We start from the raw sequence: 104,700 nt of genomic DNA, 5'->3' as shown, positions 1-104,700 counted from the left end.
AAATGTAGTAACATCGTGACCCACATCCGTCTTAAAGGGACGGGAGCCTGAACCACTTTTTCCTTCAGAATTTACATTTGGAAACTAGCATCCATCAAGAATATGATGTTTACAGTGCGGGACGCTTCTTTGGCAACATCAAACCTCTTACATACTGATTTATTCAAGCACATAATGAAGTAATTTCTTTTCTTTCTTGACGTTCCTTTTAAAATAAATGACTTGCAGAAACATCTGTGGCATGAAGCTGCCATTATCCTCCTTCCCCGTGTTCCCACCGCGCTCCGCCCTGCTCCTGCAGCTCCTGCAGCTCCTCTCCGCAGCGGCTTGTGTTTTGGTCGCTTTTCCACAGGGTGTATATATACATAGGCTCACATGTCTCCAAGCCACCAACCAAGGGTAACCACAGTCCCAGACTTCTCCCAGGAAAACCCTTCATGTGGCGGGTCCAAGAAGAAAGAGATTGGGTTGTTTTTTTTTTTTTTTTTTTTTTTTACTCTTGCTTTTTTTTCTTTTTTAGAGATGCTAAAAATAACTCCTAAACTTGTGTGCTGAAGGTGCTTTTTTTTTTTTTTTTTAAAGGAGAAGCAGCTAATCTGTGAAGTACCATCAAGAGAGGCTGTTTTTTTTGTTGGGTTTTTTTCTGAAAAGACAGAGTCATGTCAAATACCTACAGTGCATTTGTCTGATCTGACAGCAAGATTTTAAAGTCATCATGAAGCTTCATCTGGTTTCTCAATACTACCAATATGCGAGCGAACCAATAGAGAACAGTTTGCAGAATGGTACAGCGGCTCGATTCATGTGTGAAATTTCAGTTTTTTTTCTATGCTCTGCAGTTTGTGTACATTGTAAAAAGAAAAGTGATTTAATGTGCCAGTAACAATCTCCACGATAAAACGAGGTGTCACTGAAACCTCTGATTGAAAATTCTCTCAAAACGGGGAGTATTGTCTAAAATTGACTTTTTTGAGCTTTACAACATGCTATCATGTTAGTCCTTCATCAAGAACATACCTGGAATGTTACCTTGATTCTTTCATCCATGTTTGAGAAATCTGCCAGTCTCCCATGGACACCATTCAGCTGTGCTGAACCCAGCCCGGCCTCCTCTGAGTTCCAGTTTCCAAGCTGCCGCCTCACAGAGCTGCCCTCCAGTGAAACGCTCCCATTCAGCCACTTCAGACTAGCCAACAGCAATTAGCAAACACCTGATGGAACATCTGCTGAGCTCATTATAGGTGCTACTTCTCAGTGCAAAGCCGGTATAAGCTTTGTTAAAGTGTTAATGGAAGAGCCACGTTGAGATGACTTCCTGAAGGTGGAGTTTCAGAAAGAGCAGGAGCTTCTTAAAGAGACAGACTTCCAGTTTCAAGGCGGAAATTTAGAAAGTGGAAAAAACTTTACGTCACATTTGATGAAGAAACGTTTATGCGTCAGTTAATTATACATTAGACAAACTGAAACTGGCTACATTTCCCAAGAAACATCCAGAAGAGCTTGGATTTTGGATTTCTCTTCTTGCTTGTGATTTCTTCCATGTTCCTGCCTCTGCGTCGGCTGTGGGTGTTCGCTATGTGCTACAGATGTTCCTGCCACCTCAGTTCTTAACAAATATTGCAGCATAACATTAGCTGAGCTATGACGTCCAGGCATTCCTCTCGTGTCACGTTTACAGCTCGGTGCATATAAATGTTTAATGTATGCGTCCAAAGGGCTCCACAGTGATAAATTGCTGCACACACCAGCAGCTAAAAGCTGCAGCTCTTGTTGTTTGCAGCTAACAATGCATCTGTTTCACACGCTCCTATTTATTCATCGACTGCAGACGGTACCGTTATGATGTAATCTTAAAAGAAAGACAAACCTCAACTGTAGATTTCAGGTATATAATTGTTCATATTTCAATTCATTTATTTTACATTTAGATCATCTTTAACATTGCTATGTCTCACTTGTTCTAAGCATCTTTATATATTTATATATATCTATGTAGATATAGAGATATATATAATTTTATTTATTTTTGCTAACATCTACATTTTGGACAGAGTAGCATTTTATTCCTTAGTAATCAGTAAAGTATTTTCTGATTCTGAATCCCGCTTCATCTGTTCGACTGGACTTTTTCTGATGCTGCCCCGGTCTCTGAAGTCTCAGCATCCAGAGATGACACGTCTGATTTCCCTGCCATGGTCCTTGAACATCCCAGTCACGATACATAAACCCCCGTGTCCTCCACGTAACCCTTCCACGGTCGACTGAGCGGAGATCGCACCAGTGTCCGTCCTGCAGCCCTCCTGTTGCGTAAGCCTCTGGTTTGGCAGGGACAGCTGTGTGGAACCGTTGGCCTGGCTCAAACGCATCCAGAACCCTTCCCGTCTTTGTTAAATGAAATTTAAATGCCCCGGCTCAGTGGATGAAGCTCGCCTCCCAGGGAAGAGGACTTAGCGCAAGTTTCACGTCTTACTACGTCTTTACGGAGAGATTGTACTGAGAATACCTCCATACGTCTCCCCTCAACACCAAGGATTGAGAGAATGCCAGTTCTCTTTTGTTGAACCTTTATGACACATGTATGAAGTGGGAAGGTCTCACTGTGTGGTAAAATAAAAAAGAAAGAAATTTTGCATCCTTTGTGATGGAGGGAAATTTTGAGATTTGACGTTTAAATGTAGACATGAGCAAAAAAAAAGAAACAGGATAGAAAGAAAAGTGATACAAGGTCAGACTTATTAAGATGTATCGGCAAATAATCCATGGATGTAAGCCTTTTAAATGTCGACTTTAAACTGTTATCGAAAGTTTTGCATGTATTTGCTACTTCGCCTTGTCTCGTTGTTTCTGATGATCTCCAATCGATTCCCTAAACAAATGTTGTAATCGATTTATTTCATATGTCAGCGGGTTGATAAATCATTTGATGGAAATAATTCACCTGCTCACAGTACTGCTCACAGTACTGACTCTTCCTGGAGAATGGCCAATCGGGATCTGTCGTCACACCTGTGTCTGTTTGAATCTTGATAATCTGACGCGATGCAGACACCTGGCGGATTTGGTGTGCCAACAATTTGCTAGCCTTATCACCGTGTTCGAAAAACTGTGCCCCGAACCGCAACATAAGTTCGGTAGTGCGGTGGGTCATGAGTATATCAAATTCGGATTGTAATGAAAGACGCTCTTTATATACATTTGGGGAAGCACAGGCTGCGTACATATTATCAAGTTGTGCAATTTGTCGTCTTAGGCTATTCAACTTCTCATTCCTTAATTTATTCTCGAAATGAATAAAAGAAATGATCTCTCCCCTAATAAAAGCCTTCAATGATTCCCAAAGAAGAGAGGGAGAGATACCTGGTGCTCTATTTGTTGTCAGGAAAATATCTATTTGTTTCGAAATGTAGTCAATAAAGTTAGTATTTGAGAGAAGACGTGTGTTTAGTCGCCATAATGGACGTTGGGATGATAAAGTGCCTATTTTAACATTCATCAAAAGCGGGGCATGGTCAGATAGAACAATGGCATCGTATCTACACAAGGACAAGGATGGTAACAGCCTATTATCAATAAGAAAAAGGTCAATGCGAGTGAATGTACGATGTACAGGTGAGAAGAAGGAGTACTCCCTTTTCAAAGGATTAAGAAACCGCCATGCATCTGATACTGTAAACTCCTTCATAAATGAATGAATTGTTTTGGCCGATCGAGAGAGCATGGCTGGGCTGGATGAAGAATGGTCGAGTGTTGAGTTGAGCCAACAATTGAAATCTCTGCCTAATATTAAATAATGTGTTGACATATCCGGAAGTTCAGAGAAAAAACGTTTATAGAAAGCTTCATCATCCCAGTTGGGAGCATAGACATTAGCTAATGTAACACGTATACCCCTAATTGAACCTGTGACAATAACATATCTACCATTGTGATCAGAAGTAATCTGATCACAAGTAAAAGGGACAGATTTGTGCAAAAGAATAGCTGCTCCCCTGGCCTTACCAGAAAAAGAAGAATGATAGATCTGACCAACCCAGTTCTTCTTCAGTTTCTGATGTTCTTGTTTCCTAAGATGAGTCTCCTGTAGAAAGATGACTCTTGCTCCCAACTGGTGGAGGTGATGTAGTACTTTACTGCGTTTAACAAGATTATTCAGTCCCTTGCAATTGAAACTGGCAAACTGGAGATCCTGTCCTAGTAATAGAGCCATATCAAAATATAAGACATATAAGTAGCAGAAAGAATCTGGGTGCTTGATCGATAAAACAAAGGTTAAGCAGAGGAAAAGATAAGGAAGAGTTGGAGGTACACAACACAAAAAGAAAACCTAGTAAACAAACAAACCGAACATGTCGCAGAAGCACCCCCCAAATGGGATGCGCCCCACTCCCCCCACAAATGCCCATGGTCCGACCTACAAAAGGTCCTTGGAGAGTTCTTAGAGAAAGAAAACCCTCCAAATAGAATGCAACAAAAACAAAGTCTAGGTGCACAATATTGTATTTTGACACACACACATAATAATAATAATAATGCCAGTAATAATAATCACAATAAACAAATTGGTAAAGAATAAATAAAATAAATTTTAAAAACTAATACAAAAAATAAAAATAAATTAAAATAAAAGTGCAAACCAGTGTGCAAAGACAATACTTAAAGTGCAAGAAAGCCAACCTCAACTATCAAATCTACAGCATTAGTGCAAGTTACCTTAATAGTCCTTGGGGTAAAAAAAAAAAATTAACCATGACAAAATACTACATCAAAAGTGTCAATAACGTAATAGCAATCTCCATGCATAAACGCAAATATTTGTCCTGGAAATGTCTGCCTTGGGCAACATTCAAACAGTGTCTGGGATCACCGCATTTTTTAGCTTTTTCTCAACAAAATCCATGGCGAGCGACGGATCTTCAAACCTCTGGACTTGTCCATTTGGAAGAGTAATCCGCAATATTGCCGGATAGAAAAGACCGAATTTGACACCTGGACAGCAGTGCAGCTCCTTCTTAACTTTAGCAAAGGCAGTCCGTTTTTTGGCCACAGCAGCAGTGAAATCCGGGAAAACAGAGATCCTCCTCCCCTTATAAATCAGAGGAGATGCTTCACTGGCCTTACGCAGGATTTCCTTACGTTGTTGAAACATATTCACTCTGGCGAAGAAGGGACGTGGGGGTTCCCCGTCCTTAGGTTTAGCACGGAGGGTCCGGTGAGCCCTGTCCAGCGCGGGCTTGTAGGATAAACCGAGTAAATCCTGAAGTAAAGTAGCCACAAAATCCGTCGGGCGACTTCCCTCAGATCCTTCGGGCACACCGACCACTCGTACATTATTCAGCCTCGACCGTCCTTCTAAGTCCTCGCATTTCTTTGATATGGACTCCACCATGTCCCTTAGCGAAGCAACAGTAGCTCCGAGGGTTGTTAGCTTGTCATCGTGGTCAGTAGCCGAGCGCTCAAGGCCCGCAATAGCTTGTTCGTGTGAGGTAACTTTAGCTTCCAGCGGAGCAAGAGCAGTCGTAATCTCCCTTCTCACAGCCCCGGACACAATTTCGTCAAATTTACTCACAAGATCTGAGCGCACACCCTCCAGCATCTCCTCCATACGCTTTAGCAGACGCTCATTAGCATCGAGTACGGGAGCAACTTCGGGCTCAGGCGACAGGCGTGATTTGCTACGGCCTACCTTCGAGGTGTCGGATTTACTCCGATTTGCCATGGTTTCATAAAGTTACCAAAACAGGTTGAGCATAAATGTCATGTAGATTACGTAATGAACTAGAACTGTAAAAGAAACTTAAATAAATCGTGCTAAAAAAGGTTTAAACAGTCACATTCCCGCGGAGCTCCGGCAGACACGTCCTACATGTTCGACGCTCCCCGGAAGTCCTCCACGCTTCTGCCTCTTTAAGAAGCTCCAACTCGCTCCGACACCCTTTGTCATCAAAACGAATTCGACTCTTGCCTTAGGAGTCAAGGTACTGAGGTTTAGGGCAACGGATGTCTGTTAGAAACAACTTCAACACTGATGAGATTTTTTGTTTTTTTTAACATAGCATGTTTAAGTGATTTCTCCAGCACTTTCTTTTATGTAAAACAGATTTCGTTCAGTCTCACAGGTTCCAGGACTTGTTGTTCAGTGCAGATTCAAATCTGTTTTCACTCGTCTGAATCAGCTGCACTCAGAGATGCTGCCAGAAAACTTAGAAAAGAAAATAAAGCATCAGATAGATGCGGGTGCTGCTTGTTTTTTATGTTTCCAGATGGCGAACGGGGGACGTAATTGGGTCAGGGATGTTTCCGATTTTCTTCATGTTCCACAAGAGAGCGAAAGAAAAAAAATGAGGATTAAAAAAAATAATAAAAGAAGTCCTTGTGGAAAAGCTTTTAAAGTTTATAAACGCTCTGTCATCTAATATCATATTAACGTTGAAATTTAAGGATCAAAACACACATGAAACGATTTACAGTGTATTGGTTTTATTTCTGTTCTTTATAAAGGAATCTTATAAAGAATCTGCCATTCTTCGCTAGTCTACATGCTAACAACTTCAGCAAATAAAGAGAAACGTCATGGCTAAAAGATCAACAAATTTTGGAAAAGTTAATTAGGATGAGACAACTGAAACAACTTTTGTTTGCTTTTTTTTTTAAGACTTAACAGTTGGTGTTTAGGTATTGGCAATAACGTCTTCCAGTAACACATCATTTAATTACCTAGACATATTTTCAAATCTGTCAACTTTAACTAGAAACACAGTGGGCCGCTGGACGCCTGCCCTCGGGCGCAGACCACCAGTTTCCAGCGTCAGAGTTTCCCCGTACCAATCTCGTCACAACGATAATGGCGGAAGAAATCCTTTGGTTCACCAAGCAGGTGCTTCTGCTGAGGGAGGTTTCAGAGAAGCCTGCACAAACCTTTCGATTCCAGAGGCATCTCCATTCCTCTTCAGCTCCAGGTCATGCTGGTTTCCTCGCAAACAGGAAGAAAGGAAGCGCGGGGGATCTGGACGGACTCGTCCCACAACAAACAAGCTCGTCTGACACACCTGACCTCTCATACCAGCAGTCATGAGATGCTCAGACACCTCATGACTCTTGCGTAACTGCAAAGCAGCTCACCTTTTCCTTATTGTGTGAAGTTCTGGAGAACTGCGAGGGCTGGGATTGTGGGTAGCAGTGCAAGATTTATTTATTTTTTTTTTACAAATCTAAATCAAGTTTCGACTCATGTGCCATCATGCAGAAATGTCATTTTACCAATTGTCTGCCTCCCTTTCACTCCGTTCACCTTTTGGAAAAAAAAAAAAAAAAAAAAAGCCATCACTTCACACCAGCAGACATCTGGAGGAGCTGATCGTTTCCCCCCTGCAGCCACAAGCGTCTGCTTCTTGCTGCTTTTGTCTGCACCGAGCTTCATCCGCACATACAACTTTATTAGGAGCCAGAGAGAATCCAGTCGAGTTCATTCATACCGCGGGAAAACAATGGGCCGAAATTCTGACGTGAAGCCAAAAACAATTTGGAACAACCCAGAACACAAATCACGTTTTAAGAATTAACCTTCTTTTGGCCACGGAGGTCGGGTCGAGTGGGGAATACATGCGTCAATCTCGTGTGGCTGTGATGAAACCCGAGCTGACGTGGCTTAAACCCGGTAACCCTGCAGTGAGCAGCGATAACACACCGACAGCCGGTCGTCGCTGTGGGCTGAATGTCCAGACGAGGTCTTCGTTAAGGCCTTGTCAGACCACAGTGTCAGAAAGCATCAGGTCCTCCCCCATCATACGTCTGTCTCCAAGCACGCTCTGTGCCTTTAACGCTTTTCAGTCAGGGGGTGAACAGAGACGCGATTCTTCCCGTGGCTTTTTGCCGCACCTGACCACATAGCTACCCGTTTTATTGATATGGATAAATATGTTTAGTCATGTCAGAAGTAAGAAAAGTCTTAAAAGTTTTGTGTGTCGATTGTTCCACTTTAGTGAAGCTATAAAACTCTGTGGGGCTACCAGTTTTGAAGGTGTAGTTAAGATTTATTTTATTAAAATTGGTTGTTTTTTTTAAACGTAACAAGGAGGTATAGCTTTAGCAAGCGACTCAAACCTACAAAATGTTTCCAGCCATGCCCCCGTTTTTTGTTTTTTTTTTTGAATCTATTAAACAAGCCAGTGGGTGAGGAACCCACCCACCACATTTGCAGCACCGGATTTAAAAAATGAAGCACCTACAGATCTGGAAGAAACTGAACCCCATCGAAAACCTCATTGGCTATTCCACCAAACATTGATTTGTGAACTCTTCCTGAGTTAAAGCATTAGTGCTGGGTTTTCTTTTTCTAAATGAATATGAACTTGTTTTCTTTGCATCTCTTTCGCTATTTTGACCATTTCTCATTTCTGCTAATAAATGCTGCATTTTTATTTCTCTTGGAATTGCAGCGACGTGTCAGCAGTTCACATAGTGAAATGACGACGTTCATTTTACTCAAACACACGCCTATAAAAATAAAATAAGAGAAACCAATCCTTTTAAGTGGTTCCTTCATATTTTTTTCCAAAGCTGTACAGACAACTCAACTTCTCAACTACAAACCTGAAGCTACTGGAAACTGGAAATCATGACAACTTTTTCTTCTGATGAGCTCAAGCTGTGTCCAGCTTTTTCGTCCAGCGTGGATTCCTCCCACTCACCACCTTCACTGCCCTGTCGTGACTCACTTCTGACGTGTTTCTCACACACATTCTTTTTCTGTAAGCTGCAGAACAATAACGACGGCAGACCTCCAGCGACTGCGCACATCTGTCTGCAAGTGGCCTCAGGTGCCTCCTTTTACTGCAACACAAACCTCCGACACGGTCAGGGCCTGACGGGTGGAGAGGGAACCAAATGAAGCTGTTTTCTTCTCTTTACTGACATCTTTGAGGCTAATAGCAGGGATGCGTTTCACAGTCTGGCCTCACGTGCGAGGCCCGAGCCTTCGAGGTAAATTGCTGGCGTCCCAGTTTAACTTAAATACCAAAGTTAATTACAAGGATGCATTTCACCATTTGCTTTGACAAGCTTAATATCCTGTCAGCGGTGTTCAAATGCCACCCGGGGTGCGCCTGTTACGACTTTTACAAACGAGAGGAGGAACGAAGTGGCTGCAGCGGAGGGGGAAACAAGAGACGACTCAGTTTCCTCGTTCTGTCCTTGTTCACGTCTGGTCGTGTTCACGGTGTCCCAGCTGCGCCGAGAAGCCTGAAGAGGTGCAGATGCCAACCTCGGCGTCACCCGTGTCAAACTCGCGGCCCGTGGGCCAAATCTGGCCCTCCGTAGCTTTTGATGTGGCCCCCTAGATTCTAGGCTAAACACTGACTGCGCTATTATGTTTTCAATCAAATCGGTGCAGTTTTGATCTGTTTACTGTCAAATTACATCAATCGAATCAACAAATTCCTGCACTTTTTTTTTACGTTAATACATAATAGGGAGTTTATTGCAGCTTTTTCTTGAAAATTGTCTAAAACTTTATTACTTGTGCTAAACAGCTGATTCAGCCCCAACTGATGCCAGATTGCAGTCCCTGGTCTATATGAAAAGTCTTATTTATCATCATAAATAAGAGCAAATATTGCAAAGATTTCCAAAATAGTGCCACAAACACTAGGGGAAAAAAATCACAAAAGTATCACAAAATTCTGGAGAGACTAAGAAAATGTTCAAAACATTTAATTTTTAAGAATTCATTGATAACAGTTTGTGATCAAGTTTTATCAATACATTCTGGCACAAATGGCCCTTTAAGAGCATCCATGACTCTTGATTTGGCCCAAAACCAAAATGAGTTTGACGCCGCTGCTCTCCGTAGAGATTATAAATCCTGAACCTAACCTTTAAAGTCAACTGGAAGACAAGCAGCAGAATCACACGTCGTGTCCTGCAGAATGTGACGTTGATGTGAGCGTTACACACGTTTCTCCAGGACGAATGCTTTTGTTTCTGACGTCAGTTTCAGTTCCGTTCACGATACTCTCCCTGTGTTTTGAGTCAGCTTGTGATTTCTGTTCATGACTAATTATGGAGCGTTGGCCTCTGTTTTTTTTTTGTTTTTTTTATTCCGTACAGGCCCCATAAATCCCTGACCTCTGCCTCTTATCAGTGTTGCCTAGAAGAGCCAACACAGGTGCAGAGTGTCCATCTGCTGTTTTCACAACTCCCCCCAATGGTGCTTTTTTTCAGTACATCTGTAAACTGAGTTTCCTCGAAATGAATTGTTCTGCTAAACGTCTCGTCCTGTCAGCTCCACTATGGTTACAGAGCTGGTTTTGTCTGTGTTTGGATGAGCTCACCGGGAAAGGATACACAACATCTTCTCTACGTTGTCTTTTATCTTTTTCCCCTGGACAGAAACTTGGACAAAGCATCCTGACGCTGTTGAGCAAAATGGGTTAGACTTTCAGAGATCTAGTACAGGATTTAAGGCCGTCTATTTTTGTACTTTTCCTGCTTTTTTGTAATTGTTTTTACAATTACAAGTTTTATTATCAAAGAAATTTTTTTTCATTCTTATTTCCTGAGATGTTCTGAGGGACACTTGATCACCTTGGTGGACTGTATGATCACAAAGTGATATGAGTTTTGCAGAATTCATGGTTTCATCAATTTCAGCGTGTTGTTCAGATCTTGAAGCAGAAAATCTGTCTTCCTTTCTGTTTCGGTGCATTTCTGTCGAGCGCATCGTCAAATTCAGCCAAGCAGAGAATTCAAACGTTAGCATGAAAATCGCTGATGGGTTTCATGACAATGCAGCGTTTCTGTATGTCGCCGCCTGACCTGGATCCAAACAACTCGGGATACGTTAACGGTTTTTTAATGGTTTTTGGTATCGAATGTTTCGAGATCAGTTTTACGTCCAAGATGTTGAAAGTTTCATTTGGATTTGGTACCACAAGGGTTGGTCTCTCTGGAGTGGAGGAAACTTTTTGTGCAACCAAGGTGGAAGATTTCTTTGTGTTGCAGCAAAATTACAGTATTTTAAAAGAGGAAGGAAACTACTGCTGGAGGTGGCACTGCTTAAAACTGTTGCCATAACTACAAATTTGATTTGGACAGCTGTTCAAGGCTCAATTTTGAAACGCAAAAGTTAATTTATCCTCCTTTGAGAGACAAAATTTTAAGGGAATCGCAGATTAGCAATAATATTAAAATAAAGATAATTGCAAATGCATTAACTGGACAAAACCAGTGGAACTCTACCACATCGAGTGAGGTAACCGGATGAACGCTCGGTTTCGTGTCGATATCACACAAGGCATCGCTCTGTTTATTAAACATGTGACTTTAGCTAAAAATGGAAATCCATTACTCCAGAAATGAGTGCACTGTGAATGGCCTCAGATTTTCATCCCGTCAAACCAGATTCATTCTGCTAAAATTAATGATCCTAAACATCCACGTGCATCTCTGCTCAAACCATCGGAGCCAGTTAAGACTCGTTTATGATCCACTTCCTGTCATCTTCAATCAATATTTGTCAAAATCGGTGTAACTTCAGACTGCAGTCTTCAAGAAAACTTGTTAAGTCCACGGGTTGGGAGCCTGGACAGACTTTCATCCGGCAGACCGTCGTGCTCTTGAGTTACAAAAATGTCTAAAGTTGCCAGGAAATTTGAAAATGTCACTGTGATATTGGAATATTGAAGATTAACACTTGAACATCAATTGAAAGCCTTGAAACATTGTAACATTTTCAAAAGACTTAAATGAATAAGTAAAGCCCGGTGGCCCGCCAGGCTTATAATATACTGAAGGAAACTCTGAAAAACAGTTTAATTGAGACTGAAAACTTTAGAAAGACTGATCACCCCCTGGTGTAAACACATCATACATTATTACCCATTGACTTTTTGATATATTACACATGCTGTACTTTATTTTTGGTGGAATGTTTGACTTTCACAAGCTTCAGCATTGTAAGCTTTTGCAGGTCATTGTTTAGATGGTTTCTACATTTAAAGGAACAGAAAGCTGCTGCATTTGCAGTTGTGAGTATGTTCTCAAAGGAGTGTGAACCTTATGATTTTGCAAAAGCAAAATACAGCTGTGCACTTTATTTTTGGTGAGAGCCTCAAAACGGACCTCTGATCTGTTGTTGAAGTTTCGTTTTTTGAAATAAAAAGACAAACGTCGTAGTGATAGCTCAGAGGCAGTTAAAACAAGTTTATATTGCTTCAAGGCTGTTGTGCAATGACCTGTTTTTCAATAAAATAAGATTGGGACACAGCGTTGGTTGTAAAAAAAAAACGAGAGAGCGAGCGAGGCTTGAAGAGTAAACGGCAGAGTGACTAAGGCATAAACAAAGACAAAACCAGGAGGGAGATAACTAAAAGTAGTAAGAGAAATAAGGATCAACCCTACAGAATAAATCAAACACTGTCAAATAAGCTGACAGAAGGAAAAATACTAAGTGCAAAACAAAATCAAATCAACAACAACACAAGCGGAAGTCACATGGCGGAAGGGAAAATGACAAAATTATGGAGCAGCAATTTAAAAGACGGGGACATGTACTGGGTGACCTTTTGTCCTTTCTGGTATTCAAAACTTGACGTCTTCCTATCGCTCTGTTGCATTACGAGCCTCCACTCTTATATTATTTCTAACATAATGACGCCGGAGGCTGGAGAAGGTCTTGTGAGCACAGACCCTTCCAGAGGACAGACGCTGCTTTGTCAGATTTGGTTTAAAAAAGGAAGTCATGCACAGCAGCTGAGGGCCTGCTTTCTCGAGGAATGAACATGCAGCAGGCTTTCCCATCAAAGGAATGGAGAAGAGAGATGAACGAGCGGATGCAAGATTCTGCTGTATGTATAGAGAAAAACTGTGTGGATGTGACTCAAGCCGTCTTTTCGTCACAAGTGTTCGCGTTTGAGATCCATTGAATAAGAAACTCAGTTAAAATCTCACTTGTTCACTAGATAAGTCTTTAAAAACATGCTGGGCCTTCGTCCCCCCACCCTCACCTGTTTTCTTCTTCGTGGTCTGCGCCAGCGGCAACATCCGGTCGTTGGTCATGTGACTCCTGTGATGCGAAAAAAGCGTTTAGGTTACAGTTTTGCGAAATAAAGAAATTTTGACACATCAAAAAAAAAAAAAAAAACACACCAAAACGTTTTAGCAAAAAATTTGAGTTTTTTTCTTTTTTTCAAAATTGTCGCGTTTCCATTAGGCAAACTTATTTTCAAAATGTCAAATTGTACAATTATATGGTCCATTTTATCATTATCTGGACATTAGGACTCAGAACGGACCGATCCGCTGGTTCAACAACTTGTCCAGCAGGGATTTTCTATCCTCTTCCTCCTCTTCCTCCTCTTCCTCCTACTCCTCCTCCTCCTCCTCCTCCTACTTCTCCTCCTTCTCCTCTTCCTCCTCTTCCCAAAAGACTGACTTCCTGTTCGTATTGCTCAGCTTCGACTAAAAATCAACAAACATTCAGCGAAACACCTATTATACCTGTCTTATAATTAAATACCATAATTTATGCATCACTGTTTCACAATAATCTCATATTTTAATTTGGATATTTTTTAATTTCATTACTGAACTGTTGAAATTAAATAAATAAATAAATAAATATTTCAGACTGTACATTTACACTTACAGTGCCTTGCAAAAGAATTCATGGCCTCTTAAAATTTTCCTCTTTTTGTATTTTCTCATTATTCTTTACAAAATAACTTGAGTGCAGTCATATTCTTTGGACATCAGCTTTCATGTCCTGCCACAGACTATTAAGAGAATTTAGGTCTGGACTTTGACTGGGTCAGTCTGCCATGCTGAATCGAAGCAGTTTTCCTTCCTCTGCCATGGTTCACTCAGGCGACGGTGTGTTCAAGGTTCAGATTCAGTTTTTCTCTATACATACAGCAGAATCTTGCATTGAGGGCGAAAAGACAAATTTTGGTCCCGTCTGAGCAAAGTAACTTCTCCCACATGTTTGCTGTTTCTTGTGATTTCCCCTTATGCTGCTATTTCACAAATACAACTTTTCAGCAAGACATAGGAGCTGGTTTTGAGTTGACATTTCCGTAATATTGATTTTAAAAAGTACTCGTTCCATTGGTAGAGTATTGTACTTGTAACTTGGTAACAAAACAAAAAAAGAAATAAAATCTTTTTATATGTGAGATAATCTGCCATTGGAACAAGTTCTTTTTCATCAGTGTTAAGGAATTATTGACTTAGAACGAGCTCCTATATTTTGATGAAAAGTTACTTGGAAGTTAGTTTTGTCTCATTTTAATTGTATTCAAATATTTGAACTAGAAACTATACCAAACATCCCTGATAAAATGTGAGTTTTTGGATTATAAAGGGCTATACACAGATGTATGCTACACTTTTTAAATGTTTAAATTTGAATCGCTTTGAAAACCGTCTATTGAATGAAGCCCCAGTGAACGTGCCTGGTGTAATGAATTGGAAAAGTGTGAGGGGTGTAAAATAGATTGGAAGACACTAACAGTATTGAACCTGCAGACCTGAGCTCTGGAATGTCCTTCGAGGTGTTGATCTCGTCCGTCAGGCTTGTAGTTGCAGGGCTGTGCTGTCTGGCATTATCAATGTTTATCCATCGACAAAACCTCAAAGCCAAAGTCAACTTCTTTTTCAGTGCGTGCTCAACGTGAAGCACGCACTGGCAATTGTTGTGTCTCACACAAAAAAACAACAGATTCCTCAAACGACGGATGCTGCAAAACGTCCGCCGCGAATCGCTTCGTCTCGTCTTTTGGGAAAGGCATGCGAAACATCCCGCCTATGCATGGCTGAATTTTAATTTGGGGCTTTATGATTGCCTTGATGTTGAAACAGAAGAACAAGACGTCCTGCCACCGAAGAATGCGGTCACACCGGCGGCGAGCGGGGGCAACGTCTCAATAGAAAATAGTTGTTCCGTTCAGCGGGCCCGTCTTTACGACCCACATCCAGCGTTACGGCGTCAGACCGTCACATTTTGCGACACGTGCAGTACGTTCGTGCGGTCCCTTGTGTCTCGCTACAAAGCAAAGCAAAGACGCATGAGAAAAAAGCCGTACTTGGCTCAAATATTTACAGTGTGTGATTTTATGATAGGAGCCACACAGTGTTTTTCCAATGCTGTTCTGCTTTTTTATTTCCCCCCCCTTCCCCAGAGTCATCTCTGGCCAAGCACACTAATCCAGCTCCAGTATAACAGGAATCAAAGGTTTCATACACAATAATAGCGGGAGCTCTTGACGTCTCTCCCCGAACCCTTTTTCAGATGATACCAGGAAAGCATCACATGGCAGAAGCTTTTAGTCCCTTGACCGCCTCTCCAGGAAAAACACACACACTTTATTTCTAGGCAGCGAGCACTGATGTCATCTTGGAAACGCTTCATCAAACCTCACAGTCAACTTCCGACCCCTGCTTCAAATGCGTAGGTGTCGCAACACTACCTGTTTCCCCGGTAACTCATCGTTTGACCGGGATGACGGCGGCGGTTGTTGCGCACCCAAAATCAGTTCCATGTGTGAGTGCAGGAGACAAGGCATTAGTGTCAGTGTAAACAGGCCCGCTCTGAGAGCCTCATGCTAACGCTCAGGCTAATAGGGAGTGAAGGCTCCAGAGGTAAATTGGGAGCAAATTCACGGTGGATTAGCCAATGCGAGATTTCCAGCTGGTTCTGCTCACTGCACTGCAGTAATCCAAAAATAACGTCGAGAACCAAATCGTCACACAGCACAAGCTCAACCTTTGTGACGAAGTGACCTCTTGACCTCCATGTCAATAAGTTGTTTTTTTTCCCTTTGTTGATGCCAGCCCACGTGTGCAAATTAGGGCACATGCGTGTTGCTGCAGCGTTTGCCGAGACGCTGAGATTATGAGGAGTTGTGGTTTCTAAAAAGCATAGCATTACAACACTTTGGTCTGATAACTGGGATGTACATGATACCTGCTCAGCAGGAATCATGCTGCTGCATGCTTTTCACAGAAACCGATGCGAAACTTTTTTTCCACCGGGGTCAAAATTTCAAAAAGAGCTTCAATTTTCAATCATGCTTTTAGTCACGTTTAATTATCTTGTGGGTGTGGCCTGTATTATAAAACAACGAATATTTATACAATATTCCTGTATACGTATACATATACATTCCTGTATACAGAATATACATATACCTGTATATTCTGCATAATCTGTGTAATTTGTTTAACATGTACATAGCTCTCTTATTTATATTTTTATTTATACAAAACATTTTATTTTATAGCACGTCACTATTGTTCTCTGTTTTTACACCATATCTTTGTACACCTGTTTATAAGCATCTATATCCTGAATAGCACTTCTAGATAGATGCAAACTACATTTTGTTGCTTCATACTTGTGATAGTGCAATGACAATAAAGTTGAATTCTATTCTATTCTGTTCTAAAATGGGGAGTACACACAAGGATACGTTCATTGTTGCAATTGCAAGGTTTCTTATTATTATTCCGCCATTTCAAGCGGCTTTTTGGAGGCCATAACATCTTCAAAAACTCGCCCAGCGCCATCCAAAATGGTCCCCTGCTGACAATTTTTCAGATTTTGACGGAATCAAGAGACGAGATCTGAAATCTGGTACGTAAAACGTGTTTTTGTAGCGACGATGTCAGTGAACTCAATAGGTTTCATGTTTGTGAAATCAGCTTTGGAGTTGTGAATTTTCACAAGTGTCTGTATCAAAACAAACCCACAATGAGGTGAGACACTCCACGGCAAATGACAAAATTAAAAGTATTCACCACTTTTGTTTCAGCGGGTGGAAATATGAGCCCAGTTGTCAAGATGACACAACTGGGACACGTTGAGTTCACAGAGAAGAAGTTATTTTTATTTTGCATTTTTTCACTCTGATTTGTGCAAGTGTTTACTTTCCCACATGCTTTCCTGGTGAACAAACACTTTTGCTTGCAGTAAAAAGGTGAATTGACGGAACGAGATCTGAATCTGATTCACCAGACTCGAGTGTCTGTTTACCCCCTTCGAGTGTCTTCGTCTTTGTTGTTTAAACACAGAGACATCCGTCCCTCTGAGTCACGCACACAAGTGTGCGCATGTTTGACGGCTTGTGCGTCGGCGCGAGGCAGCACAGCAGCGAGACGCATCGCCTGGAGAGCCAGCAGCTGGAGAACGTGAGGCTGAAGTCAACATGGATGACGTCTGTTAGTCACGCTTTGAGATTACACTGGCGCTGGGATGTGTAATCCCACTGTCACTGGCAGCGAGCGGCACAACAGATGTGGAGATGACATTTGAGTGAGGAAAGGCTGCTGAGATGCAGGGAATGTAAGGTTTCACGGCTTTAAAATGAATTGTAAAAGCAAAAGACATCCCTGACAAAAGTGTGAATAGATATGAATCGAAAACAATCTGCTACGATTTTCACGATCGCCAACATCTGCTGGTTCAGTTTTGATTGAGTCTGAATGTTGCAGCACTGCTGTAAAGTATTTGCTTCTTTTGTCTTTTTTTCTTCTTCTCTTTTTTCAGTATTTAAAGTAAACATTTTACAGTCACACAAGTGATTCAATTCGAACAACTTTATTACATCTATGGTGCACAAAAGCGTGCTGTAAAAACAAAAAGGCGCTAAAAAATAGATTCTATTATCCTAAATACTAAATCCCGAATGGCTCCTGTCAGTATCAGAGACGTAGATCCTGTTTAAATTAGGACACCAAAGCTGAATTAACAGATTTTTGCTATAAGTCATAAGTTTTAATACTTCATTGACTTGAATCCAACCAATATGTATTGGATTCAGTTAAATTCAAATCTATCTCATTGATCCCAGATGGAAATTAAATATAGTAACTCATATGAATTTAAAGTTTCTCAAAGTGTCATGGTGATGACCCTGGGCATGAAAGAGCTCCTGTCATGGCCTGTATTACTTATGGCACTATTAAAAGAGGTTGTTTTATTATTTACAGATTAAAAACAAAACAACAAAATAAATCACAGGAAAAAGTCTTAGCTTCACTTTAATGGTCATAAAGTGGTACCACCTTAAAGTTTGCACAAGAATTTGCTATGTAAACAAAAGACATGTTTCTGTAGGGAGTAATCGCCTCTAATATGTTCACAATGACGACTCCACCTCATTTTTAGTGGCAGGATTTGCCTTTTTACAGGGTACAATAATGTCGGCGTGTTTCATATGTGTACATTGGCACCCATGGTGTTTGTGTTTGAAACAAAACAACCTCAAGACTTTTCTGCAGCCGCTCTTGTTGGAATACAGTCTCACATGCCTCTCCAAACCAGCACACGAGTTTTTTTTTTTTTTTTTTTTTATGTTCCTCACCCTCGCGTAAAGTCACGTTCCGGGCTCTGCCTGCCGATCGGTCCTGGAACATAAGGTAACTCCGGTTATTATTGCGTTCCCACAGACACGACACTCCAGGAAGCGTTATTCGCGCTCGTTTCCGAAAGCAAAGCCCAGATTACAGGGCAGTGAGTGCGCCCGTGGCGCGGCGCCGCACTTCACAGCCGCACTTAGCCTGTCGTCACCTCTGACGCATCCGCCCAGGTGTGTCTCGCTGCCGTCACTGTCACGGTTTTTACTGGGCCTCTGACTGACAAGGAGGCAGCACTGTCTCTGTCAGGCCTGTAATTATGGCTGCCGCTGTGGGGAGCCTGTGGCGTCCTTGTCATTGTTTCTGTTGAAGTGACACACAGGCAGGGGGAAAGAAGAAGAAGAAGAAGAAGAAGAAGAAGAAGAAGAAGAAGAAGAAGAAGAAGAAGAAGAAGAAGAAGAAGAAGAAGAAGAAGAAGAAGAAGAAGAAGAAGAAGAAGAAAAAGAAGAAGAAGAAGAAGAACAACACAACAACAACAACAACAACAACAACAACAACAACAACAACAACAACAACAACAACAACAACAAGAACAGTGAAGGGGAAACCGTCTGGATGCCAGAGGGACTGAGCAGAGTAGGCCAAACGAGAGAAGATCAGGCAGATGATCACGTCTGTATTTGTATTTCAAAGAGTCTTTTTGAGGTTAAAAACACAAATCATACCGGGCTGGAGGTGGAAAACTTGAAATCAGGACATAACGTTTCAGCTGAAGCTAGGCTTTGGGTCATTTGTACCACACGCAAAAAAAAAAAAAAACAACTAATTCCTTGGATGAATGGTGGGCATTTATCCTATCGTTTATCATTTATTGGGATAAATCTTGTATCAAGATAAGAGTTTTGATTTATGGTCATAGTGAAATTCCGATTAATGATGTTTAAAAACCTCCAAATGATTTTTTTTCTTCAATCGTTGTTCATCAAGAGTGTCGATAAAAATCAAAAGGCGAGTAAATGCAGTTACTGTGTGCAGTTCAGTGATACAAATCACACTTCTTTGTGTGAGCGTCGGAGCGCTCTACAAACAGACACGTTTTTCAAGACCTTTTTATGCTTTTCTGGGGCTATGAGTGTTGTGACATGTAGCCACAGCTGTACAGTCACCTAAAAATGAGTTAATAACTCGTTTAATTCCACAAAATATTCAGATAAAACATCACCCATCCCTAGTTTTCAGATGTCAACATCATTTAACCAAGTGAAACAATTAGGATGCCCTTTCAAAACCTTTATTTTTTCCAACATATTTGGACTTATGGACATTTAATTCAATTTAATGAATGCCAAAGAAAAATGTAAGTACTATAATGAACTATGAAAACTGAAGAAGGGATCGTTTAGCATTGTCTGTAAAGGAGGAGAATAAATAGTGCAACTTCTGGAGATGAAAAACTGGAACACCTGTTTGATAGAATGACGTCTTCTATCAAAAACTAAACTGAATATTGCATATTGGATATTGGAACGTAGCTGCACATCTGTGCATACAAGCTGTATAAATTAGAGTGTTTCATACACATTGATTTTGACATGATAGCAACCCAAAACATTTTTTGTACAGACACATCAAAAAATGAAATGATCATTTCATAATTCCTGAGTCTGATGATCCTTTTTTTTTTCTACATTGCACCTCATATTTGAGTCCCTTTTTTTTCTTTTCAGTCCAGGCTGAAAGTGTCACACTGCTGCCTCTGGACTTGATGAATGAGTCACCAGACGTCGTGTGAGAGTTTACTGCAAAGGCACGGCTACGTAAAGTAGAAGGCTGACGCTTCTTTTTTTTTTGGTAGGAGAAAGAGTTGCTTTTCACTTTATTCCAACCTGAACCCATTGAACTTTTAACGTTTCCAAAAAGGTACAAAAAAAAATTTAATAAAAAATTGGAGCAGTTCAATACTTGGCGAAAATGAAAGCCAGCACATCCCGGTGTGAGGTTTCTACCCCAATTCTTCAGAAAAGGCTGATGAATAAGTCGTTGATTTCCGATTTGGTTGAATGGGAAGGTGTGACATTTTTTGGGAGCTGCAGTTACTGATGAATATTGTTAGACTTGTCAAATCTTGTTGGCATAAATGACCAAAACAACTTCAGCGCTCAGTTCTCAGGGGACATTTAGATTAGCAGCCAAGGTGCAAAACTAAAAAAATTATTTTTTTTTTCTAAATTCATGTTCAAAAAGCAGAATTGGTCCACAGAACTCAAATGGCATGACGAATGACCAGAACAGTGTCCTACTTCTGCAACTCAGTGGGTTTTTGACGGGAATCTGTCAAGTAAGCTTTCTCTTATGCTTTGTTTAGCTGCTAATGCTGCCATAAACCGAAGAGGTCAAAGAGCGTTACTGCCAAATAGAACGGATGAGAGAACAATGCATTTGAACATAAAAAAAGAATCTGAGTTTGACTGAAGTTATTTCTAGCGAGAAGTTTGATATTCCCAGAAGGAGACGTCTCAGTCCGTGGTTGTCAAACATGGTTGAGCGCTGAGGTTGCTGCAAGAAAAAATGAGAAGGTATTTCTTTCAGCGACTGGTAGCCGCAAATTGTGTCCCCGTTTTAAGACTGGAGACGAACTGATGCGGGAAAAAAGGCCAAAATGATGAGAAGAAAGTTGAAATAAGAAGTCTTTCTATTCCCGCTGCCTCACACACAAGCAAAAACTCACTTTCTCACCAAAACTGGGAGGGGAAAGAAAAAAACTGCAATGCCCTGGTGAAGACGTAAACATTTGCACGATATTGCTGCAAATGCTCAAGAAACTAACGTTGCTCAAGAAGTGAAGTATTTTTTGTCACTTACAGCTTCAGTGCTTCGTTTTTCAGAAAAATGTTAATATTTCTTACATTTACATATTTATTGTTGAATCCTGTTCAATGACAATAAATGCTATTCTATTCTATTCTATTCTATATTAGTTAGTACTGAAGTGCTACAAATATATTTATCAAAGTTACTATTGTGCCACACAGTACAGTTTCTGTTTCCTCAAAGTCTGCAGTGTCGGCTGCAAAACCCCGTCGGTGGGCCACGAGGGCACAAACCACCAAAAAAGAGGGCAACGGGTCATGACCTTTTTAATAAGCGCTCATTAAAAGCAACTCAAATGAACGAGTGCAGCCAGTGAATGCTTCCCCCTTCTCTATCAACCCAGAGCCTCTGCTCCCTTTCTCAATCTGCCGATCAAGACGGACGTGCACACCGGCGTGCACATGACCGTGGACCCGTTCACCCGTTCTGCTTTTTCAGGCATCGGCCGACCCCTTATCTCTCAGGTATAATTAGGAGGTGAAGCCCGGCGGCTGACAAGGTACCAGTTCCTGGGACTAGTAAAGCTGGAGCGTTTAAGGCCGATCTTTGCTGGTTCTGTGACCTAACACGTGCATAAATCACACGGATCCAGAAGAGGATGGGAGATCAGCTCGTTAGACCGACTAATTGGTCTGTGGTGGAGGATTTAAGTGATCTAAAAAAAGAAAAGAAAACAAAAAAACTCATCACTGCCTAGGAGTGTTTTTGCACCAGGCCACAAGGCTTCAATGCAGACACACACACACAGGACAAACAGAGAGCAATATTGCTCTTGTCTCGCTTTGCTACGCTTGCAGAACACCTGGCCTGCTTTCTCAGCATTGACTCGCAGCATTTCTCAGAGAGAGCCAGGGGTTGGCACCGAGTTGCCGTGTGTCTGCAGAAGAAGAGATGCTCTTTCTTTTATTTTTTTACGCCATTGGTGAGAAAAAAAAAGCAGGAATAAGCGTGATGGACGCGTTTATGCGTGCGTAATTGTCGGCTGTTGTGGTTGGATGGAGGCCTTGGTCTCGCTGGGTGGGCGACAGAAGAGGTGAAGAGGTTGGCAGACTGGGGCTGTCGGCTAAATTGCCTTATCACAAGATGCAAAGACAGAAGCTGGATAAGCTGCTTCCTTCCCGTCAACAGAATGACGGAAAAAAATAAAAATTCTAGTGTCTATGAAGAATTGGTTTAATTTTTAGAGGCCTTCAGCTTGAAAAACCTTAAATATTAAACCAACTTTGATACAAAAGTAAAAAAAAAAAAAGCTCCACTCTCTGTAAATCTGAACATCTGTTTCCACGCCTGATTTGCCCTCTGGCTTCTGGGGAAATGTGCGGCCGACAAATGTCAGTTCATTCCAAATGTGACTATTAACTACATGTAAGACATTCAGCACCACGTCCTGTGCTGTCACTCACTGATATGCTAATAATTGATTTAGTTGGGCCGACGTGTTCAAATGTTGTCTCTTCTGACTACAGCACCTTCCTTATGGCCGGTAGCCATGATAACTTTGTGCCAATTTCATTCGGGTTTCTGATGACGCATAGAACAGCGTTCACAGATTGGTATATTGTTCTATAAACTTCAACTTCAGCTTGATTGTGTTATAAAATCCATAATGCTTTAAGATCTGAAGAGAACTTTGAAGAGAAACACAACTTCATTTAATTTCATTGTATATTTTTTGACATTTATGAAAAGGCAATGAGTAACTTCTTTGCATTATTATCATTCTAGACTGTCACAATAGGCCAGACAGACAAAGATATCTCAGGTCGTCTACTGAAAAGGCCGCAGGGTTAAAGTCTCTCAAAGGCTTTGTATTGGAAATCTATAATGTGGACATAATGGGCAGTTTCTCAGCAAATGCAGAGCAAATGACAAACATTTCCAGTCACTGTTATCAGCATCATCATTGTGCATTTTGTGAACTGTTGAGGTCATTTCACATGAAAAGGTCCAGCGCCTGTTTGTGTTTGCTGACCTGGAGTTAATCATAAGCACCATTTGCAGGCAGATATCTGCCAAAGGAAAACTGAAAGCTGACTTCAGACACAGGGCTGCACAATGGAGCGACTAGCATTGTTGCCTTGCAGCAAGAAGACCCGGGATTTGAACCCTTGCCTACACAGTTAGCATGGGGACTCTCTGTTGTACCTGCTGACGTATCGATCAATAGGTATGTCTCTGAAGGACTTGAGAGGGATGAAGATGAGTAAATCATACAAATTTTCCACATGCCTTTACAAAACAAACAAATTGTCGTGACTTACTTTGTGCTATATTGTTTGGTGTTGGCTTTTGTCTTTGTTAGGACGTCAGTCTGTCTTTGATCAGACAATAAAAATTGGATATCTATGTAGGTCAAATACCTACGTGAAGCTGACACCCACCTACGTCATAAAATCCAGCAGATAGTCTGATTGGTTAGTGCTCCGTTAGTGCAGGTTTGTGCCGTTAAAATTTTCGTTTGTGCAGCTTTGGTTTCCGAGATATTAAAAATTTTTTTAGGTCATCAGAGTTCACCATCCCCCCATATAGCTCCAAAACAAACCAAAGTGGGCTGGTTCGTTAGTGCTCCGTTAGTGCAGGTTTGTGCCGTTAAAATTGTCGTTTGTGCAGCTTTCGTTGTTGAGATATTAAAAGTTATAATTTTGGCCGATTACGTAACCATCCCCCCATATAGCTCCAAAACAAACCAAAGTGGGCTGGTTCGTTAGTGCTCCGTTAGTGCAGGTTTGTGCCGTTAAAATTGTCGTTTGTGCGGCTTTCATTGTTGAGATATTAAAAGTAATTTTTTAGGTCATCAGAGTTCACCATCCCCCCATATAGCTCCAAAACAAACCAAAGTGGGCTACTTTTTTAGTGCTCGGTTAGTGCAGGTTTGTGCTGTTAAAATTTTCGTTTGTGCAGCTTTCATTGTTGAGATATTAAAAGTTATAATTTTGGCCGATTACGTAACCATCCCCCCATACAGCTCCAAAACAAACCAAAGTGGGCTACTTTTTTAGTGCTCGGTTAGTGCAGGTTTGTGCCGTAAAAATTTTCGTTTGTGCAGCTTTCATTGTTGAGATATTAAAAGTTATAATTTTGGCCGATTACGTAACCATCCCCCCATTACGCACCAAAACAGACCAAAGTGGGCTGGTTTGTTAGTGCTCGGTTAGTGCAGGTTTGTGCCGTTAAAATTTTTGTTTGTGCAGCTTTCGTTGTTGAGATATTACCAGTTATAATTTTGGCTGATGACGTCACCAGCCCCCCATATTGCTCCAAAACAAAGTGCTAGGTTTTGCCGCTGTCCCTTGTGAGATATTACATAATTTTGTTTTAGACAACTGACTACACCTCAATTGATGACTGTGGCCTTCGCTGGACATAACCACAAAGCAAGCAGTGATAAATTTTGTCATTATGTAAGTTAAGTTCTGCAGATTTTCAACTGTTGTACAATGTCCTTCCTTTGTTTTGAACGTCAATAAAAATTTAGAAAAAGAACAAATGTCTCATTTTAAGAAATTTTTTTAGATAGTAATTTTTTTCACCAGTAGCTATAGCTCTCTACACAATAATTGAATCCTGTCAATAGAGGACATGCAGCCATGACCATTATGTAATGTGTATAAGTTGTATGACTGTTCAACTGTGCTTTGGTTTCGGACGTGATCTGAACAATTATATTGACATTGTTGATGTCTGCTGATTATGCATTTAAAAAAGATTTTTTTAAAATCTATAGCTAACATGCTAGTTGCTTGAGCAAATGAATTTTTATGCCTCGTAAAACTGGAAGTGCATGGCAGCTTCATTGGTTCAACAAAGTTCATCCAAGTAATGTACTTAATATTTAGTAAATATATTTTAAATCCCACAAGTTTCATTTAATACAATTTCTGACATAAAATGTATGCATTGGCAGCCATGCCATAGACAGAGTCTGTTTTTGCAGTTCTCTGCAAGTCAAAAGAGGCTATCCTCAAAAACAGTAATATAGCCACTTCAGCTGCCGCTGTCTGGACAGAGCTAAGTCAGCAGTTGGAAAATAAAATGTCTGCAAAAGGCCTACACACTATTGTAAAAATGAACAGACACAACATCTGGGCAAGATTGGAAATAAATCCTCAAGAAAGTGATACTGAAAGCCCTGTGGACACAGAGTTTGACTGGCACCACTTCTTCTGGACAACTTTCAGATTTAAGTTCCATTTGAAGAATGGGTTAAATTTATACCTGAAACAGTTGAATACAACAAGTTTTCAACATCTGGCAAAAGGAACTACACAATTTTAAAACCTGGCACTTGGACTCATATCAATGATTTGGTGTGGAAAAAATTCAAACACACATGTACTTTTGTATTCCAAAGAGCAAAGTTTATCCAACTGTCACTAATAAGTACATTGATATCAAAGACTTCTGTAAAGAGTGTCAAGGCCATGTTACAATGACATGCGACAGAGAGCCAACAGACAACAGAATGCTCCAGTGTTCCATCGAAGGTGCTGACATCTCCTGCACACTGGCCAGCCCAAAAGATGCATGTCAGGAACCCTTTGTGCACAAATTTCAAAGGAGTTGTGTGAGGATAGGATGGAGCCAGCTGTATGGAGGTCAGCAAAGGCATCAGAGTTGATGGATTTCCAGACTGACCTACGAGACTGGGTGTCAAACATTTGTGAGGAGAGCAGGACACACTCTGCATCTAATGGGGATAGGGATAACATCAATTTCCTCCCTGAGATTATGCCACACATTATAAGACTTGCAAGTTACTTACCACTGTGGACAGTAATCATGGTTCCCCTCTTCAAAAGTACCTGCCTCACAGCAAGCTCAGCCAATGTTGAAGCATAATTCAAAAATGTAAAACATGGCCTCTTCAAACATGAGAACTTACCCATTCGAGTTGATCACTTCATTTCTCGGCATTTTTCCTTCATCGAAGGAAATATGCGGATTTACTCTGAAAAAGCAAAACAGGAGGAGGGACAAGTTGCATCAGCAGAAGTTACAGAAGCTAGCCCTTATTATTTACCCAACGAAATCTTATTTTACTTTATTTGGTGGTTTCAGAGTGTAATATTCACTGAGCACATTACCCGCAAATTACCCGCAATGCTGAAGGTAGCAGAAACATGGATTCTAGTGACGTAATGGAATCGGAAGCCACCAGAAACCTTTCCACCGCAGATGAAAATGCGGTTGAAAACTGGAGAGGACAACTTCTTCCACCCAAAAAGAGGAATAGGACTTCATACCCGAGTTCCTGCACTGAATGGTTCCATGCAGATTCATCATCTGGGGCCAAAAGAGTGAAAATAGGACTATTGAAAAATGGAAACATGCATCAGCCTGTTAAAGTTGGGATATTGTCACTCTCTGTGTTAAACACCTGCTCCTTTGATGCCTTTTGTAAGTGCTTATGCTGTACTTTCTGTGACAGCTCTGCATTTCAAAATGTTGTCATGAATGACAGTGACAACCCACTGTTGCAGCTGGTGAAATCCATAGCTACAGATGGTGTGACCCCGAAGAAATACTTGCATAGGGTAGATCTACTTAGTTCAATGTTTACAAAAACACAGTTGAGGTCTGGCGCCCACCAAATCGATGCACAGTGCAATAGTTCACTGTCAAAACACTGCTCTTCACAATACTGCCACCTAAACAAAGGAATGAACAGGGAAGTACCATTTGTTTTACCAGACATTTCTGTTCCGAAGATTTCTGGCATGGGTTACACAGCAAATTTGTGAGAGAAAAAATTTGGGGAGAAAGTTTGAAGACTAGGCTAAAGGAAAATAGTGTCATGCTACATGGACTCCACTCCGGGTCGCTCCTGGAACATCCTGTCATTCTGATCAGAGTTTTTTTTTTTTTTTTTTTTTGCAAGAGTTTTCTATTCAAGACAGGATAAATTAATTTCCAATTGTCAATACACTGTTTGTTGTTGTTTCAATTGTTAAAGTTCATTGTTCAAATCAACACAGTTTCTTATTTGACTGTCAACTTATATTGCATTTTAAAACCAGCTACTTCCATGGTTCACTACTTCTCAATTGCCTCACAATGCAGATATTTGGGTGGGTAAAAAGCAAACCATAACACACATGTATGCAAGTTCATGCATAACAAAAATATAATAAATTACCAGAGATATTTTTCTTCTGCAACTGTATTGATTATGCCATGACTTCTTGCAAACAGTACCTTTTCTATAATAATTAATAACCTCAATTGCATAAAAACGACACCGAAAACAAAACTTACCCACAAACAGGAATTTGCTGGAAGACAACTGGCGAGGAAATGAAACAGGAAGTACAGCATGCAGCAGGTGAAATTAATTGTCCCCTAATTAGGTGAATGTGCTCAGTGAATATTACACTCTGAAACCACCAAATAAAGTAAAATAAGATTTCGTTGGTTTATTTAGAAAAAGTAAGAATAACAATAATAGTGTCATCTCAAATTCTCATTTGCATAATATAATCCTTGGGTGACATTGTGGTCCACACAACATTCCAGTTACAAACCTGTACAAACGGAGCACTAAGAAAGTAGCCCACTTTGGTTTGTTTTGGAGCTGTATGGGGGGATGGTTACGTAATCGGCCAAAATTATAACTTTTAATATCTCAACAATGAAAGCTGCACAAACAAAAATTTTAACAGCACAAACCTGCACTAACCGAGCACTAACGAAGTAGCGCACTTTGGTTTGTTTTGGTGCGTAATGGGGGGATGGTTACGTAATCGGCCAAAATTATAACTTTTAATATCTCAACAATGAAAGCCGCACAAACGAAAATTTTTACGGCACAAACTTGCACTAACCGAGCACTAAAAAAGTAGCCCACTTTGGTTTGTTTTGGATCTATATGGGGGGATGGTGAACTCTGATGACCTAAAAAATTACTTTTAATATCTCAACAATGAAAGCCGCACAAACGAAAATTTTTACGGCACAAACTTGCACTAACCGAGCACTAAAAAAGTAGCCCACTTTGGTTTGTTTTGGAGCTGTATGGGGGGATGGTTACGTAATCGGCCAAAATTATAACTTTTAATATCTCAACAACGAAAGCTGCACAAACGACAATTTTAACGGCACAAACCTGCACTAACGGAGCACTAACGAACCAGCCCACTTTGGTTTGTTTTGGAGCTATATGGGGGGATGGTGAACTCTGATGACCTAAAAAAATAATTTTTAATATCTCGGAAACCAAAGCTGCACAAACGAAAATTTTAACGGCACAAACCTGCACTAACGGAGCACTAACCAATCAGACTATCTGCTGGATTTTATGACGTAGGTGGGGTGTCAGCTTCACGTAGGTCAGTCACCTGTGGTCTAACATTTAAAGTCAGCTGATAGATCTAATGTTCCTTGAAAACAAGTACATTCCAAGACTTGGTGCAGACGTCTTAGAGTTTTACATTAAAATGTTCATCAGATGTTAAACTTCAACCACGCCACCCGACTGTCGCAGAAATCCAATACTCCTTTATTCTCCGTGACCCGTGAGTGCACGAACCGGCTTTTTATTGTTTGTTTGTTTTCAATGTGACCTTTGAGACACCGCTTCCTATAGTTATCATCTCAAGTCATATAAATGATATGATATGTGAAATGCATATAAAAAAGCACAGATGAGCGCTCAAGGCTTGGGCAGAGACATCAAGAGAGAGCTAATGAGATACACGGCTTAATTAAGAGCCTCTAATGAGCAAACTATCTGACAAGGATCTTCGGGGGTGAAGGCGGGGTCGTTGTTTCCTGCGTAAACACGAGGAGGGAAATCACCCCCGGTCAGGAAGTGACCCACATTTTGCAAGAGGGACGACGAGGGGGTGATGCTTGTTCCCCTATTTGCTGGCACCCCCTCCCAGGCGGACTGCTGATTGGTTCATTGGCCCTGGTAAACACTCGCATACAACCCCCCACCTTGGCACATACACTCACCAAAAAGGCATCTCCACCCCCCATTTTTTGGCTGCCTACTGTACAGATTCCTCTAGTCGGGATATTCAGAGCCCCCCCCCCCATACCCTTTTATTATCCCTCAATCTGGTGGAATGTGAAACTTTGAGCTTTTTTATTTCTCTAGACACAAAGTTTAAAACACTGTAAAGACATTTCACATCTTGAACAATAAAATGCGCTTTTTCTGCTTTTTGCTATGTAAATTCTGTTTTTTCATGTTTAAAATATTTTAACAAATATTTCTTTGGGGGGATGATTCATATTCTATCATCAGACAATGATAATTTTTTTTGTCTGTTTCTCATTAACTGACATGTAGATCTTTATGCCCCGAGGCATTTCAACAGCTCACACCATGGTGGCTTCGCTTCAGATTAAGGCAGTGAGCATTTCTCAGGTGGACACGTATGTCATTGGGGTATAGTGGCACAATTAACTACCGCGCATCCAAGCAGATCTCTGAGGCTTCATCCTGTCAGTTTTGACTGGAAAACCTCCTCAATAAGGACGCAATTTCTTTCTTCCCTGCTAGGATCTGGATGGCCGCTCTTTGAAGGACGTTTAAAACGTAACTGCGTCACATACAAGACAGTTTACCTTCACCATCTGATGCCTGACCCTCTCCAATCGCCACTTGTTGTCACGTCCAGTTAATTCTGCTTCACTGGGTAGCTGCCCAGGGTCTGCAGGCGACAGCGCTTCTGGCGGCTATGCTCAGATGGAATAAAGCACAGACAAAGTGACGTCGGGTCTGCTATGAACCATTGCTATAGGCCCAACAGGAGACAAAGGAATGCACCAGAGTACTTTGCATGCTGTGAAATATTAGAGGTAAAGTGGTGGATTCAGTGTGTTTTACCTTTTTAAATCACATAGAAAATAATAAAGGTTGTTAGTCATTTTGAACCTGTTTTCATGTGTAAAATATAAAACATCCGTATAGCCTATCACACTGAACTCTAGAGGACTTAAAGATTTCCATCGACAATAAACGTGGTTCCAGTCACGTATATTTAGCTATATTCAGATGGTATGTGAGGTAAGACATTACAGTGATATGTTCTCATATTTTATGTGTGAAAGAGAATATGTGTCCAAATTTTCTGAGGGATCTCGCGGAAACCCTCCATAGTCTGACTTAGTCTTTGGCGCCCTCAGGTGTCCGTAAAAAACACTGCATGATCAACTTGTTTTTCTGGAGCATTTTACTGGGCAAATGTTTTTGTGAACATTAATATTTGCATATTATACACAATTCCTCTGAGATTTCTGACTAGTCATAGCCAGTAATCGTTCAAAGATCAAAATTTTCAACCAAAATCAATGTGTAAAATGTGAGGTCATATTTTTAGAAGTGAAGGAAAAATATTTTTGATGTTCATTTTGTATTTTGTCGTTTTCAGAAAAAAAGAAAAGAAAAATACCTTTGGAAAAAAAACATATACAGACATGTATGGGGTTTGTACTCCTTTGGCTTTGAATATATCAGTTAAAGGTCAAAGGTCAAAAAGTCAACCAGACCCCTCACACACACACTTTTATGAAGTCAAACAAAATTTGTGTCAAACGTTTGTGCCATGCACCAGCACAAACGTAGTTGAGTTGATTGGCATCTATTGTGTCTGATTTGAAGAAGGTCAAGGGGGACAACAACTTCACTCAGGTGTTGACGAAGCTTTTCGCGCGTCCGTGAACGCACCTGTGCAGTCACGTGACGAAGTGAGCGGCGCCATCTCGCGTGGAACAGCAAAAGGAAAAATCCCTCTTCTGACGACGTTGACGATGGATAAAGGAGATAGTCCCAGTGCTGTAATTTGCAAATTATGTGGAAATGCATTCAAACTTCCGGGTAGGATTTTTACAATGATTTTTTTAACACTGTTCATCTTCGACGCATCGCGTTTCACGTAAGGTTTGCTGAGCAGTGGCGCCAGCAGGTGGCTAACTTTTTGTTAGCCACGTACTTAGCAGTGCGCGTGCACAGACGTTTGAAACGTAAATAGGAAAGACGCGCATTAATTATGAGCAACTCTTGAAGATTGCAGTTTTTTAGAGGTCGCGGTAACCACTGTAATGTCTTACCCACATAAATAATTGGTGTTAGCAGGTGGAAGCTAATCATGCGTCACTAAAGTCCCCGCCTACGTCAAAACAGGACGCGACGCGTCTTCTTCTGCGTTTCTTAAATACGCCGCGATGTGCAGGAGTTCCCTAATCTGAGTGTGGAAGAAACTTTCATTTGGTTTGTTCTATCAAAATAAATAAGACTGGAACAAATGGTCTGTTCTTCTACAGCAGGATTTGTTATGGCTAACTGATCACGTATTGATTTCACTGTGAAATGAGAATAACGTTTCTTTGGGCTCTCGCTAATCTCAGCGAGTCATCGATGTTAATCCATAATATAGATTCAGTTTAAGTGAATCGGGACATGTCTTATAGTGATGATTTCCCATTATTATTTCTCTTTCTATATATCTTCTTAATTTTTATCTATAGGTTGGTAGTCAATTGTAAAGAGAAGTGAGACTGTACTTTGTTTTAAAAAATGTTTTTGGATGAATGTTTTCGGTTTTGTTCCCATTATGTTGAATGAATTAGATCTGGTCCACCTTCTTGTAGTCGGTGCTTGTTCTGTTCTAACCATTTTACCACCTTTCAGAGGATGAAACCGATGGTAATCTGCCCCGTATACTTGCATGTGGCCACATCTTCTGCACAAGCTGCCTTGTGTCCATTCAGTGTGAAGGTGCCATAAGATGTCCAGATTGTGAGGTAAAGTCGTGTTGAAGATTCTGTCTTTTGCGCCGTCTCCTTTAGCCTCTTTTAACTGCTCACACGCTGCAGCTTAAATGACCGTGTTTATGTGTGACTGCCGGCAGTCACATATAAACAGAATGAAACTGATTAGACTACCCTTTAAGGAGGGAACAGATTGCAGAGAAGAATAAAAAGCTACATTTGCACTTCAATGTTTGCCTCACTTGGTTGCATCCATAAGGTGAGCTAGACGGTGAATGCGACTCTGTACCTGCATGACATGTATGGCTTGTAACATTTGACCATTTTTCAGCATTAAAGCCTGCTTTTAAATATTACTAAATCTCATTATTTCTCTAGGTAATTCACACTCAGGGGTTCGGGTGTGGTCCTGAAACTAGTAAACGGACCTGGTGGAGCACAGAGACAAAAATGAATGAACTCCAACAGTCAGCAGACACAACGTTGTTGAAAACTGTTCTGTTTTGAGTTGAGCTTAATGTTCAGGGTCATTTTCTCTTTTTGCTGAAAATAGTTGCACACCTTTAGCGTTTATAAGACAGCCAACAATTTAAGAAAAGTCAAACATTTGTGGGCTTGTGCAAGTGTTGTGTGCTTAAATCTTTTGAAAGCTAATGATGATGTGAACAAGATGAACTGTGTATTTGCAGTTTTGGGCAACCCTTCCAGAAGGGGGGGTTAATGGCCTGCAGGAAGAAAGCAGAATCATAGGTCTGATTTACACTGCTGAGATGAACCAGATCAAAAGGTAAAGCAGTTTTTCTTAACAACTGGTTTTCTTCTGTCTTTTAATTTCATAAAATTATGCATAATTTTAATATCCATTTTTCTTAAAGCCTCCGCTGCAGTGGATCAAAGGTGTGCCAGAAGAACAGATCATCATCTCGTGCAGCGACTATTTCCAACAGTGACGTTGTGAAGCAGGTAAGTTTTAAACTTTTCTTGCCGTAATTATTTAAAGTTGCCTGTTGTTGTTTTTTTTTTTTTTTTTTTTTTTTTTTTTTTTGTCAATAAATCTGTCCTAAAATATATAATCTATAAAATACTTTGCAAATTATTGTTCCTATCTTTCTTAATATCTTGGAAGTACTTATTATGTTACAAACTAAAACTTTGAGTAATCAGAAGAGAAAAAAAACAAATTTAAACTTTTAATTTTGTATTCCTATTATTACTACTAAGTGTGGCAATGTACATGACGAAATGCTGCTGATCACAGAAATATGAAGCAGAGCCTGTTTTGCATCTTAATGTTGTCTTTGGTCTTTTCAATATTTTGATCAGAATCCAGAAATGAACTCAATTTTTTTGATTTGTACTTAAAATGTGAACTTGAAATAAAGTCATCATTGTTTTATCTGTTTCAAACAAATACCTGAAAACGTTTATTCAGTTACATTTTCTTCTCAAATTTACAATATGAGGAAGACTAAACACAGCTTTTTTTCATATTCCTTTAACCCTGTTGTGACTTCAGGAGTTGCTCGTTCTATTGCACATCTTGAACTGCCTTCATATTGTGAACAAGAAGCGAATGTTATATGAAAAGAAATAGGATTTGATTTTACATTAGCTGAAGAAAACGGCTTGGCGCACGTCGTATTTTATTTCCATTTCTCACCACCACTTAGAATCAAACATTACAGACTGTCACAAGTTATTGGCTCTTCTAATAATATATAAATTATGTCAAAAGAGAAGTATAAAAAATATTGAGAGTAAACTTTTTTACTTGGTTACATTCATGTCCTAATATTTGGTACAAAATCTGGACAGATTAATGTATTCATAATACAAGTTCAAGATGGAGGATGCATGAACATTTGGACACTTAACTGTTTTTCTTCATCTGCAAAGAAATTTAAATTCAAATTTCGTATTTAGAACGGACTAGTTTGAACAGACAATTGTGTTTTCTGTAGCCAACAGACATTGAGAAGATTGAGAAGGCGGTGGATGAGTCATTGGTCCAAGCTGCAGAAAATCTTGCCCAGTTGGAAAACATCTACGAGGTAAAAGCAGCACTGTGTCCAATAATCTGATTTTTATGACTGTTATAGTTCCTAGAAACAAATTAGGCTCTTACTGGGATGCAGTTGTGTGGATTGACTGGTCTTCATCTGGCAGAGCCTGACAGCTAACCTGGCAGGGCAGGTGAAGAGAGAGAGAACTCGGCTGGAGATGGAGATCACCCAGGCCTCAAATAAAGCTGTGCACACGATTCAGAAATGGTATGAACTATAACACAGAGTATGCAGGGTTTCCCTCAGTGGATTATAAGTCTGATGGACCACCAGGCTAAGCATTGCTTATTTACTTAAGTCTTTTTAAAATGTTTGCATTTTTAAGACTTTATAGTTGGTGTTCAGGTATTAATCGTCAGTCTTTCAGTAACACATAATTATCAAGAGATATTTTCAAATTTCTTGTAAACTTCAAACATTTTAAACTCAAAAACACAACGGACTGCAGGATGAATGACTGACGTAACACCCAACCACCGGGCTTATGAGGTTTTCTGGGGGAAACCTTGAGTGTCCTTGTTAATATGATCTTACATTCAGTTTCAAAAGTAAGTTCCTAAGTATTTGTTAGTTGATCTTTCCCTCTTCTGTTTGAAAGTCTGAAAGCAATAGATTTTTTTATTTTTTAATTCCCAAAATATCTCTGTAATCCCTCATAATATTGGAGTTTGTCGATCAACAGGAAAGATACACAGTTGAACCAGCTAAAAAAAATGGAGATGCAGTTTCCCTCCAGCCAGGCGGTGGTGTCCCATGTCCAGGAGAAGATTAAAGCTTTGGAGATCGCCATGCAGATGGCCAGAGAAATACGCCGGGTCCCCTTCTTGGAGCAGTACTGTATCCTGGATAAGGTTGGCGATTTGATGGGGTTTGAAATCCTGCACAGTTGGAGTCTGTTTTTAGACCCCACAGAAATGTACAGCTGTTGTATTTGTTGACTCAATAATAGCACTACTGATGTTAGCATCCACACTTTAATGGTCGCAATTAACATAGTTAACAACATGTGCTCCTCTCACAACAGAATGACAACCGTACACCTAACACATGCGCAGTAAGCTGCTTACAACTTAACAGCGTTGAACAGTTTTACATTTCTGAGTCATTGGATGTAGCCCTCTACAGAATGAAACTATCATGCTGGTTGTTTCTCATTAATAGGTTTTAGAAACACTGCAGACTCCGGTGGATCAGAAGGCCATTGATTTGAAAAGCATCACTGATGGAACTGGAATGAGGTTTGAAAGCAGATTCGGTTTTAATACAGTCACAGTAAAGGAGAACTTTCTTATAATTTTGGGTTTCAGATAAGGGTCTTCAAAATGTTGTTTTTAAAAATCCTCAAAGTTAAAGATGAAATTAAATATTTACACAGGAAATTGAAGTTTAATATTTTTTTCCTGCTTTAGATATTTTAGGATTAACATTATTTGTAGTTGCTAAAAGCCAGATTACTTAGTCAGAAGTTTGCATCACTTTGAACAATTTGGGAAAGCCCACATGATGATGTCATGGCTTTGCTAGCTTCTGATAGGCTCATTCATAACATCTGAGTTAATTGTATTTACACATGTTGCTGTTTTGTGAAACTTGGGACAGTCCTTTTTGTGTTATAATGAAGAAAATTGAAATATATCAAATAAAATTTTGGGTCAACAACAAGTCAGGTTCGTCTTTGAAGTAGAATATTATGAAAAAGTTTCATATTTTCTGTCACTTATTTTCTAGATTCATTACAGATCGTGAAATGTCAAGCCTTTATTTCTTGTCATTTTCATCATGAAGGCCAACAGTTCAGTTGAATAAATCCCTCATTTCAGTTGGCAACTTGCAAACCCGACTTAACACAAGACTTTCAGAGGGAGCTGAGATTAAAGCTAGATATTTTAGAAATTTATGGACCAGAACCAAAATAGAGTTATGAAAAGAAGAAAGACAGTTCAGTAAAAAAAACATAGATAAAGCTTTTTCAAACAGACGATGACCAGCTATAGTCTGGATTGAATTTCAGAAAAAACAACCAGTAAGCAAAAGCTTTTAAAATGTGATGTAAACTTGTTTCTAAATACATATGTAATGGTGTCAGTTCACGGAATATGAAGTTTTGTATTTTATATTTGTCTTGTATTCATTCTGTTTGTTACAGTTGTGTTTTTCAGTCAGAGAACGTGAGCCAGTGTTTGACGTTGTCTCTGAAAATGGAGGCCTGCGGCTCAAACGCGTGAGTTTAAAACGTTTTTTTAAAAAAAAATTAGTGTCATTCTATGGCACATGTGTCAAACTACCCTTTAAACTCCGAATTACATAAATTAGTCCCTCAAGTTTTTCACAAATCTGAGAAATTCATACAAAAACCACACAAAGTCAGCAGATCCCCACATTTTGTTATGATTTTTACTGTAAAGTTTTCTTAAAATTGGTCTCAGCCTGACTTGATGTCAAGCTGTAGTCTGTGCTCAACATGGCGAGTGATTAAAAAGTCACATTTAGCATCAAATATTCCTAAATTAGCACCACAAGTCAGTGAGATTTTGATTGAAAAAAAAAAAGACAAAACACAAAAACATTCACAAACTCCTGTATGAACTAACCAGGATTAATTTTAAGAAACTGAATACTGAAACAACCAGCTATTTATCAATATTTGAACAATTTAGTGGGTTTTATTAATACATTCAGGCCCTTTCACAACATTCAGATTTTTGATTTGGCTCAAAATGAAAATGAGTTTGATGCCGCTGTTCTATGTAATACTTAACAATATTTCTTCTTATTTTTCTGCAACTTTGTGCTACTTTTTGGAGTCTAACATATTTTATTTTAATAAATGACGTTCAGAATTGTGTACCATTGCCTAATCTTTCATACCTGGGCTCAAGATGACTGAAAAAACACCACATCGGCTCTGATTTTAATTTTTTGTGTATTATTTGCTCGCCATGACACTTTAAAGCCAGTTGCTTGTTTGTTTTCCAACAGTCTACTCTTTACTTTTTTCTTTTTACAATAACAAATTGCTTTTGTTCCCTTTATTTCAGTGCAACCAAGCAGCCAGTGGGAAAACACCAATCAGATGTCTTCATCAAAAGCTGTTCAAAGAAACATTTCAAGCACAGAAATGGCTGCTCCAATCTACCCAGTAACAAGCCAGATAAAAGGGAGCCAGAGAACCAAGGGGCCAGTAGATCATCAGCTCCAGGGACCCATCTGATCCCAAAACCTGGCCCTAAGATCAGCCTTTCCCACCACAGCTCGTTCTCAGACCTCGGAAGCCCCGATGTGATTATTGAGGAATTTTTCGACGATAACCCGGAGCCTGGTGTGTAGCTCAGTCATGTGTCACTTTCGACGTGATGTCAGATTCAGGTGCAGTTGAGGTTTTGGTTCTTACTGTTTACATTACGTCTTTCCATAGCTACTCCAACTGGACCTGAAATGGCCAACAACGAGTGGAAAACCCAAAAGAGACGAAAATGTCACCTGCGTGAGAAAAAGTGTAAGGAAGGTTAGGAAGCAGCTCTCCGATCTTTATTTCATCTTTGTTTCGCAAAAGACACAGATTTGAATGCGGCAAATAAAAATGCAATTCTATATGAGTGGAAGATTAATCTAGGAACTATATAGAAGATTTGAAATAACTTAAAACACTCTGATCTTGAGTGTTATTGAGGTAACTTTTTTCTGCTTTAGTTACTCACTGGGTGGTGGTGACCCATGTGGTGAATCCAAGTCACTTCTACGTCCGCTATGTGGCTGAGAAGAAGGAAAGTGAGGTTCTTTCAAGGAAGATTAACGAACTCTGCTTTGGAGAAGGCTGCCTGTTTACACTGGGAGACACCATGGAGAGAGGTATCGATGTCTCCGTCAGACTATCGCTTTTTGTAGCACTTTATCAAGCTCCTAGTCTAAAGTAACTGTTAGTGTATTTAAATGGTGGTGCAATTGTGTTTTAGTCACACATCTTTGAGGCTGAAGACTTGATTTCACATGACTCTGGATGGTTCCTGAAACAAGTTTGTTGGAATATACAGCTTTGTAGCTTGAAGGGCTTCAGGTTTTCAGTGTGGTTTTACTTCTGAACAACCTTAGAAAGTATTTAAAAAATCTTAAATCCATGTCTCTAAAATTAAATTAAAATTTCTGAAATTAATAAAAAAAATTATAATTTGGCCCTTAAATACCTGCTAATATGCTCTTGCTAGCTAGCTAGTGTTTTTGTTTCTCTTGGGGAAGTGTAACTTTGTTGCCAGTGGGGTGGATTAAGTTTATGTTTGCCATTTATTCACTTCCTTTGTACATTTATGTTGTGATGTAGGTCTTAAATTTCATTCACAATGGTTTTAAAATGGTCTTTCAAAGCCTTAAATTTGAATTGGTAAAACCTGCAGAAATCCTGCATAGAGTTCCTTTCGTTCTATTTCAAAAGATTTCCCTTCGGTGTCCCTGCATATGACCTGAAACCTGAGTCCTTAAAAGATCCGCCTTTCGCATTCCTTCAGATTTGATTGTAAACAAATATTAAAGTAAACGAGTTTTGACGTTTGTCAGTCGAGTCATAATTGTTTGAGTCTTGATGTGTCAAAAAAAAAAAAAACATTTTTCTCCCACCATGAGTCTGTGTGAATATTTCTACGGAGATGTTTGATCGTAGTTTTCCCTGCTCGTCTCCAGGCTCCATGATCTTTGTGAAGTGGAAGGATGTGGTGTGGTGCCGCGCCACAGTGGTTGAAGTCTTTCAGAAAAGCTGTGTTAAAGCTGTGAAGGCCTGTCCCGTCACCCAGCTGGCCAGTTTGCGGGTCTTCTTCCCAGATTATGGGTTCACTAAAAGCATCACCATCCAGTCGTACGTTGTAATTCGACCCGACTCTATTTGTTTGTTTCTCTTTGATAATACGACTGCAATATTTACTCTTATTTCTCAGCGAGGAGGCGGCTGCCGAGTCTTTACTTAAAGTTGTGAACAACCACCTGAGGAAAGTGGCTGAATCTGTGAATGTCGAACTGAATAACTTTGCTCCTCAGGCTGTAAGATGTTCACTGAAAGACCTGGTCCCATATAACCTGGTAGGGCCACTAGATTCAAATGTTTAGAGCTACAAAAGGTTGATGTGAAATTGAAAGTGTGTGTGTGCAGACAGAGGGCTGGAGCGAAGAGGCGAAGGCCGAGTTCTGCTGTGTGGTCGGATCTGCTGCTGTGGAGATGCGACCTTTGGGTCAGGACAGAGACTCTTTGTTGGTGGATCTAAGAAAAGCTCCCATGGAGCAATCCACTGATGTTCCCATCTCGGTCAGGGAGTACCTCGTTTTCATCGAGGTGGCCAGGTACTTTACCGTTAAGCATGTATGACATGCTAAAAAGCTGTTTATAAATTTGAGATGTAGGAATCAGGACCTGTCCCCAAATACTACATGTGGTTTTCTACTGTAGGTTTTACTCCCCAGTGACACTGGGCAGGAAGCCTCTGATGTACTACCCGCCTGTATATCCAGAAGCCAGCACAGAGCTCGATGCTGTGGTCAGCCACATCAACAACCTCTCTGACTTCTACGTCCAGCTGGTATGAATCCGAGAGACCAGAGACAGAAAAACAAAACAACTTCCCACAACTGTTCCTGTAATCATCACTTTGGGGAGGTTCAAGTCAGGACAGCTTTAAATGCCGTATTTTCTGGACCATAGAGCGCACCATACTATAACTTTTTTTTTAACTTTGCAGATGCAAAGTTTTTTTTAACTTTGTTTCTCTTTTTAAACTTTGCAGATGCAAAGTTTTTTTTAACTTTGCATCTGCAAAGTTTAAAAAAAAAAAAAAACTGGAAACGTACATATATAAGCTGCACTGGGCTGTAAGCCGCTGGTATCTCCACTGCTCTCAGTTTTGCAGAGGGACTCAGCAGATTTATTAATTAAGGACGCAGCCCTGCGTCTCCTTCGCCGAACCGTGGACTCGTTCATGGCAAGATTACGTGCCGCAGCTCTATTTTCCTCCTGTACTGCCAGATCGATAGCCGTCAATTTAAAAGCTGCGTCATATGAACTTATTTGTGTGGTTTTTCCATGAAGAGTTTGAAAACATTTCTCCGTCATGCCTGCTGCTAGCATGTACTTGTTTTAAATTAAAATCGGCACTTCTTTGATTACCAATTTTAACTTCCAATGATTCACTTTCCGCTAGGGCGCCCCCTGGCGGTTGAATAAAAATCCACAGAAAAGCTGGGGCAAAAAGCCGCAAGGTTCAAAACGTAGGAAAAAACGTAGCGGCTTATAGTCCAAATAATACGGTACTCATGTACTATTTTTGTTTTAATACAGTTCTGTATCCTTTCGTCGTTAACAGGTTGATAACATGGAGTCCCTGTTGTTGTCAGCCAAGCTTCAGGATTACTACAATGGACTGAAAGACGACGAGTTCCGGGTCTACTGCCCTGTAATAGGACAGGCTTACGTTGCCCGTTTTGAAGACAAGATGTGGTACAGAGCTCAAGTCATAAGTACGGATACCTTATTCCTTGCAGGGCTGCTGTAGCATTTGTAATGTTTGCTACACCTACTGTGTAGTAGCTGCAGCTAATGTGTTTATTTTCGATTCTTGAAGTAAGTGGCTTGTAATTTAGTTTATGGAATTATCCATAATCATACGTAATGGGATCTCTACAGCTCAAAATCAACCGGTGAGAATCTTTATACAGCACATTTCCAAATGACTAGGTTAGAAATAAACATAAACGCTTGCGGAACAATTTAGGTCAAATCTTCCCTTCAAAAGAACAATCGAATTAGGTTTGCATTAGATCTGTTTAGTTCTGAGATCCGGCGCAGTAGCAACAAACAAATTTTAAATAAATTAAAACAGTTATTGTTTTTCTAGGTACTTTTTTAATAACTAATTATGTTATTAAAATAGTTTCTGTTCCAGCGGAAATTATTTTTAAGGCATGTGGAGAGATTAATGTTTGCCTTTCTAATATGCATTGTGTGGTTTTAGGCCATCCTGGTGGACGTAAGGTGGAAGTTCGATATGTTGACTTTGGCAATAAGCAAGTTTTGTCAGTCAGTGACTTGAGGAAGATCAAAGATGAGTTCTTTGCTCTTCCTGCCATGGTAAGAGCACAACAAAAGCTCACAAAGCAGCTACATAAAATGCTCAGGTTGCTTTGAAAGAGTGTGTGTCCTAATGTCTTTATTTCTAAGTTAAATGTAACATGATTCTGAATTTACCGTTGCAATTCAATGTAGGTTCAGTACTTGGAAGTTTTTAAACAGAAAAGGCAAAAGTAAATTTAAAAAGTACAATATATAGTTAACTTTTGGTTTCAAAAATGTAATTTTGAATGTTTGTGCGTTCTCCAGTCAAAGTGAACGTGTTCTTCTTAAATCCAGGCAGTTCACTGCTGCTTGGCAGACGTGACTCCTTCAGACGGAGAGAGTTGGAGTGAAGCCTGCATCGAAAGATTCATCAGCCTTGCTCACCAACAACTGGTCACTGTTGTGGCAAAAGGTGCTGACTGTGGGTTTTCTTCTGGAAACTTTCCTTTTCTCGTAACAAATCCTTTTTTTGGGTAAGTTTTCTTCACTGATTTTAAGTCTGTTCCTCCAGGAAAAGTACCTAAGACTGAGCCTTTGCCCCTTGGAGTGTTTGTGGGTGGAGTGAACCAGCCAAAAACCAGCATAGCTGAGCTGCTGGCGAAAGAAAATTTGGTCTGCTTTAAAGAGAGGTAATTCTTGTCTGACGTACCTGGACAAATTGTAGTTTGATTTTTTTTAAAATTAAAAGATTGCAGGAATATATGTTTTAGTATCAGTGTTTTACCACAGCTCTTCTCTTCATTGTTTGAATGTTTCAGCCTAATGCTGGGCTGCCAGATAAAAATATTTAAAAACAGCAACTTTTTTTTTAGCCTCATCTTGAATATAATGTATATTTATCAGGTTATGAGAGACAAACTTAAGCTTCTCAGTTACTGAGAAGGAAAATGAAGAAATGAGCTGCAAGCGGAAGGTTACATACTGGTAAAAGTTTTAAAGGGGTAGTACTTAAACTTCTTTTAAGTTGCTAAATGTGATGAGCGACACTCATCACATCTAGAGTGTTTCTTCGATTCTTTCATGAATGTTTGAGAAATTGTTTAATCTCCATATCAACCACTCAGCTGTGTGAAACGCCTGGTGGACGTAGCTCCACCTTCCAGGATGAAGCTCCTCCTCGGAGCTGCACTTTCCGAACCTCTGCCTCACGGAGTGTTCCTCCCCCACTCAGCTCCTTCAGACTAGTCGGCAGCAATTAGCAAACACCTGGTGGAGCTGAGCTCATTATAGGAGCTTCATCTCAGTGAAACACTGGTAAAAATGTTAAAGGGTTAATAGAGGAGTGATTTTGTGATGACTTTCTGAAGGCAGAGTTTCAGAAAGAGAAGTTTCTTAAAGAGACAGACCTAATTTCAAGGTGATATATTCCAAAGTTAAAATTCTTCTCAGTAATATTTGACATACTCAGCATTTTGATAACGACTGAAGGTAACATAATACTTCCCCTTTAAATATTCTTGCTTACACTCGTTTTCTACCTTTTTATTATGCAAGCAGCATTGCTCATCATATTTGAAAGGACTAAGACCAATATATTATATATCATTTAATTTCCCTTTTGGATCAGTTAAATATTCTCAATTGAATTTAATATAAATGAGCAATATTGAAGATTAAAGACGTAAAGTGCAGAGACTTAATATTTTTACTTTTTGTCATCTTGTTTTCGTATTCTGTATTTGTTCTTCCCTCTTCGTCTCTTACAGTATATCCATATTTGACAAATTTTCTTCCGTTACTGACCCCACTGCTTCCTCTGTTTCAGCAGGCCGAGCACAAAAAACAAAAAGCCGTCTCGTCCCGATTCCGCCGTCTGGGATCCTCCGCTCGAGCTCGGCGCAGCTGCGGTGAAAGCCGAAGCTTCGGGTCGCGTCACTATAGAGGAGCAAAACGACGACCCTGTGGAGCTGCAGCCGCAGTTGAAACTACCAGATCAGCGCAAAGATCTCAAAGTCATGGTCACTCACGTCAACTCACCAAGCAGCTTCTACGTCCGACTCACCGATTCTGACCCTCAGCTCAAAAGGTGACCATCCATGACTAACTTGTGTTTCACAGGATGTCTAAATCTACAAGATCCAAATTACTTTGTGTTTGTAAAATAACCCAATTCACCAGCAAACATCCCAACGACAGATTTAGAAAGCAAAGCTACAGCTGCTTGTCCAACCCTGAATGTTTAAGTTCAGGACATCCATAAACCTGTCACAAGCAACTTGCTGTTGAAGTAAATGACGTGGGTTTGTTGTAATGTTTGTGTAGGATATGCGAACTGGTGAAGCAAGAGTGTGCCCTAATGGAGCCGCAAGACGTTGTGTGGAAGGCGGACATGTACTGCGCTGCCAACATTAACGGAGTCTGGGAGAGAGGCCGGATCTGCAGCGACGTCACATCAAACCACACTGCAGAAGTATTTACACGCTACAAACTTTTGTCTCTGACATCAGTGTACTGCAGCTGTTTCACTGCAGAACTGTCGACAGGTTTGTTAAGATGTCGCAGCAACATGTGAATACATCTCAGAAAACTTTTAGGGTACTTGGAGAGTGTCGGAGACACTGTTATTAAAAGGTTTACACACTTCCTGGAGCAGTGAGAAGCAACGTTTTTGGAGCATTTAGTTTATTATTTTAAGTTTTTACCAACACAGCAGCATACAGCTGGTAGGGATTTTTAAAAACAAGAACTGAAACAAACTGTGATTTTAAAGAGTACATTTAAATTAGTTGGTTACTTTCTTCTTTGCCATCGAAGAATGGTGTCAGTGTGACAAATGGGTGACTTTTTGACCTAAACTTTGTGTCAGGATTCCCCAGTAGAGTTTTTGAAATACTTTAGTGGCGGCGTTAAATGATGACGACTGTCTCTCTCCAGGTCAGACGGTGTGACCATGGCAACAAAGTGAAGATCCACGTCAGTAACCTGTACCCGCTTCCATCCTTTTTGATCGGCTCCCTGGCAATAGAGTGTACTGTGAATGACATCCGGTTGGTTATGCTAACATCTCAAATGATCATAGCGACATATTATTCTACTACATGTCCTTCAGTTTATTGTTTCTGCTCTGTATATCATGAGTCTTTTCCTCATGTTCTTCCCTATTTCTCTGTGTTCTCACTATTTTCTCTTTTCTTCCAGTGTTCTGTCATTATATCTCTTACCTTTTCTGTTCTTCATTCCATTATCTCCTACTTACTATCTCTTCTTTCTTGTGACCATTCCATCCTTCTGTGTGTGTTTGCTTCGATTTGTTTCTGTGTCCTATATCACTTCCCTCTCCCTTCCCTTGTTTTTGTGTCCTACTTCCCTCCTTTCCTTTTGGCCTCCTACCTTCCCTCCTTTCTTAATTCTTGCCAAACATATGTTGTCCTCACTTGTATCCTTCCTCCCTTCCTTTTTCTGTTTTTGCCGTATCCACATTCATATTTAACTCTGAAAGGCGGAGTCTCTGAATGTGTGGCAGGAAGACAAAATGAGTTTGAATCCTGAACTGAGGAAAATCAATTGTTTGTTTTAAAGGAAGGTGCAGGAGAGATAAATATTGCCGATGTAAAGAAAAAAACCGGGACAATAAAAAACATACCTTACCCTTTGGACAAAATACGGTGTAACATGCACCAAAAGTTTAATTATATTTTTAAAGGCACTTATATCAATTTTGACAATTGCAATAGAACTAATGAATATTAGATGTTCCTGAGATTTAGAATAAAATGTGTGTATTTTGTCTCCTGACATTGAGACGTGCTGAATCTGTTTGTCCTCTAGGCCAACAGGCGGCCGATCAACCTGGACGGATACAGCCTGTGACCTGATCTCCTACTACCTGACAGGAGCTTCAGCTTTGATGACAATCAAGGTGTTTTTAATTCTTGCTGTGGAAACGGGCGACTTTGCGTCTCTCCATCAGACGCCGTCCGGTCGTATGTAATGGCCTCATTTGTGCTCGTTTAGGAGGAGGCAGACGAGCAGCCGTTGCCCGTCACGTTGTCCTGCTCCAACAGAATGGGAGAGTACATCAGCATCGCCGACTTCCTGGTCGACGAAGGCCTCGCGTTCCGGGAAAGAAAGTCAAAGTCTGTGTGTCGTCATGAATAGCAAAATTCCAAATACATCTATCTCAGTTTTAGAAAGACCTGACTGCTTGTCTGCTTTGCTGTGGTTTTAATCTTGAGGGTATTCCTGCTTTTTGTTGTTGTTGCAGGGCTGCAGCTGTCCAAAAGCCCAACGAAACTGACACAGAGTCTCCAGCTATAGACCCTGAAAGTTGTGAAAAAGAAAAAAGCAACTTCCTTCCATCTGTTTCTCCTTTCCCTTCCACTCAATCTGCTTCCATCCCTCCAAAGCCGTTCCCTCGCTCAATTATAACAGCTGAAAAGGTGACTAATTAGTGAGAAACTCACTCTACAATAGCTGGCTTCTGTTATTTTCTTTTAATTTATGCTCAAGTTTTTCATATTTCCAGGTTTTATTCCAGGTAGAGAATAAAATGTAGATAAGAAGCTAAAGAGCAGGGGACGGTCGTGTGTGTGTGCTTGTATGTGCAGGTGAAGACTTCAATGTATAACCCTCCAGAGCTGCCGTGTCTTGGTCACATCCTCATCAATGTCTCTGCTATTGGAGACGATGGTGTCATTTATGCCAGAACACAGAGTGGAGGTAAACTAAAGAGCTGTGTGGAATACCCGAACTGCATGTATATGAGACGGAGCAGGAGCTTTAATATACTCACATTTTGTATTTAGTTATCTTGACTGTGTATGTTTTTCTCAGAGTATCAGCTTGAACAACTGAAGGAAGGGATTCAGAAGAGCATCAAGACGTTACCCAGACAGAAGCCCTACACCTGGAAGTCGGTCCAGGGCTGTGCCGTCATCGGACCCGACATGCTGTGGTACCGAGGACAGCTGCTGGAGCTGCTGGGAGGTCACGTTAAGGTCAGGTCGAACTGTGGGAATGAGTTAAGTTGGATGATTACTATGAACCGTTTAAAGTGGCTTTAATAGCCGGCAACTTATTTTGAGCATCAAACCACAAACAATGGACAATTACGACAGATAAGTGAAATATTGGATAAACCTTTGTAATTGACAGCAATTGCAAAGGTAATTGTCTTTTTCTAATTACGAACAACAAGTGAATGTCCCAAACAAATCTATTGGCTGATTTACTTCAATTTTAGGCAAAGGGTCCCGCTCTGTGAGAGGACCCTGTGACGCCTTCTTTTAAGTAGTAAAAATCATAAATCGTCTTAATAAACGTCTCTGGAAATCAACATCTGCATCTCCCCTGCAACAGTGAGATGTAGCGCAGAAACTTTATTTAACTTTATTATTTACTGCATAAGCAAAACTTCAAACCTTGTATTTAGCAATGTCACTATGCAGGACTGAAAACACCACTGTGTTGAAAATGACTGATTTTTAGAGGATTCTAATTTCTCTTACTTTTAGGAGAGAAACGTTTTCAGATGGATTTTATTTATTTTTTATGCCGTTTCTAACTAATTACATTAGTTTTATAAATTTCAGTTGTATAGTGACTGCTGTTATATCAGCAGAAAAAGAAAATGCCCTTCAATGTTCAGTGCATTCCTAAACACAGATGGATGAAACCTTAAGTGTGGATGTGACTGAGTGGATGGAACCGATGGATTCATTAAGCCATCAAACCTCCATTCATTTCCCTTATAATGAGTTTCTCTAACTTAACGGCTTTTTACAGTGAAGTTCGACCAAGTTTCATGATGTTGTGTCATCAGGTCCAATACGTGGACTACGGTCTGGTTGAGAACATCCCAGTGGTTCATGTGTATCCCATGCTACTGTGCGTGGAGGTTCCTCAGCTCTGCATGCCCTGCCAGCTCTTTGGCATCAACCCTGTAAGAACGCCTCTCGTTTTGTTTTTTTGCTTTGTTGTGTTTCACTTTGTTTACTCCGGCCGTTTCACGTTTGGACCGTTAGGTCGGTGGGAAATGGCAACGGGACGGAGTGGCCTTGATGAGGGAGGTGTTACTGAACCGATCCGTGAACATGCAAGTTGTGGTAAAGTCACACTTTGGAATAATATGCAAAATATTATAATATCAACTTGTCTGAGGATACAATTGAAAAGGACTTTTTGTGATCCGTATTTGTTGTGCCTGCAAATCCCAATAGTATATTGCCTTAGTTGGGTAAACTTAGGGTATGTAGGCCTGCCACCATTACAATTTTTAGTGGCCGATAAATTGTTGTTTTGAGACCATTTTAAGTTTTTCTCTCTCAAACTTTTAATTTCATAAAGAACATTTAACCCTGGACCTGGAAGATATTTGAAATACCCCTAATAATAATAATAAATAAACCTGAAATAAAAACTACAAGGAACTGACTATGAAGTCTCTGTAAGCAAAGTCGCCCTTCACAAAATATGGATCATCTGAACGGACATTATTGAGCTTATTTTAATTGATTAAATTGCTCGTGGTGACAGGCTTCGTGTGATATCAGTCGCTGCGATTCTGACGCTCACAAAGGATGAATGATGAAGTAAAAGACGGCGAGAAAGAAAACGCGGAATATTTATAATATGACGTAATGGAAATATTGTGCCGTCCTCCCTGGCATCCTTTGTGGTGACGTTAGAGTCGCGTGTCAAATCCAGTGTGCGTTTATTCGCCAGGCGCTGCCGGCTGAGCCCCGGGGAGCCGTCACCGTGGAGATCTTCCTGGATGGGATGAGTCTCAGCAGGATTCTGTGTCACAACGAGCACGCCTCCATGGACGGCGCTCTCTCAACAAGAAAGGTCTTCCTCCATGATGCTTTGTGTTTTGATTTTTCGAAAGCAAACTTCACCTTCTGTTGCCTAGCGATATTTGTGCTGGTCTGCAGAGTGTGGCAGCGACGCCTACTGCCGCCCTGCTGGATGTCTGGGATATCAGCACTGAGGTTTGGACCTACAATTAACAACAACAGCTCCTTTAACTTGCCCTGGCTGTAGACTTATATAAGGTTTTGGGCAAATTATATCGCATAAAATTATTTGGTAGGATATGAAAAATCTTTTCTGTTCCGTTTGATTCCTTTCAGAGTCTATTGGGCCCGGAAGAGCCAGTGTTGGGGTCCTTTGTTAGCCCCAACCTGCCACTAGAGGGAGAACGCTTTGAAGTCAGGGTCACACATTTATGGACCCCCAATGAGGTTGTCTGCTAGCTTCACTGTCACATCAAAAGTGTAGGAATACCGAACATCTGGGGTCTTCAACTCTGGTGTTCTGTAACTTTTGGCTGCAACTCAGGTCCAACACAGCTCAATCAAATGGTTGAACCAGCTCCTCAGTAAGCTGTCATGATCATTTTACTCCGGCGTGTTGAAGAATAAAAGTTGCAGGACACCGGCCCTTTAATAAGAGTGCATACTTTTTAAAGAAATATGGTGGTTGTTGCTGATTAAAGCTGGTAAGTAGTTTGTTAAGAGTTTGACCTTCCTCGTCTTGCAGCTGTTCCTGTGGCCCCTGAAGGACACGGCTGGTTCAGAGATGATGGCCGATTCTCTGGACGATGCTTTGACTAGAATCAATGCAAACGTCACCTCTTTGCCACGACTGACCAGCTTTCCATATGGTAATGTTTCTCTAGAGTTCCCTACTTGTTTATGAGGAGGAATCAGAAGTTTCTTATCAGGCGTCTTTGTGGAGAAGCTTTTTCTTCTTGCCATCTTGAAATCATGGACTTCAATCATATTTGTATGTTAAGATCAAATATATTACCTTAGGGGTGTGCAACATGACTTTTCCCCCCAAACACTATAATTTTTATGTCATAAAAACGTCGGTCTTACTGAAAACGTGTAGAGCATTCAGCCCACTTCTGAAAGGCTCTGTTGTGGAAGGACCGACTTGTCATTTAATATTTATCTCCCTGCACGTTTTTGTGTGAAATTAGAGATTTAGAGAAATCAATAACGTCACCATTCAGGATACATGGTTATGGTTGATCACTAAAGATATTATTATACTTGTGGGACTAGTAGTATATTAAAAATGCTTTTTTTTTCCTGTAATAAATTATGTCTACTGGGGACTAATTACAGTCTGCAGCCTGAAACATTCCAAGTCAGTAACGCGTAAATAGGCAGGCGAACGCAGTGCAGTGTTTGTTTTTATAGTTTGAAATCTGTTTGTCTTCTGCATTAGCAGATCGTCATTCAAATCCATCTACAGGTGGCCTATGTGGTGTCACTCCTCTCCTGTTGGTACCGACACGTTGTACTTCATTTAAATACAACATACATTTGGTTTTCAGGTGGTCCGTGTTTGGCAGAGTACAGCGATGGCAAGTACTACCGGGCCCGGCTGATGAAGTTCACCAGCATAGAGCCTCTCATGATCTTGGTCCAACATGTAGATTTCGGATCCGACGACTCTCTGCCAACCAGCAAGTATGAATTTTGCACGGTGCCATAACATTTCTTTTAAATGTTCCACTGAAATGCAACAAGTTTTCTGAGTCCAAGATAAAATTCTATGTGGTGCAACAACAATTTGATATGGACGACATAAACTGAGGGGAATCAAATATATCAGTCAAAATTGAAACAAGCCCTGTTCATTTACACATCCTTAAAGAGTTTTAAACTCATGTACCTAAATTTAAAACGTCTTAATTAAATTTTTTTAAAGTAGGTCCTAAATACATTCATGTTAGGTCTTGTGTTTTGTTGTAATCTTGTGTATTTGTAGACTTTTCTGTTTAAGTACAGATGTCTTGTAGCAAACGTAGAGCTAGCTAGCTTTTTTACGTCCATCATTGGTGAGTGCAAGGTTATCTCCAGTTGGTTAAATAATGTTTGCCTTAACCATCAGCTCTCTTCTGTTGCTAACCCGTCCATTTCTGTCTCGATTTAGGTCTTAAATTTTATGCGCAGTGGTCTTTAAAAGTCTTAAATTTCGGTTGAAACTGCAAAGCAAAACTCCAGTTTAACCAGCTGCTCTCTTCACATGTGAAGTCAGTGAAAAAATTTGGTGTGACACTGGATGCAAATGAATCTTGTGACATCACCTCATCGAAACAATGCCGCAGCAACTTTGTGCTGTAATTGAAGTTAAAGTCGGCCTTTTCTTTGGCCTGGCAGAAAATATCTTCCACATGAGATTCAGTGACCATTTTGAGTGGTGTGCAGATTTTTGAGGAAAGGTGGAACAAATTATTTGCCCTGAGGGAAACTCATTTCTAAATTCAAATGATCCAAGATCAATCTCGTCTTCCCGCCAGGCTGCGACAGATGCCGTCTGAGCTGCTGCTGTTTCCGACACGCGCAATAAAAGTCAAAGTCGCTGGCTTCAAGGCTCCGAGCGTGGAGCGGCGCGGAGACGTCCTGCCGTACTGCCCTGCGTGGAGCGTCAAGGCTGTGATGGAAATGACAGACTTGCTGCACAACAACATCACAGCGACTGTTGTTGTAAGTAACGTGGCGGCCTCTAACGAAGAGGAAGCAGAAATGTGTCAACTGCAATAAATCCAGGTAGTAGTTGTTCATTTTTCTTGGTTCAGTCACGAGAGCCAGAGCTCAAAGTTCAGCTGTACAACGAGGACAGAGAGCTGGTCCACCTGCCTCTGGTGAACAGCGGATTGGCTGAGCTCGACTAAAACTCACAGGTGAGCTTCCAGTTCTCAGCAATTAAAATGAACTCTTTAATGCTTTCATGAACAATGCATCTCTGTTTTCCAGGTGTTCTTGTTCCCATTGTTTTGGGCTTCAGATATCGTTTTATTAATACTGCTCTTACGTTTTACTTGTTGGGAGGAAAACATAAGTTGCATCAATCTGTTGTCTGTTGAGCAGTTATTTAATTCATGTTTGACTGTTGAGTTTTAACAGCCAATGTTTTTATGACCATTTGGGTTTTCTGGTTGTTTTTTCTGTTGAGCTACACATTAAAAGTTCCCAAGTGCCAACTTGATGCCTGCTGCGAGTTTTCTTTTAATACACATCAATGTTTTCATACTTGAGAAACATGAAAGTTCTTCAATAAAAAAATAAAATTTATTTAAAAAATGCTACATCCTTCTACAAAATAAATATTCAATGTTACACATATATAAAACAAAATCCATGTAAGTGTTAAACTTTTACCTAGTATTTTGTTGTAATGCTTTAAAGACGAGGAGGCACTCAATGAAACTAAGCAGCTCTCAGTTCCATCTTTTAAAACAGCAAATGCTGGTTCAGTGCGGCGAGTTATACCAGGTTGTCCAGCACGACGTTTCCATCTTTGTCCTTGACCCTAAGCCGCCCTGTGGGGTAGTGAGTTTCTTGCCTGCCGTCGGCGTAAACGGTCTTCACTGTGCCGTCTGGATACTCCCGCCTCTTGTATTCAGCCGTGTGTATTTCCTTCTGGCCTGTGTTGAAGTGGATCTCTTTGGTTCCGTCTCTAATGCAAACAGAACCGACAGCTTAGTGGAAATCTCCAGTGGTGGAACAAGATCACTATGATTGGGTGAGATTGTAACCAACAAACTGAACGGTTTCAGCTGGTTGCTCTTTAAGGACGGAGACACATAAGTTTTTTTTTTTTTTTAGTACTGAATTGAATGCTGAAAAAACATCGAGTTTAAAGTTTAAAAAATGTCAGACTATCTTTTACCTCAGTAGTTTGACAACAGTTTTTAACCACAATGTTTGAAGTATCATCAGTGAACTTACGGGTTGACCTGGATGATGGTCCCGTCTGTCAGCACGCTTTCCTCTCTGCCATCAAGAAACAGATTCTTCACCGTCTGATCTGGGAAGGTGATTTCTTTGCGGCCGTCTGGAAAATGTTTCTCTGGAATGAGAATAAATTTGGACAGTCTGCATAAAGAAAATAAGTTGTGGGTTTTTTAAAATGATTTTTGGTGCCAATTTATTGCTTATTACAACAAAAATGTTCTTTCTCATTTTCTAAGTTTTAATGAGACATAAATGAATAAATCTGATGACTGTCTGTGATGCACTTTGAGTTGCAATGACTTCAGATTACACAGGGTGTCCACTGAAAGTCTGAACTCATTTTGCTTTTGATCCAAATCAAGATTATAAAAGCTCCTAAAGGGCAGGTTGTGCCAGAATGTATTGACAAAACCTGTTCAGTTAAAATATCAATGAATTCTTAAAATTAATTATTGAACATCTTTCCAGTCCCTCCAGGATTTTACAATTGTTTTGTAATTTTTTTTTTCTTTTTTTGCAGTAGAAATAAGTGGTTGTGGTACTAATTTGGAAATAATTTGAAATTATAATAAAAATGTGAATGATCGGTCGCAGCCCTAGGAGGGAGAGACTCTGGCTGTCGACAGTGAAAAGACCCAGAAACCCAAAAGGCCGGTGCCATACAAAGCGAACCCCATGTGAGAAGAAAAGAGGAACGGATCTTCCCATGACGTCATGCTGTACGGCCTCTGATTGATCGTCTGATATGTCACAGGTGTGACTCAGTTGAGATTATTGCTCGAATGGAGCATGTGCGAAGGGAGAGCAAAAGAGGACAGTGGCTGACTTGGACCTTTCCCAAGCTAGATAAGATCGGTGGACGAGATCAGCTTCACATGTAACAAATCAGCTGACCGATAAATCGGTCCACTCCTACTTAGAGGGCTACATAAAAAGCATGTCTGCTCTCACCTGTCTGGTTGTTGGGAAAGTGTAGCACTTCCATACCGTCAGGATACGTGATGTGTGTGGTCTGAGCCTCAGCGTAGTAGTAGATCTGGTTGCAAGAAGCAGATAGGAGGCGATTAACACATCTGTTCACCCTATAGCAAACTTCACATTCGTTAACCTCTAAATATTTAAAATGGAATCCATCAGGGCTCCCTAAATGTCAGTCAGGTTTACTCAACGCGTTCAGAAACTCTCACCACTCTCTGATCGGCTGTGATTTGTTTCGTGTCTCCGTTGAAGAAGGTGACCTTGGCCGAAAGCCCGTCTGCTGAAACTTCTTTTCTCGTGCCGTTGGGAAAGACGATGACGCGATCGCCGCCGGCCAGAACCTTCTCCACCTGAAAGCGGCGCGGAGACGTTTCAGTAAATCTCACAGGACAAAGACGCACCCATTTAATCAACTGACTGTAATGGTTTATGTATCTTTAAACTGTCCCAGCAATTTCATAATCCGTCAGTACGTCTCGAAGCAACTAGAGAAGCAGTCAGTTACTTTATTGAATGTCCGTCTGCATACCTTTACCTCCTGTGATGTGGTTGAGGAGCCCTTCATCACCACATAAAGCTTTTACAGGGGATGCATGTTTGTTTGTTTTTTTGTCTAACATTTTCCATTTCAATCATGTTTTGCCTGGCAGGTTTTCTCACCTTGCCGTCAGGGTGTGTGATGATCTCCCCAGGCAGTTCTGGATCACGGGACTCGCAGCTTTCTGGTCGCTCTGGCTTGAGATCTATTCTCTGCAAACACACACACCAGAGGCTCGGGTGAAAAAATACAAAAATATCCTTAAGGTATTGCTGTATTGCTATATGTAACTTGGAGCGTTCAATAAACTTAAACATACAAAAAGGATTTTGATATCAGAGGTAAAGTTTTATCTGGATGTTCACTCTAACACATTAACAGCTCTAATGGCAGCTCTTACTGGAGAGTGTGAATGCTCTGGTTTCTGGTTGGATGCTCTTTCCTGGCTCCTGCTTGTGGGTCTTGGCTTTTCTTCCGTCTTTCTTCCAGAAAACGTCGAAGAGGACGACAGAGAACCCACCGACCTCCTCAGGCTGCTTTTCATCCCTGCTGACGACCGCAGAGCAGGAAGAACAACAAACATCATTTCGACTGCCGCCGTAAACGGCTTGAGGTTGTGTACTTTAAACATCGACGAGAGACGAACATGTTTCATCTGAGAATATGTTTGTGTCTGTGATTTCTAATTACCCTGAAGACTGTTTTTCTTCCTATTTGTTCATATTCCAGGATTTAAAAATGCTTTAATTTATACGTTTAAACCTCATAAAGACCTACTTTTTAATTGTGCATATTAACAACTTTTTCAAATGTCCCAGGGTTTTTACTTTGCACTCAAACGAAATTACTCCACCGTCCACCTTAAGCAATGTTACGCAAACGATGGGCTTTAACTTTGTAAAGCTTGTAGAATCCGATTAAAACTCTCCTACTGCAGAACACACACCTTCAAGTGAAGCTGAGTCATGCTAAGGACAGACTGAGAGCGATTGTGCCAACTGAAAATATACCGTTATCCAGCAGAGATGACACACACACACACACACACACACGACTAATAGAACCAGGGGGAGAGGATTTTGTCTAAAATATTGCTCAGCGCTTAAATCAAAGCGCTTTTTCACAGAAAGTCATGCAAACTCAACAGACTGCCACCGTTTTTCACGCCTTTGCATAATTGTGAGCTTATTTCAAATTTTCCACAAAAATGATCATCAAAAAAAATAAATAAATGGATTTTGGGTTTAGGTGATTGGTAACTCCCACCTGTAGGTGGCAGCATTCCTTTCTTCCACCCGGCTGCCCCAGCCTTTTTTGATGTCAAGTCAGCGTTGATATGGCGACGAGTACATTTACCATAAGTGACATGTACATAAGTGCTAATATTGCTAGTATTAATACATTAGCACCACAAAATCAATGATTTTTTTTTTTTTGAAAAAAAAAAAAAACAATTGTAAAATCCAAGCTGGACTGATCAAAGTGAAAATCTATTTATCATTTAACTTTAAACAGTACTTATTGAATAAGAGTGCTACCTGTTCATATTTTCACAGTCTAGGAAAAGTTTTATCAATACATTCTGGAACAAGCGGCTCCTTTGAGAACATTCATGATCTCAATGTGGCCCAAAATAAAAATGAGTTTGACTGTCCTGATCTGAGTTTGACAGATCAGGACAGTCTGAGTTTGACAGATCAGGACAGTACCTGGGATCCTGTCGCAGAACCTGGGATGTTAAATCTGCTGGAGTGTAAATATTTTCCAAGACTATAAACCCTCTGAAGCTCTTGTTTCTACCTGCGGCTGCTTGGCTGTTATCCTTCAGGCTCCTTCCTGCTGAGCTGAGCGGAGGGCTGGAGCTGCTTCCCCTAGAGTCCAGAGGAGTCTGAACAGGACGTGTCCACGTGAGTAAAGTATTTTCTCTGGCTTTTTGCAAAGATTAACAACATCAAAGTCAGAAATGGTCAAGCTTACCGCAAACGTCACTCCCTTAGCCACGCTGCTGTCCGAGGCTCTGGGTCCGTCCTTCGTTTGGACGCCTTTCTCTGCAGAGGCGGCGCTTTTCTTCCAGGCACTGAGGCGCAGCTTCTCCAGCGTTCGAATCTTAAGATCAGAAGTCAGAAAGCGCGCGGCCGTTGAATGAACCGATTACGGGATCTATCGAGACAAACCGGATGTCGGCTTTAAGCGCGAGGCGTGCACCTCGTCCCGCAGAGCGCCGTTCTCCTGGTGGAGGGAGTCGATCTGCTGCCGCAGGCGGCTGTGTGTGGAGGCCCAGCGGCTCTCCCTCCTCTTTAGCTCCTCCTGCTGGGAGCTCAGCTGCTGCTTCAGCAACTATTGGGAAAGGAGGAAACGTCACAGGAGGCGCGGTGGTGGGCATTTATCGTGAACGTTTTGGTTCATCGTTGTCATTATAAATTTCAATTAATGACTGTTAAAAAAAAAAGTTAAACCGACAGCACAGTGGGTGTTTTGCTGCTTTTCCACAAGAACACGAAGAAATAGTGAATTCAACAAAAATGAATGGGAATGTTTTTCAAGAACAATATTTGTTTGTGGCTCTATGAACGCTCTAAAAGAAGTAATAGTTTCATTGTTACCACAATAATCCCACAAGTTTATTTAGTGAAATATTTAGGAGTAAAGACACAAAAGCATTTAAATGCAGGACATGAACCTGGATTTCCTCCCGTTCCTTTTTGTCAGGGATGGCTCTGGCCGCCGACATGTGCTTCTCAAACAGTTTGCGCTCTTTCTGCAGTTTCCTGTTCTCCTCCCTCTTGTGCTCCTCGAAATTGGCCAGCTCTTCGGCTTTTGTTTGCTCGAACATCAAACGCTCTTTCCTGCAACATACAGAGGCAACTCTTGAAGAAACCAGAGGACGAAACGATTCTTCTCCAAAAAAACAAACAAACAAAAAAACAACAAATGTTATTTTGCCTTTTCTTTAAAAGCCTTTGAAAGTCTTACTTCCTTCCAGCCTCACCTGAGGTCTTCCTGTCTTCTCTCGTTCTCCTGCCTGAGCTTGGTCAGTGCAGCGTTCTCTTTCTTGAACCTCTCTATCTCCATCTCCAGCTCAGCCAGCCTCTCTCTGAGCTGTCTGGATTGGACCTGCTGGGCTGCAGATAAAAACAAGCGCACACAGAAAAATAAAAATCAAAAAACACATCACAGAAATTCATTAGCTTTTGCCTAAACTGAGTTCTGGAAAAGTTCAATCACAGAATCTTAAGGGGGCAGTACTATGTGTTTTCCAGCACAATCAAGAAATTGTTACCTTCAGTCGTTGTATATGTGAAATTTTACTTTGTAATTTATTGCCTTGAAATTGGGTCTCTGTCTCTTTAAAAATCTTCTGCTCTTTCTTAAACTCCGCCTTCAGGAAGTCATCACATATCTCCTCTATTAACCCTTTGATGATGTTTATACACTGAGGAGCAGCGTCTATGATGAGCTCAGCAGACTCGCACTTCCTCCAGCTGTTTGCTGTTGGCTAGTGTGAAGGATCAAAGCAACACTCCCGTATGTTTTGATAAGGGAGTAACATTACAACATGAAGTACAGCTAAAAAAAATGTTGATCTCACATAATGCTGCCCCTTTAAGGATGGAAGTGTTGTCTGACCTGTCTCGTCCTGTTTCCTGTTCTCAGATGCAGCAGGTGGAGCAGGTGGAGCAGGTGGAGGTGCGCTCTGAGCTTTGGGCTTTAACGAGGGGAACAGTCTGGTCATGAGTTGGGAAGCTGGTGCGAGTTCGGTCTCCGGGCCTTCATCCAGCTCCACAGCTCTGCTCACCGCTACTTTCCTCAGCATCGCCTTCTCCTGTGGGGAAACTGTGCCGGCTGTCGGCTTGGGAACCGGACTGATCCCCCGACTGTCGCTTTCCTCTGTGACGGCCGTATCGTCCAGGTCATTCCAAGTGTCGTCATCGTCAAATATGACCTCCCTCTGCCCGTCGCGTCCGTCCTCAATCAGAGTGGAACCGTCGGCGTTGCTGGCGACGCTGTCGCTCTCCTCGCCTTCATCGTCTTCCTCCACTTCGTCTCCGGGACTCTCCTCGTCCTGGTAAGACCTCTTGTCATAAGCGGGGTTAGAAGGTGCTGAAAAACAAACAGTGATTTCTTTGCCTCCAAAATCAGAAATCTTGTCGTTGTGCGGCTCCTCAGATTCAAGTCCTCGCTCGGTTACTTCAGTCTCGAGCGCATTGCCTCTCATGTTCCCCTCAGATGCTACTGACTCCAGAGAAATCCCGTCACGCTCCGACCCGTCGGTGAACCGGACACCGCCGCCCTTCTGAGGTTCGCTTCCTGATGCCGACTTGATTGGGGTGGAGGAGAGTCGCCTCTGGTGGTGGAGCCCAATGGCAGAGTGCCTTTTCTGCTGGTCCAAGCAAAGAACCTGCAGAGCAAATGAAAAAAAAAATCTAGTTGGGTAATTAAGAACAGAGTCACTTCAATTCACTTTGGATGGTTTTGATCACAGTGGAAGTGAAGTTTTCTCCTTAGGTTAGAGCTTAGTTAAGGTTTTACCGTCAGATTTTGATACTGGACATGAATTCCTCACCTTCATGACGAAGGAGGAGTTGGATGAGAAGGACAGCTCCTCGGCCGCTTGCTCCAGCAGCTCAAACTCTCCCAGCTCCATGCTCTCCAGCTGCCGGTTGCACTCCCACCGCTGCAGCTTCTCCTGGAACGACAGCTCGAAGGAATCCTGAGGAAGTCTGCCTCCACCTCCCGCTCCGGCCGACTGCGCTTTAGAAACACAATTCTTCTCTTTCCCGGCATCGCCTGACAACCCCACCTGTTTGATCACAGGATTCGGCTGCAGATTGGGACCGGTGTTCCTCACGACCTGGACTGGGACACCTGTACTATATTCCTTCTCCGGCCCCAGCAGATGCTTTACCGGTCTGGGTTCCGGTGCACTCTGACTGGTAGCAGGTCTGGTGTTCTGTCTCTGATGACTCCCCAGGACCCTGGTTGTCCGCGCGGCCCCGCCCTCAGCCTTGACGTCCTGCAGCGGCGAACGCAGCCCCCTTCCTCGGTTCTCCTTGTTGAGTATGGCGGTTTTGCGTTGGACGGGAAGTGGCGGGCCGGTGCTGGAGCTGCCCTTCAGGATGGATCCGGGCGCAGAGTTGCTGCGGATGATGGCCTGTGGTTTCTGCTCTTTCTTGTCCTTGGCTTTCTGCCATGAAGAAGCCTTGGAGCTGCTGGTGAATCTGGAGAGGCCCTGGCCTCGTTTCAGAAAGGGCCGCTTGGGAGGAAACGCGGTTTCAGGCCTGGCTGGCTTCTGATCAGATCGGAATACAAAAGGTTGAAGGAATGTAAAAAACATCTGCAACAACTCTAAAGCCTAAAATATCAGCACTTGAATAAAATGAAAAAAACTACAAACATGGTTCCAGGTCAAAATTCAGATTTTACTCAATTCAAATTACTGATTTTTAAGGCTTTGTTCAGACATAAATACAAAAATTATAAATATATATAAATATTTTTTTATCTTATGTATTTTTATTTTATGTTCTTGGGCATTATTTTATATTTTGTACATGTATTTACTTATTTTAAGAATTATTTGTTATATTGAAATATAATAAAAAACATGTTAATTTTAAATTATTTTTATTCTTTTGAATAAATGGGTAGGTTTTTTAATCCTGCATTAAAAACATTCTATTTTTCTAAAGTTTAATACTTCATATTGACAGATGTAAAACGAAATAAACTAAGACCTGGAAACTACTTAAACATCCATTTGCATCGTAAACTTCAGATGTTTATTCTCTTACAGGCTGTTGCCGGGCAGACTTCAACCTCTGCTCCTCCAGCCTCAGCTGCTCCTCCAGAAGCTCCTCAAAGGTTTTCTTCTGCCCCCCAATACCTGGTTTTATGGGTCTGGAGAAAAGCCATGAAGGGCAAACAGTTGGATAATCATTAGAAATTCTGCTCATTTGAAAGAACAAGTATAATAGAGACATGTTGAAATGTATTTGCTGCCTGTTTAATTGAGGAGATATTGACATTTTTTTAACATTGATTCAAATATAAGATGTGTTTACCTGTCATGCAAGTCATTTTCCTGTTGCCTGCTGTTGGTGTCCGGCTGCATGAATGCATCGTCTGACTCTAAACTCGGCTTCGGATTCTCTTTGTCGGAGTCCCACATGCCTGCAGGAATTACGAAGAGTAAAATTGTCTGACATACATAATTTACAAAAATTCATCTCAAAGTGACATGAAGAAGATTTTTAAAAATTATTTTCTGTCTAAAACCAAATATATTTTACCCTCATCGTCTTCATGCTCCTGCTGGTCATGGAGCTGCAGCTCCGGCCGCAGGCCGCAGTTCCTGTCAGGGCTGCGTTGGACTGTGTCTTTTCTCCATTGAGCTCCTGGCAGCCCTGGATTTTCTATGGATCATAAAATAGAGTATGCATATTTTTTATTTACAGTAAAAAAAAAATAATAAAAAAGATTCATCAAAGCAATTTAAGAAGCTTCTTTTTCTAACCTTCGGTGCAGATCCGAGGTGCGTCCCCGATCCCGAGCACTCTGTGCTGCTGCTCCTCCAAACACAGCAGCTCCTCCAGCTGGTGGGCTTTCAGCTGCTCGTGCATGTGCTGCTGCCATTTTCTCAGCTGCAGGAATGCACGCATAATTACACAGACAGCACAACTCACATGAGACCAGGCATCATGGGAAAAGTAAGATTTTAAAATGTTCTCCGCCATCTAATTTCTACAGCTAAAATTCCTTTTCATGAGATGCGACAGAAAACATCAGCTTATCAAAATGTTCTCATTCGTTCTGGTGCATAGAAAATGTAGCGCTGCCCCTCCTCCACCTATTGCTGTCTTAAAAAAAAACATACTATACTTTCCCAATGATGAAGAGAAAGACAAAACTGGCTGTTTGGGGTAGTCCTGTAAAAGAAAGGAGCGATACTTTTATTAAAATAACGCCACCTTACAACAATAAGTAACTTATAAATCACAATACAGCTGTTATGGAGAAGGGCAAACCGATATGAAAATTTTGGCCGATATCAATATTGCTGCGATGGCCAATAATCGATATTATTTATATTTCCACACACTTCCAATATTGCATAAACCTGACCACACCTTGCGTATTACTTCTCTCGACAATTCGCTGCCACATGACAGCGGATTATGGTATCGGACCCATAGTTCTATCTATGGGTCCGATACGTTTTGAAAAAAATAAATAAAAAAAATAGACTAAACTCGACTTATACCGATGTATCGGTATCAGATACTTTTGCTAAAAATATGGCATTTTCGCAAAAGTAGAAATGGCTGCTTTCCTGTTTGAAACGAAAGCGGAGCGATCATGACGCCGTCTCGTGTCTCCCAAGAGGTTTTGTCCAGTTGGTTTCGAGGGAACTCAACAAGACATGTTTGATCACAGGCTCACCACTAAATCCAGCTCGTGTTAAGAGAATTTACTTACTTCAACACCTCCTTTGCAGTTTAAGCCCTGGTCAACATGAAGAGCTTTTTAAGGGAGAGATGCCTAAAATAGCAGGGGATGTGGTATTAATAACCCTTTGGTTCTCAGGCTGTTCTTATCATTTCACCATTCTCATCTGCCTGGAAGCACAGATGCTCCTCCATACAGATCTTCCTGTAGACTTTACTTATTTTATCCAGTTAATTAACTTGAGTCAGTAAAATCGCTACAACAAAATGTCACTGTGTTTATTTTTTTATTTTACCTTTAGGAACAAAAAGAATCACATTTTAAATAAGCTTTTGTTTCCACTTGACAATTTCCATAAACCTCCAGTCTTGCGCTTTCTTCAAAGCTCTGTATCTGTGCATCAAACGCCCATGTGTGCACACAGGGGTAATCCCAGATTGATTAGATTTTCCTAATCCTACTCTCTCTTTTTTTGCAAGCGTAATTAATGGCTGCAACTATTTAAAATTTCTCTGTATTTAAGTGAGAGAAAATCCACACTGAATTTGTCGAGTAAGAATCCATCCACTAGAACGTTTTATGTGTTTCTAATGTACTCTATATTCAAAGATGAATCTTCATGTTTAATCCTAATCTGATACGAGATTCCACCTCCACCTAAACCACACAGCTAGTAATATGCGGTATCAGATTTACGATCTCACCTCTTCCAGCTTCATCATCAGAGGTAGATCTCGGGTTTTGCTCATTATCTCCCCCAAATTCTCGACGTGTCCGTCTGAGACTCCCTGTGGCGCAGGCCGCAGGTAGCTGACCGGCTCGGTTCCCTCTCCCCATCCGTCCGCACCGAGGCAGCTGCTGTCCGTGGAGGCAGGCAGCGGAGCGAAATCGGAGACGAAGGAATCATCCGGACGCAGGGGAGCGGGCACCGCGGCGGCGTTGTGCCGCAACGACCCCGCTAGCTCCGGGGTTGGACTGAGGATCACCCCGGCTCTGGTGCTGCTCGGCATCCACTTGGTCAGGAAGTCCGCCGAGCAGTACTGAAGCTCGGACGGTGATGACATGCCGAAACCAGGATGCTTCAACAAGCGTTCGCTAATCCGGGATTTGACAAACAGATTACGGTGACAGGTTAGGGGTTAATTTAATAATGAATGCACACGACGTCTAACACACTGGCTGCGAATCCAAGTTCCAGATAAAACGAGTCGGCACATTCATTTCTGTATAAAAGTCGTGGAATGAATAAAAGTTAGTTCAACTCATATCGCATACAAGGCAGTAGGGCATAACATGAACGTGACGGGAACAATTGATGTCGGTGCTGGAAGCGAATAGCGAACATTTTAGTGAAATGACGTAGCAGTTAAAAGGCCTGTTTACACCTGCTGGTATCATGTCTGACTTCACGCGCAACGTTTTTAACGGTTATTACTAAAATGTCCAAACACGCACATTTACGGCACCTTTAGCCAGCCCAAGAACACTTGCAATTACCTGTTATAAGCAAGATGAACGTCTTGCATGTGAAAAAGAATATGTAATACGTATGAAGCAAACAAAGATTTCGAATCCTGCCGCCATTATCAAAACAAAGCCCGCGAGAGCGAACGACTGTTGGTGCATTGTGGGTAATGTAGTTCAAGTGTCTTAAAAATGCGTTTGGGCAGGTTTTAATCCCTTTTGAAAAATATATTTATATGTACAAAAATATTTTCTAGTATGTTGAGTTATTTTGAAACACTTCAACAACAGAAATTTTACGAAACATGTTTTTCTGGAAGTTTAATAAGGTTAACATGTCCGGTTTCATCAACGGTCCACATTTGCACATTTCAAAATAATGGCTTTTATACAGATATTATTTAATTAACGGTTGCACTTACACACGTGTGTTTATTTGCTAGAATTTACATCATTAAATAAAATATTTCAGGCGTTTTAGTAGCCAACAAAACACAAAGTAAATGTTAAACTCGCATGTGAGCTTTTATGTCTAAATGTCCAAACCGGAAGTGAAATGTGAGTGGCGTGATTGGTCTATCCAAAAATACCAAACTTCCGAGACGTTGTCACTCTACGAAGTGAACTGAAGGATTTCAGAGACAATGGAAAGAGTGAAATGTGATTTACACGGTGAGCTATTATTAATAAGACACTTGTGACAAGTTGTCATGCAACAAAAACTTATTTTATACTTATCTTGCTAACTTATTCTCCGTTTTCGGTAACGGTTGTAAGATTAGCTAAACAACGCTGTCTGTGTCCTCGCGCAGGTAGTGTGTGTATGCTGAAAACCGGCGTGAAAGAGGGACCAAATAAAGGCAAGAGCTTCTATATTTGCGTTGACAAGCAGGGCTGTAATTTCACCCAACAGGCCAGGTATGTCAGCAAATTCACCAGCGAGCTCTTGTGATGAAGAAAGTATCCAGCGTTTTAAAGTCTTAAATGTGTTCTTATTCTGTTAACAATTCGTTATAATAACAGTACAGGTACTGTAAAAAAATAAAGTACACTCTTTGGTTTTTAATTACATTTGTTTTAATTACAAAAAGGCCTAGTTTATCAAAAACCTGCCTCCATTACCATGATTGTATTTTTTTGTATTATCTGTTGTAATATTGTCTGGGGTTTTTTAAGCCCATTGAACTGCATTAAGTTTTGTAAAATTGTTTTTCGATTGAGATTTAAACATTTAAAAATTGTCACGTTTAAACTAACTTGTCACATTCAGCTGTCAATCTAAATCCTCCACATCTCCTTCTCCAGTGTCCCTCCATCCCACTGTCTGCATCATGAAGAGTCAGTGGTGGAGCTGCAGGCGCTCAGCTACAGCCAACAGCAGCAGAGCCACCGGTGAGGATGCAGAAGGATTTGAGTTAGAAAAATAACAATTAGTTATTGATTATTATTTTTCGTAATTCTTTAAATTGGCATTATGTACATTGTACCTGTTCCTCATTTGCTCCAGGCTCTACTACAGATGTGCTGTCGGGAAAAGAGAAGGTCAGAGATGGTGTGGAAACGTGCCCTGGACTGCTGTAAGGCTCACTGTGTCGACATTCGCTTCCTCAAAACTCCTAGAATGCATAAACGTTTAATGTTGTTGCAATCATATTTATTTAAGTATATATTTTATGAATAATTGCAGCAAGAAAAAGAAAGGAGAACCCCTCTGACTGACTCCCAGCTGCAGCCATCGTGCCTCCCACGTGTCAGAAATCCCTTTAAGGCACCCGACAAGACGGACAAAACTTCGGAGCGGAAAGGCATGCTGAGCGGTGGGTGTGAAGAGAAAGAAGGGGAGAAGAAAACTCAGAAAGCAAGTTATAACGCAGAAGAAAGACAACATTCCCAGAAGGAAAATATGGAGGCTTTAGCCACAGGAGTGGAAGTGCGAGAGGAAAGAAAGGTGAGCGCACCTGAAACGTATCGAGGTAAGCTGCTCCCAGCAGGAATGAAGGTAAAGAAGAGGATTTCAAGCGAGGAAAGCAGCAAGTCCAAAGCTGATGGCGTTGATAGAACAGCAGCTGGGACGCAAGACAAGGCTGGGAAAAGTTCTGGAGAGGAGGGAGAGTCAGGAAAAACCAGTCCAGTTTGCCCCGACGCACACAAAAACATACCACAGGAAGCAACTAATAGTCAAACCCCTTCCTCGAGTCAAAATGAGCCCACAGCGGAGAAGAGTGTTGCTAAATCTGTCCCCGGCAGAAGCAGCCAGTCTTCCAGAGGAGGGAATTGTACCGTTTCAGCGGATATTGCAACAGAGACCCATCAAGAAGAGCAGGATGACGACGTAGTTTTGGTTTCAGTGAAACCGGCGGCTCGCCAAACTCCCCCGGCTCTTTCTGCAGTCCAAAAGACGATCACCAGCTTTCCTGGGTTTCAGTCGGCCGCCCCGGTGGGCGACCCAAAGGGGACGCACTGTCTGCTCAGTGCCCAGCTTCAACAGAAGAAGGTTGGTGGTTCCACTAAACAAAGGCTCTGCTGCAATTTGATGCAAACGTTAACAATTAATTTATTTGATATTGTAAAGGATTAGTGCAGCATTGCACTGTAAAAAGACAAACAAAAAAACTTTCAAGTGTGGATGAAAACAAGTATGTGATTTCTATGGTTTAAAATATGCTTTGACACCAAACACATTCATCTAATTGGCAATTTTCCATGACAACCATCTGGAAAAGAAATTTCCAGATTAATAGTTCCACATGGAAATCTGCATGTGGAAGATTTTTCTGGAATATTCAGTTTCCTTGTGCGCTATAGTTGGTTTTTACCGGCATAAAGATATTTAAAATGCACAAGCTATGAAAATAAAGTTCAACAGGAAAACAGTGGCATATCATTCAAAAAAAATTTTTTAAGTTTTTGCCCCATATTTGTGTGTTTCCGTGTTCTCCTGAGTAGGCCACTCTGTCTTCGGTGAACGTGGAGGCTCTGCCAGATAAAGGAGAGAGGCTGAGGTTACAGGTTAAAGAGCTGGAGGACGCGCTGGAGTCTCTGAGCCTCGCTGCTGCTTCTCAGCCCGGTGAGTCATATCTCCGCCCCCTCACCCTTCTAAACACAGTATTGCAAATCTTCGCTGCGGAGCCGGTGTAAAGGAAATCATGTCGTCAGTTGTTGGCAAGCAATGCTAATCCACCGCACTAGCTTTTGCCACTTCTTTTTTTAAATCGCTACCTGGCCATGTGGTTACAAAACAATCGTTTCGAAGAGTTCATCTGAAATCTGTTGAATCTGTTTTTTGTCGTCTCACTGCTAACGTGACGGTCAAACCTCTTCCAGAACCTGTGGAGGAGTCCAGGAGCTCTGCTCAACCTGTTGCCAACCCATTCAGCAGGCCGGGCGGAACCGTCCTACTCCCCTCCGCTCCAGTACCAGGGCTGGTCCGGCACCAAGCCTCTGGGAGCTCTACGGGGATTCAACTGAGCCAGGGAAACGCTCAAACCTTTGGAGGTGAGCCATACTTAGAATCTTGTGTGGGGAGTGTGAGTGTTGACTAATAAGTGTTTATTAGTACTTATTAGTAATAAGTGTTTATTAGTACTTTTCTTCTTCTTCCTTTTTCCCAGCAGATCTTCAAATGCACCCTTATTATGGGGGCAGGATGACGAATGACCGCCTGCTGGCAGTGAAGAACGCCACCTGCGAGGCCATCGACCATCTTCATAAATCTCTGGAGTCGTGTCCAGATCCCGAGGATGAAGCTTCAGACCCCAGAGGCATCAAGGTTCCCCTCTCCTTTACTCTTTTCTGCCGAGTCAACTGCAAAATCTGGTGTTCTGCTTCATTCTAAACTCTTTAAAGCTGTAATTTTCAATAATAGACAGTTTGTGCTGCTCTCCTTTACTGTGTCAATGACGTTGAATTTCTTTGTTTGGCCGGTCAGGTGCCGCTCCTGGCCCATCAGAGGAGAGCTTTAGCCTGGCTGCTCTGGAGAGAAGCTCAGAATCCATGTGGAGGAATTCTGGGTAACTTTTATTCATCTGTGTATTCTCGACTGTTAGCGACACTATAAAAACATTACAGATTTTAAAGTGGGCACAAATTAAAGACAAATCAGGGTTTTTTTACTGGCCGATACCAAATGTTTCCCAATACTTAGTGGTTCTGATTTGATTTTTAATCTTGAACGCAGGTGAAAGAGAAAAAAAGTGCATTTAGAGGAGTTTCATATTTTCCATGTTTATACAGCAAAACATTTATCTCTAACCTTTTATCATTATTACTTTTGTGTGGCTACAGCGGACGACATGGGCTTGGGGAAAACTCTGACCATGATCGCACTCATGCTGACAAAAAAGATGGAGGCCAAAAAAGAAGAGAAGAAGTTGGACTCCTGGATCTCTAAAAGCGGTGATCCTTATTTGTTATCAGTCAGTCCTTCGTTTTCGAAGAAATCCAGCTGGGTGATTGTGACCATTTCCAAACCGTTCACAATTAGATTACACGTCGTTTATCTGGTTTGTGTTTACTGCTTGTTTCGCTGTCCAGATTCCAGCATTGTGTCTTCTAAAGGCACTCTCGTCATCTGTCCTGCTTCCCTCATTCACCACTGGAAGAAGGAGATTGAGCGGCATGTCAAGACAGGCAGGATGTCTGTGTATCTGTACCACGGTTCCAGCCGGGAGAGAAGCGCCAGAGCGTAAGAACCAACACAGCAATGACTTATACTTATTTGCTTTGCTAATTCTTTCAGACAAATTTGTGTTAGCAGGCGCAATGAAAAGAGGACAGATTTTACATATGATTATTTAAAGCACAAGAAACTAAAGTCGAAGATTGTTTTGTATCTGGGGCTGCAATAAACAACTATTTCAGTAAATTATGACGCTATCATTTATTGTGACAACTAATTGATTAATTTTATGCCATGATAATTTTTTTTTTTTTTAGGATTTACCCTTTTTTAATCAGATAAAACAATTGTCACGTTCTGCAGATTTTTCATTAAACTTGGCACATATTTACAACCATCTTTTTTTTCACAAGTTCAAAATGAATATATTTTTGTACAGCTTTGGAGTGTGGTGTTCTTTTCGCAAACTGCCTTTTTTGAGTCAGAATAGTTCGTAGATCACTATATTGAGGATTATTTCGATAATCACGATTAATCAGATTAATAGTTTTAGCCCAAACTGTGTCTCTCTTCCAGACTGGCAGATTACGACGTCGTTGTGACCACATACAGTTTGGTCTCTAAGGAGATTCCTGTCAAAAAGGAAGATGCTGATAATCCCGGCAAAGATTCTGATCATGTGGTGAATACAGCAAGTCAAATCTAAAATGTCAGGTTTTATGTGTAAATAACAGTAAAAAGGAAAATCTGATTCACAATTGGTCAACACGTTAAATTATGTTGTCATATTGTCACCTTCCTAAAATAGTGACTGTTTTTTGATAAAAGGGATTTGGCAAAAAGAAAAAAAAAAGACTTATTTTAGGATGGTGTTGATATGCTGAGGAAAGAAGGAACTAGAACAAATTCACTTCGGCTCATATATTGTATATCTGCAGCCGTCATGTTCAGGCCCTCTCCTGCGAGTGACCTGGGCCCGAGTGATTCTGGACGAAGCCCACAACATTAAAAACCCCAAAGTGCAGACCTCCATGGCCGTCTGCCAGCTGAGAGCCCGCGCCCGCTGGGCTGTGACCGGGACCCCCATCCAGAACAACCTGCTGGACATGTACTCTCTGCTGAAGTAGGTCCCATCTGGTTGTCGATTCAACTCCTGTCCTGTCCCAACGCTGGAATAAACAAGTCTGACAGATGTGTGTTTACTGCTGGGAAACATAATGTATGGTTAAATTTAGAGACGCACAATATTATCGGCGTGGTATTGGTATCGGGCAATATTGGCTGTAAAATTTAATATTGAAAATCGGCCTTTCCGTCAAAATGACAAACTGATGTAGAAATTGTTTTCATATTCAGGTTCCTGCGTTGTTCTCCGTTCGACGAGTACAAGCTGTGGAAAGCTCAGGTGGACAACGGCTCCAGCAGAGGCAGGGAGAGACTCAACATCCTGACGAGAACTCTGCTGCTGCGACGCACCAAAGATCAGCTGGACTCCAGGGGAAAACCGCTGGTAGAGAGACCCCCCCCCCCCCCCCCCTCACACACACACACACACACACACACACACACCGTCATCCTTCACCATCAAATGTAAACAAGGAGTTCATCCTTACTGCTGAAAAGAGGCTAACGAGAACATTGGATGTTTCAGGTGTCTCTTCCGAAGCGGACCTGCGAAGTGCATCAGCTCAAACTCTCTGAGGACGAGCAGGCTGTGTACGATGTGGTGTTCGCTCAGTCCAGGTAAGATACTGACAAGTGATGAAATAATGTTTCCGTTCATGTGTCATTGAGAACGTGTAAGGGTGAAGATTTTAATAAAATATGGGGAAGTTTTGCTTTTTTATGCCTTCAAAACAGACGGAGCAGTGGCGCCCCCATGAAAAAAACATGAATGGGGTGGCCACACAACGCTAGCTAAAATACATATATTTCTATCATTGTATTTATTTATTTTGTGTTAATTTATTGATTTGTTGAGTTTTCAAAGAAAAATAGTGTGCTCTGTACATTAAAAGAATAAAGCAGTATTTTGTTATGACTGTCAGTAACCTCAAGGGAAAACATTTTCAACAGGCAAACAGCAAAAAATTTAATTGTTTTGAAAAACTACATATGTTTCTTAATATCAAGATAAATACATAAATTAAAGTGCATGCATTATAAACTGAAAATGCGTTATTGTATCTGTGATATCCATGTTCTTGTCTTTGTGTTTCTGAGAAGCTTGGAGTATTTTAGAGGGAGCCATGGTCCCCCTAAACCCCTCTCTGGGGTGCGCCACTGAGATGGAGATTTTGTAAAATATAAATCAAATCCTTGCTAGTGATTAAACCCTAATAAATTGTTATTTTTTATTTCAACTTTGTCTGAAAGTCCCAATATTTAACAATCACAAAGCAATTCAATGTTTTCCTTCCAGCGGTTTGGCCCTAATGCTAAGAGAAACGGAATTAAGAAAGAGAAACTACAAGTACTTTTCCTTGCCCACTCTTGGAACTTCAGACATCTATTTTAACTTTTTATGCTTTTGTCCTTTTTTGTTTTTTTCTTTTCTTCTATTTGAAAGAAATTAGGTGAGATGACATGTATTGATTCATAGCTTCAATGACTGAAGTTTAGCTATTTGATTGCAGAATTGTAGAGATGATTTTGGATTCCAGTTGGCAGGAAAAAATGTTTTCAATTAAAAAAAAATTATCACACAGTATTGGGAAGTATAGATGTCTTCCTTGTGAGTAGGAAATGGTAAAAAAAAGTATATATTTTTCCCCATAGGTCTACTCTGCAGAACTATCTCAAGAGGCATGAAGAGAAAGATTTGGACAAGGGAAACGCGTCCAGCGTCAATCCGTTTGATAAAGGTTAGATAGGTGGTAAAGGCATATAAAAAAACAACAAAAAAAACAGTTCTGCAAATGTAAAACTAGGAACTAAAAACAGTGTTTGTGGCGTTTTCTCGCTCCAGTGGCCCAAGAGTTCGGTGTGTCCCAGGCTGACCCTGCCAGGTCGGGCTCTCGACAGGCATCCAGCACCGTTCACATCCTCTCTTTGCTGCTGCGCCTCAGACAGTGCTGCTGCCACCTCTCTCTTCTTAAAAAGGTACTTTAGGTTTTTTTTTTTGTTTTGTTTTTTTTAGCTTTTAAAGAACTCATCCAACTTTGACTTAAACAAAAACAAAGAAATCCAATCTCCATGCACGCCTGATCGTTCTTTTCTACTTGCCCGCACAGACGTTGGACTCGTCTGAGCTGCAGGGTGATGGGATCGTTCTGTCGCTGGAGGAGCAGCTGAATGCTCTGTCACTGTCCTCGACCCCGTCGCCATCGGCCCCTGACCCCAAAGACACCGTGGCCCTGAACGGCACCCACTTCCCCTCACAGTTGTTTGAGGAGACCAGTGAAAGCACCAAGGTGAGTGACTGGTTTATATTTAGACTCTTGGATCAAAAATGTGGCGCACCGACTTTACAAGGTGCTTCTTAAATTGGCAATAAGACAATTATTTACATTACAGCAGTGACGAAGCATATTATGATTGGAAAAGGCTATGTTGATTTTCTAAATATGTTGGTACTTCTTTCCTGTGTATATTTAGATTTCTGCGATCACGTCTGAACTCATGGCGATAAAAGAGAAGAGTGACAATCAGAAAAGGTAACAACATGCTACCGATATAAAAAAAAAAGTAACTGAAGCTTTGAATAATTAGGATTTTATAAGGGTAAAGTAAAGAAATGTTGCTTTTAAAGTGTATCTGAAATTAAACTTCTCAGTTTATTGCCTCTACTTGTATTAGTGTCACCAAAAGCTCAAAATTAGGGTTGTCCTGATACAACTTTATTGCTATAATACCGATATTGCAGCTCTGAGCATTGGCGGATACCGATATTGACCCGATATCATATCGGTACAAATCGTACATACTTTTATTACGTATTTTGTAATGTGTTAATGTTAGGAAAGGCTTGGTCAGGTCATATTACTCAGAGAACAATGGTCAATAACAAACAGGTTTGAGAGCAACTCACTCATTTACTAATAACCAGTTGTTCTGGTTATTAGTAAATAATAACCAGATCCGGCAGTGGTAGAAATGCTGGAGCGGAATACCGGAGTGGAGTGCCTCTATCGTTTTAAATCCAGTCCGATGTAAACCAATGGTTTCTTTTGACTGATATCGGACCGGATTTTAATATCAGAATTGGATCTGGGCAGTAGGTCTGTCACATAAACAAATAAATCGCCGGACAATAAATTGTTGCAGTAATTATTGTGATAAGTTATAATATAGTTGTCTTGAGACCATTTTCAAGCAATATGTTAATATTGGCAAAATAATGCAAATCTGCCCTCCTAAAGACCAATAAATTTTACATTTTTAAAGAATACTTTACACTGGAAGATATATTTTTAAATATCCAAAGTAAGATGCAAAAACAAAAAATAAACACAATCTCAACCGAAACCACCAATAAAATGGACTATTAAGTCTCCGTAAACAAAATTGCCCTTCAGAAAATATGAACCATCAGAATGGAGATAACTGAGCTCATTTTAATTTAACCTACGATTTAGCATAATTAAATAATTGCTCATTACAACAGTCTGTTCCACTATATTGGGGTATTTTTAGCTTTTTCATCAGATGACAAATCTGCTTACTTATCTTCACTGATTACACTTGTTTTTTTTACTTTCCAACACTAATACAAAACATATTAAAATGACGTTATGATAATGTGCCGCATGTGTTTCTCTGCAGCGTGATCGTGTCTCAGTGGACCAGTATGCTCAACATCATAGCAGTTCATCTGCGGCGAATGGGCTTGACTTACGGGGTCATCGACGGCACCGTGAACCCCAAACGGCGCATGGACCTGGTGGAAGAGTTCAACACAAACCCTAGAGGACCTCAGGTACACCTCAGCTAAATGTGATGATCCCCAAAACTAAATGATTTTGTTTTTATCTGGAGAATGTTGTAAGGAAGTCCTTTGCTGAATTCGTTGTTTGCTTTTTCTAAAAGGTTATGCTGGTTTCTCTGTGTGCTGGTGGGGTTGGACTCAACCTGATTGGAGGGAATCATCTCTTCCTCATTGACATGCATTGGTGAGGTCACAGCACTAAAACTAAAACCTTACGTCTTTGTTTTGTTTATGCTTTTCATTCGATTGAGCTTAGAGCTGTCACACCCGTTACTGTTTGAGTATGTGGTGATACTTTTGCACGTTTTACAAGTCAAAAGAATTTAAAACAATAAATAAATCAACTACATTCAGAATCATTTATCCAGATCTCAGAAAAAATAATTCTGTTGTTCTGTACAGTCACTGCAGCACTATTTACCCTATTTAGTATAGAAATATTAACACAGAAATGTCATTCCTTTAAATTCTGACAGGAATCCAGCCTTGGAGGATCAGGCCTGTGACAGGATCTATAGAGTGGGACAACGTAAAGACGTCACCATTCACAGGTAGCAAAACCACAAAATCTATTTTTTTTTTTTCTTTGACATGCTTTACGTTCTGCTTTCAGCTGATGAAAACATGACATTTCAGTTTAGAATATTACATCAGACCATTAAAAATATTGTTTCTACCACATAAATGTGGACTAAATGAAAAGTATAACAATGAGACGTACCTGTGTTAGTCTTTCTTGGGTTTGCTTATATGTACAAGTATACTTTTGACACTTTATATGGCTGCAGGTTTGTGTGTGAAGGAACCGTAGAGGACAAGATTGCGACACTGCAGACGAAGAAGAAAGAGCTGGCCGAAAATGTGCTTTCCGGAACAGGAAGCACAGTCGCTAAACTCTCATTGGCCGATCTCAAAATCATTTTTGGTGTTTAGAAATGATGAAACTCTTGAGGTCATCCTTTTTAAATGTTTGCATTTTTTTCCTTTTTCTGTGTGTAATGATGCAAACCTTCAGGAAAATCCTGAAAAAGCCACATAATAATAAGGTATTAAAATTTTTGAATGAAAGGTTGCTTCACTCCTCCCTACAGATAATGGTTTGCATTTTGATTTACGTTTTTAACCATTACAGATTGCATAGACTATTATAAAAATATCTGAGCGTCTCAGTGTGCATCCTAAATTGTGGTACTTTGTTTTTATTAATGCACTAAAGTGTAAAGTCTGTCATGTTTTGTAAATTCAAGTGAGACTTTTTTTTTAATAAATTCACTTTTTATTTCAAACAAATTGGTAGATTCCAAACAAAGTCCACCCTAATAAAACGCATCACTTCTTCAAGCTTAAGAATCGTAGCAAATTATGTCAACTAAAAGCTTGCTGTATAAACTTAATAATTGCGTTTTCTTTCACGATGCTTTGAAATACATGGCAATGTATAATACTCGGAGAAGGCCGGTCTTGTGCGAAATTCGGTTCCCCTGTGAAAATCTGTTCCCCCTGCGTCGGGAGCGCGCATTACAGCCAGAGAGGCGAAAGAGGCGGATCTGATCATTTTCACGTCGCTTCTGATTGATTTCTCGGTAAAAAAAAACAACTAATACAACCATGTCAATGTTGTAACACTCAGTTTAATTTGCAGCTGTTGTTTACAAAAATTGCAAAATAAATAAATAAACGAGGTCTTCTGACGCTGTTTTGTGTTATTGTAAACACCAAGAGAATCGCTCTTTTCTCACGTAAGTCTGGCAGAAATAAAAGTCAGTCACCAAACACTGTTTTCCCAACACGTAGTGTGTATGTAAAGGTTTTTGTGAATTTGGAAACAGTTGTTCTTTATTCCCCAAGGTTATGGAGTAAGGAGAGGAAATAATGGATGATTCAGCAGCCTGAAATATTCTGTTCCCCCTCCATAAAATGGGAACAAATTATTTTACCTGCAAATGCTTAACTTTGCTTATTCCTCTCATCATCAACAATAAATACTGTGATTTTGGTATCATTTGCTCTTATTTTGCCAGAGTTATGAGGGGGTACCATATATTTCTGCTGGCTAAAATATTCTGTTCCCCCTCCATAAAATGGGAACAACTGCACTTACCAGCAAGATTTATATTTATGAAGAAATTCACCATAATTAAACAGTTGACCATTCTCATTAAACAAGTGTTTTAAAGTTAGAATATCATTATCCACCCAGTTCTTAAGAAATATAGATTTATGCTTGAAGCAAATATTTTGGTTATTCCAAATAAAACATTTATGAGAAATATGTTTACAATTTGTCACGCTTCCTGCTCCTCCAGAGACATCACACATTCTAGAACAACTAAACAGTCTAACTGTTCATAAGGACAATGATTAGTGTTAATGCAAGTTATTAATTCAAACCTATCACTCATGTTTCAACCGTGCTGCATCAAACTCACTGAAATCGATCCTTGTCCTCCCCCTGACAGGAATGTGGTCCAATATTTGGTGTGTGTGGCCCAATTCCTCCACAACACACCCAAGAATATCCTTAAAAATCATCCACAAGCCACGATTTATCCAAGAATTATTAAACTTGGCACACATTTGAAAGAGGAGTTTGATTTAAGTCAAAATCCTAGTGGCCAAAGCTACTTTAAGCAAACGAGAGGGGAGAAGACTTGGGAATAAGGTCAACTAGAAAAGCCAAGTAAACCAACGGTCATCTTTTGGGACCGAACCGGAGAGAATCCACTGATTGGAGAACATGCAACCATGAAGGCAGAAAATAAATGTTTTAATCACACTAGACAGAATTTAGAGCCAAATTAACTAACAGTCGTAATGTCAGACTGTGGCAGGAAGCCGGAGCGCCCGGAGAGAAACCTGCAAACAGGAAACCTGTCTAATCTTTTTAGTTCATAAATTTAGATAAGACCCGGTCAGATTTCTCCAGCCTCCAAATGGTCACTAATTGTATCTTTTGGAATTTCCTCTAATCCGAATCAGTTAAGTTTGGCTCCTCTCCAAACGCGCCTTGGTCGCCTTGGAGAGGAGGGGCTGGAGAACTTGAGACATCAGTGACTAGCTGATGTCTCCTTACCTTTTCGTATACGTACAAAACTCCCGTTTGATTCATGTCTTCACTGCAGAGGTCATCTGCAGAGAAGACATGATCATTTTCTGCCTTCAGAATTTGATGTTCTCCCATCAAATACGTATAAAACTGGGTCGACAATGGACCCTGACAGATCACAGAGGACAGACAGAACCGCTCCGTCCCGCAGGCAGACTGTGCGGGCACATCCATAGTCTGGTTGGCCGTCACTGGATGGATCCTGGTCCGCCTCGGGAGAAAAACACCAGAACGTTGTTACCCGCCAACTGGTGCTTCTTCTCCAAGGCAGACTTGCAGCCTGAGCAATGGCGCCTGCCTCCCAATGCCAACCAATCGTCAAAAAGAGTAACTAAATCAGTTGGAAAAGTTGCCGCTGGCAGGGCAACCACGGGGCCATCGCTCAGGAGCTCCAGGCAGCTGGTATGACAGACAGAGCAATTGTTGGAGCAGTACAAGTCTCTGTCTGTCTCCCCACCAAGTGAGTCCAACCATATTAACAAGGACTCCAGCAAACATTTTACAGCGTAATCCCTACACATGTCCAAAAACAGATTTCTCTCCATCAGCTCTACCAGAGCTGGGGAGAGGTCTGTTGCTGTAAAATGTCTGCCCGGATGGCGGACGGCTGCAAGGATTAGACTTGCGCAGCACGGAATGGATGAAGCCTCCAGAAACACCCGTTCCCGGGCAAGACACCGTCTGGTGACACCCAGGTTCAGGAGGCTCTGGAAAGTGGCATTCATCCAGCTACTGTTCAGTTCATTGGAGAACTGACAGTAGCGTTCCATGCCCGCTTGTCCGGATCCTGCAGCCTCTGTCTTCCCTCCATCTGTCATGTCTAAGCCGACCCTCTCTTCCGAATTAAGATCCTCCTCCGGTAAACAGTTAATTTCGAAAGAAATCGTGACCCTACCATTTAAAGACCTTTTTTTTGCCTCTGAGGTACCAAGTTCCCCAGCTGGGGAACTTGGTACCTCAAAGGCACTGGTAATGGTGCCTTTCAGAGACTTCGTTGATGACCTAAGAGCTGGGACCACTGAAGCCAAGGCTTCTGCTGTGAATTCAGCAAAAGCCTTGGCTGCAAGGTCGGCCGCAGATACATCTTCCTCAGCCGGGGCAGATGCTTCTGCGGCTCGTCTCTGGCACGCAAAATACTTTGAGCAAACCTCCCCAGCCGGGTTGGTTTGCTCAAATTTAGTACCGTCAAACTCGGTACTGTCTCCTGTCGTCAGGTCTCCGTCTGCTGTCTCACACTCCTGCCCAGCCGGGTCAGTTTGTCTGGAGACAGTACCGTTGTCTGCGGTACTCTCTGGTAGGGTCACGATCGGGTCTAGTTCTACAGTCCCTAAGATGTCCGCTGGTTTGGAACAAACCTCCCCAGCCGGGCTGGTTTGTTTCTCCTGAAAATCCTCAAAGTCCCGCGAGTCCTTAGAATCCGGCAAGTCCTGACAACCTCCTTTGTCCTCCTCAGGAAGGCAATAATCTAATAACTTTTTCATGCCGGTGGTAACGGCGTATCCCAAGCCCCAACCCAGTGGGATAAACAAAGGTATGAGTCCGTTCAAACTAGACATCTTCACAAATTCTTCGCAAATCTTCTTCACTGAAAGCTGTCTGAATCCTGACTGAAGCACTGAGATTCCTACTTGAGAATTTCTTTGTCATTGATGACATCATCAGTGACCTCACTGGACTTCAAGGGCAAGGTATTGCCTCTGGTCATCGCTATGGAAACGATATCAGTTCTGGAAAACTCAAGCTGAAATAATGACTGAATATTATAAAAATAAGTAATATTTTATTTATTCAACAATAGATTTCTATATGATTTAATTATTGCATTTGTGGTTTTCCAAACCTGCTGTGGCATTAACAGCCTTAAGCCATTTATCCACTGATATTTTTAAACGCAATCCTATGGTAAGCTAATTGTAGCTTCGCACTCTGAGCTCAAGTCACATTATAAATATTTACATGCAATAAATTGACATATATTAAATATTTACAATATTTTGCAAGCAATATATCTACACTTTAATTACTCATCTGCTTTTATTTTGACACAGTGCAGTGTGAAAGTGAATTAAGATCTCTTCCGAATTAAGATCCTCCTCCGGTAAACAGTTAATTTCGAAAGAAATCGTGACCCTACCATTTAAAGACCTCTTTTTTGCCTCTGAGGCAAAAAAGAGGTCATCATCAACAATAAATACTGTGAATTTGGTAGCATTTGCTCCTACTTTGCCAGAGTTATGAGGGGGGAACCATATTTTCAGCTGGCTAAAATATTCCGTTCCCCCTTCATAAAATGGGAACAAATTATTTTACCTGCAAATGCTTAACTGTGCTTATTCCTCTCATCATCAACAATAAATCCTGTGATTTTGGTATCATTTGCTCCTACTTTGCCAGAATTATCGGGGGGAACCATATATTTCAGCTGTTTTACCTGACTGAAATTATCCGTTCCCCCTCAAAAACATGGAGACAAATGTATTTATCAACAGTAATCATCAACAGCAAACTGGCTGTTGGCAAACAGCCAGTTTGAAAACATTTCATCACTATTTGCTCCATCACCATCTCCACCTGCTGCAGCACCTCCCCCTGCTCCAGTCCCTCCATATCAATACAAAGACATAAAGTCTTTGTGAGACATATATGTATGATAATAAAAACTGAAATGCATGTGCATTGATATATATTTATAAGAATTGGAAATCAAATTTACATTTCTCAGCTTGAGTTTTTTTCTGGACTGGACAGGAGTCTATGGCAGAGCAGAGGAAGACGTCTTTGTATTGATATGCTTTCATCTTATTTTAATAAAAGGAATAATTTCAGTATATTATTAAAACAAAATGATACTGAAATTATTCCTTTTATTAAAATAAGAGGAAGACGGTGATGGAGCAGGAGGTGGGGATGGAGTCGGTGGAGGGACTGGAGCAGGGGGAGGTGCTGCAGCAGGTGGAGATGGTGATGGAGCAAATAGTGATGAAATGTTTTCAAACTTGCTGTTTGCCAACAGCCAGTTTGCGGTTGATGATTACTGTTGATAAATACATTTGTTTCCATGTTTTTTGAGGGGGAACGGATAATTTCAGTCAGGTAAAACAGCTAAAATATTTGGTTCCCCCCCATAATTCTGGCAAAGTAGGAGCAAATGCTACCAAAATCACAGGATTTATTGTTGATGATGAGAGGAATAAGCACAGTTAAGCATTTGCAGGTAAAATAATTTGTTCCCATTTTATGAAGGGGGAACGGAATATTTTAGCCAGCTGAAATATATGGTTCCCCCCTCATAACTCTGGCAAAGTAGGAGCAAATGCTACCAAATTCACAGTATTTATTGTTGATGATGACCTCTTTTTTGCCTCAGAGGCAAAAAAGAGGTCTTTAAATGGTAGGGTCACGATTTCTTTCGAAATTAACTGTTTACTGGAGGAGGATCTTAATTCGGAAGAGATCTTAATTCACTTTCACACTGCACTGTGTCAAAATAAAAGCAGATGAGTAATTAAAGTGTAGATATATTGCTTGCAAAATATTGTAAATATTTAATATATGTCAATTTATTGCATGTAAATATTTATAATGTGACTTGAGCTCAGAGTGCGAAGCTACAATTAGCTTACCATAGGATTGCGTTTAAAAATATCAGTGGATAAATGGCTTAAGGCTGTTAATGCCACAGCAGGTTTGGAAAACCACAAATGCAATAATTAAATCATATAGAAATCTATTGTTGAATAAATAAAATATTACTTATTTTTATAATATTCAGTCATTATTTCAGCTTGAGTTTTCCAGAACTGATATCGTTTCCATAGCGATGACCAGAGGCAATACCTTGCCCTTGAAGTCCAGTGAGGTCACTGATGATGTCATCAATGACAAAGAAATTCTCAAGTAGGAATCTCAGTGCTTCAGTCAGGATTCAGACAGCTTTCAGTGAAGAAGATTTGCGAAGAATTTGTGAAGATGTCTAGTTTGAACGGACTCATACCTTTGTTTATCCCACTGGGTTGGGGCTTGGGATACGCCGTTACCACCGGCATGAAAAAGTTATTAGATTATTGCCTTCCTGAGGAGGACAAAGGAGGTTGTCAGGACTTGCCGGATTCTAAGGACTCGCGGGACTTTGAGGATTTTCAGGAGAAACAAACAGCCCGGCTGGGGAGGTTTGTTCCAAACCAGCGGACATCTTAGGGACTGTAGAACTAGACCCGATCGTGACCCTACCAGAGAGTACCGCAGACACAACGGTACTGTCTCCAGACAAACTGACCCGGCTGGGCAGGAGCAGGACAGACGAGACAGTACCGAGTTTGACGGTACTAAATTTGAGCAAACCAACCCGGCTGGGGAGGTTTGCTCAAAGTATTTTGCGTGCCAGAGACGAGCCGCAGAAGCATCTGCCCCGGCTGAGGAAGATGTATCTGCGGCCGACCTTGCAGCCAAGGCTTTTGCTGAATTCACAGCAGAAGCCTTGGCTTCAGTGGTCCCAGCTCTTAGGTCATCAACGAAGTCTCTGAAAGGCACCATTACCAGTGCCTTTGAGGTACCAAGTTTCCCCAGCTGGGGAACTTGGTACCTCAGAGGCAAAAAAGAGGTCTTTAAATGGTAGGGTCACGATTTCTTTCGAAATTAACTGTTTACCGGAGGAGGATCTTAATTCGGAAGAGAGGGTCGGCTTAGACATGACAGATGGAGGGAAGACAGAGGCTGCAGGATCCGGACAAGCGGGCATGGAACGCTACTGTCAGTTCTCCAATGAACTGAACAGTAGCTGGATGAATGCCACTTTCCAGAGCCTCCTGAACCTGGGTGTCACCAGACGGTGTCTTGCCCGGGAACGGGTGTTTCTGGAGGCTTCATCCATTCCGTGCTGCGCAAGTCTAATCCTTGCAGCCGTCCGCCATCCGGGCAGACATTTTACAGCAACAGACCTCTCCCCAGCTCTGGTAGAGCTGATGGAGAGAAATCTGTTTTTGGACATGTGTAGGGATTACGCTGTAAAATGTTTGCTGGAGTCCTTGTTAATATGGTTGGACTCACTTGGTGGGAGACAGACAGAGACTTGTACTGCTCCAACAATTGCTCTGTCTGTCATACCAGCTGCCTGGAGCTCCTGAGCGATGGCCCCGTGGTTGCCCTGCCAGCGGCAACTTTTCCAACTGATTTAGTTACTCTTTTTGACGATTGGTTGGCATTGGGAGGCAGGCGCCATTGCTCAGGCTGCAAGTCTGCCTTGGAGAAGAAGCACCAGTTGGCGGGTAACAACGTTCTGGTTTTTTTCTCCCGAGGCGGACCAGGATCCATCCAGTGACGGCCAACCAGACTATGGATGTGCCCGCACAGTCTGCCTGCGGGACGGAGCGGTTCTGTCTGTCCTCTGTGATCTGTCAGGGTCCATTGTCGACCCAGTTTTATACGTATTTGATGGGAGAACATCAAATTCTGAAGGCAGAAAATGATCATGTCTTCTCTGCAGATGACCTCTGCAGTGAAGACATGAATCAAACGGGAGTTTTGTACGTATACGAAAAGGTAAGGAGACATCAGCTAGTCACTGATGTCTCAAGTTCTCCAGCCCCTCCTCTCCAAGGCGACCAAGGCGCGTTTTGGAGAGGAGCCAAACTTAACTGATTCGGATTATGAGGAATTCCAAAAGATACAATTAGTGACCATTTGGAGGCTGGAGAAATCTGACCGGGTCTTATCTAAATTGAACTAAAAAGATTAGACAGGTTTCCTGTTTTGCAGGTTTCTCTCCGGGCGCTCCGGCTTCCTGCCACAGTCTGACATTACGACTGTTAGTTAATTTGGCTCTAAATTCTGTCTAGTGTGATTAAAACATTTATTTTCTGCCTTCATGGTTTGCATGTTCTCCAATCAGTGGATTCTCTCCGGTTCGGTCCCAAAAGATGACCGTTGGTTTACTTGGCTTTTCTAGTTGACCTTATTCCCAAGTCTTCTCCCCTCTCGTTTGCTTAAAGTAGCTTTGGCCACTAGGATTTTGACTTAAATCAAACTCCTCTTTCAAATGTGTCCAAGTTTCATAATTCTTGGATAAATCGTGGCTTGTGGATGATTTTTAAGGATATTCTTGGGTGTGTTGTGGAGGAATTGGGCCACACACACCAAATATTGGACCACATTCCTGTCAGGGGAGGACAAGGATCGATTTCAGTGAGTTTGATGCAGCACGGTTGAAACATGAGTGATAGGTTTGAATTAATAACTTGCATTAACACTAATCATTGTCCTTATGAACAGTTAGACTGTTTTAGTTGTTCTAGAATGTGTGATGTCTCTGGAGGAGCAGGAAGCGTGACAAATTGTAAACATATTTCTCATAATGTTTTATTTGGAATAACCAAATATTTGCTTCAAGCATAAATCTATATTTCTTAAGAACTGGGTGGATAATGATATTCTAACTTTAAAACACTTGTTTAATGAGAATGGTCAACTGTTTAATTATGGTGAATTTCTTCATAAATATAAATCTTGCTGGTAAGTGCAGTTGTTTCCCATTTTATGGAGGGGGAACAGAATATTTTAGCCAGCAGAAATATATGGTTCCCCCCTCATAACTCTGGCAAAATAAGAGCAAATGATACCAAAATCACAGTATTTATTGTTGATGATGAGAGGAATAGGCAAAGTTAAGCATTTGCAGGTAAAATAATTTGTTCCCATTTTATGGAGGGGGAACAGAATATTTCAGGCTGCTGAATCATCCATTATTTCCTCTCCTTACTCCATAACCTTGGGGAATAAAGAACAACTGTTTCCAAATTCACAAAAACCTTTACATACACACTACGTGTTGGGAAAACTGTGTTTGGTGACTGACTTTTATTTCTGCCAGACTTACGTGAGAAAAGAGCGATTCTCTTGGTGTTTACAATAACACAAAACAGCGTCAGAAGACCTCGTTTATTTATTTATTTTGCAATTTTTGTAAACAACAGCTGCAAATTAAACTGAGTGTTACAACATTGACATGGTTGTATTAGTTGTTTTTTTTACCGAGAAATCAATCAGAAGCACGTGAAAATGATCAGATCCGCCTCTTTCGCCTCTCTGGCTGTAATGCGCGCTCCCGACGCAGGGGGAACAGATTTTCACAGGGGAACCGAATTTCGCACAAGACCGGAACGATGGTTTATTAAAGCCATCCTTGTTTGTCTTCTCGGGTAGCTCTGTGGTTCTGTTACTATAGATACGTTATACCAAAATAAAAGCACCGAACGTTTAACGGCGGTTACAAAAAGAAACAAAGTAACATTCAGTTGGCCTTTTCAACTGTACGTTTTAAATGTAATGTCTAAGAATGTTTGATACAACAAAAGTCTTTTCTCCGTTGTTTCTGTTGAAGTGATATAGAAAAATCGCTAAGATATTACCCGCTACTCGGAACTTTCTCATGGCAGCTACGTACAGTATTCAGTCTTTCCTACGGGAGACGGGGTGACTTGAACGCCTCACCGTGAGCAGGCGGCGGTTGATTGTCTGAGCTCAGTCCGAGCTCAACAGCACAACCGGAGCGGACTGTGCCGCGAAGGTGCGCCACCGTCCGTCAGCACGGCGGCCTGAACCACCAGTCTGAAACAGCGCTGTTCTTCATAAAAGAGCCTCCAACCCAGCAGCCATGGCGGCTGAGGTCGAGAAGGTGGAACCGGGTGAAAGCGAACAAGACGAAGAAGAAGATGTATACGAAGTGGAAAGGATAATTGACATGCGGGTGGAAGAGGTAACGCTAACGGCTAACTAGCTTCCCGGCTAACGGGCGAACATGGCTGTTTATTTTTTTTTCTTTCCCACTTTGACAACGCAGTGCCCTCGTGAGAATAAACCCCTTTGCCAAAATGCACTTCACGTAATTTTCGATGCAATTAATAGTGGCTACGTCTCTCAAACGTATGCTGGTAGTGCATTTCTACCATGACTCGCTGCTGCTCCAGTCCGTCGCACCGATTCCCTGCACAACTTCTCCCATAATGTCCGCTTGCTTCTCCCCTGCTGAGGCCAAGGACAGGCAGATGTTTTCATCATGGCTGCTGCTGCACAGCCGCAACTCTAAATCCTTAAAATAAAAAATATATATTTATATATATTTTAGAAAGACACGAAAAATAACCCCAATCACCGTGCAGAAAATGCACTGGTTCTCTGCTAACCTTAATGGTTACTGAAGTCTGTCCAGGCGCGTGTACTAAAGCCAGCTAGCATGTTAACATTTCAGCAGAAACTATTGCTTAAACTGGGCTTTACCTAAATCGAGCGCGGAGCATAGCTTGCCATGCAGATTTACGCAATAAACAGGTTTGCCGCGAGTAATAACGAAATACAGTTGATGCTTTTGCAGCAGAGGCGTTGAAAACTAGTTTTTCGTTTGATATTTTAGTAAAATATCAAATATGCATTTGCCACATTTACTGTCCCAGGAACTAAACTGGTCAAATGGTTCGGTGGTTGTAAAAGTGAGCAGTGAATGATGCTTCCTCGGAGGTGTTTGGTCAGGCTGCATTGCCAAACCAAACAGCCACCAAACGGGTCATAACCGAGAGAGAAATTAATACCCCTCCCAAAAAAGCACATTCAAAGTAATAAGTCAGCTCACACCGGTCTTTGCAAAGTCTTGCTTTATGACAAAATAATTCCACAGTGAAGAAAAAACATTTACATCAATTTTTCTTTAGAAAATTTGGTTGAAATGGAATAGCAGTTGTTATAAACTGCTTAAAACATGATGATTTGAAATTGAACACTAAATCTTACAGCTGAGCCCCTCATCACTTGAGGCCTGATCTGCTGATTCCAATTGTTGACCAATTCTGTTTTTGTTTTTTTTATATCATTATTTTTGCCTAAAGCCTGTTAAATTGCGGAAAAAAAACCGTACGACAGGTAGCATCCAAAAGAAAATATAGGAATTACAAGACTATCCCAATTTATGCATAATTTAGGGTTTTGATTACTCAAATTTAGTGTGTACCTTTGTATTTAATTTGTATTTTTGTATTCTTTTGCGTTTTTCTCACTGTGTGCTATATTTTTTGCCTGTAAGCTGCTGATAACTTCAATTTTCTGAGGGAGTCTTCCCAAGGGATCAATAAAGTACAAGTCTATATCGACACAGTAACCTCTGAAGGAAAAAGCCAGAAGAGAAGGTGCATTAATGTGCACATGTCCCACATTTAAATTATTATAATTTTTTTATGAATTCAAGGTGCCTTAAAGTACATGATGTAGATTGATGCGTTCATGTAATGAAAAGGGTGGCAGTTCTTAATTTTGATGCATTTAACTAAATTGAATCAGATTTTTTTCCCCCTGTATCTGATGAGCCTACTATTGGTCAAAGACAAACAATGGAAACTAATCAATGGGTTGCTGTATCCATGCTTTATATGTAGCATGTTTTTTTTTTAACAATACAAATAGACAAAAAAAGAATGATTACATTTAACCACTTAGCTGGCCTTTCTCCTGTCCTTTATGCTCCTATCTATATGCTAAAGCTCAGCACCCTGATGATATGAAGAGGGATAATTGATCTAACAGCTCCACTGCTTGTTGACAGGGCGAAGTACTTTACAGGGTCCGCTGGAAGAATTACTGCTCTGACGACGACACCTGGGAACCCGAAGCCCATTTAGAGGACTGCCATGAAGTCCTGCTGGCGTTTAAGAGGCACCAGGCTGAGCTGAAGGCCAAGAAAGAGGCAGAGTCCAAGAAACCTGTGGTAAGACTTTTAAGATTAATATACATTTTTAAAAAAAAGAATAAAAAGATTTGATGAAGATGTCCTTTTGTGTTCAGCAAAAGCTTTTGCCTGTAAAGAGCGACGTGTTCGACGCCGACTCGGAGAGCGACAGTGACAAAGATCGCCCGACGGAGGCCCCCGTCAAGAAGAAGAAGAAGAAGAAAAGGATCCGGGAGGAAGAAGAGGAGGATCCCCCTCCAAAGGAGAAGAAGAAGAAAAAGAAGGACAAACGCAGAGACGAGCCAAAGCCGCTCCCTGCGCCGGAAACGGACGACGAAGAGGAAGAGGCTCCCCCGCCCTTTGCCCCAAAGGAGGCGAAGGTCGAACCCAAAAAGCGCTACGCCGACTCTGACGAGGAGGAGGACGGAGCGCTGTCTTCCAAAAAGCAAAAGAAGGAGAAGGGAAAGGATGGAGGGAAGCATAAAAAAATCAAGACGGAGGAGGGGAAGAAGAAGAAGGTGAAAAAAGAGTGGAAAGTGGAGAGCTCTGACGACGAGGCCGCCGCTCCGGTGGAGGAGGATCTGAGCGATGGGCCGTCCGAGTCGCAGATGGAGGACTCGGGCTCGACGGAGGCCGTCGCCAAGCTGGCGGAGAAGCTCAATTTGGAAGATAAGATCAAGCAAAAGAAGGGCAAGTGGGAGGTGAAGCTGCAGGGCATCAAGGACCTCATTAGCGAGAAAAAGAGCAAAAAAACAGACAGCAGCCTCCAAAAACCCAAGAGCCAGAGTTCGAAAAGCAAGGAGGACGGCGCTCTCCAGTCAGACTCCAGCGACAACTCCAGCCTGCACAAAAAGGCCAAGAGCAAAGGGGGTGACAGCACGCCCGCCGCACCGCAGAAAGCCCCTTCTTCCTCTACATCCTCTTCTTCATCCTCTTCCTCCTCCACCGCTGTGGCTACCAGTAAGGTCAAAGAGGAGGAGGCGACTAAAGAAGAGGCGCTGGGCCAGAAAGAGGCCAGCGGCTCCACGAATCTCTTCGAAAAGTTTCTGCTGAACTGCGAAGCCAAGGATCGGGCCCCCCGCAGGCCGGCGCCAGTCACAGAGAAAAGCAGCAGCAAACCCACAAAGGTACAGACCCGGACCGTCCTTCATGTTCAGACGAGAAGTTCTGATCAAATTACTAACGTTCCGACACTCGTCAGAGACTCATTTATTTCACTTTTCTTTGTCCGTCGATATAAGTTGATAGGAAAGATCGAGAAGATCCCCAAGACGACCAAAGAGTCTCCGTCTCAGAAAGCAGAGCTGGAGAAGATTGAGCGGACGAAGCAGTCAGATGGTAAAGCTCCTGCGCACATGCATCAGAAACCTCTTGTAAAACGTTGGCTATGACCAGTGCAACGCTTTGAAAAGTTGGACTTACGAATGATCTAAACTCTAGAGGCTTGTGCAGAAAGTTGGAGTTAGAGGGTTAGCATAAAGACTTTATTTTTATTGCCAGACCAGAACTGGCACTGATCAGGCTTTTCTATGACCGGCAAAGATCTGTGTAGGATCTGCTGATTTAGATTTTTTGTTCTAAAAGGTGTTGATGTACACGTGAAAAATGTTCCTTAATGGGGGGAAAAGCTTAAAAAAACCAAAAACAGAACTGGAGTAGGAGGATTTTTCACACTTCTAGATTTTCCCAAACCTGTATCTGGTTTTTCTTTTTAAATTATAAAAAAAAAAAAAAAAAACTGTGAAGCTGCAGACTTTTGGTTGAAGGGTAAGGGTAAAAACACTTTCATTCATTTATAATCACGATTAATCAGTCACTCGGATAAAAAAAAAAATCACATTCTGCAACTCTAGAATATTAGAAATGTATTAAAAGATGCAAATAAACAAATAACATTTTTTTAAAATGGCAAAAGTAAACGCTATGGATTCACCTAAAATCAACAGTAAGAACCCATCAGGATTACAATCCCAAACACACGTAGAAGTGTTTGTGGAAACTTCTGGAACAGCTGACACCGTTACCTTAAAAGAAAACTCACTTCTTATCTCCGGCCCCTGATGTTCTGCCTCCACCACCTGCAGCCCCCAGAGCCAGCCAGAGTCACGGCTTCAGCCTGGACAGCGACGAAAGGGAAGAGGAATCCACGGGGAAGCCGCGCTCAGCAGACGACTCCAGAGAGCGAAAGGAGAGAGCAGACGAGACCCAGCGTCCATCTTGGGAGAGGAAGAGTTCAGCCGACGACAGGAGGAAGAGGAGAGACGACAGCGAGCCCAGACTCTTCATTTCATGTGATGAGAACCAGGAACCACCAGAGGGCAACGATAAATCTGGTAAGGCTGGTTTCTGCGGGCTCAGATCTCGTATCCCCTACCTCAACAGTTTAAGCTGCATGGATGCAAATGGTCTTTCTGTTCTGTGTTGTACAGAGAGGGGTCAAGCCACTTTGAGCCTGGGAATGGACCTCAACCTGGACTGGATGACACTAGATAACTTTCAGAAGCATTTGAACGGAGAGGATGAGATCTTGTCAGGTCCACCGTTATCACCCAGTGAGTGTTTTCCTTTACACACTAAACAGCACATCAGTCTGTTGACTGAATAAATCACTTCAAGTCTCTAAAGGAAGAAGTTTTGATAGAAGTATAAGATTATTGTGATTTTGACTTCCAGCTAACCTGGGATTATTATTAATCAGCAGATTTTCTTTCTAATCTGCAGGATGGAGGCATAGATCTGATTTTTTTTTCTTATAACCTCACTAGAAAACACTATTAACACTTGAGGTTGTATATTTCTACCGTACTTTTCAAAAATACTGTAAATGTTTTGCATTTTTCTCACACTACACACACAAACATCCATCTGTTTAGGACTTTCACCAACAATAGGAACAGGATAAACACTGCTCTGCTCTGCCTCGTGTCCGACAGGTGAACTGCGAGACGCTGTGAAAAGCGGAGATTACATGGCTGTTAAATTAGCACTCAATTCCAAAGAGGACTACAATCTGGAGCAAGAGGTATTCATTTGGTTCTTGTATACATATTATTTTCACGCTTAACTTAATTCCGTATTTAGATTTGTTCATTTTGTGGTTTCAAAATTTCAAATCAGAATCACATTTACCAGCTTGCACCTTGGTTGCCCTGCGTGAATGTGTGAGAATTAAAGTCCTGTTTCATATGCTGTTGAAGATAAACACTTACGCCTGCTGTAAATGACTTAACGAGGCATTAAAAATATTCAGAGGAAATATTACCCCAATAGTGTGTCAATGGCATGGTTAGTAATGTGAATAGTTAGGTGGTTTGTTAAAATGTTGGTCCATTTCTGTGTGAGCAAAGTTATTTTTCATGCCGTATTTATAAAAAGTATTCACCTCCTTGGATCTTTCAAACCTTTATTGCTTTTTTAAAAAAATCAATTATGAACAACAAAGTTTGGCTTTTTTGGAAAAATGAAAAATCCTTTTGTCAAATTGAAAACAGATTTCTACAAAATACTGACAATTAATTACAAACATTTCACGTGAAATAAGTGAATAATATTCACTTTTCAATTCATTTTTTAGTATTTGTATCTTTGGTCAGTTTTCACTTTGACACTTTTTTTGTGTGTAAAAACAAATGAGTCAAAAAAGGCAACATTTTCTGGATGACTGATTAGTCAAATCAGTAAAAAGGATAAAATATCCAATGGAGTAAATACTTGTTTTAGGCTCTTTAAGTCAGGGATTTTTACTTTTTTGTTATGAATTTGAGTTCTATATACAAAGAATTTGTTTACTCTGGTCACTTTCTGCCACGTGGGTGTTTGTTTCTCATCATATTCTAAGGAGCATGGTAGCTAGCACCAATATGACCTGTAGTTGATAGGAGAGAGTAGATTTTTGCAAACTGCATCTGAAGATCAACAACCAGACTTGATTTCTTCAGACCTCCTAAAAAAAGAAACATCCTATCAAGATATTTGCTTCGTCTTCAAAGCAACCTTACTTCCGCTACAGAATCAGGTAGGACAATATTTTATTTCTTTTAACTTGTATTTATTCTCCAGTAAGATTGTCCATATTGTAAAATGTAATTACTTCACTTGATTGCATGTTCTTTAGCGCAATCAACCAAGATTTTATGTTTTTATTAAAAGAGCATATAATTTAAACCTCAATTGGTGTAATATTTAATTAAGAAGTTTATATTTTGAATCTAGCACCCTGTTTTTATTGCTAGCTATTTTAGAAACTAGCTTACACAGTCGAGCGTAATACAGAAAAAAACATGTATTATTACATTTTTCAGTTATCAAGTTGTTTTATAAAGGTGTTTTAAGGAGACTGAAGCTTTTCTACTTGCATAAATATTTAATGGGCTTTTAATTAAAATTATTCACCATAGGTTTTTTTTTATTGCAATATATTAAACATCTATGTTCTGTGACTCATTTAGTCTTATGTTAATCATATTATGGCTGTAGAGCTATAACATGTATGGAAGAGGTACACATTTGAGACGAGTGTTGCCTTTCTTTGCAGTGAACAAGCAAATGGAAGAAAACACACAAAGTGCCTGGACAGGAAGATCCATTTTCAAGCAGGTACACAGTGTAAATATGATTTTAAAACATGTCATATTGTCTTCATGAACTTATTCATTTATAATTTTTTTGTATTTTATTTAAGTAAGAGAATTAAAAAAAAAAAAGAAAAGAAAAATTTATCTAAAATATGAGTGTAACTGTGACTGGCAGGACGCTCCTAAAGTGTACCTATTGTTTTGTAACCCTGAAGAGTCAGTTCATGCACTGTTAGCTGCTACAGCCACATCAGTGACACACTTTGTCAATTTACCAGTTTATTCTGTAACACTGACATGCAACCTTAAATAATTTTTTTGGGTCCTAAACCATGCATGCAGATTTAGCATGAGTCCACATTTTTGTTCACTTCATGTAGCATTTCATCTGACACCCCCATCCTGACTTGCTTAGACATTTATGTTAAAGCTCTGCTTGATCCAATAAAGCCATTAAATGTTCTTAAATGGGTCACATGTGGTTTTTGTACTAAAGATTTGGGTTGTTGGTGCAGATGTTGGGTTAAAAAGCGATCACTTTGAGCTCTGTTTGAATGAGCCTAATGGGGCATTGCCAAGGTGCAAGTGTTAAAAGAAAAAAAGCAACGTCGGAAGATGGGCAGCAGAATTGCGAAATTAGTATCAGAACTAACAAAGTCACCATCACATTTGCCAAAATTCAGAAAACCCCTCAGCCCCTTCCCCTTAATTAGTTATATCTAAAACATATATTTTCCAGTCAATTCAAATATTTGTGGGATCTGATTTGGCAATAAGTCTTACATTTACTCTTTTTTTGCAGGCAAGTACTATTGATGAGAAGAGATCATATGAAGGAGAGAGGAACTTGATTGAAGCTAAAAGAAAAAAAGAGGCAGCAGCAAAGGAGAATATCCCACAAGATATGGATGGTCCGCAGAGTGACAGTAGAATTTCAAGCTTCCAAACTAGCACAAACACAGAGAAATTAACAGCGAAGAAACATAAACGTGAGCTGCAGGGTGGAAGCAATAAATCTCGAACCAAGAATACATTACATAAAATTTCAGTCACACAGAAAAGTCAAGGAGAGGAACAGAAGATCTCAGAGAACACAACTGGTGCATTATCAACCCAAATGACTCTGAACACTGTTAATTTAGATTTAACCAAAAATGCAGACAAGAGGTTAAAGCAGGCAAATGACGGAACTCGACAAAAGCACAAAGCAAGCAAAATTAAAGCTGCCGAAGATGGGAATGACTCAGATGAGCACACGGACAGTGCAATGTTGGAATACGTTGATGGTTTGAATCAATCACTTACAAAGTCTGACGAAGAAGAGACGGTTAAAACACAATGTCTTCAAAGGAGAAAAACAACCAATATCATGTTATCGATGCGATCAAGTCTAAGGACCCGCAAGCGAGTGGTTGAAACAAAACCTGTCATCGAAGTCAAAGACAAAAAAGAAACCTACAAGAAACACTTGTGCGTGTTTTGCAAAAGTTATTTTACTCAAATCGCAAGGCACTTGGAAAGTAAGCATGCAGAAGAACCAGATGTTGCCCATGCTATGCACTTTCCCAAAGGTTCCAAAGTAAGACAGACCATGCTGATCCAGATTCGTCATAAAGGAATTTACAAGAATTGTGACGTTTCTAACGGTGGCAAGGGAGAAATTGTGACGAAGAAGCAGCTGAAGAAACCAGCTGTATCTGTGCGTGACTTCTTGCCTTGCCAGCACTGTCTTGCATTTTATCGCAAAGCTGATTTGTGGAGGCATGAGCGGACATGTAAGATTAGAAAGGGAGAGCAGAAATCTTCCGAAAAGACAAACCAATCCAACAGTTGCAATTCTGTCTCCGATCTACTTCCAATGTCGGAGTTCTTAACTGGAAGCTGCAAAGAAATCATTCAAATCATGCATCAAGATGACATTTCAAGACATATCCAGTTGGACCCACTTATTTGTAAATACGGCAATACCTTGTCTGTCAAGTACGATCATGATAAGTCTCAATTTGCCTACATTGCACAAAAGATGAGGGAGTTGGGTAGGTTTGTTCTTGCTGTGAGTGAGCTGGACAAAACTGTGAAGTACCTCCACGAAATATGTCTACCATCCAAGTTTGAATTGGCTGTGGAGGGGGTCAAAAAAGTTAGTGGCTTCGACCCAACTTCTAGTAAGTTTAAAACGATTTCCCTTGTTTCAAAGATCGGTTACTCTCTAAAGCGCGCAGCAGAGATAGCATTTGGAGAAAGTCGCATGACGGAGGACAGTGAAACAGAGGGCGAATTGAAAAAATTCATTGAACTCCTTGACACGAAATGGGCCGAGTGTTTTTCTCGCAAAGCGCTTGCCTGCTCTTTAAAGCAAGAAATCAAAAAAGTGGATGTTGACAAGTCAACTGTGACTGAAGATTTGATAAAACTCCACCGATTTATTACAGGAGAAGAGGAAGAAGCAAGGAAGGACTTAAAAGACAACGCCAGCATGTCGACATGGAAGAAGCTAGGTGAAGCCACATTGGCAAACGTGTGTCTTTTTAACAGGAGAAGAGTGGGAAATATTGGAAGGCTTCTTCTGAAAACGTACTCTCAGAGGACGAGTGGAGGCACATGTATTCTCTCTGCGGATCAAGTTAGAAAGAGCACAAAGCTGGAGCTGGAACTCCGTTCCAGTTTTACAAGACTGGAACTTGAAGGCCAGTATGGACGAAACATGCTGGTTCTGTTAACAGACAGGATGGTTTCATCAATTGACTTGCTTGTTGAGAACAGAGAGCAAGCAGGCGTCTCCAAAACTAACCCGTATCTGTTTGCAAGGACGGAAGGGCCCTCTTTCATAAGAGGATTGGATTGCTTTCGAAGAGCTGCAGTTGAGTGTGGCGTCAAAAATTCAGAAGCACTTCTGTCCACATCTGGAAGAGAGCAAATTTCCACCTGCTGGCAGTTGATGAGCCTCAGTCAACAGGAACTGGACCAAGTAGCAAAAATGTTAGGAAGGAGCAGCCAAGAATGTTACAGCCTTTCTGAAAATGCACCACTACTGGAGGAAATCAGCAAAGAACTGCTGAAAATGGATAGAACGATGCCAACAAGTCGACCAAGCACCACAAAAGATGGTATGTATGATTTGTTCCCTCTATTTTGCCTTAATTTATAAATTTCTTCCATAGTGACAAAAAGAGTATTTTCAGTTCAAATTAAATTAAGATAACATTTAAGTTTGATTTAAAACAAGAGGGTCATGTTTACAATATTTGATTCTTACAAAAACAGACTATTTGTAATAGTTGAACCACCCCTGTACAATCTCTCCAAAACAAGCACACACTAGTCACCAACTTCTTACCTTTGGGGGAACGTGCTGTGCCTTTTTTCTGCATTAGGGTCCAAAAGGTTGCACCCTGAAAAATGTTCATTACATTTTTTTGATCAGCTCTGAAAAGAGAGATGCCTTATAATATTAGAACAATCTGTTTTCAATTCAAGATTGTCAGGTAAACAACAAGATCTTTCAGATCAAAGTTTTCAAAAGAGGAGAACGTTGAACTTTTAAGTTGTTTGCGCACATATGGAAGCTTTTGTCATGAGGCTTGTGAGGTAAAACAGTTGAATACATGCAAGGTTTCTGTTCTTTTTATTTTTCTCTTTTTTTAAAAAAATAATTCCTTTTACTCTTATTTTTTTAGGAGCCCGAGCAAAGCAGCTTTTAAAAAGAAGACCCTGGAATGAGAAGGAACAGATGGCTGTCAAACGCTACTTGAATGAATTCATCACGAGAATGAAGGTTCCAGGCAAAAAAGCATGCAATGCCTGCATAGCTGCTGAGCCAGATCTTGGAGGAAGGTCTTGGACAGACATTAAAAACTATGTCCACAACACATTGCAAACAATGCGTAGGAGAAATAACCAGCTGAGGTGTGATGGGAATAAAGACGTTTTGAATACAAAGATTTCCGAAACTCCAGACCAAACTGTAAACTCCGATATGGAGGAGACAAGTGTTTGTACGATGACAACCGTGAATCCAGATCACTTGCAAGAAAGTAGCTTGAACTGTTGCATGACAATGCCACCTTCGGCAAACATAAGGGAACCATCACCATTCTCCCAGGAGATTAATGCTAGTTATACGCCATTTTGTTCTTCAAACACAAATATGATCCACACAAGTCAGCCATTGATTTCAAACTTCACACCACTAAACGCCACTGATACTCAAGTGGTTCCTACGTTTACCCCACACCACACTACAAATACCTTAATGTCTTCTGTATACGCATCAGAGAACAACCACAGCCTGACCATGTCGTCTTTTTATGGACAGAATACTACAAGTATGTTGCATTCTTCCGTGTATACCCCACTAGAAACTACAAATTCTCCACTTATTCCTTCCTATACGCATTTTAATACCCCATCTACTTCAATGGTTCCTACATATACACAGTTGAATACTCTAAGTGCACCAATGATTTCTGCATTCTCTACGCTAAATGACAGAAGTAGGCCTGTCATGTCTTCGTTCTCTCCTCTTGACCATTCAAGTACCCCACCCTACCACACCAGCCCTACAGTCCACGCAACTGCACAGGTTGTTCCTTCAATCCACGAACATGCCTTTTCTGAAAATGCACCAGTGCAGGAAAGCGCACCGGTGTCTTCTGTGAAAAAACGAGCCCCTCCGGGCGTGAAGCCTCAAAAAAGAAACAAACGTTTATGGAGCGAGGAGGAACAGGCAGCAGTGAGACGTCAATTCGGAGACTTTTGTCAGCTGGTGAAGGTGCCGGGGAAAAAGGAATGCGATAGATGTTTAGCTGCCGAACTGGCACTGAACACCAGAACATGGAGGGAAGTGAAATATTTTGTACATAACTCTATTCAGTCACTAAAAAGAAGAGGTCATGCAGTTGCTTCCAAACAGGATAGACCACCTGAACCAGAGACTCAGACTTTGACCAATGAGTCGGATGGTCCCGTGTATCTTTCCCTGTAAATAATTTGATTAGACTTGCACAAAAACAATGTGAGGACATGAGAGGTCTGTGACTTTTACCTCAATCTGATTGGGGTGGGAAGGAAAAAAAGAAAGCAAAATTTGTGTTGTCCACAATGCCTGTTTGCCGTGATCTCACTTGTTTATTGTTTATTCTTGCATTTTCAGGCAGTCCTGTCATTCTACCAGCTATATTTTAAATTTTATGTCCTCATGTTTTCAAAATCCAGTGAAACAAGCTTTGTTGCATGAATGTCCCCAGATGTGGGAAACACAACTTCTTAAAACCTCACTAGTTTTAAGAAGATTTTTAAATATGACATGCTCAAATGAAGCACTACTAGTGTTTTGTTACTCATCCGTAATGCATATCAATTTATACTTTGGAATGGAATGTGAATTTTATCGGACAACAATTTGCAGATTTCTACCAACCATGGAAAGCCAGCGGCTTGAGACATTTTCCACATTATTCTTTAAATCCTGTGACTGAATATCCAAAAAGGATCCAACTCTTAAATATTTTTGAAGAGTGATTTCTGAGAATTGGCTTGCATTTAGGTCCTTTTTGTTTCCTGTTGTACTGTTTTAAGTAGCATTTTATGTATTTTATTTAACAAGAAACCTTTTTAGAGAATCCTTGTATTCAACCCAGCTAATGTGAGAGGTGTACCTTGTTGTGTATCATTACTATGTCATGTTTTCAACCAGTAGCCGATACTGTAGGTAGGTTTTTATCAACTTTCTTGTAACACTAGAGCATAGAACTTTTCTTGTACACTTTTCACTAAGACATGGACAGTTCTTTAGCAGATTTTAAAGAGGATCATGTTATTATTGATTAGTTGCTGTAGTTTTTCTTTGTACCCATTTGTATTACAAAATATTTTGTAACACTAAAAAGCGAATGTTTACAACATTTTATTATTTTATTGTGCTTGATTGACACTACTTTGAGTTACTGGATGTTTACCGTTAATCTGTACTTGCTGAGATCCAGCTGCCTTACTGTGGTGTATTTTGTTTTGATCCTTCTATCCACCCAAGATCACATCACTTATGCAAATTTTGATCTTGACATTAAGATTTTCTCTTTTTTTTTTTTTTTTTTTTTGCAGAAAAAAGGTGTGTTATCTTAACTATTTTTGGATTGATGTTATCAATGTGCCTGACAGAAAGTGGCTGAAAAGTTTAATTTCCTAATATGTGGAAGTTACAGTTTGGTTGAGGATTGAGTCCAATTGCTTGCGCTAAAAAAAGAAGACGGCAGGAAAGAAGTTGAATTTTGTTGTCAAAGTTCAGTATAAATTTTATTTATTTTCCTTTGTACATTCAACAATGCATATGCCATTTAGAGTGTGTTGTATAGCTACTTTTTTAAAGTTAAAAACATCATTTTTGTTCTCACTAAGAGGGAGAACTTTCTTCTAAGATCTAAGCATTACACACCTGTGACAGAGACTTTTTTTCTAGCCTTAGTAGCTGCTAGTGAACCTAAGTTGAACCTGTGTTCACGTTCTCATACCAAAGTCATTAGAGTCGCTGTCAGATGTTTCAGTTTGGCTGAAGGGGCGGTTTGAAGTCAGATACAGTAGCAAAGGTTAGTAGGATGTGGAGCTTTATGGTGTGGCAAGAATTTATCATTAAATATGTTTGTTTTGTTTTTTTAAGTGAATAGCTTTGTGGAAGGTTTTGTTTGTATGCAATGTTACTGTAAAAAAAAACACTTGTTGCTTGTTTATCCTGTTTACTTGTATGTGGCCTCAGTTAATGTTTTACTGTAAGGAACTTATCACTTCTAATAAAATACTTCTGGGCTTGATTAATGTGTTTTGTGAAAAAAATTGTCCTCGGAAGGGATGTTTTATCCTAACGTTTGCTTTTGTGTGATATATATTTTGCAACCTGCGCTGGTCCACGAGTCAGGTTTTTTGATAAGATGGACACACACAATCGTTCTAATATAGTCTAATATACCAATTTGAAAAGTCATAAAATAGATATTGGTGCAATTTGGAGTTGTGTGTTTTAGTTAACTTAAGCATTTATGGCGCTTCCATTTTTATTTGTCATAATATTCAGATTTAAATTGATGTACTTGTGCATCTGGTGCAGTGTAAAAATGGTTTAAAATTGGTTTTCATTTTAAGAATTTTTCTCCATTTTACTTTCGTTCAGTACATATTCCTACTTAATCCTGTGTTTTAAAGCTGTCGCCATTTGCTCCCGTTTGTCCACAGGATGTGAGTGGCATGTCCCTGTGCATGCTGGCTGCAGCGGGGGGGCAGGATGACATCCTCAGGTTGCTAATAAGGAAGGGAGTGCGGGTCAACGCCAGACAGAAGAATGGCACCACGGCGTTGATGCACGCCGCTGAAAAGGTATTCATCGCCCAAGCTGGGTCAACATAAAAAATAACAAAAACATTTAATTATCTTTGGAATCCTGGACAGACAAAATCTCACAACTTTATCTGCCTTTCCTGGCAGAATTTTTTGACTACTGTTGCTATGCTGCTGGAGGCTGGTTCCTACGTCAATGCTCAAACGCTGGGAGGAGAAACGGCTCTGATGAAAGTAAGCAGACCTGCAGAATATTCCAAAACTCAAGTTGTCACAATGTCGTTTTGTGCTGTGGCACAATTGCAAAAAGTGACTGGATTCAGTTGGCAGTTGGCTGATATATTTCTTACATTAATTGTATTTATATATAAAACTATATACACATCTTTAAGCTATGCTCATCCTCTGCATTTACTGCTTCAATTTCAGAGCATTTTGGGCATTTTGTGTAGCAAATGACTTTATAATCTCAAACAGCTGAGATTTTCTCCTTAGAAATTTGTGACTATATTGTCAGAGAATATCCTAGTTTAAATAAGCATTTTAATTATGAAAGACTTTGATATCAGAAGTTCTTATAAATGTGAAATGTACAAATATATAGTCATATAATATTTTAATATGTTATACAGGTATATATATATGTTTTAATATTTCTTTCACATTCTGCATAACTTTCAAATAAATGTTCATAGCTTCAATTTTAAAAATAGCTATTTTGGTAATATTTTCAGGCGATATTAATGTTAGCAATAACACAATTTATTTAGATTTATTTGACCTTCAGACCAATTATTCAGATGAATCAGAGGAACTTGATTCATTCTCTCCACTTTTGAAAAATGTTTTTGTTTCAGGCCTGCAAAAGAGGGAATGCTGACATAGTGCGCCTCCTGCTGGAGTACGGAGCAGACTGCAACATCCTGTCAAAGCACAAGAACAATGCTTTGTATTTTGCCAATTTCAGCAACAACCTGATGGTGTGTGACCTCGTCAAGGACCACATCAACAAGTAAGTGCTACTTTTAAGTTTCATGATTGCTCTACTTTATTAAAGCTTGATTCTGGAGGAATATTTTGAAAAATGTTAACATTATTGAGTCTTTAAAGTTATTCTGCATATAGGATGGAGTAGTTTTTGTTCATGTTTCTATCCTTCAGGCTGTCCAGTGTGGCAGAGGACACCATCCGAGCGTACTTTGAGTCCCGGCTGGTGGTTTTAGAGCGGGTGTTCCCTCTGGCTTGCCACAGGCTTTGTGAGGGACCCGACTTTTCTATGGAGTTTCTCTACAAGGCGCAGCCACAACCAGAAGGTGAAACTCTTTATTTGTTTTATTAAATGGGCAGTATTATGTAAAGTAAATTTTTTTAGCTTTATATCATGTTATAGTTTAATTCTGTCAAAAAAAAAAACAAAAAACATACTTGACTCTTTCATGCATGTCTGAGAAATCCTTTAATCTCCCATGGCAACCATTCAACTGTGTAAAATGGCCATTTAGACATAGCTCCGCCTTTGAGGATGAAGCTCCTCCCCCACTAAGCTCCTTCAAGCTAGTTAACAGGAATTGGCAAACACATGGTGGGACTGTTCACTGTGATGAGCTGATTATAGCAGCTACTTCTTAGGGCAAAACAAAAATGTTAAAGGCTTAATAGAGGAGCCATGTTGTGATTACTTCCTGAAGGCAGAGTTTCAGAAAGAGCAGGAGTTTTTAAAGAGACAAAGGTCCAATTTTTAGGTGTTAAATCAGGAAGTAAAATATATTTTGAAGTCATATTTGATAGATATGGCATTTTTCTAACAACTGAATGTAACAAATTTACTTTATTGTTCTACACAATGTCATGATATGCCTGGAAAACACATAATACAGCTCCTTTCATATAATGATCACTTTTTAAAATTAAACACTGAGGGAGACTAAATAAAAAAAAATAAAAATTTAATAAATTCTCTGAAATTTTAATCTAAAATAAACATTTCAGCCTGTATGAGTATTTTTCTACGGCACATTATATATGTGTATCAAAGATCTTGATGTCCTTACATTTCCAGTGTTACTATGGTTTCTGTTCTGGCTAATATAACTAAATCTGTTAGTAAAGCAAAGCTCAGGCTGTCGAGTTCACATGAGTTCAGGCGCTGTCATTTTGCATTTGATGTCAACTTCAAATCTTTCCTCTTTTCTGTTTTTATTTTTATTTTATTTTTTTCCCGTTCTACTCCAGGTTCAGGCATTCTGCTCTTCATCTTTCACGCCAACTTCCTGAATGAGATCATAGCCAGGCTCTGCGGGCCCTGCAGTGTTCATGCTGTGGTGCTCAATGACAAGTTCCAGCTGCCTATTTTCCTGGTTGGTGCAGAGTCTGCTGTTTCCTTCATTGTGAGGCCCATTGAACCAGATTAAAAAAAAAAACTGATTGGTTGAAGTGTGAAAACAGCAGGGAATTGGAAAACAAACCTACTACGGTCTGTGTGATAACTCGCGCTGCCAGATTTTCTTAATTTTGGAAGATGGGCAGTCGGCCAGTACTTGCATGTGGAAATGATTTCATCTTGATCCACAAAGGTCTCCTCTGCAAATTCCTTGTTAACGATAGTCACCCCACTTTTGCCAACTTTGTCCCTATAATTAGCAATTTTTCAATAAAAACAAAAAAAACTAAATTGGGGTTTTAAGAAAACAGTGCAACATACGGTTTTGTTGTTTTTTTTTGTCTTAGGAGATGCTATTCAAAAAATTCACAAAAACGATCGACTTACAACTTACATCAGTTGTGTTTATTTTGGTACGCTCAGCTTACTCTGCAATGTTTAGACCTCATTCAAAGAAAATAGATTTGACCTTTTATACAAGCAAACTGTAATAATTACGTAGAAATAATTAAAAGAGTAATCAGGATTAAAAATACTTTCTGGATCATCTTTGATAAATTGTTGAATGGATCACAGCTAAATCTATTCAAACTGATTTCATAAGACTAGATTCCTTCTGAGTAGATATATTTCCATATTTGTCAGTTGATGGAAATATACCTAATTTAATCTTTCTAAAAAAAAAATGGCTACTTTACATACGGATTTATGCTGTGTAGTCATCAGCTTTCTTTTTGTCCTGTTTGTGTCTCTTCAACATTTCAGGATAGTCACTTCATCTACTCCTTCAGCCCGATTCCAGGGATCAACAAACTCTTCATCCGTCTCGCTGAAGCACCAACCGCCAAGGTGACACATTTACAGCAACACCAGTAAAAACTTCTAAACTCTTACAACACTGTAAGAGTCTTGTACCTGCTTTATTGTGCACTCTAGTGAATATCATTCATCAGAGGCAGAACGAGCCACACATCTAATCCGTCAAAATACTGTAAAATGGAGGATTGATGTTCCTGTTATGGCCAATAACTGATATTTATCGATATTGTGTTTATATTTCACTACCCTGCTTGCGAAGCCAATTCAAGCATTTAACCTGGAAAGATAAGTGAAACTTCCTTGGTGTTGACTGAGTGTTTGCATAGTGTAAGAAGAGATTTAGTAATATTAGTTGTTATCACCGTCACATGACCAAACAAATACCGCATGAGCATCTTCCTCCCTCTTCAGAAAACAAACAGCATTCAAGATGGAAATAAATATCTGCTGTTAATATTGGCTCAGTTTTATTTATCAGACATCTAAGTGGACGTTATGTTAAAAAATGACTGCTATTTGCCGTTAAGATAATATTGATATATCCTGCATCACTTTCCATAGCAACAGTCATATAGTATCTCCATGGCTGATGGGGTCTGTCTTCATGTGAAGTGTGCTAACTCGGACCTGGACTAGAACTTTGTGTTTTGGTCACAAAACCTTTGAATACAAGTGGGTGTGGTGGACTACAGATATGTGAAAAATCATCGGTAAAATCACCGATGATATGGTGGGCGGAGGCAGTTTGCAATGATGTTTCTTTTCCCGTCACCATGGGAACCTTGTTGGAGCACACGGCCAGCTGTTTCTGCAAGATAATGATCCGCGTCTTCTGGCCGAATCAGTACAGATATGGTTAGTTAGACGCAAAACCAACCGTCCTCTGTGGACTCTCCAGTCTGTGTCCATTTTTGTGAGCTGAAGAGAAAAGAGTCTCTGTTTCTCGTCCTCCGTGTGACTTTCCTTCCTTCCTCTCTTTCATTTCTCTGCAAGATTAAAGTCCTGCTGCCCGCTCTCTGTGGAAATGTCCGCCGTTAAGCGATACAGAACTGTTCGGGTGCTTGAAATCCTTGAAAATGCTTGAATTTCAATAAGGCTTGAAAGTCCTACGTATTCAAACTAAACTGCTCAGTATTGGAATAAAGTGCAAACTAAAGTTTCTTTAAATGTCTAAATTTTAAAGGCCTTTTATTTACTCATTTCAACCAGATATTTAAAGATAAGACATTTTTTCCTCACTGTGTGAAATTAAATCAGACTAAATTTCTCTTATTTTAGGTTATTTAGAAGTACCAAAATTATTTCTATTTGCTAAATGCCAGAGAACTTGGCGAGAACATTTTTTGCATTTTTTTCTCCGTTTGTTTTTTGTATCTTTCTCAGACTAGCCACATGAATAAGGACCTGTGTGTGAGACATTTCAAAAGATGAAATTTCATGTTTTGGTTTGCGTTGTACTTTCTGTAGCATGTAGAATGCTATCACAACACATTATTAATAACGGTAATAAATAATGTAATCGTGAGTTCATTTGTACTTTTTATCTTTCTCCAAAGTGTGGAGCTGGAAAAGTTTGAAAACGTAGCTGGAAAATGCCTGTAGTGTGTTTTCATTTTACTGTGGGGAAAAGTGTATAAATCCCATCCATGATGAACTTCAGCATTTGTGTTTTTAAAATGAACCCAAAAGCCTAAGAAGTCTAGGAAGTTGTGTTTGCACATGTCTGCGATTCATCCATTAAATGTATGTGGGAACCCTGCTTCCTGTGTGCTCCAGCCATGGGAAAGCTTCTTGAAGAAGCCGCTACAATTACATTAACGGCAAGGAATTATTTTTTGAAACATCAATTTATTTTAAGAATTTTTACATATCTGCACCAGAGACGCATCAGCTTTATCTAAATCTTTAGATGACGGTGTTTTTCTGCGTTGACGGATGTAAAAGTCTCGCCCTAAAGCTGAAATCCTGACTGGGACAGTCGGGACTCCAGCTCAGATTTCAGTATCCGCTGGCTTTGCTGCCGCTTTACCACAACAGCTTGTAAATCCCGCTGGTTTTCCCACTTGCAGCGAGACGCACACATCATGGGCATGACGTCATTTCCAGATCGGAACCCAGACTTCCGAGGCAAACTGAACGCATCGTTAGAAGTTGGAAAAACAGAGGCTGGGTTGAGAATCTGTCTGTATACGTAGCAGAACACAAGAACTTTTTGATTTCTTTGTGTCTTTTAATTGGAGCTTCATTATTTGAACCTGGAGTGGTTTCATGTCTTGAGAGTTGCTGTTATGTTTAGTTGGCTGACCCAAAAGTACAGCTCTCTCTTCTGCCAGAGGTCGTATTGACGAGCCTCGAGAGTCATGTGATTTTTGCTCTGCACGTTGCGGCTCAAGCATTAAGAGCTCCAGCTTTAGTTCAAACCTCTGGCGATGTGAAGGCAGCAGAAGACGTGTCAGTCCTTTACAGACATAATTAGAGAACCGAGTTCAGTCAGAGAGTTTAAAAACATTTTTTAAATTCTGCAGAGGTTTGTCATTAGACTATTCTACCCGTTTCCATGTTTGTTTCCTCTCAGAACCACCAAAAATGTAATAAATTCAGCTTAGAAGTTTGTTTCTGATGGGGAAATCATGCTGTACATTATGTACTTTAAAAATTTAAGCTGTGCATATTTTTCAGAAGTTGGTTTATTATCCAACCTTTTTTTTTTTTGGTCACAATTCCTTTTGCTTCATATTTAGTGGTTTTGGCACTAACTTAAAAAACGTTTGTGCTAACCCTAAGGCACTAATCATAAACACTAGTTCTGCTAAAGTGCTATGTCAACACTGTATTTAGCAGAAGCTAATGCTGAAGCACTATTTCAAACTCACTATTTGGGGGAAGCTCCAACAGTTGAGGACGAATTTTATTTTTACATGTTCTGTATCGCCCTTACGTATTGTTTTTATGATTATATCTTGTTCTCTACTGTCAATTTTATTTGTTCTCCTTTCCTCAGGTGAAGCTCCTCATTGGAGCGTACAGAGTCCAGCTGCAGTGACGACCGCATCAGAGCCTTTTCCCGCTGCGCCGCTCGGTGCGGATCTTAGGAACGCCGTCTGCAGATGTTCAATCCGTCGCTGGTCAGCGCAGCCTTTGGGCGGACGCTCCGTTTCTTTACCACCTGAAGAACTCCCAAAGACTGAAATCCCTCGTGTGCTGTGCCTTTTCCTGGGTTCCACCTGCTGACTGGGTGGATAGTGTAGACGCTTGTTGATCCTCATCCTAGCTCGTGCATTTATTTGTGCTGTCTCTTTTGCATTCAGAGAATGTTTTTTTTTATTTTTTTTTTTATTTTTTTTACCCCTCTCCGATCACTCCCTTTTGGCCATTTTTACTACGAAAGCAAAGTTGGTCTGGGTTTCCAAACCACTGTCAAAAACGGTAGCAACAAATGGTTTCGCTAAACCAGTACATCACTACACATTTCCACTGGAGTTACAGGAGACGAAGCAGAAGCTCAGAGACTGTTCTGTTTCCTCCATTTTGGCCCACTGTCATGTTTACCACCGAAGGAGAGATGTTTTAGTCTTCCATGCATCTTTTATTTTTTTGTATGTGTGGGTTTTTTTTTTACATATATATATTTTCTAGTTTGTACATATTCACATACGATATATAAATATAAAAGCGAAAAATATACAGTTATAAAAGTGTCATGTGATGACTGCTTATGTTTCACGGCTTAAGTTATTTGTGCTGTAAAAAGCTGTTTTAAGGCCTAACACTTCTCAGACCGACCCTGCTTCATTTTGTTGTAGCTACAAGAAAAGCTGTGGTAGTCACTGCAGAATTTAGATATTTTTTTACATGGACTGTACATGACTGCCAATTAAAACTTGCTTCTCAACCTCAGTTTCCTGATTTTTTTTGTTGTTGTTGTTACTTTGTGAAAGTCTCGATGCGATCTCAACTATGGCAGATCACATATAAGGGCCATTATACATAGATTCCTGTCACAAAAAAACTTCAAATTTTCTAGCAAAAAAACTCAAATTTCTGAGGTTGGAAAGTCAAAATATTAGAAGAAAGGTGGAAATTTCAAGTCTCAAAAGTAAAAAATGTGTGACTTTTTAAAGATTTCCCGAGCTTCAAAAGTAAAAAAAAACAAACAGATTTGTAAAAAAAAATTCTCACAAGTTTGTATTTTTATCAGAACTTTCTTTTTCTAGAATATTTCTGAGATTAATCTCAAAATGTCATTTTTTAAAGTTGTATTTTCTGAAATGGAACATGTTCAAACTCGAACTCTTTCTTCTATCTAACCCTTCCCCCCTACCCCCCCCTATGGTTTCATTTTAATTTCATGAAGACCACAAATAACCTAAAACTTTTACTCAAAAATAAAGCTAAGTGAACCTGGCCAAATACAGGTGTTGTTTTCAAAGTTCTTGGTGCCGGGAATCGACCCAAAACATTTTTAGACAAGCAAAATAGAAAAAAAAATCCACATCACAGACTTTGTTTTTCTGTCTTTTTTTACCTAAAAGAAGTCTTTCTTTTTTTTTTTTTTTAACCTACATTAAAATATTCTCTTTGAAGCAGCAGTCTGGAGTAAAGCATGGTGATGGCAGAATCATGTTGAGGCTTAATGTAAGGGCTATGAGTCAAACCAACATTAGGTTACATTAGATACATCTATCTAATTCAAATATGTATTATATTCTCTACATTTGTAGATGTCTGGGATTTTTAATAAAAATGCAACTTTGAAATCTTAAAAAGAACTGCTTAAAGAAAAAAATGAGGTTTGATGACCTGCATCCATTTCCACTTTTCGAAGCTGGAAGAATTTTGATGTTGAAGGGGCGCGGGGCAGTCTGATCTCTGCTCACTCAAACAGAACTTTATCTGCCACTGGACATTCATATTTTATATGAAAACAAGGGCATGCTAATTAACCAGAGCAGAGTTTTTCCAAAGCTGCTTCTAACTCAACATGATTTCAAGCTTTTCTAAAAGATTTTCTGTGATTCAACAATTCCCCCTTTCAGATGCAC

The 104,700-nt window shown here is 40.6% G+C and overlaps 4 protein-coding genes across 12 annotated transcripts; 3 read left to right on the top strand and 1 right to left on the bottom strand.

Moving 5' to 3' along the window:
* Positions 1–30,932: 30,932 nt before the first annotated feature.
* Positions 30,933–51,013, top strand: rnf17 (ring finger protein 17). Of its 4 annotated transcripts, none has more exons than XM_055032439.1 (38): positions 30,933–31,042; positions 31,856–31,968; positions 32,625–32,722; positions 32,811–32,898; positions 33,897–33,986; positions 34,102–34,205; positions 34,681–34,849; positions 35,160–35,236; positions 36,145–36,219; positions 37,037–37,317; positions 37,414–37,494; positions 37,689–37,847; positions 38,670–38,841; positions 38,921–39,062; positions 39,133–39,320; positions 39,427–39,556; positions 40,337–40,490; positions 40,985–41,100; positions 41,380–41,497; positions 41,597–41,714; positions 42,851–43,111; positions 43,348–43,495; positions 43,960–44,072; positions 44,854–44,944; positions 45,040–45,161; positions 45,290–45,464; positions 45,633–45,744; positions 45,859–46,022; positions 46,847–46,966; positions 47,049–47,129; positions 47,749–47,871; positions 47,958–48,014; positions 48,156–48,266; positions 48,565–48,688; positions 49,370–49,505; positions 50,339–50,525; positions 50,618–50,722; positions 50,796–51,013. In XM_055032439.1, exons 1-37 carry the CDS (start codon positions 30,976–30,978, stop codon positions 50,711–50,713), a joined length of 4,761 nt encoding a protein of 1,586 aa, XP_054888414.1. In that variant the 5' UTR covers positions 30,933–30,975; the 3' UTR covers positions 50,714–50,722; positions 50,796–51,013. The 4 variants fall into 4 exon arrangements, with proteins under 4 accessions (XP_054888414.1, XP_054888413.1, XP_054888412.1 ...); XM_055032438.1 differs by having other exon boundaries at positions 37,414–37,503; positions 42,854–43,111; XM_055032437.1 differs by having other exon boundaries at positions 37,414–37,503.
* Positions 51,014–51,129: 116 nt separating this feature from the next.
* cenpj (centromere protein J) lies at positions 51,130–62,344 on the bottom strand. Of its 2 annotated transcripts, none has more exons than XM_055032432.1 (19): positions 62,236–62,344; positions 61,443–61,833; positions 59,807–59,933; positions 59,583–59,705; positions 59,355–59,463; positions 59,085–59,190; positions 57,857–58,582; positions 56,920–57,691; positions 56,282–56,414; positions 55,973–56,138; positions 55,498–55,629; positions 55,270–55,398; positions 55,093–55,180; positions 53,693–53,841; positions 53,415–53,504; positions 52,964–53,104; positions 52,728–52,812; positions 51,771–51,891; positions 51,130–51,498 (listed from the first exon to the last, which is right to left on the bottom strand). In XM_055032432.1, the coding sequence occupies exons 1-19, from the start codon at positions 62,262–62,264 to the stop codon at positions 51,306–51,308; spliced, it is 3,810 nt and encodes a 1,269-aa protein (XP_054888407.1). In that variant the 5' UTR covers positions 62,265–62,344; the 3' UTR covers positions 51,130–51,305. The 2 variants fall into 2 exon arrangements, with proteins under 2 accessions (XP_054888407.1, XP_054888408.1); XM_055032433.1 differs by having other exon boundaries at positions 53,693–53,838.
* A 438-nt stretch (positions 62,345–62,782) lies between these two features.
* On the top strand, positions 62,783–73,439 carry ttf2 (transcription termination factor, RNA polymerase II). 2 transcript variants are annotated; one of them, XM_055031618.1, is made up of 23 exons: positions 62,783–62,874; positions 63,015–63,120; positions 63,508–63,594; positions 63,710–63,779; positions 63,890–64,696; positions 65,149–65,269; positions 65,527–65,697; positions 65,817–65,971; positions 66,131–66,212; positions 66,487–66,597; positions 66,736–66,886; positions 67,397–67,502; positions 67,759–67,943; positions 68,177–68,330; positions 68,472–68,563; positions 69,599–69,684; positions 69,789–69,922; positions 70,054–70,233; positions 70,418–70,476; positions 71,585–71,738; positions 71,849–71,931; positions 72,224–72,298; positions 72,536–73,439. In XM_055031618.1, exons 1-23 carry the CDS (start codon positions 62,847–62,849, stop codon positions 72,678–72,680), a joined length of 3,342 nt encoding a protein of 1,113 aa, XP_054887593.1. In that variant the 5' UTR covers positions 62,783–62,846; the 3' UTR covers positions 72,681–73,439. The 2 variants fall into 2 exon arrangements, with proteins under 2 accessions (XP_054887593.1, XP_054887592.1); XM_055031617.1 differs by having other exon boundaries at positions 65,814–65,971.
* An 8,467-nt stretch (positions 73,440–81,906) lies between these two features.
* mphosph8 (M-phase phosphoprotein 8) lies at positions 81,907–103,550 on the top strand. 4 transcript variants are annotated; one of them, XM_055031616.1, is made up of 14 exons: positions 82,063–82,603; positions 84,437–84,598; positions 84,676–85,686; positions 85,801–85,897; positions 86,644–86,892; positions 86,989–87,111; positions 87,493–87,581; positions 96,358–96,498; positions 96,607–96,693; positions 97,317–97,471; positions 97,621–97,772; positions 98,692–98,816; positions 99,605–99,688; positions 102,660–103,550. In XM_055031616.1, the coding sequence occupies exons 1-14, from the start codon at positions 82,502–82,504 to the stop codon at positions 102,699–102,701; spliced, it is 2,619 nt and encodes an 872-aa protein (XP_054887591.1). In that variant the 5' UTR covers positions 82,063–82,501; the 3' UTR covers positions 102,702–103,550. The 4 variants fall into 4 exon arrangements, with proteins under 4 accessions (XP_054887588.1, XP_054887591.1, XP_054887590.1 ...); XM_055031613.1 differs by lacking the exons at positions 96,358–96,498; positions 96,607–96,693; positions 97,317–97,471; ... (2 more) ...; positions 99,605–99,688; positions 102,660–103,550 and adding exons at positions 89,936–92,240; positions 92,811–95,939 and having other exon boundaries at positions 81,907–82,603; XM_055031615.1 differs by lacking the exons at positions 82,063–82,603; positions 84,437–84,598; positions 84,676–85,686; ... (9 more) ...; positions 99,605–99,688; positions 102,660–103,550 and adding exons at positions 88,450–88,574; positions 89,094–89,155; positions 89,936–92,240; positions 92,811–95,939.
* Positions 103,551–104,700: the final 1,150 nt, after the last annotated feature.

This window comes from Poeciliopsis prolifica, unplaced genomic scaffold, assembly GCF_027474105.1.
Source record: "Poeciliopsis prolifica strain line A6 unplaced genomic scaffold, Auburn_PproV2 SCAFFOLD007, whole genome shotgun sequence".
Lineage (NCBI taxonomy): Eukaryota > Metazoa > Chordata > Actinopteri > Cyprinodontiformes > Poeciliidae > Poeciliopsis > Poeciliopsis prolifica.
The sequence above is the reverse complement of the archived record's forward strand: the minus strand, read 5'-3'. Positions and strand labels throughout refer to the sequence as shown.

Bases quoted from the DNA above. Each gene is read 5' to 3' on its own strand.
- rnf17 (XM_055032437.1), top strand. From the start codon at position 30,976: ATGGATAAAGGAGATAGTCCCAGTGCTGTAATTTGCAAATTATGTGGA. The intron at 31,043-31,855 runs GTAGGATTTTTA...ACCACCTTTCAG, and splicing joins AAATGCATTCAAACTTCCGG to AGGATGAAACCGATGGTAAT. The intron at 39,063-39,132 runs GTAGGGCCACTA...GTGTGTGTGCAG, and splicing joins ACCTGGTCCCATATAACCTG to ACAGAGGGCTGGAGCGAAGA.
- cenpj (XM_055032432.1), bottom strand. From the start codon at position 62,264: ATGCAAGACGTTCATCTTGCTTATAACAG. The intron at 58,583-59,084 runs GTAAGAGAATAA...CGATCTGATCAG, and splicing joins AGTCTGCCCGGCAACAGCCT to AAGCCAGCCAGGCCTGAAAC. The intron at 55,181-55,269 runs GTAAGCTTGACC...CGTCCTGTTCAG, and splicing joins CTAAGGGAGTGACGTTTGCG to ACTCCTCTGGACTCTAGGGG.
- ttf2 (XM_055031617.1), top strand. From the start codon at position 62,847: ATGGAAAGAGTGAAATGTGATTTACACG. The intron at 63,121-63,507 runs GTATGTCAGCAA...CTCCTTCTCCAG, and splicing joins AATTTCACCCAACAGGCCAG to TGTCCCTCCATCCCACTGTC. The intron at 67,944-68,176 runs GTAGGTCCCATC...TTTCATATTCAG, and splicing joins GACATGTACTCTCTGCTGAA to GTTCCTGCGTTGTTCTCCGT.
- mphosph8 (XM_055031613.1), top strand. From the start codon at position 82,502: ATGGCGGCTGAGGTCGAGAAGGTGGAACCGGGTGAAAGCGAACAAGAC. The intron at 85,898-86,643 runs GTAAAGCTCCTG...CACCACCTGCAG, and splicing joins GCGGACGAAGCAGTCAGATG to CCCCCAGAGCCAGCCAGAGT. The intron at 92,241-92,810 runs GTATGTATGATT...TTATTTTTTTAG, and splicing joins ACCAAGCACCACAAAAGATG to GAGCCCGAGCAAAGCAGCTT.